Below are 143,464 nucleotides of genomic sequence, written 5' to 3' on the forward strand. Positions count from 1 at the left end.
TGACTAACATAGTGAAACACCGTCTCTACTAAAAATATGAAAAATTAGCTGGGCGTGGTGGCAGGCGCCTGTAGTCCCAGCTACTCGGGAGGCTGAAGCAGGAGAATGGCGTGAACCAGGGAGGTGGAGCTTGCAGTGAGCCGAGACAGTACCACTGTACTCCAGCCTGGGTTACAGAGTGAGACTCCATCTCAAAAAAAAAAAAAAGATACATTTTGTTACTTCATATTTTCCTACGATTTCATATAGGTGTATTTGTAAATACCGAGCAAAAATCATGTTGTGCTGGTTCATTTACTTTCCTCTGCTTTTGCAGTTAGTTCTACATTGTCATTTCTAATACATGGCTTTATGTCTTCCTTTTAAAAAACGATTAGATGACCTAATAGTTTATATATTTCTCTGATTTTTCAAACAACAAACTCGTGCATTTATTTAGTTTCTATAAATGTTTCTGTTTTCTAATATATACATTTCTGCTTTTATTTTTTCTGCTTTTCTTGGGTTCATTTGATTATTTTATTCCTAACTTTTTAATTCAATGCTTATTTGTTATGACCATAAGTATGTGGAGTGTATTTTTTTCAAGTTCTTTCCAACTATTATTGGATTATACTATTTAAAAAATGAATACACATAGAACAAAGTTTTCTAAGAAAGTACATTAAATCTATGTTCTATTTTCAAGGCTACTGGAATAGTAACCTTGACATATATAAAAGACGTGAATAGTAGCCTTGAAACATATAAAAGATGGGTGATCATTTACTTTTGTTACTCTTTGAAAATATGGCAAAATAGCATAACAACAGTATAGCTTATGGCTGTGAACTTGGACTCTGCCATCTTGCAGCTCTGGATTAAACTCTCGACCTTATTACTTACCTGCTGTGCGATGTTTGGGAGGTTACTTATCTTCCCTGGGCTTCTGTGTTCTTATCTGAAAGAATAAGGATTTAAAAAACAAAAAGATACTTTATTACATAGGGCTGTCAGCAAGCTGGCTGGGCTTCTGTGTCGGGCGGGGACTTGGATAACTTTTCTGTCTAGCTAAAGGATTGTAAATGCACCAATCAGTGCTCTGTGTCTAGCTAAAGGTTTGTAAATACACCACTCAGCACTCTGTCAAAACGGACCAATCAGCACTCTGTAAAATGGACCAATCAGCACTCTATAAATGGACCAATCAGCAGGATGTGGGTGGGGTCAAATAAGGGTGTAAAAGCAGGCCACCCACTCCTGCGTCAACAACCAGGTCTTGTTTCGTTGCAGGCTGTGTGCAATAACTGTTATTGCTGCTCCCTCTGCCACTATGCCACCACTAACACCAGGAAGGTCTGAAGCTTCACTCCTGAAGCCAGAGAGACCACGAACCCACCAGAAAGAAAAAACTCTGGACATCTGAACATCTTAAGGAACAAACACTGCACACACCATCTTTAAGAACTTTAACGCTCACAGCAAGGGTCTGTGGCTTCATTCTTGAAGTCAGCCAGACAGAGAACCCACCTGGAAGGAACCGATTCTGGACATATCAGGATGATGAAAAGTAAAAATCTTTATGAAAAGTACAGAATAGTGCTTTGTCATGCAAGTTCAATTACTCTGCTTGTTTATGAAATAAGTGAATACTATACTTCTGGTTTACTTCAAAAGGCTGATAGCATATCAGTATTTACTTACAGAGGTCTGGACAAAAAGGCCTGGAATGGAGCGTATTCATTCACCACGTATTTGTGAGGGTCCATAGCTTCCCCCCAAGGGCTTTCAATGGCCCTTGGAGCAGAGTTTCTAGTGGAGCCAATATCTCCAGTTACTTCCATTGGCCTTGGGAGAGAGTACAAACTCCCTGGTGCAGCTCTGCACACCCCGGTCCCTACTAACATCTCCCAACCTTCATTCCCATTCTAATAAAACTCTGTTTCTTAAAAAAACCATATTCTCTTGCAGCTTTCTCTATCACAGGTTTCTCAAGCTTAGCACTAGTAATACTTGGGAGTTAAATATTTGTTGTTGGGGACTGTCATGGGCATTGCTGGATGTTTAGAGCATCTTTGGCCTCTCCCCGCTAGATGTCAGGAGCAAACCCCACTCCCTTCCCCAATTGTAACAACCAAAAATGTCTAGTCATGGACATTGTCAAATGGCTCCTTCCAGGCAGAGTCACTCCTAGCTGAAATCTGCTCTATCAAGAATGCTGTTACCCCTATTTGCCTGGCTAACTTCAACTCATTCTTAAAGTTTCAGCTTGGAAGTCACTGCTGTATCCCCACTGTCAAAACCGGGGCTTGTGTAATTAAACAAATAGGTGATCCAAAAACCAGTGCCATTATTCAGTACAAACGGAGAGGAAAGGGAGGGGTAGGGGCAGCCATGAAGTTAGGGAGCATTAAGGTAGTAGATTGGAAAAGGCACTAGACTTATGTAAGAAAATAGGATGGCTTTTAGCTTCCAGAAATGATTGGGTGAAAAGATGACATCAGGCCGCCTGGTGGCTCACGGCTGAAATCCCAGCAATTTGGGAGGCCGAGGTGGGTGGATTGCCTGAGGTCAGAAGTTCGAGACCAGCCTGACCAACATGATGAAACCCCGTCTCTACTAAAAATACAAAAATTAGCTGAGTGTGGTAGTGGGCCCCTGTAATCCCAGCTACCCGAGAGGCTGAGGCAGGAGAATTGCTTGAATCCTGGAAGTGGAGGTTGCAGTGAGCCGAGATCGCACCACTGCACTCCAGCCTGGGTGATGGAGCGAGACTTTGTCTCAAAAAACAGTAAAACAACAACAACAACAACAAAAAATTCACATCAGTGAGGATGAAACTATAAAAAGAAGAATGGATTAGGGTGAGAGGATGGAGAAAAGGAAGAGTTCAATTTTTGTGTTTTATTTTATTTATTTTATTTATTTTTTATTTTATTTTGAGACAGAGTCTCACTCTGTGGCCCAGGCTGGAGTGCAGTGGCGCGATCTCGGCTCACTGCAAGCTCCGCCTTCCGTGTTCACGCCATTCTCCTGCCTCACCCTCCCGAGCAGCTGAGACTACAGGCGCCCACCACCATGCCCGAGTAATTTTTTGTATTTTTAGTACAGACGGGGTTGCACCATGTTAGCCAGATGGGTCTCGATCTCCTGACCTCGTGATCCGCCCGCCTCGGGCTCCCAAAGTGCTGGGATTACAGGCATGAGCCATGGCGCCCGGCCTACTTTATTTATGTTTGAGACCGAGTCTCACTCTGCTGCCCAGGCTGGAATGCAGTGGCCCGATCTTGGCTAACTGCAACCTCCGCCTCCAAGGTTCAACCGATTCTCCTGCCTCAGCCTCCCGAGTGGCTGGGATTACAGGTGCCCGCTACCACGCCAAGCTAATTGTTTTGTATTTTTAGTAGACACTGGATTTCGCCATGTTGGCCAGGCTGGTCTCCAACTCTTGACCTCAAGTGATCCACCCGTTTCGGCCTCCCAAAGTGCTGGGTGGCGTGAGCCACCGCACAACCAAGAACTCAGTTTTTTAAGTAACAGTGTGAGGGGCTATAGAACCGCTCAGCAGGGATTCTTGAGGCCAGCGCTCATGGCATGAGTGAGGGAGGCAGTAGCTGTTTCTCTTGCCGGGAGTTCGATCTGTGTCCTTAGGGGGCAGCTAAGGTTCTTGTGGAACCTACAAACTCCCTTTCTTCCACGGGCACCCCACCATACCAAACACACAGTTTCCCTACCTTCGAAATCACGCAAACACCGCTGCTGGAAGGAATCTAATGTTTAAATGGAACGAGAAAGCGATGAGAAGTGAAGAGCGAAGTGGGAGAGAGAATGACGGTGGCCGAGAGAAGCTGTCTTCAGACCCTGCCTGCCCTCGCTCTGGGCCTGTGGAGCGCAGGAAGGCACTTTAATCCGAACAGCTAGTGCCATCTAGTGGCTGATTCTTAGAACTAGAGGAAAGATTTCCTGCGGCCTGGACCAAAGAGGGCAAAAGCCGCCACGAGGAGAGGAATGAGGGACTTGGGGAAGCAGGAAAGGATACAGGCAGTGATTGGAAAGACAGACATTAGCTGTTCTCTGGGACCCAGAATTCAAACATCCAGCTCGGGACAGGACACATGCACTATATTCAGGCTGCCCATTGGCGGCCCTTCATCTGCAGCAGCCCTTCTCAGGGAGGCCAGCTGCTCAGAGCCAGATCACTGCCCTGCAATCCCCCTCAGACTTCTAGGCCTCTTTGTTTGCCCGATCATAAGATCCCTCACGCCTTGCTGAAGTTTTTCTCCCAATTATTAGCAGCCTGTATTACCAGGGCTTGTGTATGTTATTTCTTATTTGGAAATCCAACAAGCTTTTAATTAGAGAAGCAACAGGAAGAGATATTAAGCTATATTAATGCACCTGAAAACCCAGCACAGCTAAGAGAAAAATAATCTCATAGATAACAGCACTGTTGAAAATTACAGGAACAGCTTCCAGTAAATAACAAAATGGAAAGTCCCAGACAGGGTCAATTGTTGCCGGTTAATATTTGTAGTAAAGTACAGCACTTGATAATGCTGCTGTTTCTTATTCTTATGGGAAGCAAACAACAAGGGTTGGGATTTCCCCTTGAGATCCTAATTCCCAGATCCTGCTACAATGAATTTAATGAAAGTTTATCTTGTAAATACTTCCTTCACCAATAACTCCTAGAAAGGTCTCTAGGATGCTTTTCTTTCCAAGAATGTCACAGACATGACCGTATCTCAGGTCTGAAGGCAAGCACCAAAGTATACTGTTTGCAAAAATGCCTACGAGTATTCCTCTCCTTGTATGCACTCCTTGAATCTGGGCTCCCTTTGACTTATTTTGTCCAATTAAATACTTGGAAGGCACTTGTTAATGCTGAGCCTGGGCTTCAATAAGCCAGCCAAGGCACCAGGACATTTGAGAGAGCTCAGCCAAGATCAACAAAGCCATCTGTAGCCAAGTAGAGGACCCAGAAGGAACCAGAAGAACCTAGCTGTTCCCACCCCAAATGGTCAATCTTCAGAATCATGAGCTAAGTAAATGATGTTTTGGATTTTTTGGGGTTTTTTTTTTTTTTGGTTCTGTTTTTTTGTTTTTGTTTTTTTGGTTTGTTGTTGTTGTTGTTGTTGTTCTTGTTGTTTTTTTGAGAAAGAGCCTTGCTCTGTCGCCCAGGCTGGAGTGCAGCGGCACGATCTCAGCTCAATGCAACCTCCACCTCCTGGGTTCAAGTGATTCTCCTCCCTCAGCCTCTCGAGCAGCTAGGATTACAGGCAACCACCACCATGCCTGGCTAATTTTTATATTTTTAGTAGAGATGTGGTTTCACCACGTTGGCCAAGCTGGTCTCGAACTCCTGACCTCAAGTGATCTGCCCGCCTTGGCCCAGGATTACAGCACCCGGCTGATGGTTGTTTTAAGACCCTAACTTTTGAAGTGGTTTGTGATATAGCAATAACTAGTAGACATAAGCATTATGACTAAATTGCATCCTAAAAAGTTTATGTTTCCTGACCGAATGGAAAACTGTGATACACATTTTCTTAAAGGGGGCATTTGAGGGACAGGCCAAATAGGATTAAGGAGGTTGGGCCTCCTCATGTTGCTGATGAGGGAAGTCTCTGGATTTCCCTTTGGAGTCATCCAAAGTAACCCTGGCTGTAAGAAAATCTATTCAATCATTAGCAGATTCTAGTTAAGCAGATAGATGAAATTTTAATAAGGTATAATTCTGGTTGTTACTATACTTACCTAACTTCCTCATTTATTTCACGCCTAATTTATTGTAACAGCTAATTTCTCTTACCCTAGATTTATTTCTACTTCAATTTATATTGTTGTCTACACTCAAACCAATTTTTGTCCTAATGTCTCTTTCAATATGCTGCTCCCCTGCTGAAAATTCTTCAACATCTCCCTATTTCCTACCACACAAAAATAGTCTCTGCAAACAAAGTTAGCAAAATTAATTAATTAAAAGTTAACAAATTAGACAATAAAAATTTTAAATGTCTTTTCTTCTAAAAATACGGTTAAGATATTGAAGACAAGCCACAAACTGGGGGAAGATATTTGTAAATCACATATCTGATGAAGGCCTTGTATAAATAATATGGATTTTAAAAACTCTCACAATTCAATAAGAAATCAAATAAGCCAACTTTTACAAAAACTGGAAAAAGATGTAAACAGCCAAAAAGATATGAGTAGCAAATAAACACATGAAAAGATATTCATCAGCATAATTAGAGAAGTGCAGATCAAAACTATAATTAGATCTTGCTGCACGCCTATTAGAATAGCTTTTTTTTTTTTTTTTTTTTTTTGAGATGGAGTTCCGCTCTTGTTGCCCAGGCTGGAATGCAATGACTGACCTTGGCTCACTGTAACCTCTGCCTCTGGGGTTCAAGCGATTCTTTTGCCTCTATATCCTCTGCCTCTGCAGTTCAAGGGATTCTTTTGCCTCAGCCTCTGGAGTAGCTGGGATTACAGGTACCTGCCACTACATGCAGCTAATTTTTTGTATTTTTAGTAGAGATGGGGTTTTACCATGTCGGCTAGGCTGGTCTTGAACCTGCCTCAGCCTCCCAAAGTGCTGGGATTACAGGCATGAGCCACTGTGCCTGGCCAGAATAGCTTTTTAAAAGCTAACAACACAGAGCACTGGTGAGGATGCAGAGCAACTGGAACTCTGATATATTTCAGGTGGATATGCAAAATGGTACAACCACTTTGGAAAATGGTTTGACAGTTTCTTACAGGAGATAGGGAGAATTATTACATAAACGTTAGCACATTCACTCCTTGAAATTGTATACAGACTTTTAAAATAGCTGATTACAAAAATTGAGTTGAAATATTAGGAAATGATGAAGACATTAAATATAAAAAGTGGAGTTTATTCTATTATAATATTAGTATAAAATGCAGTTTACATTGGATAAAGATGAGTAAAACTAAACTTCTAATGTTTAATATCATTATATTGGTTAAATCTGAATTTACAGATCCTCCCAAATATGTCTTACTCGGGTATTCAGAGGTACTTACAACAATGTTTCTAAACACTTTTAGCTTTTTAAAAACTTTATTGATATGTTATTCAGATACCAACCAAGTCACCCACTTAAAGTGTACACTTCAATGGTTTTAGTATATTCATAGATATTTGCACTCATCACCCCAGTCAATTTAAGAGCATTTCATCAACTCAAAATGCAACCTCACACCTTTTGCAATCATCCCTGTATCCACCGCCCCCATCCTCTCTCAGCCCTAAGTAATTACTATTCCACCTCTGTCTCTGTAGACTTCTCTGTTCTGGAATTTCACATGAATGGAATCATATAATGTATATTCTTTTGTGACTGGCATCTTTCACTTAGCATAGCATTTCCAAGATCCATCCATGCTTTTTCAGGTATCAGTACTTCATTCCTTTTTCTGGCCCAATAACAATCTATTGTGTCACGTAGCACATTTGTTCATCTGTCAGTTGATGGCATTTGGGTTGTTTCCACTTTGGGCTACTATGAAGAATGCTGCTTGAAACATTTACATACAAGTTTTTTTTGTTTTTCTTCTTTCTCAATATAGACATTTATGATGATAAATTCTTCTATAAATTTTGCTTCAGCTGCATCCTATAAATTTTTGGTATATTGATCTTTATTTTCATTTACCTCAAAGTAGTTTCTGAATTCTTTTTTTTTTTTTTTTTTACAGAATCTCACCCTGTCACTCAGGCTGGAGTGCAGTGGTGTGATCTCAGCTCACTGCAACCTCCACCTCCTGGGTTCAAGCAATTCTCCCTGTGTCAGCCTCCCGAGTAGCTGGGACTACAGGCATGCGCCACCATGCCCAGCTAATTTTTGTATTTTTACTAGAGACAGGGTTTCACCATATTGGTCAGTCTGGTCTTGAACTTCTGACCTCAGGTGATCCACCCACCTCAGCCTCCCAAAGTGCAGGGATTACAGGTGTGAGCCACTGCGCCCAACCACTTTCTGAATCCTTTTTTTATTTCCTCCTTGACTCATTGGTTATTGGGGAGCATTATTACATATTTGTAATATTTCCTGGTTTTTTTTCTGCTATTGATTTCTAATTTTATTCATTGTGACTGAAGAGCACACTTTTTATTATTCTACCCTATTTAATGTATTGATGTTTATTTTACTTCCTAGCATATGTCCTTCCTGGACAATGTTTTATGTGCACTTGAGAAGAGTATATATTCTGTTGTTAAGTGACATGTTCTATAGATGTTGTTAGGTCTAGTTGGTTTGTAGTATTATTCAAGTCTTCTATTTCCTCAGCAATCTTCTGTCCGGTTGTTCCATCTATTATTGAGAGTAGGGTACTGAAGTATCCAACGATTGTTGAATTATCTTTCCCTCACATTTCTGTCCGTTTTGCTTGGTGTGTTTTGATGTTTCAGTATTAGGTGCATATCTATAGCCACTTCCACTTTCTTGTGGTTGTTGTTTAGTTTACCTGCTACGTCTTTTTATCCATTATTTTACATTCAACCTGCTTGTTTCTTAGAATCTAAAGTTGGGTCATGATTTTTAATCCAGCCTGACAATCTCTGCCTTTTGATTGGATTGGTTAACTTTTTACTGGAAAATAAATACATATATACACAGTATGCAAAAATGCATGGCTTAATGAATTATTATAAGCTAAATACCCTTGGAGCCCAGCACACAAATCAAGAAATGGAATTTTTCCAGGCCACCCACAGTCCATTCTCTGCCGCCCAAATTAACAATGATTCTGACTTTTACAGTAATCACTTCCTCAATTTCTTTAAAGTGCTGTTATGTAGTGTAAATCCCTACACACTATAGCCTCTCCCATTTCTTTATTTTTCTAGTAAGCTTCTTTATGAAACCAATATGGTTTGGTTCAAGCTGGCCTACCTGAAATGAGAATGGAAATGAGGCTCAGGCTCATTAAGAAGGCCTAGGTATTCAATAATCAGAAAACTGAACATCTTGCAGAGTTGCAGAATGTCAAATGTCTGTCGTGTGCTAAATGTCTGCCGTGTGCTAAAGCCTATATATGAACAAAGGCAGAAGGTGGCAACATGACAGGAAATAAGATTGGGGCCGGAGAGGAATCGCATAAATGGGCAAAATGAGATCTTCAGTCCCCTGCCACCCTCTGCTGTCTGCCAGAGATAATGCCTCTTGCCATCATGGAGTGCCAGCCCTAGAAATGAGGCCTGAAGGCAAGGAACAGCTGGTTTCTACCCTCCTCTGCTACTATTGTTTACCTTCAGAAGCAGAGGAAAGCCGCCACCTAGCTGAGACCTAGGATATGCTAAGAGACGGGAACTCTAAGGGCAGGATGCCCACTCGAGGGCCACAATGCAACAGGCTTTCTGAAATTAGAGAGTAGAGCAGAGTCCCCAGGAATCAGATTGTTGATCAGCCTTTTAGAAAATCCTCAGAGCCGTTAAATGAGGGGGCAGGGATTACTTATCCCCAGATCTTGCCTGGCTTCCCGAATGATGCAAACAGGAATTGAGCTGCTGATGGAGGAGAATCCTCCTGCATCCTGCTCTCAAATGAAGCTGTGGAGAACAAGGGAAGAGGGAAACCCTTCCAGGGCCAAGCTGGAGGTCAGCCAGGTATGCTGTGTTGCAGAGGGAGGGCCGCCAGAATCTGGAAACACCATTCTCTCCAGAGCAGCCAAGAATACGTACTGCTTCCATTGTTCTCCTGTTCTGCTTGGACAGCTGTTCTCAGCTGAACCAGCCCAGCCATGCACCGCCAGCTCCGAGGAACGCTGTGAAGGCACTGACGAGGTGGCGACCCCAGAGATCATCATAGGAGGTAGGGGAAGGCTTTGTGGATGAGCTCTCACAGCCAAATGAGGGAAACTTAGGGATGCTCTGGAAATATCTATGGCACTTGGGGGTGCTGGCCTGGAGGGCATCTCTATGTTATCCAGCCCTTGGGGTGCCACTGTGCTGTCCTACGTCATGGGCCCCAGTCCTGCCATCACAGATAGAATCCTGGAGGCTCAGTCCATAGGAACAACCCTTCGTCATGTGCTGGCAAGACAAACCCGGCTTAACAGAATCGACTTTAAAGAGCTGGTTCAACAGAGTCAGGAAGCTACCTTCAACCCAGCTCTGTGCCAGGTGCTATTAGGTATTCAGACGACACATAGGTGGCATCCTTCAAAAAGGCTTTGGTGCTCTTCAAGAAGGGGAAAACCAGCTTCTAAGGGCCACTTTGGCAATACTGGGGACATTTTTCATCATCAACATAGTTGGAGCTGGGGTGTGACTTGCATTATCCGGCAGGGTCAGGGATGGTGGATGTCTTGCAGTATTCGGGGCAAGTCACACTAGAAAGAACTGTCCCATATCCTGCACAACTTTCCAGGGTCCTAACAGACCTTTACATAGGCAAAAACATGTAGGGTTTTACTTAAAACCTAGGCCAAGTGTAGGTTTACATTTAAACCTAGATCAAGAATACAACTCCTGGGCAGGGCACGGTGGCTCAAGCCTATAATGCCAGCACTATGGGAGGCGGAGGCAGGTGAATCACCTGAGGTCAGGAGTTCAGGACCAGCCTGGCCAACATGGTGAAACCCTGTCTCTACTAAAAATACAAAAATTAGCCAGGCGTGGTGGCAGGCGCCTGTAATCCCAGCTACAGGGATTATGGGAGGCTGAAGTAGGAGAATTGCTTGAACCCTTGAGGCAGAGGTTGCAGTGAGCTGAGATTGCACCACTGCACTCCAGCCTGGGCAACAGAGCAAGACTCCATCTCAAAACGAAAAAAAAAAAAAAAAGGAATACAACTCCTGTTTATACTTAAATGCAAAGTATTTGGGGCATAGTTTCAAATCCACTGCATTTTCCCAGGAATGTAACTGCTTTGCCAATTAAGGGAGGATTAAACTCTCTCTTGTCAAAAACTTTCCTAACATGTTCATATTTTCGGGTAATCATGTCAGTGACAACAGTGGCCTTTGGGTCACTGGCACATGGGTAAGAGTCTGCACTTGCAACTGCTGCATTAAGGTGATGAGATATGTAAGTACAAGGCTGCACAGTGGCTCATGCCTGTAATCCCAGCACTTTGGGAGGCCGAGGCAGGCAGATCACGAGGTCAGGAGATTGAGACCATCCTGCCTAACATAGTGAAACCCCGTCTCTACTAAAAATACAAACCGGGTGTGGTGGCGGGTGTCTGTAGTCTTAGCTACTCAGGAGACTGAGGCAGGAGAATGGTGTGAACCTGGGAGACAGAGCTTGCCGTGAGCCGAGATGGCGCCACTGCACTCCAGCCTGGGAGACAGAGTGAGACTCCATCTCAAAAAAAAAAAGAGATTTGTAGGTACCAGCATCTACTTCCTTATGCCTCCTTGTGTTTTCAGATGAGAGCATTTACTTATTGAATATAGGTCATTACAATTTAATGCTCCCTCTTTCTCCTTTATATTGCAGTTAGATCATTATAATGCCTTTGAAAAATTAAGTAATATATATGCATACACATACAGACACATATACAGACACATAGATACTATCAATTTCATCTCAGGAGAGTAAACTAGGTACAACAGTCAAGCTACATTGTGCTGAAAAAGGTTATTTCTGGCTCAAATTACATGTGCACATTGTTCTTTGCTCCAGCAGAGGGAACAAGAGCGTGCCAAATACACAGATTTTTAGTGTTTCAGCAACGAAGTGGCTCAGCTTTCTGCTGTTCATTGACCACAGCATGCCACATGGTCACACCCAACTTCAGGGACCTCAGGCCAAAGTCATCCAACACTGTTCCCTGAAAGAAAAGGATCAGAATGTTTGGAAAAGCCTTAATGACAACCCAAGTGTTAAAAAAAGGAATGTGCAATTTTGTCGAGTTGTTAAGTCTTACGTTAGGAAGATCCTATCCCACACAAATTAGAGAAAAATAACTTCAACTCTAAGGTCAGTCTGCATCAGAGTAACCACAGGAGCCTCTTTGGAGGAGGTGAGATTTGCAAGGTGGGCTGTTAGGTTATGGGAACAGAGGAAGACTTTTCAAAAGTGGACTGTGTGGAAGACGGATATCATTCAGGGTGCTTTAAAGAATACTAGAGAACAGGTGGCTTATAAGCAACAGAAATTCACTTCTCATAGTTCTGGAAACTGAGAAATCCAAGATCAAGGTGACTGCAGAGGTCCCAGATCAAGGTGTCTGGTGAGGGTCCACTTCCTGACTCATCCATGGCCGTCTTCTCTCTGTGTCCTCACAAGGCAAGAAGGAGGAAGGGAGCTCTGTGGGGTCTCTCTGATAAGGACACTAACTCTATTCATGAGAGCTTCACCCTCATGACCTAATTGCCTCCCAAAAGCCCCACCTCCTAATACCATTCAGCAGCAGTTAAGTTTCAACATACGAATTTGGGTGGAGAGGGGGCCACAAACATTTTGTCTATAGTAATGTGGAGAGCTAGAGAATGAAGTATCTTGAGCACCTACTGTATACTGACAGGAGCTGGACGCTGTATGCAAGATTTCTGTGGAGAAGCCATTTGCCCTAAGTTACACACTTTGGGGTGCCTTTCTGTTCTACCAGGCAGCCTCTGAGTGGGAGAACAGGCTGAACTGAGGCACAATGGCTGGAAAGCTAGAGGCCTGTTGAATAGAGAGAGGATTCTGGCCTGGCTATTGGGATCCTAAGAAGGAAAGGGCAAGTGGGCATTGTGGAGGACCCTGGAGTTCACTTATTTCCACCAGCTTCAGTGGTTAACGCCTGTGTAATGGGATTTTGCTGTGCCCATGAGGCATAGGAAGATGAATAAAACACATGCCTGCCACCAGGCTTATAGGCCAAAAAAAAGGACACTTTCTCTTCTGAGGCTACAGGCCTTAGGAAGGCTTATGGGATCAAAGGACAGTATGGTTGTAGGACATTGGCACGGAGAATGGAATCAAGAGAGCAGCTATACAGGATGCATCGACCCTGGGCTCTCTCAAAGGCACAGTTCCTTTGTCCCAGGAGCATCTCTTGGGCAGCCACAGGTATTGGTTGCCAGCAAGGGCAGGGACTACAGTATCCCTGGTCCTTTAGAACAGAGGACCTGGGCCAGACAGCAGAAGAGAGTGGCAGGTAAGCAACCATTACCGCCTGAGCTCTGCCTCTTGTCAAATCAGCAGCTGCATTTGATTCTCACAGGAGCTCCAGCCTATTGTGAACTGTGCAGGTGAGGGATCTAGGTGCATTCTCCTTACAAGCATCTAATGCCTGATGATCTGAGGTTGAATGGTTTCATCCCAAAACCATCCTCCTGCCACCCAGTCCATGGAAAAATTGTCTTCCATGAAACCAGTCCCTGATGCCAAAAAGATTGAGAACCACTGCTTTAGAAGGCTGCCTCTCTGCAGTGAGTCCAGAACCCAAACAAAATGCTTCAGTGGATGTAATGTTATATGGAAAGCCCAGAGAATGCTTCAAGATCCCAACTACAGACTTTGGTTTATTTTAGGTTTTGTTTTTTGTTTTGTTTTGCCTTGTTTTATTTTGTTTTGTTTTTGAGACAGACTCTTACTCTGTCACTTAGGCTGGAGTGCAGTGCTGCAATCTCAGCTCACTACAACCTCCATCTCCCAGGCTCAAGTGATCCTCCCACCTCAGCCTCCCAAGTAACTGGGACCACAGGCATGCACCACCACGCCCGACTACTTTTTTTTTTTTTTTTTTTTTTTTTTTTTTTGTGATAAATATGAAGTCTCACTACGTTTCCCAAGCTGGTCTCAAACTCCTGAGCTCAAGGGCTCCTCCTGCTGGGGCCTCCCAAAGTGCTGGGATTACAGGTGTGAGCCACTATGCCAGGCCCCAAATACAGACTGTAGAGTAAGTATTTGAAAAATGTTTGGTGGTCAACGCCATGGTTTAAAGTGAGTATCCTCAGCAGGAACTCAATGGAAGCTGACATTGACTGAGCCAGCACCATTGGAGATGAAGAATTATGACAGGAGAAAGGTTCCAATGGTTATAACTAGATATATGAATCACCTAATTTCTCAAGGGTAAGTTTTTGGAGAATTGTAGGAAAATGGATCTGGTGACAGTAGCTGGTTGCCATATTTTATTTTCACTACTGAACATAACTTATCCGGGTACAGTAGCCACACCTGTGATCCCAGCACTTTGGTAGGCTGAGGTGGGTGGACCACTTGAGTCCAGGAGTTTGAGACCAGGCTAGGAAATATGGAGAAACCCCATTTCTACACAAAATAAAAATAAAAATTAGCCGGGTGTGGTGGTGCACACCTGTATCCCAGCTACCCAGGAGGCGGTGGGAGGATCAATTAAGCCCAGGAGGTTGAGGTTGCAGTGAGCTGTGATCCAGTCACTGCACTTCGGCCTGGGGGACAGAGTGAGACCCTGTCTCCAAAAAAAAGAAAGGAACTTAACTGAATTCATCTTATTCTCCATTGTTTATTTCCTGTTTTTTTCCCTCTCTGCTAGAATTATTGTGCCAGTGATAACAAGATTGTCATATCTGCTGCTATGCCCCAAGGCCTAGAAGAGTGCCCAGCTCATTGAAGGCACTCAGTCAATATGTGTCAGTGGGCTAGATGAACAGTTCTTCCATGCCCAGATCTAACCTGACCTTCAAGGCAAGTTTTCCCTAATCCTGAAACTGGATCTTATCTTTTCTGGGCCTCGTTGATGGCACATGTTTTTGTCTAGATTCTGTAGCAGTAGAGCCTGAAGTAGAGATCCTTGAGCAGGGAACTTACAGAAGGAGTGCACTGGGAGACACCGAAGGGCAGTGAGGAAGCAGGGACAGGTGGAGGAAGGAGCCAGGCCTCAGAAGAATCAGCCTTATGCTGATTCAGCAGGAGGCACTGATGTGAACCACAGAGGTTGTCCCACCCAGAAGCAAGGTGGCTGGGCAGTGTTACCCCTACACCCCTCAGTCACTGGCTACTGGCCACCCTGGATGAGAAGGGTGAAGGGGGTAATGTTACCCCTCAGGAATCTGCCAACAACTGTCTGCAGAAGAGGGCAGGGTAAGCTCTTAGCAACCCAACCTGCAGCTGCTGGACTGGGGAAGGCACCTGGTCCTGGCACTATCAGCTTCTGCGAGGATGCATTTCCCTGTTTGCCTGCTTTTAGAGTCTTTACTAACTTTCTTAAAAACAATAAAGCGTCTTGGGATCAAGATTCTTATCTCTTTAATTTTCATGTCCTCAAAAGCATCGGATGATGGACTTAGTAAATATCTCAATGAAAAGCCGAAGATGGATGGATCAGTTATGTTAGTGTTTACAATTTAGTGTGAAAATTCTTAGACACATGTTCACTTTCTAAATGACACCAAAGCCATGCTTCTTACATTTATGTGGTCTCAAGGAATAAATTTTCTCTATGATCAGAAAAAAAAGTAAATGTGTGCTTTATCAAAAAGAAATATAAAGGGTTAAACCACTGCAAAATCCTCTGTAGGTCACATTCTTTCTACAGGCAATGTAAGACTAAAGTTTTTCCTCCAAATGTAAATTATAGTAAATATTTTAACTTGTTCTTGCCCCTCATTATCTCACTTATGAGTCATTGTGTGGAAACAAGCCTGGTTGGCAGAAAAATCGAAACTGGGAAGAACTCCTGCTATTTCCAAAGGGGAGCTCTTGGCTGCTCGTGTTAACAACCGAATGACCAGAAGAGGGCAGTGCAGACCCAGACGCTGAATTTTGCCCTAAGAAACCAAGATGGGGAACTTGTTGAGGGGCAGCTTGGTTGGGGGAGGAAGTGGCTTTGAGTTTCAGACATGTTCTATTGTCTGTTGCCTCACCCGCCACTCACGCTAAGTGACTGTGGTTGGGTCACGGCCCGCTGTAAGTGTTCCTCTGCTTGGGATCTGCCTTTCTGTGCTTCCAGGTTTGCTGCTGTAAACCAAAAAGTGCCTGCGACAGGTCTCAATTTAGACATTTATTTTGTCAAGGTTAAGGACTCATGCCCGAGAAACAGGTCTGTGCCTTTCTCCAAAGATGATTTTGAGGACTTCAATATTTAGAGGGGAAAGGGCAGCTAATGGGGAAAGAGGAAGACATTTTTAAAAGGTGTGGGTACGTAAGAGGCAAACAGTCGCATTCTTATGAGTCTGATCAGCTTTTCTCTATGCGAGAGGGGGAAGAGGAACAGTCACTTATGCATTCATATAGCTCAGTGGATCTGCGCTTTTACAGAAGATAAAATAAACATAGGGCAGAGGAAGCAATCAGATATGCATTTGTCTCGGGGGAGCAGAGGGATGACTTTGAGTCCTGTTCTTTGTCCCATTCCTATGAAGAGAAGCTATCAGTGTACTTTGTCGGGGTGAAATTCAACAGAATTTTTTTAGAGTTGAGACACTGGGGCCCCACAAGGAATTTCCAGTGGGCAAATCAAATTGTGAGGGAGGGAGGGAGTTTTTTTGTTTTTTTTTGTTTGTTTGTTTTTTTCTTAAATATTTGTAGCTATCTCATTTAGCAATAAAATGAGACAAGTTTGCCCCCAGTTCCCAGCTTCACTTTTCTCCTCAGCCAGTGATTTGGAGGTCCCGAGCATTTTTTTTTTTTTTTTCTTTTTCCTTTCACACTGCCCTGTGGGCCGGGCCCAATCTCAGCCGTGGTGTTGCTGAGAAGCTCAGTGCAGCCTGGGCCTCCCATAGGCCACAGGGCATGCAAACCTCTCCTCAGAGCTGAGTATGTGGTTCGGATGGGGCTCCAGTCAGTCACTGGGGGGCCAGTCAAAGCTGAAGATGGGGACATTCTGAGGACCAGGGCTGGGTCTGATATTTTGATTGCTTGAGTGGGCGACATAGAGTGGTGTTTCCTTAAATTCCCCCCAAAGATAGAAATCATTCCATTCCCAACCTAATCCTTTCTTCTGTATCCCTTTCACTCTGGTGGGAGGACTCCTTTCCAGCAAAATTGTGTCTTGGTGAGAGGTGGCAACGTGCTAGCAGCCCTCGCTCTCCATGCCTCCTCAGCCTCAGCGCCCACTCTGGCCATGCTTGAGGAGCCCTTCAGCCCGCCACAGCACTGTGGGAGCCCCTCTCTGGGCTAGCAGAGACCAGAGCCGCCTCCCTCTGCTTGCCGGGAGGTGTGAAGGGAGAGGCATGGACGGGAACCCGGGCTGCACGCAGCTCTCGCAGGTCAGCGCGAGTTCTGGCCGGCACGGGCTCCACGAGCCGGCATAGGGAGTGGACAGCTGGCACTGCCGGCCCAGGGCAGTGAGGGGCTTAGCACCCGGGCCAACAGCTGCAGAGGGTGCTGGCCTGCACTGCCCTTGAATTCTCGCCGAGCCTCAGCTGCCTGGCCGCGGGGCAGGGCTCGGGACCTGCAGCTCGCCATGTCCAAGCCTCCCTGACGGGCGCCACCCCCTGCTCTATGGCACCAGGTCCCATCGACCACCCAAGGGCTGAAGAGTGCTGGTGCAGGGCATGGGACTGGCAGGCAACTCCGCAGGCGGCACCAATACAAGATCCACTAGGTGAAGCCAGCTGGGTTCCTGAGTCTGGTGGGGACTTGGAGAACTTTTATGTCTAGCTAAGGGATCGTAAATGCACCAATCAGCACTCTATGTCTAGCTCAGGGTTTGTAAATGCACCAATCAGCACCCTATCAAAATGGTCCAATCAGCTCTCTGTAAAGTGGACCAATCAGCAAGATGTGGGTGGGGCCAGATAAGGGAATAAAAGCAGGCTGCCCAATCCAGCCGTTGCGACTTGCTGGGGTCCCTTTCCACAGTGGTGGAGGTGTTGTTGTTTCATTGTTTGCAACAAATTTTGCTATTGCAAACTGTTTGGGTCCACATTGCTTTTAAGAGCTGTAGGCTCATTGCGAAGGTTTGCAGTTTCCCTCCTGTCAGCGAGACAACGAACCCACCAGAAGGAAGAAGCTCCAGTCACATCTGAACATCTGAAGGAACAAAGGGCGGATACACTAAGAACTGTAACACTCACCGCCAGGGTCCAGAGCTTCATTCTTGAAGTTAGCGAGACCAAGAACCCACCAGTTGCCGACACATTGGGAGCAAATAAGGACTGAAAACTGCCAGGTCCCTTTCCCAGGGAGGGGCCTTTCTACCGCCACTCCATCATTTCCAGGGCTTGAGTGTGAGGCCTGGAACCTGCTTACTCCTTTCCCAGGAAGTGAGAATGAGGATCAGGACTGGGCTTTCATGGGAGAACTCTCCATGGCCTCTACCAACCCTGGGGCCACTCCCAGTGGATCCTAGGGGCAACAGAAGACCCCCAACTGAGCCATCCTGCTCCAAGCCAGCTGCCATCTCTTCCTCACCCAGTCATTTCTGCTGCCTGGTTCTCAGCTCTGGAGCCATGGGGCAGCCTGGGATGAGGCCTGGGCTTTGGTGAGAGTGGCCCCCTGGTTCCTAAAGGTGTGGAGCCTGCCCCTAACTGCGAAGATAAGTGTGGACTGCAAAAGGACCAACCAGTTCCCTGTCTCACCACTGTCAGATGACTTCTAGGTCTACAACCCCTGGGGAGCCAGAATGAATCCTGGACCCTCCGGGGAAAGCTACTCTGGTTTATATAACACTGACCTGCACACCAGGCCCAAACTCAGGCCTGGTGTTGCCAAGAGGCTCAGTGCAGCGTGGGTCTCACACAGGCTACAGGGCATGCAGACGTCTTCTCCAAGCTGAGTGTGAGGTTCCAAACAGGGATAGGGCTCCAGTCAGTCCTGGGGATGCCCAGTCAAAGCCAAGGATGGAGACCCTCAAGCCTCCTTCTCTCAAGCCTGGGGCAAGAGATGACCCAGCCACCTTCCTCTCAACCAGCTGTTGGTTTCCGTTCCACTCTTCATAGACCATTAGCAGCATTTAATCCAAATGACTGTCCTCTCCTTCTAGAAACTCTTTCTTGGCTTCCCTGTCACTATACTCCACTGGTTTCCTCCTACATCCACACCCTAGATTTCTGTTGTCAACTGGCATCATTCAAATATATCCGGATAAAGAATTTTCCAGAATTAAAGACTTGAATGAACAGATTGGCAAAAGCGTAACACGTGCCAAGCAGGGTAAGAATGAAACTGTACATCAATAATAAAGACCAAGCTTAAAGGCAACCAAAGAAGGAAAAAAAGTGTCAGACTATTTTTATCTTCAAAAACAGTGTCAGTAGCAATCATAGTGTAAAAGTACTGAAAGAAAATAGCTGCCGAACTGAAATACATAGCCACTTTCTGAACGTAATCCTATAAAGACGGAGTGTTCTTCCCTACACAGATCTACTTTAAAATATTCATTTCGACAAGAAGGGAAGATTAGAAATCAAATATTTTAAGCAAAGAAGTATATTGATAGAGTTCAATAAGTTCAAACTACAAACAATTATAATAACTATATTTAGAGTTTTAAATAAGGTGTGTCTAAAAGACTAGACAACAACATATTCTGGAAATGTGAATCTTGGAGAAAGTTACACATGCTTAAGTATGTCTTGTTTTGGAGAAAGAAAGAAGGATGATCAACTTTAAAGTTTTATGGAAAAACATAAAATTAGATATTTTGTTAAAATTGCAAAGGTAAACAACACAATTAGAATAGAATGTATATTTGCCATATCAGTAAAAGAAAGGGAAGGGAAATAATGCAATGGAAGGCAAAAAAAAAAAAAAAAAAAAAAAAAAGGAGAGTTGAAACAAAGGCATGGCGTATAGACTGTAAGATAATTAAATAAGTTCAGAATGTCCTCAGTTGCAGTGAATAACCATAGACTAATTATGCCCATCTAAACACAGGCTATCAGTTTGGATTAAAAGAATTTTTTCAGCAATATGTTATGTAGAAAAGATATATCTAAAATATAAAGAGACATGAGGACACAGTGAGAAGGCTCCATCTATGAACCAGACAGCAAGTCCTCTTCAGATACCAGATCTGCCAATTCCCTGATCTTGGACTTCCCAGCCTCCAGAAGTATTTAAACAGTCAAGTAAAATCAAGCTAGGTAATCATGGCAGAAAGTGGGCTTGATCCCTATGAATATGTTTCTTCTCATAAATATGCAATGAGAAGGCCGACCAGTCTGTTGTGGCAGCCCCAGTTCTGCTGCACAGACACAGATGCCTGCAAGAATGACCAGGACCCTGTGATGATAATGGCATCAGAGCTACTATTATCTTGATGGCCTGGCTGGTGACTGCAGTGATCTTGTTCCTACTGAGTCCTCCTAATCGAAGAGGATCCGATGTACCTGAAAAGCCAACCAGTCCTCATAATGAACAAGATCCACCAGCTCCTCCTGTGGCTAATTTTGTGATACGGGAAGTGAAGGTGGTTAACACCTTGCAGGACCAAATGAACAACAATGACCAGAGTACTCTTAACTCTATGAGAACTGTTTTTCTTTTTGCATTTGCAATATGGGATGGGATGGTTTCCATCAGCATCTAGAAATTTCACTCACAAGCTTATTTTTGCTTCCTGTATTATCGCCATTTCTAGTTACAGTATATTTGAGTAAATGATTGCATTTTTAAAAGTTACATGGGGTTGGTTGTCCTAAACTTAAACATTCCACTCATTCTGCTTGTAACTGTGATCATAATTTTTGTGATGATTTCTGGCCTGATGGAAGGAAATTTGAGCACTCTACATTTAAATGTTTTAAATAGTTTTGATAACTTTTAAAATTCCTTTTTGATAAGGTATTTATAAAATTATTTGAGGCTGTCTGGGATTGTATGAAAAAATTAGAATCATACTGTATTTATGTTTACTTTGGTATGTTATTTGTGGGTGGCAGTTTTCTCTAGTTCCTGGGACTATGGCAGCTCTTGGAATATTTTACAAATTGCAACTGAAACCTGTATCATCCATTACAACTGGCTTATGTGGCTAGAGTAGAAGAACAGAAGAAGTGAAATGGTTGTTTACTTTTTTCCTACCCCCATTAAAAATGTCTAATGTTAAGAAAATTTTAAATAAACATGATTGATCGATATGGTAGGTGATTTACAGTCCATTATCTGACTTTGTAACGTAGCCTTACACTGTTCATGAACGGAGGAAAACATTCATTCTTTCTGTCTTTGCTCAGTATAATCTATATAGTAGTAATTTAAGCTATGATTTATGTTTAAAATGAGTCCCTCTTGGGAAACTTCTTTTCTGTGCTAATATTTCCCTGCTAATATGAAACTATCTGAAAGCTGTATTAGGGCCTGTTAGGTTACTAACATTTGAATGCTTATTTACTTATTTACTGTATAATTTTATTTAAAAAAGTCTTTGAGGCTTTTATTATCCTTATAATGACTTATTTAAAATTTTAATGAATTATTAGTTTATTTCAAGGAAAATTAGAAGCACTCAAGGATCTTCTCCCCTCTTATCTCACTCCTGTTTTATTGGTAATGGGATGAGTTGAAATGAGAAGGAACATTAATATAAGTACAATTGTGAAATGTGTAAAGAAGTAAAAGTTGCATTGTTTTGCTCAGTTTGAAACAAACTGAATACAATAGCATTTTAAAAGTCTGCATGACCTATGTGGTTGTGGAAATGTTTTCTATCAAGTGATTGCAGATTATTTATGGGGGCTAGAAGATATTTTGATACCAATGTAAGGAATTTTTCCTCTGGAAGTCTAGCTTTTTACTTTATAAATCTGAGAAATTACTTGTATAAACTGAATAAACTTCTGTATGTCATTGCACAGTTAAAAAAATAAAGAGGCAAAAAATTGCAAGTGAATGGGTAGAAATAGATAACACCATGTGTACATTAACCAGAAAATTGTTGCAACTATATTACTATCAAACAAAATGGAATTTAAGGCAAAAAATGATAAGCATTAATAGAAACACAGTGAGGCATCCCTTAGTAGTAAAAACGAAATGCTATCCACCTCTCCTTCCTTCTTCTCTGAGAATTGTTGAAAATTTCACACCCTTGGATCCAACTCTTTCAATTCTAAGTCTAGAGAAACTCCTGCACGTGTAATAACCAGATCTTCATAAGACATTGTTTGAAATAAGTTCAAAATGGAAACTACATACGTTTCCACAAGGAGGACAATGACTATGCCTGGCATGTTTCTATGATGTAATATTATACAATTAAAAGGGAATCATCTAGATGTAAATGTACAATTATGAATAAATAAGTAGCACATAGAATTACTTAGGAAACAAAGGCGAATGATAGATCTAGTGTGATGCCATTGATGGAACTTAAAAGCACACAGTCACACATACTAAATAATGTTGATGGATATTTAGTATAAGTACAAAAACATAAATGGCATGGATACATACTAAGTTCTCATTAGTGGCTGCCTCTGGAAGGGGAGAGGGAGGGAAATCAAACTGAGAAGTGCCACAATAGAGACCAAATTCCATCTGTCATGTGTTCTTTCATAAAAAAATTAAAATATTTGAATCAAGCATAATAGCATATTGTTAGTTCTGGGGTGGACACAGAATTTGTTATGTTGGTCTCTGCACTTTAGTGCATTTATTTTAAAAATTCATGATAAAAGGATGCCTTTTCTATATCTTGTCCATTCAAATAAGCCTCCTACTCACCAGTCCCTAGGAAAGTCCATGAGTAAATCAGCCTTCAGGTGAGGCCTGATCAAGTGGTTCCAATGATAATGCCAAGGACCCCATTTCCTTCCCCTCTGCCTCCCCTGTTGTCTGATTCATCTTGAAGATCCCTACCATGTTCTCTGAACAGCTCCAGTTGTTTCTCTCATAATTACAAATGACTGTGGCACCTGCCAGCCTCACATTCTCATGTCATGCTTTCCAGGGGACAAGAGGGTGTCTCTCCAATAAGCTTCCTCACAAAAGAGGAATCCCTCTTTCCCAGAAACCCTAGAAATAGACTCCTCACATGACCTGTGTGCCTGTCCCAGAGATAGTCACTATAGCCAGAGGAATGAGTGATAAGGGCCATGTGGCCTGGCTTGTTTATCTGGGCCCACCCCAGGCTAGGAGTGTAGGCACCCAAACCTTGTGTTTGATCATGAAGTGGGCACTTTCCATAAAACAAAATCAGGGAATTATTGGAGGGAGCTCAGGGCAACGGAGGCTGAAGCAGCAATTACAAATATTTATTAACCCACAGATCCCTTAATACCTTAATTATACCTTATCACACACCATGCCTGGTTGATTTATTTTAGTCTTCTCCACCTGACTGTGAGGACAAAATGTTTCTGGTTCGTTATTGATGCCAAACTGTGCCCTCAGTGCCTCTACCACATAGTCAGGTCCCAGTAAGAGATTCTTGAATGGAGGGGTAACAGCCACCCATCTAAAGAGTGATTTGAATGCTCCAGAGAGCACATGAAATCGTTTGAAAACAGGGACCTCAGAAATCTCTGGTTGTCTGCATTACAGGCTTAAGTCTTGTAAAACTGAAAAATATCTTCCTGTGATGATAAATAGATAAATGTGGGTCATATCCAGCACTTTCCAAGCCCCTCTCTCTCACTTGGATCTCAGAAGTGTGTTCACAAGATCTTATGTTTTTGGAAAATTTGGAAAAGTAAATTATTTGCCCCAAATTGGATAAGCCTGCAGCATCTCTCCACCCTAACATCTCCTCTACCACACCTTCTTACATGCTTGGTAGCACTCAACTGCCAGGAACACTTTGGGGATCCAACGGAGGGGAGGTTAAGTTAGACAGACACTCAGTTTGGTTCAGTGGGTTTCACATGAGTATGTGCCATTGCTTCATTATACTTAATGAAGTGATTTTATAATGTCCTTCCAGGAATACTCCTGTTGTTCACTCAGCATTATGTACAAAGGCAGAGAGAGGGCCAGAGATCATATCATATCATCATATTAAAATGTCCTACAGTGCCTGGCAATGTGCACAGTGCTGGAGAAACAAAGTTGGATGTGTATGGAGCCAGGTGCTAGTCTGTGAAAACAATCTTCCAGTCATCATATCTGTAAAACCATAATTGGAGGATTCTGTTTTCATTGGTGCTGAGTCCAAATGTTCAATAATAAAACACACATTTTTATTAACTATGTGACTAAATTACACTTAAATTTTACGAATAGAAAATGATATAAATGTTGTCATCTAATAAAGAGATGATCAAAGAGTATGCAACCAAAACAAGTAGGCAAAAACCATCAGAGAGTAATTAATACAAAGATGATGTTGTTTTTCTGGATTTCATGATGTTTATGATAGTTTTCAACTTTACTCATTCAAAAAATCCCTGATTTATACCTAATTTTAATTAAACATTTTTCATCTTGTATTAAAGAGGACTCCCCAAATTATATGAGTTTCCAGCTTCATAAAACCTAAATCTGCCTTTGTTCATATCAGATAAAAATAGACCAGACAGACTGCCAAGTAGGTACAGTCTTGGAACTCTCTGTGGTGCTGGACCCAAGGTTCACTTGGCTCTCTCCATGGTACTTACTGCCCAAGCCAAAGCTGCTCCTGGTGGTGAATAGTTGGGTTTATTAATGGAAGTTAGGCTTCATGTCATAGGAATGGATGCCTTTGTCCATGGAAAAAGTGTCTCAAGAGGGTTAAGGAGAACACTACAGATGACTCTCAAGTATTGGGGACACCCAAAAGATAAGGGCATCAAGAGTATAAGCTCAAGGAGAACTTGCCCCAAGCCATGCCTGAGTTTACATCAGGGGCAGAGGGGAGGAGGGACCTGGGGTGAGGGAGAAGAACCTAGAACACAATACAGTGCAAGTGGGGGCCTTCTGAAAGGGAAGAGAGAAAGAGGGTGACTGAGACGGGTGGTCCTGAGAGGGCCCTGAGGGTCAGAACAAGGGCCCTCCCCATTGCATTGATGGACGATTTGCTGACTGAAGCTGAGATATCACGGCAAAGTCCCCATTCAGCTGAGAGCCTGTATGAATTGGAATGGATACACATGATGTCTTTGTACAGTTCTGCCATCTGCTAAGGACTGCCTCTCTGGCCTAGAAAGAGCATATGGAAGAGCTCTTGGTGACTGGGTTTCACCCACAGAATTTACAACCTTGCATCCAGGACAGTGGCAGAGGGAATTTCCATGTTCACACCAGAATAACTACTGCAATGGGCTATCCACAAGGGCACAGTGTAACAACACTGGGAGGCTCAGAGCATCTACATGAGTTCATTTGAAGGCAACTGACAGTCAGAAATTACAAGACCTTTATCCCTCCCAACACCCCCATCACTACTTTGAGGATCCCCCAAATTAAAAAGAGACTACTTGATGCAGACACCACCAAGGCACAGAATCCACTCAAGAACTGCAGCCATAAGAGAGAGACTACCAGAAATTGTGCAGGCATGCTCTCACCCCTTGAAACTAGACTAGGTTTCAATGTGTGGGAAGACACAGCTGCCTACTTCTGATAAGGGGGGCTTTGTGGTCCAGGCTGGAGACTGTATCCCTGAGTTCATTCCCAATATAGTAAAATAGGACAAACATACAGCCATATGACTCTGGTTTTCCACAGGTGTTGGATGAACCCAACTCACCACTAAGGACTGCCCAAAGATTTGGAGATTTGAGATTATGACACAAACTACTTTTTGCTGGTCAATATCCCTTCTTTCCTTCCAATGTTATTAAGGTTGCACTGCATTACCTGCTTTGCAGTGAGGTGTGGCCATGTGACTACACATTGGATAATGAGATGTAAGCAGATATAGGCCTCTTAAAAGAAGATGACTGAAGAAGGGGAAGAGTTCTTTTGCCTTCTCCCATTTGCTTCTAAGTCCAGTGACATTCAGAGCTCCAGGGGCCCTGGAGCTTAGGGTGCCCTCAAGACTAGAACTCACCTGCTAAAGATGGAGGAGCAAAAAGATAAAAGCTTGAGTCCTCAGAAAGACCACAAAGCCACAGCACCGCTTCTGGACTGTCTACCTCTGGACTTCATACGAGAGAAGCAAACTTCTGTCTGCTTTAAGCCACTTTTTATTGGAGTTTTTGCTGTCATATCCCACTGAACTTGATACTAGTTGATTCAGAGATGGTCTAATACTTACACTGATTGAGACTGAATGGATATGTGCAGGCTCATTTCCTCTTGGAACTTGTTGCTTTCTGTTCTAAGACACTTGCCTGAGAGGAAAAGGAAATTAAAGCTCTTGTTGCAAATGTCTATGCTTGTGCTCTGCCTCCTGGGAAGGTAATCATTGTCCAGGTCCATGGTTCACAAACAGGGACTATATTGCCCTTCCAGTGTCCTCAGTTAGAACCTGTAGAACAGTGGATCTCAAAGTACTGTCTCAAGACCAGGAGAACAGCCACAGCTGAGAACCTTTTACAAATGCAAATGGTCCAGCCCTACCTCAGACCTGCTGCATCAGAAATTCTGGGGGCGGGTCCCACAGTCTGTGTTTTAACAGTCCCTCAGGTGACTCTGATGCAGGATAATGTCTAAGAATCACTGGGTTCCCAAGAGGAATTATACACAGTACCAGTAAAACAGAGAGCATCATGAGGAACAGCCAAGATTCAAGGCATTTTCTGAGGGGCTTGTGAGAAATGAGGGCTTAGTCTATCAATGTTGGGAAGTGGACAGAGGAAACAGAATTTTATAAATGCTCACATGGACTGAGGAGTTTGATGATCTTCACTGTTGCCAAGAAATTCAAGCTTAATGTGAAATTCAAGCCTTTCAACTAAATTTTGGCTCTTACCTTTGCTTTTTGGACGTGACCTCTTTCAAAGAACAAAACATATGGAAGCTCAATTCATTATGGTCACATCAGTGAAAGTAATATTTTTCTGAACACTAGGGAAGTCTTCCTTAGGAAAGCAGCCAGCAGAGGCTGACACACAAGGAGACTAATGTTCAGCCTTTGAGCATAGGTTCCATTTTGGAAGCAACTCAAAATATCTGCTAAGTGGGTCATATAACATAGCCTGGTCATCTCCTTTAGAACTAAAAGAAGAGATGAGTCTGGAGAAAGAGGAGCAGGCACAGCCTCTGGAAGTAGAACCAACCAGTGTCCCAGCTTAGGAACACCCCCATGAACACCTGGGAGGCATCTGGTGAGTGATCTATACAGCCCTAGCTGATTGCAGGGCTAGCACACTATTGGGCTAAAATCCATCTTTTGATTGATTTGACTTCTTCACAGTGGCCCACCTGATTGCCAGAGGAAGCTGGCCCTGCATTTGCTGTAGACCTCAGGCCTGTTGTGGTAGTGGGCATTTATTATTCCCAGGATTTTATTGTTATGTTTAGAAAATCTTCAGGCTTGTGACCCTGACCTCCAGGTAGAATCCAGAGAAGTCCAATTTCCAGTCTTCCTTGTAGCAAGGACACAGCCAATCCAATGGTGTTACATGAAACTTTGATTCGGAAGTGGGCAACTTGAGGAAGAGGGCTGAAAGTAAAATCTGATTTGATGGTGAGAATAGCAGCAAAGCTCTCTGCCTTCAGAGGTGGCAATAATTGCAAAGCTATGTCCCCGGCATGGAAGAGACATCACGGAGGTGGCAGCAGCAACAGTGGCAGCAGTTTCGTCATCAGTCATGCAGCATGATATGGCTTCAGATACCTTTTCTAGTTTCTCCAGCCTTAAGAGAAATCTATGACCAGCTCAACATCTTTTTCGTAAATCCCTTTTCTGACCTAGCCAAAATTATCTTCTTTTACTAGCAACTGAACATTATGACCAATATGAAAATGGACACTGGGATTGTGACAATCAACAGAACCTCGAGGAAATGAGGGTTACCTTGAATTGATTATCTGGTCTGGCTGGGACTGATGGTTTGGGATATCCAGAAATATTAGGGGATGGGATCCTGGAAGCCAAGGATATACCTGTAGTTACCTGGGATGAAATGCTCTCTGCAGTCAAGGTTTTGGGATATCTGGTAGGTACTCCCAAGGTATAATAGGAAGGTCATGATTTCACTCAGTTTCCATGACCCCTGGAGATCCTTTAAGGCCAAGACTTCTAATTTACTTTTCGGGTTTCATCCTAGGCTCACTCAGGCCCACTCTCATATTTCTCCTTTGGAATCTTAAAGGCCACTGGGCCTTGTATACACTGGATTACTCTGGGATGATCAAATTTTGGGGGTAGTCCTCTCCCCTTCCCCTTCCCCCTCCTCTCCTCCCTTCCCTCCACTTATGCCAAGTTACAGCCACCAGGAAAAATGGCAAAACATTTATTGAGTCATCTACAGCAGTCTGACATTCTTAAAATCCTGGACAAGATTATGAGCACAGCATTAATGGCAGCAGCGGTAGCAGTAAGGTCTGTGGGGCTTATCTTTATTGTGGGAGATGAAACCCAGGCTGGTCCAGCTCCCACGAGTGAGGCAGGAACCATGTCTGAGATGCCAGGGGCTGCACCACTCCAGCCCTGACAGAGGCAAAGCTACAGAAGACAGACATAAGACAAGACACACATGGCCAAGTGCAGAAACATCCCAAGACTGTGAGTTCAGGAAAATAAGGAATGGGCACACCAAAATGTCCCAGATCCTTGAAGATGACTCCCAAGGGCATGGCTGCTGTCACCCATATGGAAGTATCCTCTCTCTGATCCCAACAGAAAACTGAATCAGCTGATGTAGATAAAGCTAGAATTCTGTGTCCATCTGAGCCTTCTGGCGTCCCCCTTACTCCTGATGCTGGTGGTTTTACAAATGGGGCAAAGGTTAACTCAAGAGGGCTCAAAGCAGTAGATAAACAGCAAGGAGTCCCTTCCAGCAGCTTTCATCCCAAGAACAAGCCCACATCTGTGTAGTTTCCAAAATCTTTTCACACACAAGCCATCTCATTTCAACCTTATCCTTGGCCTGTGGGACTAACAATGCCAATGAAGTCCTCCCCATTACTCAGATTAGGAGGCCGAGGCCCAAAGAAGGTAAGCCCTGGATCACAGAGCAGGTGGCTAAGTCCAGGTTAAAAAGCAGGTCTCCCCACACCACACTGACTCCATTGCTTCTCCTGCAATAGAGTCCTGGAAAACCATCGGTCACCAGAGCCCCTCTCCTGTGCAAGGTTACATGCGTACTGCATGGAAGCCTTGAGTGTCACATTCTGTTCATGTGCAGGGCTGTGCACAAACTGGTGAGCCATTTACTCATTCAGATTTATAAAATATACTGGATCCCACCATGGTGGCAGGCACCATGCTAGGCCCACGTGTATTTTCTTATCAGCCCAATGGGGAGGTTTGACCTATAGATCTCCAAGTTTCCTCCCAGCTTTAGTATTTTGTGAGCCTCCTCAGAGACATATGGGGAATGAGTCAAGGTCAAATAAGCCAGGAGTAAAGCTTGGAGAAGCCCAAGTCCCTGCTCCTTGCTCAGGGCTCTTCTAGCTGACTTCCATGGTCCCTGGGCTCAAGGAGGACTTTGTGATAAACTATTAATACTTTATGATAATACTAAATGATAAAGTATCAATACTTGCTGGCTCCACTTTGAAGTGGCCATGAAGAGGGCAAGGGACTACTCAAAATAAAAGAGTCCCTTTGGGCTTTCCCTTCCACGAAGAGTGAGGGTCAGATGAGAGAGGTGAGTGGGCATCCTTGGCGGGGATTATAGATGCAAGTGTTTCTTAAACCTCGGGCTTGGCTCTAGCTCCCTGGCCCTGTTCCACAAAGAATCCAGCTTGGAGGGGGTGGGGTTAGAGAGGAGTCACTGTAGGCCACTGGATGTGTCAAGCAGGGTGACAGAGCTACACACTGGGACAGAGAATGTGGCTTGGACTTAAGTGGGGAGTCATGAAGTCTGCAGTGCTAGGGACCACCACAGATTCACTGAACCACAGAGCCACCCACATCCTGCACTAGGACCTCCCTCTCTGGCTCCCCGACAGCCTCAGCATCCTTGACTTGGAATCCCATTTCCCCCAGGATGAGTGTCCTTCCCTGACACTGCCTCCCTGCTCCCTGGCTGGACAGTTGTGACAGGGAAAGAGCGATTTCTTCATCCCAAGGATAATTCAGCCTCCCATGGGTGAGTTTTGTCCTTTAGGATTGCATAGAACGAGAACCCCCTTTCCAGGAATGATCATCAACAGGGGTGGAGTCTGACAAGCCTGCTCCTCCCCAGCCCCACTTTTCCCAAGCCTCTCAAGCTGTCTTCACTTGACAGTATTTCTTATCCTTTCCTGGCCCAGGCAAATACCACAGTCCTGGGGCCCATTCCAAGTAGATGGCTGGTGTTTAGACAGAGTTCCAGAGATGCGTTGGGCTACATACAAATCATCTATTCTTACTGCCCATTTTACAGATTTGAAAACAGAGGGTCAGAGAGGGAAGGGTTTTACACAGACCTTATGCTGTCCCCCTACTGCCTGTGACCCTGAAGGCCAGAACCTCCTGGAACATTGAGAATACATCAGGTATATCTGCTCACAAGACTGGCAAAAATTCATTCAGACAGAAAAACCAACCAACCAACCAACCAATAGGAACCCGGAACCTCTATGAGGACACAAGGCCAGGCTCAGGAAGCAGCAGACTGCATGGGGTTCAGGATTGATTTTCTTTTTACTGTTTTGTGATGATGTCTGTGTAATGCCAAAGTTTCTTCTTCCACAATGAAACAGACCTGCTGTTGGGAGCGATGATGAATGAATGGGGTCCATCCCCAGGGAGCTGCTCCTTGGATCTGGAGGTGGCCACTGGAGGTGGCACCCCACCCCAGCAAGGTATATATGGCTGCATCTACGTATCATGCCCAAGGCACCTGTTCAAATGCCCATGACCTAATCCTTCCTTCCAGGCCATCAGCTCTCACTGTGGTGTCCAAATGGAAGGGACAGAGGGTCCATTTCCAAGAAATGGAAAATAAACAGCATCCTGTCTCCATCCTTCTACACACACACACACACACACACACACACACACACACACACTCATCAAAACCTGATAGGAGGCACAATGATGCATGCCCTTTTGCCTGCCTTGGCTTTGAACTGGAAAAATCACTTAAGTACAGGGCCTAGAGAAGCAGCAGAAGTTGCCTCATCTCACAAATGGGAAAACTGGAGCCCAGAACAGGGAGCATCATGTCCACAGTCACAGCAGTCTGAACCCAACTGGGATAGAGTCTAGTTTCCTGAACCCCAGGCTCCTTCCAAGCAGCCCAGACCCCCTAGCAGTACCCAAAGTGCAAGATGGCCACAGGACGCTTGCGTCAGTGCAGGTGGAGGGGATCATGAGGTCAGGTGCAGGGCAGAAGGACCACTGCACACTCCATGATCAATCTGAGTCGCCAAGCATGCCCAGGAAAGGGCAGGTAGCTCCTTTCTTCCTCTGGTTTTGCCAAAGACCCAGGGACTTACTTGACTGGCCAAGGACACAGAGCTCCTCTCTAAATTACAGCAGCAAGAGCCTTTTCCAGCCACTCTGAAAGCCTCTCCAGAAACATTTTCCCAAGTCCCCCAGGCCCCTTCCTCTTTATAAAATGAAGCAACATCCTCCTCCACCCAAAGTCCCCAAGCATTCCAGAACATCATCATGAAACAAGTCCACAAACAGAACTTGGACAGGAGTAATACCAAATGCTGACATGGAATGAGCTAGGTCACACAGGGACCACGTACTCTAGCACTTTCCTCTGCCTCCTCAGCTGGGCACCGCCCTATTGTACATTCTCAGGCTGAGGGTGTGCAACCTGCAGCTGGGGAGCCAGGGCGGGTCGTGCGGAGCAGCCGCCCCATCAGCAGCCGCTTCTGCCCCTGGGCATGGTGGGTGTGGCTTCTCCTCCCGACACCCCAGCAGCCCATGCAGAGTCAAGGTCAAGGGCATATAAGGGACATCTTTGCAAAGGTCTCAGAGATTTCAATAGTTGAGTCCAGGCCCGAGGAGCTGGTGTCTGGGGCTCCACATCATCCATGGGGGTGGGGGTTGAGGAGCCCTGGGCCCCAGACTCGGGTGCAGGTGCTTCAGGATTCGCCGACATCACAGGCAGGCGGCTGGTACATCCTAGTCATGGCTTTGACTTAGGGGAAATGGGGAGGGGACGGCTTAAGGGCTGTCTGTGGTGGGCATGGTCGGAGACGGCTTCTGGAAGGCATCCATGAGGGTGGAAGAGGTGGAAGGGAGGTGACCAGAAAAACCCTGTCCATCTTAAGCTGGGGGTAAAACAATGGAGATGGCGAAGGTTTTCTTCCATGGGCCTCCCAAACTCCATCTCTTTCCCAATCACAGCCACATTTCTGGCTCTCAGCTCCTTTTGGATCAAATGAAAAGCACCAGAACCTTCCCTGACCTGCACACTCTCCACCCAAACTGAAGTCTCTGATGAGAAAAGCCTTGGAGCCGTCCCACTGCCCTGGGGCCCAGGAGCTGAGCACCCAGACACCAAGATGCCAGGCGAGTGCCAGGAGGCCTGCACCAAGCGGTGTTCTGGCCACCCGAGCGGGCCCTCTGCTAGGCCTCAGGGACTTGGGTCCAGGACTGAGAAGAGCCCCATGGTGGCATGCACACTTGAGGGGTCACACCCAAAATCAGATGATGGGGGGCCTGTTGGGGCAGGTACCACCCCAGCTCCCACAGGCAAGGTCTCTTCAGCCTTAGCTCACAAGGCCTCACAGCTGGGGTCAGGCCATCACTGAGGCTGACCAAGACACAGTGGGGTGGAGCTGAGACCCGACTGGAAGTGAGCGGGGACACTGGGGCAAAGAGGGAAGAGATGGGACAACTTTTCCAAATTTGAGGAGTATTTACATGTCTGGGGTCAGGGGACCACAGTGAGTGGGACCAAAACAAGGAGGGGACAATCCCAGTCTGTGCCCTGCCTCCTTCTCCCCCCTCAGGAGCCAAGCTTCCGGCCCAGGGCCTGCCCAAGGGGAGGGAAGAGGCGCGAACATGCGTGGGCTGGCGCCTGCCTGCAGTCCCAGCCTGTGGATGGAGGAGAGGAGGAGGAGGGGAGCACGGCTCAGGTGGCCAGATTGTCAGCAGGGAGGCCAGACATGCGGATTTGGGAGCTGCTCTTGCTCAGGATGGAGAGCTGGGTGCCCCCGTTCACCCCACTGCTGGCCAGAGACGGGTGTCGGTGCTTGAAGTCCACAGCAAAGTAACGGTTCACCTTCCAGCTTCGCCATTTTCGCTTGATCTCCGCTTGTACCTGCAGGGAGCAAGGTGGACATCACTTCCAGGTGGACATCCTCTCCAGCCTCCAGGCCCTCTGGCCTGGGGCCCTTCCCAGACTGGCACTGCCACCCTCAGCACCCTTCCCCCTCCCTAGTTGCAGCCTGCGGCCTTCAAGGTCTCCAGTGGGGGCTTTTAGCAGCTGTAGGCAGGGGCGCCTCTGAGGAGCTGACCTGAACAACCCCTTCCCCTGCCACTTTCTGAGCAAGGCCTCCTAACAGCTTCCTGTTGTTTTCAGGCCAGGCAGAGACTAGTCCATCGGGTCCTTCAAGAAATCTTTAACAAGCAGCCGCACAGGGCAGGTGGATCGGGAAAGGATCCCCTCTCTTGGCTGACCAGTAAGAGGGCTACACATTAGAATCACCTGGGGGGCTTTAAAAATTCCAGGTGCCCAGGTCATACCCCAGAACAATTACATCAAAAGCTCTGCACAAGACCCAGGCATCATATTTTTTAAAGCTTCCCAGGTGACTCCAATGGGCAGTCAGGGTTGAGAACCATTAAATAATGCACCCCTCTGGGAAAACACACACCCATGTAGCTCTTAGCATGGTGAGTGGGGGCCAGGCTGGGTCTCAACCTCCATGTGCCTTTTCAGTCAAGCACCTTTGTGCAGTGCACAGACTGCACAACTGGAAGCAGCGCCTACAGCCACCCTCTCCAGTTCCAGCTCCTACTTCCACTGCAAGCTCAGAACAAGCTACGTACATGCCCACTTCTAAGCTCTCCTGGCCATTACCTGCAGGGCCCTTTCTGCCTCTCCTTGTCTGTCCTAATCTGATCCTTCTGTAGGTTGTCTGGGTGATCACAGAGCCCAATCTCTTTGTTGCTCAGATGCAAAAGAGGAAGGAGCCTGCCCAGGTGATGCAGCTAAGACCCAAGCACTGGTGCAAAGACTCCCGCCTACTCTCAAATCCATCCTAGCCATTCAGTCCCCACTGCTGCCCCAGCAACTCTGTTTCGGGTTGTGCTCAAGAGTTTCACCCCAACAGGGTACAGAGGGAGCCCCCGAACCACATCTCTTGCAATGGAGTATTACTAGAAGGTTCCAGGTCTCTCCCTGGGGTCTCTTCCAAATTCTCAGTCTCCCTTTTATCAGGGGACAGTTTGGGCCAGGCTGTCTGGCCAATTAGGGGCAGCCCTGAGTGCTGGGCAGCTCCTGGCTCAGCAGCTGTGCCGAGCACAGCCTCATGGCCTGTAGGTCCTATGTCCTGTGCCCCAGCCTTCCTTATTGTCAATTCCTCCTCACCATGGAGTGTCTTATGGAGAGGACCCTCCCAGGGAGATCTGCGCACAGCAGAGCTGACGCTTTTACCAGGAGCTTTGCTCTTCAGGTGGGGCCTCAGCTGCACGGCTAGGAAAGTGGGACAGATTCCAGCACAGGGTGCAGGTATCAGGAGGTCCTGGCACCACACAATGCCAGGAGCTGTGTGACCAGCCCCTCCTCTCAGTGCTGGGAACCTGGCAGAGTCCCCTCTGGGGAGTCAGTCCCATGTGGCCGACAGGTGGCTCCCCTGTCTGCTTCCCAGAAAGCCCCACTTCCACTGCCAAGAAGCCAGAGGGACAAGGTCTTACCTCGCCATTCAGAAAACAGTAGAGAACAGCCACCACAAAGCCCTGCGAATAGAGAAAGTAAGCCTGAGGATGCTAGCAAAGGACTTTCTGAAATGCTGTGTGGGGCATGGAGGGGGTGACTCTAGGAAGCAGAAATACACCATGATCTGGATGGGGGCACCTGCCCAGGGATCTGGGGTAAGATGGGACAGTTCTACTCTACCAATGAAGCCACGTGGCTAGTGGGCAAGTCCTATCCCACAGATTCTAGCTTTGGATCTCACATTCCCTTGTTCAAATCCTTCCCATTCCCAAAGGCCAGCTTTACCCCACTTCCTATAAGAAGCCTTCCCTGAATGCCCTAGAATTTATCTTGGCTCCTAACCAGCCTGCAGGCTTCTGAGGGTAGGACCCCTCCAGGACAGAACAGACCTGTGCCATCCTTGTCCACCGTCTGCCCTCCCTGGGCCATCTCCCCAATCTGCCCTCCCTGGGCCAGATACTGTCATACACAGCAATGCAGAACACCACGCAGAGTGAGTACTTGGCACAGCATATGCACTTAGCTATTCTCTATATATTCTTTAAACCTACATGAAAAAGCAGGAGCATTTTCTTGAATGCTGCAAATTAGTTCCTTGCAATCCCTGTGCCCTGTGCTGTCGCTTGAAGGTGTTGGAAGAATGATAGCTCAAGGACCCCAGAACTGGTCAGCGAGCACAGAGACAGGAGCCCTGGGCTCTGACTCCTGGGCCAGGGCTTTGTCTATGAGCCCATGAGGCCAGTCTCAGATGAGACCCATGGTCAGTCTCACCAGACTAAGAACCTGGGCCAGGTTAAATGGCCTTGAAGTAAAATGGTGGAGGAGATCAAGTCAGATCTGGAGAGTAACTTTCTGACCATCAAGATCAAATCCTAATTCAAACAGCTGGCTTAGGGAGAGGCACTCTATCCCCAGACACTCCAGAGCTGCCCCTGCCTACGTCTGCCCACTGCTGCTCCTGCCTGCTCATTTCCTCACCGTGATTCGCCTAGCCCCTTACTCATTTCCAGTCCATCCAGTCCTTCCTCCAGGCACAGAGGCAGCATTCTGTTCGCCCTCTCATCCCCTCACTCACTCATGCCTGTTTGCTCGTGCACTTGTGCAGCTCACTGGGCTCTCTGCGGCCAGGCCCTGTGCTGGGGACCTAGAGGTGGGTAAGACAGAACTCAAGGGGTACATGGCCTAGAAAGCTGAAGTCAGGATGTGGAAACACTGGGCTCTTAAGGACACTCCACCCTACACCCCAGGCTGTTGGGAGGTGCCATCTCAGGTCACCCAGGGTGGGGGCCAGGAGTAGGGGCAACTGGTTCAGGATACTCAGATGCAGTGATGGGCAGACACCAGTGTGTCTTCTTACAGAAGCCCTGAGGGTAGACAGCAGACAGGGCTCCCTCATCACCTCTACTCTAGTACTCATTTCACAGTCTAGGTTAAAGAGCCTCCAGCACCACCTGCCGGTGAGCAACTGGCTCCCAGTGAGTTCTGCCCTCCCCACGCGCCACACCTACCTGGAAGGAGCCCAGCCCCAGCTCAAACACGAGTCTTTCCCTTTTGCTGACATTCTCTGGGGAGAAGGCGAATACCGTGTAGTGGATTCCGAATAGTGGGATGAGCAGCAGGGTGGACCGCGCCAGCCGCCTGTCGGGAGAAAGCAAAACACCTGCGCTGGGGACTTCCAGGGCTCAGGGCCAGAGCCACGGAGGGAAGGCTCAGTGAGGGGACCACAGAGGAAGAAACTCGGGAGGGATTCTAGGAGGAACTTACTGACCCTGGGCATCGGCAATCTCCAAGTGGGCAGGAGGAACCTGCTGCTGGGAAACTGAGTCAAAGGTGGAGGAGAATGCTCTGAAGTGGGCCAGGCAGGGGAGGAAGGGCTGGAGGACTGCAGTGCTTCCTGAGGCAGCTCTCCCGGGGTTCCCCTGCCTGCCTCTGGCCCTAGGCTGACAGCAGGGTGGGGCTCCATTCTGAAGGCACAGGGCCACAGAAGCCCACAGCTAGGACACTGGGACCATGTGCACTTGTGGGTCCTGCTCTATGGGGGGTGCTCCCAAGGGTTCCCCCAGAGTGGGCACACTGGCTCCCCGTGGGTCTCCTCAGAGAGTCCAGCTCTGCCCTGCAGATGCAGCCTCCCCCACATCTGCATCCAGCCCGGCTCCTCCAGAGAATCAGCCTCCCCAGCTCCCGGCAGAGCTAAGTCCCCTGGGGTGGACAGCAGGCATGAGGCAGTCATTTGATTTGGGGCAAATATACCACGTGTTCCTCTCTCCCTCATCCAGCCTTTCTGGGAGAGAACGTTCTGTTGAACATGGGAGCTCCAGATCTCTAGAGAAGCCGAACTCTTGGAGTCTGTGTGAGGCCCTTGACTTCCTAGCTTACACTAAGAGAGGAGACACAGTGGGAGGAGGAGCAGCCTGAGGAGATCTTCAGGCAGAGGAAGCTCAGCCCGGAAAGGAAGAGAACCGTGAGTGTGGGTGCCCACCCCTTCCCACCCTGCTCACAAACAAGGGCCAACAGGATCCGAGCAGGTTCCTGCTGAGCCCAGATGTGATCCTGACCGGCCCATCCTTCCAGCCTTCCTCTTATCTGTCTGTCTTTGACTGTGACTCCCTGAAGGTGGGAGTGGTGCCTCATTTATCTGGGGCAGGGAGCTGACACTGGGAAAATGCCTGTTCCATGAAGAAATCCATGTGGCACACAGGCCTAGAATGAGAGCCTCAGCATCCTCAAAACAATTATCTCTTGGGCGCTCAGGTCTTGTTCATCTCTGGTTATCCATGCCTGGCACCGGAAGGCAACAGGGGGTGCTTGTAGAAGGAATGAAAGTCAAGAATGCAGAGGAAAATGGCCAGAAACACGGGACATGGATGTCTTGGGGATTCCTCTGTGGCCCTACCTATAGGGGCTACTTTTAAAAAGATGTCTATGGAAGGAGTCCAGGAAAGGAAGCTGGCCCCAGAACATGCCTGTGGCCCCTGCCTTCCTCCTCCTGGCCTCCATCCCCACAGGTGGGACCATTTCCAAGTACCTGTCCCTGTAGTCTGAAAAGGGCCCTGGAAACCAAGAAGTCAAATCTCTCCAGCTTCCGTGGTGGCATTACATGGGACGGATTCAGAGGGTGAGAAACAGTGACGCTTCAGGCCTTTCCCAGCCACAAGGTGGGTGCAGTGATAGTAGTGAGGGCATTCCACAGCACAGTCCAAGGGCAACACCTTCCCTCCCCATCAGCCCTACAGCAGCCCCAGAACAGTCAGGGACTTCTGCTGAGGAGCCAGGGCATCCCAGTGGCCACTTTGGCAAATGGGGCAATAGGGACAGACAAAGGGTCTCTAGAGCCCAGCGTTCTGGGACTGTGCTTCTAAGCTAACCGAGGTCTCGGGACAGAAACATATGATGCGAGCCACTACCCATAATGACATGGGGACTAAGCCTCTGTCCTCCTGCCCTGAGGAGCCAGCAATGGGCAGAAGAGTCCTAAAATACCAAGAAGGGCATCAGAGATGCCCAAATTACAGTGGGCTGCCCAGGGGGACAATGGTACCCTGAGTAAAAGGAATGTCCAAATTGAGTCTGATATTCCAGCCAGAGACTCCCTGGGGCAAAGTGCTTAGGATTCCCTGGGTTCAAATCCTCCCTCTGCCAATTAGCAGTCCTTGAGTGAGTGACTTAATCTCTCAGCACTTCAGTTTTCTCATCTGTAAAATGGTGATGATACAAGGACCCAGCTCACAGAGTTGTTGTGGGGATTAAGTGAGTTAATGCTGACTCACACACAAAGTGCTATGGACACTGGAGTGGAGTTCCCTGCCCTGTGCAGGGGAAGGTCTATATGAACTCAGGCTCTGAGACTCTTGGAAATAATTTTGCAGTTGAAAACACTGAAGCTCAGAGAAGGTGGGGACTGAGGAAGGCCACACACCAGGCAGCAGCAGCAGAGAACATGGGGTGCTGCCTCCTCAGGAAGTACTCACAATGGCCGTAGATCCATCCCCATGCCCTGCACACCCACCCCATGACCATGAGGCTGCAGAGAACTCACAAGACACACAGACACCAACATGCAACAGCCAGGAATGGGTTTGGCCTGGGAGGCACAGGCTGGCTCTCCACTCTCCTCCAGCAGCGGCAGTGGCAGCATGCGTCCCCCACCCCTCCAGGATTCCTGGCCACAGCGTCGGCCACGCACACTTACAGAGTAATGGTGGACAGTTCTGACATCCTGCAAGAGTGCTGCTGAGCCCGCTGTGGCTTGCAGTAGCATTTCTGCACGCAGCTGCTGGGTGTGACAAGATTAGCACTTCTGTCAGCTGGGGGGCACCAGGCAGCGAAGAAACTCAGTTTACAGGTTAGGCAGAAAAGAAGAGGGTATGGAGACAGGGCCAGGGCAGTCACATGGAGGAGAATGAGGGAGCCAAGGGCCAAGACATGGGCAGCTCTGGACAGAGAAACGCACGCCTATATGTGGACATGAGTGTGCATGGCCGCACACACACACGCGCGCACGCACTCACACTCACACTGGGACCACTGATAGGTGGGTGGGCTTAGAGGGTGTGTGTATCCGGAAGGTGGCCTGGGCTAGGTCTCACACAGGGAGTCAGGGCTGCTTCCAGAGTTGGCTCCAAGCTTAAGAGCCCAGGCTCGTCGAGGTCCCACTCAACAAGACAAGAGTTGGAAACTCACACTGCGGACCTTCTGCACTGCCTAGCACAGGCAACCTGAGCCTCTAATCAGGCCAGTTCTGGGCTTGGCTGTGAAGGTCAACTTGGGTGTCCGTCCACTGATCTTTCCCCTCTACCCTCTCCCTCTCCTCTGGTCCATAGCTTCCTCCCTCTGAGCCTCCCAGCAACTCAGAATCAGCACATACACAGGGGACAGAGGTAAGTCAGATTGAATGGGTTGTTAATTCATCCAGACCTAAACTATTCCAATACGACAGCCACTACCCATATGTGGCTATTTGAATTTAAATTAATCAAATTAAAAACCCACATCCTCAGTTGTTCTGGTCACATTTTAAGGGCTCAACAGCCACATGGAGCTAGTGGTTATCATATCGGACAGCACAGACATAGGACATGCCCATTACTGCAGGGAGTTCTCGGGGACAGTGCTGGGCTGGACTTCTTGATAAAAGTTCAATGGGCAGGGGCTGAAGACTGAGAGGAGCGCCTTTGGGCACGGCCCCATGGCTTTCAGAAACAAACCACTTCAAGGAGGGGGACCCAGGCTGCAATCTCGCTCTACACTCTCCTGGGTGGACCCAGGACTTCTGTCTCCTCAGGGAGGTCTCAGGCTGACTCTCTGTGTCTCCAGTATGGTCCTGCTTGGACTTGGGCTGACACAAGCCATGAACACTTTCCCCTTCTCTCACAGATGTGTCAGAGATAGATGATGAGCTGTATCACCTTCTCAGATTGCAGAAGGGTTGCTACTTCGTTAACTCTCCTCAGGTACCACACGGCTCTGAGGCTCCTGGTGCTGGTCAGTGAATTAATAAATCAGATTGGACCTGATGCAAATGAGGATAGCTACAGAGACCACACCCTTAGCATTCAGGATCTGCCTTGTGTGATTCCAGTTCTGTAAGAGTAAGCCTGAAGGTACCTGACAGGTGGTGACGTGTCATTTCACTGAGGCCAGAATTTGTGTCACACACTTCCAAGATGGGGCAAACCCAGGTTCCCCCGACATCTGTGCATAACGGATTTGGGGTTCCCATTCAATAAACAGCACCATTCAATTCACACTACACTGCGAGGTGGGAACTACAGATCCCCTTTTCCAGAAGAGGAATGCTGAGGTTTGGTTTGATGCTTTGCTACTCAGACTGCCACCCCCAGACCATCAACACCAACACCCCCCGAGAGCTTCTTAGAAATGCAGAATCCTAGGTGCCACCTCAGACCTGTGGTCAGAATCTGCACTTTAACTAGATCCCTGGGAGAGCCACATGCATGCCAAAGCTTGAGAAGCACTGTTAGGAGGTATTCATCTACCTGAGAAGCTTCTTCATGATTCCTCAATGAATGTCAAAGGTCTATTCGCACACATACAAAGAGACAGACTCAAATAAGTATGATTTTCTCAATTAAAAGAGCTTAACTGGGTATACAGAAATGGTACCTATTCTATTCTTCAAATTTATTATGTACCTTGCCCTAGCTGAAAAGTTGGTTAGTCTCAGGCTGGGCTCAGTGTCTCACGCCTGTAATCCCAACACTTTGGGAGGCTGAGGCAGGTGGATTGCCTGAGTTCAGGAGTTTGAGACTAGCCTGGGCAACATGGTGAGACCCCATCTCTACTAAAATACAAAAAATTAGCCAGGCGTGGTGGCAGGTGCCTGTAGTCCCAGCTACTTGGGAGGCTGAGGCAGGAGAATCACCTGAACCCAGGAGGCAGAGGTTGCAGTGAGCCAAGATCATGCCACTGCACTTCAGCCTGGGCAACAGATCAAGACTCTGTCTCAAAATGATAATAATTGGTTATTCTCTCCTATGGCCAGTGACCCCTCAACCTTGGCTTGGGTAAACCACAGAAATCAGGGTCCAGGAGACCCCCCAACTTCAGCTGTTGCTTCCTACATGCCAAGCTTAAACCTTCACCCCAAATTCTGAAGTTCTCCTCTGCAGTCCTGCTTTCTTTAGCTTCAAGATTGTTCCTGTCCCTCTTGGACCCTAGATGTTTCTACCGTAAACACAGACTCCTCCGATTTTGTTAAGGTTTCTTTGAAAGTATTCCAAAGACCATTTAGTGACAAGTTCCTGGGAAACTCTGCACCTGGTGAAGTTGTGTGGCACTGATGGGGGTCGGGGAGGGCAGATCAAGGAGCAGCTTGGGGGAGGACTGACCCTGGAGGGCTCTTGAAGGAGACGAGTCTAAGGAAAAGTCTTTCCCCAAACCTTCAATGGCTCTGCCCAAAAGGACTCATGGAAAAGAAAAAGAACAAACAGTGCAGGAAAGCCAGAGATGGGGCGGGAGACAGAAAGATGTCAGAATCTCTGAAAAGTCACAATTAGGGAAAAGGGAAAATAAATTAAGTCAGGAAGAAGAGATGAACCTAGACTGGCTGATGCGATAAACTCTGAGTTGGATCCAAAAGAGACTAAAAGCTCAGGCAAGGGTGTTGGGTGGGGCTGTCTGGAGAACAGAGCAGCCTGACTCAGAAAGTGGGAGACCCTATCACAGGTGCAGGACCCACCCCCACGTCTGCCAGTCAGAGAGCCTTGGCCTCCAGGACTGGCTCCACCACAGCTTCACTGTGTGTCTGCAGGAAGGTCACAGCCATTTCCATGTCTCGGCACTCACATCTGTCAGCCAGGGATCCAGCACACAGTTTCTATGAGGGCCAAACTCCAGAAATGCTTCCGCAGCTGTTGTGTGCAGGGCTGGCTAGGCTACAGCCCTGGGAAACACCCAGAGAAACGCTAGACAGAGACACCTGCAGGGAGCCCTTTGCAGGCAGCATCCCTTTCTTCTTCACGTCTGCAGTCCTGGGGATCAATGTGGTGCTGGCCACTTGGCGGTCCACAGAATGTGGTGGACTGAGCTGAACACACTCCATAGGGTCTCTCCTGATACTAAGATGCTATGCCACCCCCAGAGCCCTGCCCAGTCCCAGAAGTACTCCCTACACACTGGCACCCCACTAGCAGCACAGCTCACAGATCCTGGGAACTTCCTACCCACCACCACCTCCTCCCCAACCACAAGGACGAGCCACCCCTCCACACTCCCGGCCAGCCCAGAGGGGTCCCAGCTGGGAAGTCTGGGCACCCTAGCACAGGGTTTTGCTCAGCCACTGACTGCTGGGTCATCTTAGGTGATGCCATTTTCCTTCTCTGGACCTCAGTTTCTCTGTCTGCAACATGAGGGTAACAATTCCCTGCTGCCGGCCCCTAACATGAACTTTGAGGATCGGGTGCTCCTCGGCAGGGGAGGAGGTGCTGTGGAAGTGGAAGATGGAGGCTGTGTGAGCTGGAAGGCTCTGGCTATGGAGGAAGTCCCTAGACTGAAAGCTGCCTGGCTGCACTTATGCCTGGCCCTGGCACAGCCATCTCCAGAGATGTGTGCATCCTCCCCAGTGGGGCCAAAGAGACCCCATGGGAGTACAGATGGGTTTTCCCTCCTCCGCCTAAGCTGCAGCTTCCAATGCTTGTCTTCCAGGGAGGTGGCCCCTGGAATTAAGCCGCTCACTTCAAGGCAGGGGGCGGAGGCTCTCCCCAAACAGTTAATGTCTACCCTGGAAGCCTCACCTCTCCCCTTTCTGAACCAGTTACCTGCTCACAAAGGTCAACTCCAGCTAACACTGATCTACCTGAGGCTGAGTGCCAACCCCCGCTGAGGGCTAAGCCCTAACCCCCCTCACCCCTGCCCCAGACCAAGTTGACCCTGAGCACATGCTGAGCCCTGACCCAGCCCCTGATGCCCACTTCCCAAGTCCTGTCCCCAGCCACTCATCCTACCAGGAGCATCAGTCAGAAAGGATGAGTGGCTCAGTGCCACCGTCCCCCTGCAGAGGTCCCAGACCCCAACAGGTGCTTCTGAGGCTGGGTCAGGAACACCATCTTGGTCTATGGAGGACAAACCCTTATCACCTGAGCAGCTGGAACCAACCTACAGGAAAGGGAGTGAATGCTGGTCTGAGGACACAGGCAGGGGGTCCTCTTGGGCTTTCTTGGGGACTCGCGGGCTTAAATTTGTTCTGGAAACAAGAGGAAAAAACCGGAGAGCTGTTGTGGGCAGATCTGAAGGGGCTTTTCGGCCCCACACATAACTCTGGCACCCCAGGGGACTCCGGCACAGCCCTGGAATCTCCCTCTCCCCTCAATCTCTGCCCTCTCACCTCCCCTGAGCCTGGCATTCTCCCCTCCTCCCAGTGCAGACACCTCCCAGCTCAAAGCCAGCTCTGCCAAGCACTCTGGGCTGAGGGGGCTTTCACACAGGCTAGAACCCACCAGGGGCCTCTTCTTCCAGGAAGCCTAATTTTGTACACTTGTTTAATGCTATCTTTTCATCTGTGCATTCCTTGAGGGCAGGGATGATGGTGCTGTCAAGCTTGGGGTGAAAGGCCTGCCCGCACCATAGCCATGGCATCCTCCTTCCTCCTGGATTCATGTCACTTCACTGATAACTAGTTCCCTCAGCTGTAACATGGTGATTCTATTTGACAGTGGCTTACCTATTCCACCAGATTCGCTGGATGTTTGCGGGTGTTAAATGTGCATGGATGTGGTCGTGAGTATTGCCAAGTGACCTACAGCTCTTAGCAGTGTGGTCAATTGGATTACTACTCACATTGGCCGACAGGGTCTCCATGACCCTGTCACTCAAACATGTTGCTGGACAGAATGGGATCAAGCTGATCCCCTGTCCTCTGTGGGCACTCCCACTTGGCTCACAGACTTCATCCATCTGAGTTTTTAATCATGGGCACTCAAGACTAGCAGAGGTTTGGCTTTCTCTAAAAAAAAAAAAAAAAAAGGATTTGCTGAGATTGCAAAGCGATTTGTTTTTTAATGCCAGAAGCAAACCAACTAGCTGGATCTTTAAATGTCCCAGATTAATAGAGTACTTAAATGTATAAACCATGTGCTAATTACAAGTAGCCCTTATCTATGCATTAGGAAGACCTAACAAGACTCAAGGCTCCTGTGTGTGGAGAACCTGAAACCTTGGCTCACACTTCTTTCCCACCAGGCCCTGGGGATTCTTGCTGCCCAAAGCAGAATGTCTGAACTGGCAAAGTGTGTTCAGGGTTCAGTAGGGTATCCTATTTAGTATGGAAAGCTGAGAGGACCCCCCAGAGAAGAGGCTGGGGGCCCTCAGTAGAAGAACAAATCCTACTAGGAAGGGGAGGAAATCAAGACCACTAGAGCTCAAATGAGAGATGAGGTTGACTTAGCTTCCTGCCAGCTTCAAATATGGGAGACAACTGTTAGTGTGTGACCAGATCCACACCCAAGCAGGAGAAACTGAGGCCAGACACAAGGGCAGTGTCCAACACTAGACAGGAGATGAGGCGAGCAGCGGGGCCCTATTTTGCGAATCCTTGAGATGAAGGCAGGAATGATATATCTAGGGCAGGTTATGTAGTAGCAGAGGGCTGGCCTCCCACCCCACAGTGCAGGGCCTCTAAGACTTTATGATTTATATTGATGAATAATTTTCCTCTACATAATATACACATATAAGCAAGAATTGGTAAAAACTAGCAAAACCATGAAAATAAAAACAGTAAAAGGATAGCAAAAAAAAAAAAAAAAAGTACTTTTTCCAATGTGACGTAATCATTGCATAGGCAGAAAAAACCTGGCTGAACACCTCAGGCCCTGTGCTAGTCCCCCACCCCTGGGAAAGGGTTTCACATGGGAAGTCCCCAGGCTGAACAGATTGACAGACCAAGAGCAAGCTCCACCTCCCTAAGGAAGCCTCAAGGAGCCTTAGGGAAGGATCTGGGATTTGGTCTCTGAGCAGTTCCTGCTTCTTCCCCCTAGGAGAATGACTGAGGAAGGGGGCCCTAGGGGAGCCCTGTACTGGGATTTCTCACCGTCCCACTTGTCATCTGTCCCACAGGGCAGCCATCAAGGTTGTGACCCACGTCTCTGATAAAGGCAGTACCATGTACCCAGTGACGCACCTAGTGAAGATACCTCAGCTCCTCCTCACTTGCTTTCTTCTGAAGGAGCAGAGGAAGCCACACATAGGGCTTTTGCCTTACCAGCAGATGGACCCCAGGGACTGCCCTCAGAACCAGAGTGTGCCCATCCACCCCCACCAGCCAACCACAGGGGACTACCAACCTTCCTCCCCAGCATCAGAAATGTCCTCATACCCCACACACCCAGCTGGTCATGCTCCCATTCACAAGGCCAGAGATGGGAGGTAGAAGGTGCTCTGTCTGATTTCAGAATGAGACAGGGCAGAGAGAAGTGGGAGAGGGCAGGCAAAGATAGGCTGTTAGGGACATGACTGCAGAAATACTTCTTGCAAATCAAGTGGCCATGAAGTGGAGAAAGCCCTACGCTCTATGGTAAGAGGCTGCCCTCTAACCCAAGAATCCTCAAACAATCAGATGTTCATCGGAAAGGAAGGAGTTGAAGAAATAAGACCACATGCAGAGGTAGAGCTGCCCTGAGGGCCAGTGGAGGAAAGAAAGTACCTCCCTTCCAACACCCAGACCAGTGAAAATGTGTCCACCTGACTCCCTAGTGGGAACTGGGCAACTTCCACAGTCTGGGCTGGGGGTGGGAATATCAGGCAACAGTGTATCAAAGGTATTCATGAGCTTCCCGTAGAACCAGGAACCCCAAAGGAAATTCAACTTCTAACCAACCAAGAACCTACCTCCCTTAAGAAATCTGGTGTTTTCCATCTTGACTCCTAGTCAGTCTCTCTGTCAGGCTCTCTCTCTCTCTCTCTCTCTCTCGCTCTCTCTCTCTCTCTCTCTCCCCCTCTCCCTCTCTCTCTCTTCCTGCCCATCCATATCATGGTCATGCAACTGAGGAGCTCCTGGGTTTGCTTAATGCTGGAAGGGCAACTATATTAAAGGCTGTTTAATCAGAAGAAGATCTGCAAATGCCGATGCTAGGTCACCCTATCAGCAAAGCACAGGCCTTCTTCTGCCTGTGACCTGAATGCAGGGCCCGCGCGGCTGTCAGCAATGGCTGTGGCATCCACACAATGGTACTTACAAGTAGATGCTGGACTCATTGCCTCCCATGTCTGGAGACTGAAGCTTCTGCACAAGGATGACGATAATGCCAATAAAAAGCACAAAGTTAACCTGAGGAGCGGAAAAGAAAAAAAAAAAAAGCAAATGGACATGATTCTGGGCAAAGACTTTCTATACCTCTGCCTCAGCATAGGCTATTATTCCTCCAGCAGGACCCTCCCCCACCTAGTCAAGATCCCATCTACACTTTTAATCCAAGATGGCGGCATGATAACTCGCATTTCTCTCTCCAGCCTCCCACAGTATCATTGAAATGAAGGAAGAGATAGAAGAAAAAGAATTCCATAGAAGTACGGGAAATAGGAAAGGACATCACGAGTAAGTCAGAAAAGTAAACCATTTCTAAAAGAGAAAGAGAAAACAGGATCAGGGTGATGGGAAAACTACAGCCCAAAAGAGATAAAGTAAGGCTATTGCAGAAGTGAGAGTTGTTCTTTAGAGAAATTCCAAGTTCAGAGTCATCAAATATGGGGAACCAGAATGGACAGCCATAAGCATTGCTAATTAAAGGGCTGCCTGGGAGTGGCAATAGTAGCATTGCCTTCAGATAAAGACTGGGGACAAAAGCTTCCTCAACAAAGTAGGAAGCTACGTGAACAGTCACAAAGGAGGAGGAAGGGGAGCAAAGAAACAGAAACAAGGCACAATGACAGGCCTACCCAGTTCTACACAATGTCCTTTGGGTGTAGCCAAAGCAGCCCTTGGAGAAGAAAATGAAGAGCCAAAAACTAACTGATTAAAAAAATAATAAATACTGGAAAACACTTAAGCATTCAAATCAAAAGCTAGGGAAAGATTACCACAAATGTAACTTATATAAGAAAGAAATTAATAATTATAAAAAATTATCAGAAAGAAATAAGAAAAAATAGGAGAACTGATCAATAAAAATAAAGTTTTATTTTTGCTTTTATCTTGTTTGTTGGTTTTTACAGATAAATTTAATGACAAAGCCTGTTCCATGAGGGCAGGATTCTGTCAGTCTTGTTCTCTGCTACATGCCCAGTTTGATCAGTGTCTGAAGTTTACAAAAATAAGCAATGGGGAAAGGATTCCCTATTCAGTAAGTGATGCTGGGATTGCTGGTTCACCATATGCAGAAGAGTGAAACTGGACCCCTTCCTTACACCATATTCAAAATTTAACTAAAGATGAATTAAAGACTTAAAGGTAAGACCTCAAACTATAAAAGTCCTAGAAGAAAACCTAGGAACCACCATTCTGGACATAGGCCTTGGGAAAGAATTTATAGCTTTCTCCTCAAAAGCAATTGCAACAAAACCAAAAATTGACAAGTGGGACCTGATTAAACTAAAGAACTTCATAGCAAAAGAAACTGTCAACAGAGCAAACACACAACCTACAGAATGGGAGAATATATTTGCAAACTATGCATCCAACAAAGGTCTAATATCCAGCATCTATGAGGAACTCAATTCAACAAGCAAAAGACAAATACTTTTATTAAAAAGTGGAAAAAGATATAAACAGATACTTCTTAAAAGAAGATGTACAAGCAGCCAGCAAACATATGAAAAAATGCTCAACATCACTAATCATCAGAGAAATGAGAATCAAAACCACAGTGAGACTCCATCTCGCATCAGTCAGAATGGCTATTACTAAAAAGTCAAAAGACAACAGATGCTGGGGAGGCGGCAGAGAAAAAGGAACATGGAAACACTGTTGGTGGGAATGTAAATTAATTCAGCCATCATGGAAAGCAGTTTGGAGATTTCTCAAAGAACTTAAAACAGAACCATCATTAGACCCAGCAATCCCATTACTGAGTATATGCCCAAAGGAAAATACATCATTCTACAAAAAAGACATATGCATTTGTTTGTTCATCACAGCACTATTCACAATAGCAAAGACATGGGATCCACCTAGGTGCCCATCAACAGTGGACCGGATAAAGAAAATGTGGCACATATATACCATGGACTACTACATAACCATAAAAAGAATGTAGACACATCCTTTACAGCAACATAGATGCAGCTGGAGGCCATTATCCTAAGTGAATTAACACAGAAACAGAAAACCAAATACCACATGTTCTCACTTAGAAGTGGGAGCTAAACATTGGGTACTCATGGACATAAAGACAGCAAAAGTGGACACTGGGAACTACTAGACAGCAAGGGAGGATGGGGGGCAAGGGTCGAAAAACTAACTATTGGGTACTATGCTGACTACCTGGGTGATGGGATCAACTGTGCCTGTAACTTCAGCATCATGTGATATACCTATGTAACAAACCTGCACGTGTATTCCCTGGATCTAAAATAAAAGTTGAAATTATTTTTTAAAAAATGAAAAAAAATCAATACCTGGTACTTAGTAATACTGCTAACTGTATGTGTTAGTCAATGAAAAAGGAAAAAATATAATTAAACATATTTAGGAATGAGAAAGATGGCAAGACAATAAACACACACAATATTTTAAATGATGAGAGAAAATTGAACAAAATGAGGAAACAAATATTAACAAAATCAACCTAAGAAGAGATAGAAAATCTAAGTAGAACAATAACCTCAGAAGAAATTAAAAAGTAGTTAAAGGTGTATGCATTAAAAGGTACCAGGTCTAGATAATTTTATAGACCAGTTCCAGAATAACATTAAGAAAGATGTAATTGACATACTGCTTAATTGTTTCAAGGCAAATTAAAAAACAAAACAAAACAAAAAAGAACCTTCAGGATTACCTATGAGGCTAACAAAATTTTGCTACGAAAACAGAATGAGGAGAGAAAACACACAGATACACACATGCGTACCTAAGACCGCAGAATTTTATGAACAATGCCAAAAACTTTAAACAAAGTATTAAAAAACAAAATTTATCAATACAGTAAAAGAATAAACAGATCATGTTAATAAAGGTTTTACCCCAAAAACGCACCCCCAAAAATCTAATATTTGTTACAATAACAGACTAAAACAACGAGCTTCCATTATCCCCCATAAGATCAGCAAGTGTAATTCAGCAAAGACATGGGAAATGAGCGCTCTTGTACCTTGCTCATTGAAAGCAATCTGATCTGCATGAAAATGTTAAATGTACATACTCTTCATCCCAGAAATTCCACTCTTGAGATTTATTCTAAAGACATATTCACATATGCTCAAGATATGCACAAATATGTTCATTGTGGCACTGTTCATAACGAAGGAAAACTGGAATACTATAAATATCCATCACTAAATAAATGATTACTTGAATGAATGCCTCCAAAACACATTTGATACAATTTGTCACCCATTCCTGATTTTAAAAAAACAAAAAACAAAACAACAACAACAAAGAAACACTGAAGCCAACAAGAAAAACTTTCCCGATTCAATGAGGGGTAATTGCCAAAACTAGAGCAAACACCAGCCCTACAAAAACAAGGGCTAAAAGATGTAAACACTGGAAAGAAAGAGCAAAATCTATTTTCATTTGACGATTATATAATTTTCTGCCTAGAAAATCCAGGAGAACCAACTGAAAAGGTATAAAAACCAGTAAGAGAGTTCAGAAGCATAACTAAGAAAAGACACAATACATAAAAAACAATAGCTTTCCTGTACACTAGCAATAGTCGATTAGAAAATACAATGAAAGAATGATTCCCAGACCCACTTAAAGCCCAAACTGGAAAACACCTTAGAGGTAAACATAGCAAGAACAGGGAAGAAAACTAAAAAGCTTAACCAAAATGACTCTGTAAGAAAGACTGAATACTTGGAGAATCATGCCACATTCTTGGAGAGGATGACTCAGTCTTTTAAGAAAATAAATTCTCTTCCAAATTAGTCTGTAAATGCAATGCAATTCCTACACAAATCTTAATTACACTCGTTTGGTGCAACTCGACAAGGATATTCAAAAGTACACCAGAAAGAGTAAACGTGCAAGGAAAATTTGAAGAAAACAAAAGAATAATGAAGGGATAATCTGCATACCAGAACATGCTACAAGGTTACAGTAACTAGCATAATGGTGCATCTGCCATGGGAATGGACAAATAGATTAGTAACCTAGAATAGAAAGTCTGGAACCAAAGACCAGTATATTGAGTGTTTATAATAAAATGACATTTCAACATAATGGAAAAAGGATTCAATAAAAAGGATTGAGAGGGTAGGATGTCCATCCACTGAAAAAATAAAATTAGATAAAATTGAATATCATTTCAGACCAGACAAAACAATAAAATTTCAGCTGGATTGAAGATGCACATGTAATAGCCCACAAAAAGTGTAGACTTTGTTTTACATCCACAAAAGTGTTACGAAACAAGAATAACACTTTTATATCTTGGGTTGGGAAAGGCCTCCATCAACCAGAAATAAGGCTTGGAATTAACTAAGAGAAATCTTGACCATTTGACAGTATAAATGCTACGCACAAATCGCAATATACTTACAACATATACAACATAGGAAGTGTTAACTATCCTTTAAACTGTAACTAAAAAAATCTGATAGAAAACCGAACAAGAGAAATAAACAGGAATATCCACAATAACAACAAATTGCCAATTAATGTTTGGAAACAAATGCTCAGACACCCTAGCGAGATGGAGAAATGTACATTAAAATTAGAAGCCAGCAATCCTCCATAAACCTGTGCAAAAAATTAAATGATTGATATTATAAGTGTAGACAATGAAATGGGGAAGTGAGCCACTCTTCCTCAGGAGGCATAAATTGTTAAAGGGTTTTTGCAAAGCAATTTGGGATCTGAAATTTTAAACGTGTACCCCTTTCAACCCAGTAATTCCACTTCTAAGGATTTATTCTAAAGAAATATTTCCACATGCTCAAAATTATGCACAAAACTATTTCTATATTTTGTAATAAGGAAAAAATGGGATAATCTAAATCTCCAGTGCTAGGGGAATAGCTAAAGAGTTTGTGCATCCCTGTTACAGATTATCATGCAGCCATGACGGAGGAGGAAGTCAGGGTTGTGTGGGGACTCTTTCATTTCTCTTCCTTACATGCCTTTCTGCCCAGGACCCTGTCTCTTTCTTTCCTCTTCATCCCAAGGACACTCACCATGATAGAGCCAACCACAGGGCCTTTGATCACCCACCACAGAGCTGTGCTGTCATTCATATCCCAGCAACTGAAAGATGGACAGAGAGAAGCGAGATCGCGTCCGTGAGTCGGCAGCATAGAAGCCTGCAGGACACTGCCCCATCTAGCTGGGCGCCCAACACTTTCACCACTGCAGCTCTCTGAGGAGAAGAGAGCTCTGGCTAGAAGAAGAGCTCTCCAGCGGGCTGCAGACTCCAGCCTGGTCCTGGCTCTGAAAATCCCCTCCTTCTGAGCCTCTATCTTTCCCTCCGCTCACCTATCAAGGCAGGGCATGAAGCCCAAAAGTCAGGATCACCAGTGAACTCCTAGGAAAGGACCATTTTTCCCCATAAGACCCACAGCTCTTAGGATGTGACCTCCCCCTCAACATGCTTCCTCCCCTCCCTAAAAGGAAAACAGACACTCAGCTGAGTGCAGAAGTAGACGAGGGCTCAGAGACCTAGCACATTCTCTTGCTGGGTTGCTGGCTGAGACGCAGCTGGGTGGGTCACCTGCATGGGGCCAGGGCTCAGGTGGTGCCCAGTGCTGGGCTTTAGTCTGGGCCTGGCATTGAATGGTGTGTTGGGGGCAGTTCATGTGAAGTCAGGGCAGCTACTGAGAACCCATCTGTAAGAATCTACTCTGTGCTGTGGCCCTGACTCCTGAGCGTGTACTAACCCTGTGTCATCAAAGTAGAGTCTCAGCGTAGCCCACACCGTCACGCACACGGTTGGAGTCCCTGGGAGAACAAGAAAAAGAGGTCCATGAGAACAGGAAAACCAATATGGCCAATGTCCACTGCAGACCTGGGGCTCCCAGAGGCTATCGTTCCCCCATGAGACTTGGAATTCCTGGGAATTCTAACTGTTCCTCACACCCAGGCCTCCTAAGGGTCTGTATCTCCCTCAGACCAAGGGCTGTCTTATCTCTCAGAGGACTCCTGGGCATAACTCCACCCTGAGACAATGGGCTGTCCACAGGCAAGAAGAATGAGAAAGAGTCCAAGAAAGAGCCTAGGCCATTAGACTCGGGCAGGGCAGTGCCTCCTCCTCACCTGACACTTCCTGAAGGCGGAACCAAAGACACACCTGGACACACCTGACCACAGGACCTGAGCCTGTCCAAGCCACAGCCAGGAACCTACCCCAGCCAATAATGGTGTACCAGTAGAAGTATCTCCTTTCAGGGAAGAAGGTCTCCACCAGCAGAGTGAAGAGGTACAGGCCCTCGATGAACAGCCAGAAGTAGTTGGACACAACACAGTAGTGGAAGAAAACCATGATGGCCTTACATTCCACCTGCAAGGAGAAGCACCAGGGTGAGGGGCGTGAGCCCAACAGGAACAGGAGCAGGGGAGAATCCTAGGGCCCTTTGGCTCTGGCATGCTCAGGCTCAAACATCCCAAGGATCTAAGAGAGTCAATATTCCTGGATCAAAGAGTTGAAAATTGCAGCATCCCATGATTCTGAGTCAAAGCTGTTCATGGAGGCAAAACTGCATACACAGGACAAAAACAGGTGGCAGACACAGAGCTTCCTCATGACTAGCTCATCCTCCTTCACTTTCCTGCTCCTACCCTATCTCCCACAGAGGAGGGGAGGAAGGAGAGAATCAGCCAGAGGACTCTGCAGGAGGCTCCTTGGTATAATGAGGATTTGGACACCTTTCTGGTGGGGGGATACATATTCCTGGCTTCCAGAACTCTCTACTCATAGAGGCTCCCCAAGCATGTCCTCTGGTCAAGGCCCTGGACTTTACACTCTTCTTCCTAACTTACCTCCTCAAAGACCAGCTTCTCCGCATGCTACCTCCTCCAGAGGTATGAGACCTGGGGAGGTGTCTCTAAAGACCTCTGGCCAATCAGCACCTGGGCTCCATCCCAGGCTAGTTAAATGACCAGGGGCTGGGTAAGTCCTCTCTCAGCATCAGTTTCCTCGTCAGTCAAGTGGGATTTGGTGTTCCCAGCTGACCTTCCTCCACTGCCTTGCCAAATGAAACACCCAGGGTAAGAGACAGGAAACATTTTGGCTGGAAGTGATGTCGTACATTGGCTCATCGCCTACTAGTAACTTAATTCATAAGTTTTCACATAAACCAGGGGTGGTGGGGCAATGCCTTCACCTGCAGGAACACACTTGACCTGCAGGATGTCAGGCAGGTAATGTGCGTCCTAGGGAACCAAGGGGATGGTGCAGGGCCTTCCAGGCAGAGCCCTAATGGGCCTGCTCAGCTCACTCACTGTGGAGATGAAGCAGTGGTTGCTGTCTTGCTCCGCATACAGAATCCAGTCTTTGATGAAGACGGAGATCGCCCTCAGCATGAACGACACAAACAGGTTCATGTGGATGAAGTTGCGTGTGCAGTGTAGCTTCCTACATGAGTGGGCCAGGGGAGAAAGAAGCCTTGGACCCCACAGCATTTCACACCCACTCTCTATGTGGGCATCTGTGGTGGGCCAACTCTGTGGCTTTATCTCAGCAGGTCTCCCACCCAGGCCACCCTTCTGCCAACCTCTAAATCCTCACTGACTTTCAGGCCCCTAGAACCCAGATCCACCACCCCACATGGCCAGACTTCTCCCTCCTGTGGCCTCTGACTATCTAGACCAGGAAGACAAAAGCAAGGAATGCAGATTTCCTGCCCAGGCTCTGCCTGGCTGCATAGCCCTGTACAAGTCAGTTGCCCTCTCTGGGGTGAAGTTTCCCATCTGTTATCCTTGGGGTCGGGGAAATGTCTTCCAAGGGGTCTTCTAGGGCTGACATCAAGGGGGAGTGGAGAGATGGGCCAAGGCCTCTGAGGCCCTGGCCAGTTCTGGTGCTTGCTTGAATGTTGCTGAGGGTCTCACCGGAAGCGACACAGGATGACCATGGCAGTGGTGAGGGTGACGAGGGAAGTGCTGTAGCCAACCGTGTAGAGGGCCTTCACTGACACGTAGTAATCCTGAAGGAGATCACAGGACAGGCAGGACTTCACGTGAGACCTGCCCACAGCCAGCCTGCCTCGGGCCTGCACGCAGTCTCCCAGGCCAGGGCCTGCCCACCTCCAGGCCTAGCTCCTCCTTCCTCTGTTCTGCTGATGTCATCTCCACCACCTCCTATCCCTGGCCAAGCCTCTTACTCCCCTTTGCACAGTGTCAGCATTCTGCAGATGCTCAGCACATGCTGTTGAAGGCAAGAGCACTGTCCAATCAGAACAGACCGCAGCCTTGGCCTGCACAAAGGTCCAGGAAGCCCCCTGCTGGGCCTGGCATTAACCCAGTGGCATTAATTCCAGTATCCTGGAAGAGCAGCCAGGTGTAGGTGGGGAGGAGTAGGCAGCATCCCAGCTGCTTCTCAGCCCCGGCAGGTGCTCATGAATGCTGCCTACTGACCTAAGTTTCCTCAGCCCCACCCTCATCACCTCTGAGGAGCAGGGTGCAGACACTCACCTGGTCCCCAGTCTCAGATTCATATTCATCAAACCCACAGGCATCAAAGTAATGAGGGAAGGGCTCCGACCAGCCATCCTCCGTGCAGTTCCGGCTCACCATTCCCATGTCTGCAGCAAAAAGAAAACTCAGCGAGGCCCAGAAATGATTAAGAGGGCCCTGAAATTCTAATGCAAAAATGACGTGTTCAGTAGGAATTCCTGGAAACCCCTAAGACCAACTGGGAAGCACGGGGAAAGGTTTCAGAAATCAGTGATTGCTGATCAGAGAGATGGAGAGACAAGGAGCAAGCTCATCTCAACCAAAGATGGGGAGACTGCACCAGCTGACTTCAGCATCCCTGAGTCCCTCCCCTCTGGAACATTTCCAAATGCTCATCAGAGATGGGCCTGAGTCCTCCCCTGGGCCCTGGATCAGCACTTCTCAAACGTCAGTGTGCAAAACCACCTAGGAGACTGATTACAAATACAGATTCCAGGCCTGCCCTTAGGGATTCTCCGTCAGGAGATCTGGGCACTTTCAGGAATCCCCTCTGGTGACTGCAGGGTGTGGGTGGGGTCCTTGGCACACCTTGGGAACACGGTTTGATGTGATGCTTCCCCTTGGTGCTCTGAGCCTCACAGCAGCTGCAACATCTCGCATCAAGGGGACACAGGGCTTGCTTCATTAACAAGGTCCAGATTTCCACTAACACACGGCCGGATCTTATGAAGATATATATCTGGGTTTCTTTTAAAGTGTTGTCTTTCAGAGTTTGGGAGGACTGTTTCCTGTCACTAATGTACTTTAATTTTATTTTGGTTGACTTTAAGGCCATTCAGTGGGACACTCAAGAGGGTGGGATCAGTCATGGCCATTAAATGAATCATGTGCTGGCTGCACAGTAGAGTCCAGGCTGGGTTTTGCCCTGCCTGGGGCTGTGCCAGTCTTTCAAGATTGCTTTTTCATTCTCCCCTCACCCGATGGTTTATAATGGCGGGCCACTCATGTCCAGGGCAGGGGGCTGAGCAAGCAGCTCCCTTTTTCTCCAGCCCAGCACCTGAGTGTGACCCAGCCTGACACTAGAAGTATCTGGTCTATCGGGACACGTGTGGTTGGTTCTTCCCCTTACAGCATTCAAAGACCAGGACATTGTATAAAACAAGAGACACCTGCAGAAAAGGGGCTCCAGTACCCATATTGTTGAACAGAAACCTCCCCTCTGCAGCCAACGCCACCTCCAGGGAGCTCAGGAAGGAGGCAAGGAGGGCAGCAGGTCAGCCCCTGTGGGAGGCAGAGGCCAAGAGAGGAGATCCTTCCAGTTTTCCAATCTGTGTCCCTCGCTTCCTGCATTAGAAGATCTAAGGCCAGTTCTCTTTAGCCAAGAAAGTCAGAAATGAACTTCCTGGGATGTGGGTAATTCTGCCAGAAAGGAGAGTTCTGCCCACAACAGGGAGACTGGGCCCAGCCCTTCTCCAGCTCTGAGTTCTACGGCACAGGCTAAGGGGGAAGTTTGGCAAGCCCAGGGAGAGCAAAGGAGCTCACTTCTGTCCCACAGCTGATGCCAAACTGTCCCTTCTTCCAGCAAATCTGTCTCAGGCAACCTCCTTTTAAGTCCCTCTGAACACTTCTTTCAGAAAGTCTGAATGTCCCAGGGAAATCACCACTGTGGCCAAGTTCCTTCCCCTCCTGGGGCCTCATTTCCTCTCTGCTTTGCTCACATCAGGATGGTGGGAAGAGGAAAGGGAAGCTGCTTTGAAAAACAATTAAAAAAAAAAAAGTGTTCTAGAAGGAAAAGCGGTTTCCTTTCTTTTATTTTCCTTCTTTCTTTTTTTCCTTTTTATAACACAGTGTGGGCTCAGAGAAACATAAACCCTTTTGTTCAGAACTGTTCTGTGAATTTGCCACTGTATTGTTCTGATAGAAATCTCCGGAAGATGGAGTGCTCTTGAGATTGTCAAAACCCCACAGTGATTGTGCCTACTTCACTAGGCTGATTTGCCCCAGTAACTGCACAGGAACACAAAACTTTCAGGCAGCTTTCCCAAAGGGGTGCCCGTCCCGGGATCAGCCCATCAGCATCACCTGGAAGACTGGCGAGACAAGCACATTCTCAGGCCCCACCCCAGGCGGAATGAATTACAGACTGCCAGGAACCTGTGTTTAACAAGCGCACGAGGTAGCTGTGATGCACGGTTAAAGTTTGAGAGCCACTGTTCTACATGTTGGAGTTCAGAAACAGTCAATCCCAGAGTTCTTTATTTGAAGTCCACAAAGAGACTCTAAGACATCCGTGTCTCCCCTGAAATTCTACACATGATGTTCTGCCTGTGTGCTTTTCCACGAAGATAATCTGTACCTTTATCAGAGAAAAAAGTCACCTGCCAAAGATCACACAGCCACAGAGGAGCAGAGCCCAGCCTGGGATGGGGTTCTCAAAGCTCACACATCAGCAGATGCCCTTCCCGCCAGCCAGTCCACGGTCAAACCCAGCCTAACCCCTTACCTGAGAGATCTAAGGAGTTACTGTCACCAAAATCAGACTCTCCTGAAAAATACAGACATAGGCATGTATCCAAATGCCTGGCTTACAGTTAGCTACTGTTTACTCTCCGCCCCGGAAGGCTCAGGCTACCCCTGGTCTACAGGAAGTAGGGGATGGGGTCCTCGCCAAGAGGCAACATCACACACAGCAGCCGCGCACCTTCCTCACACACTGCACCTTCTAACACCACTCTCCCTGTCTTTGCATTTCTGTGATGTTCAGGATGGTCCAGGACTCAGTTCTCCACCACCACAGGTAATGGCAATGGGTACTGCCAGGAGGATGGAAGGGCCTCCAGAATGGAGAGGAATGGGAGAAAATGAAAAGGGATGGTTGGGCCTTTTCAAACAATGGGCAAAAAACAGCAAAATGGGTCCAGGGCTTGGGGTTTCCTTTTTGGTGCTCAATCCTCCACCTCAGCCTCCAAAACTGCTCTTCATCAAAGGGAATCTGGAAGACTTCATTTTCAGACAGTTTTTCCTCTCTTCCTACTCTTTATTCCCATTTCCACCCTTTTCTTATGCCAAAACCCCTGCTTGAAATGAGACCCCATTTCCACCCCACCCCCCCTTCTCAAAACTCCTTTCCCAAGGTCCAGCTGACATGCCACCTCTTCCTGGAAGCCTCCCCTGACTTCTTCACTATTCTGCCTGCATGCTGCATCATTCACTCTTCTGTTCTGTTGCTCACTGTGCATTCCGGCTTCTTAGCTGTCAGGCATGTCAGTATCTGCATGGACTGATGCACATGTTCAGGTCTGTGCATATGCACATATATGCACCTGCACTCATGTGTAAGCTTGTTTCTTAGCTCCTCCATTGGTGAGTATCATCCTCCCAAACAAGCCTGTGATGGACCTGAGGTCGTGCCTGTGTTGTGCATCTTCCTGTGCCCCCCCCCACTTCCAGAATGGCCAAGGTTGGGGAGAGGGAAGGGAGGAAAGAGGAAAGAACCTGATCCCCAGTGAGCCTCTTATTCCACCCCCACCCCAATCCCAGCAGCCAGAGCCTGAGATCTCCTGAGGCTGGGTTCCTGCTGGATGGACAGAAAGACAGCGGTCTGTCCTCACCAAGGTTCCTCTTACCAATGGTTTCGGTCTCCCAGACTGAAACAGAGAGAAAGAGAGAGAGAAAAGTCAGAGGTGAGCAACGGGGTAAGAAAAGTCAGGGGCTGCTCTCCTTGGGTCTTGCTGATCACTTCCTCCTCCTTCCCAACCCCAAACATTAAAGAGGGCTCTGGGGGACCCAGAAGGCATGAGGACTATAAGCTGGGGACATTGGAGACTTCCAGAACAGAAACGAGTTGAAGCATTTGAGAAGAGGGAGATTAGTGCTCCCACATGTCCAGTCTCTCCAATATCCTACACAGCCACAGTCATCACAACAGGCTACCTGGGAACCGAGAAGAAACAGAGGAATCCCATTCTCTCCCTGCAAAGTATTCAAGGCAAGTCTCACCAATCAAGCTTTGTGAAGAGAGGTGCTAAAAGGCCCTGCCTTAATGAACCATTAAGAATCAGGTGTAAATAACACCTTCATTGTGCCACCGCCAGAGGAAGGAGGGAGTGTGGAGGAAAGTGTATCTTAAGAAAACCTTATTTTACTATTGATTCATTTTTGCCTTTTGTTGTTAAAAAGAAGGAGTCTGGCATGGAATCTGACCCAGAGTAGATGTTCAATAAACAAACTTTAAAGAAATGACAGAATGAAAGAAATACATGAATGGAGGAAGTGATTAAGTTGGCCTCTACAGGAATGAATTGGAAATCAGGCTGAATCACTCACTGGCTGCCACCACGCCTGACAGCCCTCCAGTCCCACTGTATCTCCCACTGCAGCGCTTCCGCTGCCTGTATCCTCTTTCAAAATTCACTCTGGCCTGCTCAGGTCACACCCAATCCCCAAGCCCTCAGATGGGAGAGTTCAATGCCACCCTCCTCCTGGGCCGGCCGGTGGTCTGGAGGTGGAGGTATTGCTGCCGCAGGGTGCAGCGCATCTAAACAAACCCTGGGGTGGGAGCCAGAGACAGGGGCCTGGGACCCCCAACATATGCCACTATTTTCTCTGCCACCTCCCGCAAGCCCCTCCCCCTCCAGGGCAGAGTCGATTATTGGAATTTGAGGTTTGATACCAAATTGGCAAATTTGCCTTTTGCCTCTCAGAGAGGACAGGGGACTGCAGCAGGTAGGACTCAGTGCTGGAGTGGAGCCTGGAAACTTGCCTCTTCTAGAAGGACATCAGCCTAAGCCTTAGACTGGAAAAGAAGAACGCTAAGGCCAGGTCGCATGGCCACACACAACTCGGACCCCTCTGATACCCTAGGGAGCCCCCGCCCATGGCTTCACAGCCAGGAGGTGCCTCAGTAAGTCATCTGGCGGAGCCAGCCCCGCCACCTCTCTCTGCCCAGCCCCAACTCAGTGCCTTCAGTTGGCCACCCTGCCTCCTGTGACACTCACAGGGATGGGGTAGAAGGCCCGTGGGGGAGTTCACAAGTCCCAGCCGAAAGGCAGGAACCATTCTGGAAGAGCCCAAGGGACCCACATCCAAAGAAGCCATCTGCAGCTACCCCTTCCCCTCAGACACCCCCTGCAATGGAGATGGGGCTACCGGGGCTTCTGCCTGTAGGTAGAGCATCGCCTTCTCTCCCCTGCCCTCGCCCTACATCCCACCTGTGCACAGAGCTCGGCCACTCTGCCTACCTTGTGGGCTCCTCTATCATTTTGGTGGTCCCTGGATATCTCCACAGCACTTCAGTGCCCCCCAGAGACCTCAAACACAGATACGCCCTGAACCCAGGTCTGCAGGACACTGCACCCACCCAGCCTTCCCTCTCAGGGAGGCACCATCGCACACCCGTGCCTCCAAGCCCACGTTCACGAGTCACCGACAGCACTGTGACACTGTTCCCTGTGTGTGGCACCCTTTCCCCAGGCAGCCCAAGACCCACCTCCTCCCAACTTGAGCCCATGTAACTGCCTGAGGGCAGCTAGGGCCCAGAAAATGCTCTGCTGAGCAAACGTGAGTGTGCGCCGGCCCCACCGGGCCTTATGCCAGCGTCTAAGTGGCTCTGAATGTGGATGTGGGTGTCTTGTGTCCATCTGCCTTCCCCACGCGTCTCATTCTGCCTGAGGGGGGTGTCTACATGCACGTCTCTCTCCATGCCTCCCACTGGGCGCTGAGGATCTGTGGCTGTGGGAGGATGGTGACAATAATCTCAGCTAACATTTACTACTGCACATTCAAAACGCGCCAAGTCCTGTGCTAAGTGGCGTCCACAGCATCGCTTCACGTTACCCTCACAGACGCACCTGGGAGGGAGCCACCGGGCCACATACCCAACTGACAGACAGGGGCCCGGGCTGGAGGGTGAGTGACAGCCGGCATGGATCCCATACGTGAGGACACAGCCTTGCTGTCATCCACAACCATGGTCCCCAAGTGTACCTGTGTCCCCGTGTGTGCACGTGTCTCTGGTTTCATCCCCCACACCACATGTGAGCTCGGGAGCAGGGACTGTTTGCCTATAGGGTGGCCTCCCTGTCCTTGGTGCTTGCCTGGGGCAGAGTTTGGGGAGCAGGCTAAGCCAGCGTGGCCTAAAGAGACTGGGATAAACCCACCTCGGTCTGGGTTGATGATTCGGAAGAGCTCAGGGCAGCTGACCAGGACCATCTCACCCACGTGGGCGGGCTTCCAACACGTGATGTTGTCCCACATCCCAGGACAGCCTGTGGGTAAGACAGTCATGGTGAGAGGGGCTAGCCACACACACCCATACACACACATCACACACACCAACATACACAGCACACACACCACAGACACCACACACAGCAACCTACATGCTACACACACAACACACACACACCAACAAACACACATCACACACACACCACACCACAGACACCGTGCACATCACACACACACACACTACACATACATCACAGACACCACACAGCAACACACATCACACATATACAACACATACCACACACATGCCACATAGACCACACACATCACACACACCACATACACCAACCACTTGAACATGCACCACACACATCACACACACCACACACATATATCATACACACCACACACACATACACCACATTCACACCCACACACATTACACACATCACACACACATACAACACACACATCACACATGCACCACACACACATTACACACACCACACAGAGATCACATACACACCACATATACCACATACACTACACACACACATCCTATACACACCACACACATGCACCACACACATCACACATATACACCACACACACATCACACACAACACACATCACATACACACCACACATGCCATACACATACACATCACACACACACCACACATCACACACACCATACACATGTATGCGCATACCACACACACCACACATGAATGTGCACACATGCACCACACCCACACACACCACACATGAATATGCACACATGCACCACACCCACACACACCACACATGAATGTGCACACATGCACCACACTCACACACACCACACATGAATGTGCACACATGCACCACACCCACACACACCACACACACACCACACACACATCACACATGTACACACACACACCCACACTTATATATACATACACTGAGGTGTGCTCCACAGCTTATAAGCCAGGCCCTTGCAGGGGGCCGGAAGTGGTTTAGCGGAGGGAAGGCAAGGCCTACAGTCTGAGGGAAGGCTCAGCCCTGTACCGGGAACATCCCTCAAACAGGAATGGAGACACAAGGCACTTCAGGAGCGCCCGGGTAGGGAAGGAGGGAGCCCGCACTTGTTTTCATACTGCCCCACACCCCCGAAGCCCCACAGTCTCACAGCTGCACAACCTCACAGGATTGTGGGGAGGGGAGACACAGCAGGCCAGGGCTGGAGCCCTAGGAATAAGATGCTGAGATGCGGGGGTCTCTGCAGCAGCCTCTCCCACACGCCCCACCCTAGCCCCTCCTCAGCCACCACTGAGGGGTCCCACTTCAGACCCACCCCCTCAGCAGGGCCCCCCACCCACCCTAGGGGGAAGGGCAGGAACAGGCTGGTCTAAGGCTGCTGCTCCACTCCCCCCACCTACCCCCAAGGCAGGCCCAGCAGGGGACACAAATTCATCAGCTGGAGAAGAGGGGAAAGCCAGCCAGGCAGAGGCCTGCACGCGCCAAGCCAGAACTGTGAAAGGACTCGGAACCAGAAGAGGTGGAGGCAGGCACTACTGCAGAGGCCCCCACAGCATCTCCAGGCTGATGGAGAGGAAGGGACAGGCCAACTGAGAGGTGTTTAGGAATCCCCAAGATTTGGTGCCTCATTGGACATGAACTGCGAGGAAGAGGAAACTGTCAAGCTTGATGATCAGATTTTCAGGTCTAGGGGTCCCAGCGGCTCCTCCGACCCCTTTCCCCCCGTGCCCGCCTCTCCTTCCAGCTCTGCCAGCCTCTGTAGAGTTCCCTGCACTGCCTGACGCCACCTTTTCCTGCTCCATCCCTGCTTCTCTGGCTCTGTCCTCCCACAATGCTGAAACACCTCTCACCAAGGTCACCAGAGACCTCTTCGCTGCCAAATCCAAGGAACAATTTCAGCCTTTACTGGGTCCCCCCCACAGCCCTGACTGAATGCAGGTGCTGGTAGCTGCCCTGCCTTTGGTTGCCCACCCTGCCCACCTTGGATGAGCTCACCCTGCTCATGGATGTTATAGAATTGTATGTGGACAACTCCCAGTCCTCTGTGCTGTCCACTCTGTGAGGGTAGAGCCCACAGCTGGTTGCCTGCTGGACATCCCCATCTTGGAGAACCAAAGATGATTCAAACGCTGCAGTCCAAGACTCAGTGCAGCATCTCCTACTCAAAGCTGATTGCCTGTTCCAGCCCCAGCTGGAAACTTGGGAGTCACCCCACTTCATCTCCTTCCCTTTAGTGCTCCTGCTCAAGCCCTTGCTGGTTTTACCTTGAAACCTTGTGCAATCCATGCCCCACTCTCTATTCCTTCACCCTACTCAGTGAAGGAGCTCAGGACCCCTCACTGAGACCACGGGTACACAAACCCCATACAGCTATGACCACAAGCTTTTCAAAATGAATATCTGGCCATGTCACAAGCCCCCCACCAACAATCCCACGCTTTCTGGGCTCTTAGCACCCTCAGTCCTTAACATGGTACTTACGACCCTACCACTCACTTTTCCTTCCAGCCTGTGGGTAGTGGTTGAGGCCATGGGATGAGACAGCTCACTTTGGGAAGGGACGTAAAGTGAGAAGAGCATGGAGGAGGGAACCCTGGAGATCCCATATTTATGGAGTGGGCAGAGGAAGCACAGGTAGCGATGCAAGCAAGAGAGAGGGGCAGAGGTATGGAGGGGAGGCAGGAGCGTGGAGCGCCAGGCAGCAGAGGGAAGCTGCAGGAAAGCAGCCTGCAGCTGTTAGGGATTATAAAGGAAGGCTATGGAGAAGGCTTCTATGCCACGTCAGGGACAGCGAGTGACCGACAGCACCCGCCTCATAGGGCTGCTGTGAGGATTAATGAGTTCATATGTGCAAAGCTGTCAGAACAGAGCCAGACTCATTCAATGCCTCCTCACTGCTGTCAGAATCATTAATTTCATTATCCCAGTTAGGTGTCCCTGGGAACTACTCCCCTGAGAGGCCTTCATAGGCAGGGAGGTGAAGCAGGGACCTGCAAGGTGAGATGGCCAGCGCAGGGCCGATGACAGGCCCAGAGGACCCCTGGGAAGGTGCTGGAAAGAGGAGGGGCTTGGAGCAGGCGCCATGAGCTCACAGTCTCTGTTAGGGTCCGTGACGCTTGAGTGCTGTTTGGACCAGAAGGTATCCACAGCTTCTAGATGGAGAATATCCTGTCTCTCGGAATTCACACCCGGCTATTTTGGAGTTCGCACCCAGTCACATTGGCCCATAGCATCCTGCTCATGGAAAGACAGAGTTTGGGAGCCAGAGGTACCATAGAAAGCTCTGAGAAGACTAACCCAAGAAGGCAAAGACATTAAAGGCCAGATGAGGGGAGCCAGGTATCAGGTCTCATAGCAATAGGCCAGTCATCGATAATTCCTGTGTAACCGTTAGCAGTGGACATCTAGCCAGCATGTGCTTGGCTGTGACATCATGTCCTTGAAAGAGACCCAACAGCACATCTTTGGCTGCAGCAGCCCATGTTGACCGTGGAACGGCCGTGGAGCGTGGCTGCGTCTGGCCCATGCCCCGGGAGCCCCAGCCAACAGATGTTCCTTTAATGGGGAACATTAGGCCCAGGCACAGCCAGCTGCTGCTACCATCTGACACTGCCGAGGTCACAGGGCCACTTCAGAGAGAATGAGCAGGGTCATGAGGGTTGAGGTCAAGGAAGGCTGCAGAGGTTGGGCGGGTGGCACGAGGGGAGAAGGGGGTTCTCATGTTGGCAGCAGAACAGGGGATGCATTCTCTTAACTACTATTTACTGAGTACCTGCCTTGTGCCAGGGACCATCTATGCACCAGGGCCAGATAGTGGAGAAAAAGACAAAGCTGTGAAATTGACGTTTGAGGGCAGAGTGAGGGGAAAGGGCAGGTCTCTACTCAGCGTTAGCACCGGAAGCCCTAAAACTTGAGTTCTGATCTCCTTCTGCCACAGGCTCACTTGTGACTCAGGCCAGTCACCGCCCCCTCCACCATGATTCACGTTTCCTATGTGCACATGGACAACTGAGTGTCTCTGTGAACTCCCAGCTTTGAATGACCAGAGCTCAAATCTGGAACAGAGATTCACCCGGGACCTACTGGTGCCCAGAGGATAGCTGGGGCAGCTAAAGGTGCCTAAAGGGCATCTGCTGAAGTGCCCCACACCAGCCCGGGGCCTGGGAGCTCTCAAGATATATCTGCCACAGTTCTCAAAGCCCTCCTGGCACCCCGTATGTCCCCAGCCTGGGCGCCCTCTAGAGTCCTGGAGACAATTTGTATAGTACCAGGGCAGCTGGGAAACCTAGAATGAGACCTCAGGACCCCAGGACCCGAAGACAATGTCCCTGACCCTATCGAGAGCTCGAAAGCCTCCACTCAGCCCTCTAGCCTGCATTGCTGGGGTCTCAGGAGACTCACAGCTGCCTCCCTGGGGCTCCCTAGAATGCCCTGGTGCCCATTTCTCTTGCAGTTACCACCTCCCAGCCCAGCACAGATGGGAAGACCCAGCAGGCTCCCACCTCCTCTCCTCTTTTGAATGGAAGTTGCTCTGGCCTCAGCGGATTGGAGCTGAATCCTCCCAGGCCCCTTTCCCTGGAACTTGGGAGGATGGGAGTTGGGCTCCTGAGACAGCCTTGGGTTTTTCTAACTAAAAACAGCAACTGATTTTCCTTCCACTCACACACAGTACGTCCAGCTTCTACAGACCCATATGTTCCACACTCCAGTCTCAACAAAGCTAAATTTTGTTGAGACTGGAAGATTTCAAGATGCCTTTTCTCCTTCTTCTCCCCCTCCTCCCCCTCCTCCTTTTATCCTTTTTTTTTCTTCCCACTTTCTTCTCCCTCTCTCTCTTAATTACTCATTTATTCAAGACATACTGAGTCAGACGATGCAGAACAATACAAGAGTGAATAGAAAGGGCCCAGTGTCTGCCTTCACAGAGCTCTTAGTCCAGTTGTATTAATAATTTTAGATTTTTATCTAAATTTTTAGAGATGCCACTGGATGGTGTATTCATTCCCCACTGCTGCTGTAAGTTTGTAAGCAAACTTACTGTCTTAAAATGGCACAACTTATCATCTTATATTCCTGGTCAGAAGTCTGAAATGGGTCTCATTGGGCTAAAATTAAGGTGTCAGCAGGGTTACCTTTCATCTGGAGGTTCTAGGGGAGAATCCATTTCCTTGCCTTTTCCAGATTTAAGAGGCCACCCACATTCCTGGGCTCATGGTCCCTTCCTCCCTCTTTGAAACCAGCAGCGTTGCATCCTCAAGTCTCACTCCTTCTCTGATTCTCCTGCCTCCAGCTTTCACTTGTAAGGACCGATGTGATTATTCTGGGTCCACCCAAATAACCCAGGATAAAATTCTCAGTTCAAGATCCTTAATTCCCTCTGTAAAGTTCTTTTTGCTATGTAAAGTAACACAATCACAGGTTTCAGGGATTAGGATGATGTGGGCCTCTCAGGGCGCGGTGGGGAGCATTATTCAACCTACCACAGAGAGGCTTTAAGACAAGGAGTCACACTTGGATTTGATTGTGTGGGGAAGATCATATAGCCCAATAGCAGAGATGCAGATACGGGGAGGCGTGTTAGGACATGGCTGTAGTCTAGGGGTGGGATGAAAGAGCTGGATTTGGAGCGATGGCAGCAGAGTTAGAGAGGAGTCCTGTGTGGGACAGAGTCAAGAGCAGAGCTGACAGGGCTTGGCCACACACTGGACCTAGCTGGCAAGTGTGCAAAAGACTATTAGTGCTCACCCACATCACATGACTGAGGGCACACCAATGGTGAGAGGGTGGAAATGTGGAACCCGCCTCTAAAATATCCCTCACAAGCTTCCACAGCCTGCCTCTCTTCCTTCTCAGAACCACCCTTGAAGACCACATGTTAAGGGTAGCAGTGTTCCAAGACGGAAGAAACCTGGATCCCTGAATGACTGTGTGAAGTCGAGCTCCGCCTCCTACCTCTGCTGACCACACTGGCCTATGATACAGGCAAGCAAGAAATGTTACTGTGCTAAGTCTCTCAGATTTTAAGATTGATTTGTTACTGCTGCAGAGTCGAGGCCATCCTGACTAACACAGTACAAGGGAGAGAGGTACCAAGGATGTCACCCGGGTTTCTGGCTTCTGTGTCTGGATGAACAAGTGGATTGATGGGTGGATGGGTGGGTGGGTGGGAGGATGGATGGATGGATGGATGGATGGATGGATGAATGGATCATTTACCACAGTGGAAAGGGCCAGGTGAGAAGCAGATGTTGGGGGAATTAGGCAAGTTGGAAAGCAAGAGCTTAGTCTGGGGTATGTTCAGTTTGAGATGGTGCTAAGAGCCAAGAGGAGACAGCTGTTGAAGTAGGCAGCTGGAGAAAAGTCTGGAGTCTAGAGAAGTAGCAACTGGAGAAGAGGGCAGGGAGCGGGCAGCACAGGGATGCTATTTAGGCCACGGACATGGATGGTTTGTCTAGTGAGAGAACAGAGATCAGGGAAAAAAAGAGGAGAGAACAGGCCTGACCCCAACAGAAATGCCAGCATTTAGAAGAGGCCTTGGCTAAGAAGACTGAGGAAGAAAACCAGGACAGGCGAGGGACACAGCAGCCAGGAAAACATGTTTCAGGGAGGAGATGGCCGAGTGCAACCAAGGCCAAGTTTCCGTCCTCCCCTTCTTCCTCCAGAGGTTGAAAATCAGAACAGATCCTGTTCTTTGTGAGACCTCTCCACTCCTGACAACACTCCAAGTCTCGTGGCTCAATCTGTGTATAGGCCCCCACTGGGGGACATGCAGTGTATAGGCCCCCACTGGGGGACATGGGGAGAGGAATGCAGGCCCGGGGGTGGGTGGGGGAGTGCTGCATACACTTTCTGGAGCTGCTCCCACCTAAGACATTATAAAGTGCCCAGGAATGGCAGTGAAGTGTAAAGCAGGAGGGAAGGGATCCACTCAGGCAGGGAGACTGAGAGAGAACGCACGAGCTATTAGCTTTTGTCTGGAACAAAATAAGGAGCTAATCCTGGGTTGTCATGGTGATGATTTTGTCCAGTTCTACAGTGTTCAAAACTCCATAGAGCAGGGCACCAAAGAGACGCAGACAAAGCCGTGGTCCTTCCTTTGAGAAGCCACCTGAGGATGCCCGGGTATTGTTAGAACAAGGTCCCCATTTTAGCATGCAATCCAGGGTAAAAACAATTCAATTTACCGAAATTTACTTTACAGCCAATGTTTCTGTTCCATAAAATGAGGACCCCGCTATGAGCTGAGTGCTGGGGGTGGCATAGGACTAAAGATGCTGCCATCCCCTTTGGAAGTCAGTGGTTCTCAAGGTATGGACCGCAGACCGGCAACACTACCTGGGAACTTGCTGGAAATGCAGATGTTCAGGCCCCATCCAGATGTACTGAATCAGAAACTCTTGGGGTGGCCCTAGCAATCTGTTTTAACAGAAGATCTGATATTCAAGTTTGAGAATGACCAGACTTCAGGAAAACACAAGTTTGGATAGAAGCGAAACCCTCTGTCAGGGAATAAGTTCCTCAACATGAGGGTCCCTGCAGCACCACCCTTTCCTCAGGCTTGAGGCCTGTTGAGTCTCAGAGCAGCTGAGAGGCCCAGACAAGAAGCTCCTCCTGCTCTAAGGATGGGGAAGCCTTGGCCCAGCCCTGATGTGCTTCCCTCCTCTTGGCCTCTCCCCTCTAGTGAAGGCAGAGAGGACTGGATCAAGGCACTTGGTGCCCTGGACAGGCCTCTGAGACCAGGTCAGAATAGCAATGAGCAGGCCTTTCCATCATCCCTCCAAGCCTGCTCTCTGCTGCCCCTGCTATGGCCACCACAGGCCTCCTCTTCCTTCTCCACCAGAGTGTGGGGACCCCCATTGAGGACCACACTGACCAGCACTGCTTAGATGCAAGGAAGGTTTCTGGGCTGATGAAAATCTGCAGCCCTGCAAAGAGGAGATGCTGGCTGGTCTCATCCTGGGCAGGCAGACTGCAGAGTGAACAGAGCCTGGGGGCCATGTGGCCTGGGGATGCCAATTCCCAGGTACAGGTGTTCTTTGTCCCTCCCTTCTGGTCACGAGAGCACTGCGGGAGAAAGGGCACTTCCTGTCTGAGATAACAGACCTGGGTCCCATCTCAGAGCCGGCTCTGCCTCCAGTGTGGTTGGCCAATGACCACCACCTCTGGCCTCAGACTCCGTGGGCATCATATGACAGAGCCAACTTGGTACTGGCTCAAATCCCATTAGCATTTAGGGGTTTGGAACCGGGGACAAAACGACTAACTATGTCTCCAAAGCTCCTACTCTCCTCAATAAACACCTTTAAAACATGACAAGGATTTTGCAAACAATGCAAGGCAGGCTGTAAGCTTGCTTTCACTCCCTATGGCCATCTCTCTGGGCTCTATTTTTCACTCCCATTAAGCGGCCTGCTACCATGGGTGCCTCCTCTCAGTGCATCTGTCTCCTGGCTACCATTCTAAAGGCCACTCTGCACAGCACCATCCTAGGTTCTCCTTGGGGTGGAGGTCCCAGGACCAGTGAGGAGCAGGGGCTTGAAGGAAACGAGTGCCTTCCTGGAGCCCCCTGGAGTCCCCCAGCCATGCACACACAGTGCCACGGACATAATTCAACTAAGATCAGGGCTCTTGTTCCAATGGACTCATATTACTAGATTTAAAAGATTGTGGGAGACACACAAAATATATAAAAGTATGTTAAAACTCTATAAAAGACACTGTTGTGAGTTTACACTCACAGGCATTGGAACAAGCTGTCAGGTTTCCTTTTTCAAGTGTGTTTCAAGGACATCAGCTGACCTTTGGCCAGCATTCTGTGCATGGTGTGTGTGCTTGGGGACCACCCGGGCAGGGAAGGTGCAGGAAAGAGATGCAGCAGGAGGGCTGGCATGGATTAATAACACAACACATAGATGTCGATTCTTTGGTACACTCAGGTTTGACTTGGCTAGTAGTGAGCTCCCCAGCCTGGCTTATCTGGGCCCTGAGGGGCTACTCTCTGCCTGAGATCACTTGAGTACCCTGGTGGATGCTGCGCTCTGGTCAGTGGTTCTCAGACCTGGATACACTTTAGAATCACCTGGAGGCTTTTAACACAGATCTGCATGGAGTCCTCCTGACCCAAATGCTGAGGACTTTGGTCCGGAGAGGGGCCTGGACATCAGCATCTTTAAATGCTCCTGGGGGCTCTACAGTGCTGCAGGTGTGATGACAGGAGTGGAGGCCCATCTTTCACACGTGTGTTTAATTTGGAGCCAAGAAGCCCAGCTCCAGCCAGGGCACCCCTAAGAGCAGGCCAGAGGTTCTTAAGGTGCAATGGGGTAAAAGTAAGGCCTTCCCTGGTGAGTGACAGCAAGGTCAACACTCTCCCTGAACTTGAGGTCCCCTTGAGGGGAGTCCTCCAACCTCAGCCTGCAGGGCAAGCTCTTCAGACCACAACCCCAAAGTGAGCGGGATGAATGCTGCTTCTCAGGACAGCTTCCCCAGGGGCCTCTCCTCACCCTGGGCTGCCCCTCTCCTTCCCAAGCAAGTCATTAGAGGCCGAGACCTCATTCTATCCTGGGTCTCAGAAACACAAACACCTGTTGGCCTTTTCATAGCTAAGGAAAGGGCAGACCTCAAGCACATTTCAGGGCCCCTCTCTCCCAAGGCCTCTTTCCAGCCTCACTGCAACTGCCTCTGCTGTATGACCTTTCACCCTGGCAAGGGGAAAGCTGAGGGCCAGGGTGTCTCCTCACTCGTCTTTTGAGCAGCAAATGCAGCCCAGGGGCGAAGGCATGAACTCCAGAACCATCCTCATGCACACCTTGGCTCCACCTTCCCAGCTGAGGGGTTTACTAGGTAAGAGACAAGCAACCTAACCTCTCTGTGTCTAAGCATCTTCATGTGTTAAATGGGGGTAAAACTCTACGCAGCCCATAGGTTGGTGAGGGTTAAATGACTTATTGAGTGTGCACACGCACACGTGTGTGTGTGTGTGTGTGTGCATGTCTGAGAGAGAGAGAGAGAGACAGAGAACCCAGTGCCCGCCTTGAAGTGCTGGCTGTTACAGTGCTCACCCGCCTTACTCACTGCTCCCCTTCCACCCTTCTCCAGCTGAACGCCTCTCTCCACCTTCCCGTATTCTCCGTCTGCCCTCTGAAGCCCAGATCTGGTCCCTAACCTCTCCCCTGCTCTTCCAGAGAGCCTCCCAGGATTGTTCCAAGTGGCACTAGCCTGCTTCCTAGAGATGTCTCTCTACTCCCCAGAAGAACTGGGATCTAGCAGAAGGTGGCAGCCCTGGAGACCCCCAACACTCCAAGATGACAGCTCCTAATAACTAGAGTGTCTTAGTTAAGCGCTTAGCCAATGCCATATGCTGTCCTTAGCACTTCTCACAGGCTTTTATCACTTAATGCAATAATCCCAAGTGGTAGGTATTATTTTTCCTCCATTTTTCAGACATGAAAATTAAGGTATTAAGGGCCCTTCAAAGATCCCAAGGCTGGTGCTGGGGCTGGGGGGGTGCTGGGACCCAGAGTGCGTCACTCTTCAGAGGTGGTGCATCCCAGAAGTTGAGGGTACAGGCTGCCTGAGGGCAAGTTCCACCTCTGCCTCTTAATGGACTATGTCCTTAAGCAAAGTACCTCTTCGTGCCTCAGTTCCCTTATCTATAAAATAGGGGTCATAATAGAACCACCCCCAACCCCCAGCCACTGCGGTGGTAGAATGAAGTGCTGGCACAGAGCCTGGCACACAGGAAGTCTACAGAGGGCCTGGCTATTAACATGATCCACTCCACCCCACTCATTTTAAAAGAGAAGATCCTGAGGCCCAGAGCAGGAAAGGGCCATGGAGTTGGTGGTCCAGCTGGGCCTTTAGTCTTTTCCTCTTCCCCATCTAATGGCTGCCCTTTGCTTCTGCTTAATTAGCTCAGCCCCACCCCATGATTCAAGGAAGGGGACGAGTAGGGAGAGATGAGGGCCCCTCTCCTTTAGGCAGACCGTGAGAGGGTACAGCCTCCTCTCCCATCTGGACAGGGTTAAAGGAGAGCTATTCACTCACCTCTTGGAGAATCCTTCACACCCTGACCTCCTATGACCAGCCCTGATTCACAAGGTCCCTGAAGGCGGACAAGCGGAGCCCCTGGGGCAGTGGCAGAGATACCAGCTCAGTGGGAGCCGGTCACTGCTTTCCCCCACCTTCAACTCCAGTGGAGACGGACATGAAATACACAATATCTGCTCCCTGGGCCCTCAGCCATGCCCCCTCAACAGCCCAACCCATCTGCTCCAATTCTGAGTTCCAAATACAGGAGGTTACTCACTACTGCCAAAAACACCAGGCTCCTGCCTCTTGTGGACTCCTCAGCCTACCGTGTTCACCCATTCGTCTATCCCTCAATTGTCCACCGCCTTCAAATGCCTACCTGTCCCTTGGGCCTAGCTCAAGGGTTCTCAACACCAGCTTCTCATTAGAATCGCCTGGGGAGCTTTTAAAACCTATGGTGACTATGACGGACTCAGGCTTCTGATTTAATTGGTTTGGATTGTGGCTGGAGTACATTTTTCTGAAAGTTCCCCAGTGATTCTGATGTGCAGCCAGGTTTGAGAAGCAAGGATCCAGTTTCAATATATGAATCCTTCCCACAGAGAACTTATCTCTTCCTCTCCTGAGCAGACCTGCAGGTGAGACCTGCTCCCCAGCACTGGCCTGGCCCCTCCAGGGATGCTGTATGTCCAGCCTGGCATCCATCTCCCTTGTCTCTGCCGCGACATCCCTGTGGACAGGCCTGTCTTGCCCTCTCAGCCCAGAGTTCAACAAGCAGGTGTGCAATTAAACTGCACACAGCTTACACTGAGGTCCCTGTCCCACCCCAGCCCCTGCCTCTTATTCTTCCCTCCTGGATGCTTTTATTGCTCAACCCCAAATGTATCCAAGACATGTGATGCAGGAGCAATGGCCCTGGGTTGGGAGCAGGACACCTGGGTTCCAGACCCACCTCAGCCTGATCCTCCATGTGATCCACACCATCCCTGCCCTCAGGGCTCGGCAGTCCCACCCTCCAAACAGAGACTTGGACCAGATATTCTTGGGGTATTCTTTGAGTCTCCTCCAACTGTGTGCCCTTCTGGGCCCCCTGCCTCAGTTTCCCTCACTGGTGGGGCTCCAAATCCCCATTCAGCCTTGGTTAGGGCTGAGCAAGAGCTCAGCTGGAGGCAAAGGCCAGCAGAGCCCAGAGTAGCTCCCTCACCAGTTAATGTTCACTGAGAAGCAACTGGCCGGGGAGCTCCGTCCAGTGGGACCATTCCATTTAACTGGGCTGCGGATTAATCGAGTGCTTAAACAGATGGTGCTCAGAGGAGCCCGGAGGATCCAGAAGGAAAAATGAATCCCTCCGGCCTGAGCAGAGAGTCCTACCCTTAGGCAGCATGGAGCCAGTCCTCCAACGATTGAGGCGAAAGTGAGGCTGGAGAGGCCTCTGTGATGCCCCCTCCCCCAAATCCCCAACTTCCCCCGAGGCCAAGAGCCGAAGGCACCTTTGCTGGGTGAGCCTTAGCTTCCCATCTGCACAATGGGGAGTTAGGAGGAGAGGGGTTCAGTGGGGCCACTGGTTCTCACCAGGGATCGTGTCACTCCCTTGGGACATTTGATATCTTGGGAGGCATTTTGTGGCTGTCATTGGGATCGGGGTATTATGGGCATTTAGAGGGAGAGGCTAAGAACGCTCAATGTCCTGCAACGTGTGCTTCCTCCAGCGCAGGGAAGCAGGACCCTCCTCAAATGCAGTCCCAGGAGGAGCATTGTACCCAAGTCTTCAAGACTGCAGTTCCTGCTGCTGCTTTCTTCCCTGACTTCTGATGCAATGAGCAGAGGAGATCAGAAAGGACCCCACATTTCCTGCCCTGGGTTGACCAAGTGCTCTACAGCTCAGCCACAGGCAACAGCTGTGTCCCTACTGCCACCAGGCCCATTCTGCCTGCTAACAAGCTCTTGACAGCCACTGCCCAGCCCAGGCACCAATGCTATCCTAGCCCCTGTGGGAGAGAAGGCGGCCATGTCCAGTCACCCAGAACAGCTGTGAGGCATCCAGGCCACACTAGCCTTGAAGACAGCAGCCCCAGCATCGTTGCCCAGAGCAGATCCAGGACATCAGTATTCCGAAGGGCTTTCTGAAGGCCCCAGAAACCCATACCCTTGACCACTCTCTGCTAAGTGAGCCTGAGAACAGGGAAACAGTTCTAAAAGCTGGCACTGGGGATGTGACAGGCTCCCTGCTGCCCCGCTCACCTGGAGAGGAATCATTGAAGCCCATCAGCTCATTGGCCCTCTGGATCTTCTCCAGGCACATGGCTTGCTCCTTCTTGAAGATGCAGTCAGAATGCATGGCGGGGGCCTGTAGGAGAACACAGGATGTACAGTGGGAGCAGGTAGGAAGGCCATCTGTAGTAGCTCTCCTACCAAAGCCCCAGGGGCAGTGTCCTGGAGGGAGTGGGGAGTAGAAGCAGAGAGGAGAGTGACAAGAGATGTCAGGGCCAGCAGGGGCCCTGACATTCACCTTGAGAGATACCATGAGGGCTCTTCTCTGTCACCAACTCAATGTGTGGCTTTGGACAGGTCCCACTCCCTCCTGGGCTCTCAGTTTCCACATCTTATAACAATATTAGCAAGTGCATATAGCACTTCACTCTGTGCATGCATTATTCTGAGTGTCATATGTGTGCGTGTGTATGGATATGGAGAGTACTATGCAGTACTATTTTTATCATTTTCCATTTTACAGATGTGGAAACTTAAGTACAAGTTAAGTCACTTGCTCAAAGTCATGTGGCTCAGTAGACTGAAAAGCCAGAATTCAAACCCAGGTCTGACTCCAGCAGCCACGAGGCTACGACTGCAGTTTAAAGGAGAAAACAAGTGGTAGGGGAGAAGTCAGGCTGAGAAAGCTCATTGTCTCTTTCCTCCAGGGACTCAGGAAGAAGGTGCCCCCAGCAGCTGCAGGCTAAGGAGCGGTGGTGCCATTTAGTGGGGACTACTCACCATCCTTATTTACAGAAGGCGAAACTGGGGCTCAGAAAGGTTAAGAAACTCCAGCCCAAAGTTGCACCGCTGGTTAATAGCAGATATGGGCTTCAAGTTCAGGACCAAGTAACTTCACAGTCTATGCACTGCTATTATGACAGCTGCTTCCAAATGCTGTCGCTTTAACACAAGACCCCAGGGCAGGGATGGTTCCCAGGGGTGTATCAGCAAGTATGGAGGCAGTCACAAGGCATTTGAGTTGCCAAGGGCCATGTTTGGGGACACAGTCCAATCCCTAGTATTCACAGATGTGCAGGCAGTTCTCAGGGAAAGGGACAGGCTTGTCTGTGGCCACACAGTGAGTCAGGGCAGAGGCAGGACTGGTACCCAGGGTTCTGAGGACAGCCTCACCCGCTGCTATTCTGAACTCTCAGGTAGAGTGGTGGGACCAATACCTGGGAGTCCTCCTCTGCCCACTCCCCATTCCCACCTTTGCTCAGGGAGAGACCTGAGCAGGGGGCAGCCTCCTGAGTTCTGTCCTGGCAGGGCATTGTGGGCTGGTGACGAGAAAATCGAAAGAGCCTTCTGCAGCCCTGACCAGGGTTCCTGCATTCAGCTGAGCAGGTTGTGTACTGTGCAACTCTAAAGGTTGCCACACATTACCGTCATAAAGATTTGTAAATTTTGTAATCATTTCTAGTCAAATCAGTACAGGGTCTTGAGGAAGGCATGTCTTTTCTGATTCACACAAAGGCACTGGGTGGCCCACTGGTGGTGTTGGCAGAAATACCAGCCAGATGAATAGCTGAGCTGAGGGCACACATAAAACATGAGTTCTCTGGAGTGGGGGTTCAGGTGAGCCTGGGGCTCCCAGAGAGACGTTCCTGGGCCCTTACCATAGGCAGCAGGAGGACAGCAGCCAGGGAAACCTGCACGACACAAGCCATGACGCTTCTTGGCCAGCACCACTGGCCTCCCACTGACAGCAGCTGTGGGTCAGCCCCAACGTGGCTCTGGGCTAGAGAGGAAGGAAAGATGTGAATCCTGTGAGCTCAATGCAGTGGCAGGAGGCAAGACCACCTCCCTTCCTTATTCCCCCAGCTCCCTGCAGCACGGCTTTCAGCCTCCAAGGATAACCCTACCTCCCTGCCGTCTTGCTCGTTCTTCTGCCTTGCAAACATGTGCTAGGCATTCAGTCTGTGCTAGGTGCTGGGATACTATGGGTACACACTGGCTCAGCTCCACCAGTCTCCTGGCATGGTCTGGAATGACTTTCTCCTTGGCAACAGAGGGATTGCCTCCCCAAATCTTTGCATTTTCCCCCTCCTCCACAGTGACAAAGCTTTCGCTGGTACATGCATGCTCACCTAGAGATGCTATTTCCTGGTATCTCTAGACTGGAGGTGTGGGCACATGATGAAGTTGTTAGCACTTATGGAATGTGGGTGGCAGCCTGTGGCCACATCTGCACCCTCTGTGCATGAGGTCCTGGCATGATCTCTGCTCTTGCTCTTTAACCCTTCCCAAATGACAAACCCGACTTTGACAGTGTGGACATGAACAGGATCTGAGGGGGGTAGGGAGCAACGCTGCGAGAGGAGGCAGGACCGCCAAGTGACCTTGTGGAACCCAGCCACCCAGCCTGCCTGGAGGCCCACCTAGCTCCAGACTGTTACACTAGCAGGAAACCACCTTCTAGCGAATTACCCCCTTAAAGGGCCTCTTTGTTCCAGCTGCCTGGCCTGGTTCCCTAACAGTTACACCCTCTTTTTGCCCTACCTCACTCTACTTCATCTTTGGGATAAAGCCTTAAACCATGACACAGAAAATACAGTGACAGCTGAAGCATGTGCTCAGACCTCGAGCTGCAGGAGCTCCAAGGGGGCAGGTCTGCAAGGACTGGGGCCACTGGTGGGGACCAAACAGATAGGTTACAGGGAGTCGAAAAAGGAGGCTGCAAGAGCCCAGCATGCCCCCAGGGGAATAGTATACTCTGCTTCTAAAACTGATCATTACGACATACACCCTACAACACAGCAATTCTGCATCTGATAAATATTTGCACTTGGACGAAAAGAAGCACATGCAAGCACATTCGCCACCGCATCCTTTAAAATAGCATCAACAATAAAAAATGGGACAGCAAAGCATCCATCAACAGGCACTGCTAAATAGGCTCCAGTAGAGCTGTGCAATGGTTATGGTTATTTAAAAATTATTATTACTATTAAATTATTATAAAAGAGATTGAGTAGGTCCATATCAGGGCACTGCTAACCCACAGGTGCCTGGCCCAGGAGGCCATGGGGGGCCCGAGCAAATCCTTCATGTGCATCCCAACCATTAGTCCTTGCACACCCCCCTCAGTGGGCAGAGCTGCTGCACCCCAGAGGCCTTTGTGTCCCTCACTCTCTGCCTAACCACATCCCCTCCCTCTCTCCTTGCCTCCCACAGGGCCTCTCCAAGCTCAAGCTGGAGATAAGCAGGCATCCAAAAAGCGGAAATAAAACCAGCTGCAGGAAGGCTCAAAAAGAGGGAGCCCCCATCTCCCCATATTATGCACCAGGGCTCAATCAGATATGCAGAGGGAGGCCTCAGATATCCCCAAGAGATGCTCCAAGAAGCCTGGGGACCATGGCAGCACTGGCCCAGCCTCTTCCTGTGGGTCAGGGAGGACAGGGCAGGCTGGGGAAGCACTGGTCTCAGCACTCCTGGGCACCCTGAGGCACCATCTCTACCAGGCACTCAGGCTTCGGTCTCTGTACCAGCTCCCAGGGCTTGCCAGGCCCCTGGTGGCCACAGGCTACCTCTGGCGTGACCTAGCACTGGTGGCCCCCAAAGGGCTTGGTCACTTCTACCAGCCCTGGGGAACCCAAGGCTCTGCCTGCAAAGAGACAACCCTGCTGACTTGCCTGGCTGCGAGGGAGGAGTGTCTGGCACCAGTGACCCTCGGCAGAGGCTGGAGGCCATCTCTCTAGGCCAGCAGAGTGTTTTGGGGAGATCCTGCAAGGCAGAGAGCCTCCAAGATCAGGGGTTGATTCCCTGCACCTTCCGCAACCTCAGGCCACAAAGGTGAAAACAGAGCTCCTTGCTTTCAGCAACACCTTGAGATGGCAGCAGCACTACCCCTGTTAAGACTGGGCTGGCTGCCCCCTAGCGGATACTCACTGCTTCCCCAGCAAAGCCCTAACCTCTGACCCCAGTATGAAACCTGGGCTGCCCACTAGAGTCATCTGAGCTTTCCAAAACTACCCCTGCCCAAATGAATCAGAAGCACTCAGCTGTGGTTCGGGCAGCAGTGGTGTTTAAAGTTCTCCAGGTGATGCTCTTGTATAGTTAGGATTACAAAGCCTCTATTTTAACCTTTATTAGAACCCAGGGAGCTGGCACAGAGGAAACCAGGATTTTGAACAGCTCTGGTGGGGTGGGGGAGCGGGTGGCAGCAAGCAGACAGTGAGTTTGCGTTTTGAAGACTGGTGGATTTCTGATTCTGTTTCTCTCTCTTTCACACACACACACACACACACACACACACACACACACACAGAGAGAGAAACAGGTCCACAGAGATGATCATAAAGACATGTCAACCCTACAGAGACAAAGAGACATTTATCCCCAGGGCCACCACTTGAAGATATCAATATAAACTCCCATGATGGGATACACAAGGTAGAGATTCTTTCAGGGACCGACAGGCAACCACACACACAAACACACACACACACACACACACACACAGTCCTCCGCAGACACATAGAGGACCACACACAGAAAGAAGATATGTGCAGATGCAAGCACACGGCAATTCAGATGTTGATATGTCACATATCAGACTGTAGATATACAGAACAATTCACGCTGACACACACTCACTCAGCAAAGGCCTTCAGCTATAGAGAGGCAAAAAGATATATTTGGATTCAGATATGGGTGCAGGTATAGGCACGACACACACATACACACGTGTGTACATGCATGCACACATGCAGGGATGCCCAGACTTTCAGCGGCCTCGCCCATGCTGTGGGAAAGGCAGCTCCTCAGCTATAGCTGCAGTGGACTGAAGACAAGCTCCATCAGAGGCCCTAGCCCCGACCCACCCCCAGCCCTCTGCTTCATCACCAGGCTGTTTACCAGGAGACAGGTGTGCCTCCAGCCCAGTGACCCAGGGCGCCTCCAGTGACCCCGCTGGGTCAGTGACTAGGGCGCCTCCTCTGGAACTAGACCCAGGGTTCCTGATTCCCACTGTTACCTTCTCTTGGTCCCCACACCCATTACAGTCCACCCACTGCCCAACTGGACACAGACGCCCCTGCCAGCAAAGAGGAGAAGAGAGAGAACCTGGGAGATCCCAGGACTTGACTCGGCTGGGGACCTCAGGGATCAGCTCCCACAGCCTCTCCCCTCTCTGGGTGGTAATCCTTTCAGGCACTTCTGCCCCCACTGCAACGCTGCACTGCCCCCCGCTGAACAACGCTCAGAGTTTACAGACTTAGGCCGCCTGCCCTAAACCAAGTGCTTCTCTGCAGTGTCCCTCTGAGATGCGTCCCCTCACTTGTTGGCCACCCCAGCCCTGCCAGTGGCTCCTCCTCCTCCGGACTCTCCCAAGCTTCTAGTGACACCCTCAAGGGACAGGCCAGGCCCCGCGACTGCAGCCCAGGGTTGAACTCTCCCCTCCCTGAGGATGGATTTCAACCAAGCCGCAAAAGTGGCTCAGGATGGGAAAACGGGTCACCTCATATTCCCTGGCTCTCTCTCTTGGGTCCAGGATCTGTTGGGGCAGACAGTTTTTAAGGATGATTAAAGTTACCTCCTGGCATTTAGTATAACAGACTTCGGACCATTTTGCCAGAAGTTTTTGCCCTAGGAGCTTGGGAAAACAGCTTAACTTCTCTGTGCCTTCTTTTTATCATCTGTAAAATGGGAATAATATTAATGTCTGTCTCACAGATGTTACAGTGAGGCATCAGCAAATTTATACAAATAAACTATAGAGTATATACTATAGCCTGGCACTCAGTAAGGGCTATACATGTATTAATTATTATTATTATCTCACCACTTTGTGTTCAGACTTTTTGCACCCTCTTGCTGTCACCTCCACCCCCACAGCACCGTGTAACATTCAAAATGGGAACAGCAGGCCTCCTGTGATTTTATTTACTAATGGCTAACATTTATTAAATACTCAGTATGTGCCAGACACTCTTCCAAGCAATAAACATGTGTTAACTCATTTAACCTGCCTGAAATAGTTACTAGCATTAGCTCATTCTATAGCAGAGGTGACTGATGCACAGAGAGGGTAAGCAACTTCCCCAATATCACACAGCAAGTCCCTGGTAGAGCTGGGAAGTAAACCCAAGCAGTCTGGCTCCAAAGTTGGTGCACTCCATCCCTATGCTTCCACTGCCCTCTCTTACTGGTCAAAGGAAGATCAGTTCAGAGTCCACTGGTACCCTACTAGGGACCCCCACACACACCTCCAGGGGCTGGTCAGGCCCGCCACTACACCCATTTACATATCTATATCTAGTTTCCTCCTTAGGAAGAGTTCGTGACAGATACAACATTTCAGACCTGAAATAGACTTTAAAGCCCACCTCCCAAGGTGCAGATGGGGAAACTGAGGCCAGAGAAGGTGACACACTTTCCAAGGTCACACAATATAGAGCCTGGAGGCTTGCCTGGCAGGAATGGGATGTGTGGCAGATACCTGGTCTGTAAGGGATTTCAGGGGGATCCCAAAAGCACACCATTCCCCCTTCCTCCTCAGGCTTCGTAAGTCCAGCCACCAAACCTGGAGTTAAACTGACTACAGCAGCCATGTCCTCCTCTGAGTTGCTGCACCAGGCAGCGGTGGCCCCTGCACACAGAGGATGGCGTCATCAGTCAGCACACAGGAGCGAGCAGTGACTCACTGGGCTAGCAGACTTTCCACATCTCTGTGCAGAGGGGACTCAGAGACCCTCCAGCCATCCCTGTACTGTCCAAAGCCCGGCAGAGCCCTTCTGCTTCCCCTGGCTGAAGGCAACTCTGCTCTTGAGATGGGCACTTGCCCCACTCCAGCATCTGGCCCAGGCCCACAGTGGGAAGCTCTGATGTCCCTGTGCCCTTCCCAACCAGCCCACACAGAGGCACAGGTTCCTCTGCCTCACATGAGCCCACACAGGCGTGTGTGGACAGCCTACCCTACCTCTTTTTTGGGCCACACAGCCCTGGGACTCTCATCTGCCCCTCATGGGGCTGGGGCCCTCTGTGCCACCTCCTACTGGAATCTTCTGGCCACTCAGCATCCCTCCCCATTACAGGGCAGGACAGGCCTGGATACCAGAAAGGAGATGGCCAGGCTAAGTACATCACTCACCTCCCCCGCTCTCCCCATGCTCCCTTTACTCATGACACAGGAGCTGGACCGCCCCTACTTCCTCCTCTCCCTCCTAGGGCCAGGAACAAGGGAGAGAAGGCTGAAAGATGAAACACTGCGCCCCTCCCACTCACCCCTCAAAGGGAGGGACTAAAGCTGCTGCAGGGAAGGAGGGGAAACTCTCTAGAACCTCCTTCCTTCTCAAGAAGACCACAGCCGATAAAGGGCACAGACAAACTCCTGGGCCAGGGGCCTCCTGACAACGGCAGGCGTGACAAGGTGGCAGGAGTCAGGCCACCAGATGGGCCCCCGTGATGATCCCACTCGTGCCCTGCATTTTGTACAAGCTTGGATGGGGAACCAGGTCCAAGGCAGGGAAGGGCCAGGCTGGGGCACCCATGAACGTTGGCAGTATCATCCCATCTCACTGGTGAGGCTCTGAGGACCTAGGAGACCAGGAAACTTCCCCAAGGTCATGCTGCAGAGTCCTTCCCAGGGTCCTGTGAGGAGTCCTCTTCCATACTGGATAGTGCAGGGACCTTTCCTGACCTGGAGGTGTCAGGGAGTGCACCCCCTGGGCCAGGTAAGAGGACGGGGAGGAAGAAGGCAGAAGATAAATGTGGGGAGAAGAGGGAGGTAGGAAGGGAAAGGATTGAGGGAATGAGAGGAGGAGGCAGGGGAGGAAGAGGAACAGGAAGCCTGGCCAGAGAGAGGCACAAGCTTGTGGACAGTATTCACTGAGCACCTACCGGGCAGGGTGTATGGCTTGGGGAGGAGTAGCTCTGCACTGAGAGCCTTTCCCTTTGTGCAGACCCTGGTTAAGCTTCAGCCTCTCCTAAGCGAGCATGAGCCCAGCTCTGATGTGCATGTGCCCACAGCACCTGGCACAGGCAAGACACACGAGTGCCCAGAAAACTTGGATGAGTGCCCCCTGGATGGATTTGGGAAGGTGATTCCAGGGTGTCAAGCAGCACAACAAGATATCAGGAGTTGGTGAGGTGGATGAGAGGGTGGAGGGCTGGTGCCAGTCTGTGGAAGCCGGAGGGTTGTTCCACCGGACAGGGGTGGGGCAATGAAGAGTTCTAAGCAAGGGAGTGGAGTGATCAGCTTCTCATTTAGAAAATATCCCTTCAAAGGCTGGGGAGCAAAGACAAGGGGGGAAAGTGCAGGCAGAAATGTACCCTGAGGCCCTTTTCTGGATCTAGGGTAGAGATGATGGGGTACTAAGCTGAGCAGGAAGGCGGTTGGGATGGAAAGTGGGGGACAGAATCCAGAGACACAGAAAAATCAGACAGGAGTGTCTCCTTGGCCCATCCCCACCAAAGGTGGCAGGAAGGAAATTTCAGGAAGAGGCAGTAGAGAAAGGAAGAAACACAAGGCAGGACCTGGTTCACTACACAAGCCCACAAGCCTCAGATCAGTGGCTGGGAAGTTCAGAGGTGCCTAGGAAGGATACACACACACACACACACACACACACACATATGTTTGTCTCAGTCAACCCTCTGCAGTGCCCATTGATCAAGAGGGAAAGATGAGGGCAGCTAAGGCAATGCATGGAGTCTGTGGAGAGCTGGGATAAGGGTCCAGCTATCCTCTAAGGTCAACCCAAACCCCCAACACCACCTCTAGGAAGCCCACTCAGGCAGCACCTGCCCACCTGCCCTTTATGACCTTGCCCTCCTCCACTGAGAAGCCTCAGCCCTGAGATAAGGAGCCCCTCTCCTCTGAGCTGTTTCAGGTCTCGTCGGGTTCATTGTGAGTTTCGAGTCTTGTCTAGAAAAAAGGGGCATGCCCAGGTTTCCGTGTGGCTTCCCCACCTGTGGGCATGGGCACAGACTTGGACACAAAGGGTGAATGGTAAAGGGGGCTCAGGAACTGTTTGGCAAGCTCAAGTGACAGCAGTCAGTTTTTCAGTCCTGAATGCTGCCTCCAGGTGTCTTTAGAGTGGGGGAATCGATCACAGGGACAAAGCAGAGGCCAATCTGGTGGAGGGTGCTGAGGCTAGGCAGGGAGCCTCTCCTGGGCCTGACCCATTAAACAGACGGGCACTCTGAGCTCCACGTAGAACGGAGCGAAGCATCCAAGGTACCATCAGGCATCTCCAGCTATCAGCGCTAAGTCCCTCCCTTCGTCAACCTCTCTGACCATTTCTCTTTCCTAACCTTACAACCCAGGAGCTGGCAACCCCTTCCAGCCAGTCAGATCCAGCCTGTAGCCTATTTTTATACGGCCAGTGAGCCAGGAATGCTTTTTACATTTCTAAATGGTTGGAAAGAATTAAAAGAATCATATTTCACGACACAGGCAAAATGTATGAAATTCAAATTTCAGTGTCCATAAATAAAGTTTATCAGAACAGAGCCATGCTCACTTGTTTACATATCATCTAAGGCTGCAGTAGGCTACACAGTAGAATTAAGCAGTTGTATATGGACACAAGCGTAAAATAATTGCTATCTGGCACTTTACAGAAAAAGGTTGCCTACCCTTGTTCTAGGCTCATGCAACACACGCACACATGTGCACGCGCGCACACACACACACACACACACACACTTTCCTCCCTTCAATTCAATATGCAGCTGGACTTTTACTAACGCAGACCTTTGTGATCTTCTTTGGGCAAATATCTCTGAGTCTCTGGGTGTGCCCAGATCTGTGTGAGAGGGTGTGTCTCAACATCCATTTGTCTTTCTGGTGTTGCTTGTCACTATTGTACCCCAGCTCTCTGGCAGGTGTCATAGAAAGCCTATATGCCTTTCTAGCTGTGTGTCACTCCCTCTCTGTGTGTCACTGTGGGGGTGGCTGTCACCGTTTGCCTCTGACGGCATCCAGAGCTCGGTGCAAACACGTTGCAGCTGAGGCGTTTCCAGTCTCCATCTTGCCAGGCGGCTGGACCACTAAGCCAAATTCATTCAGACCCTGGAATCTTAAATTCCTCTCCTCAGGGAAGGCTGAGGGTCTCTGAGGCCTCTAGGCCTTCCAGGGTGGAAAACCACTTGGCAGCCCCTGTCTGGGGCATCAGGCCCCTGCTCACAAACCTGACCAGGACAGGAAACTCATTGTCACCTCCAGTGTCAGCCCCATGGTGGGTGGGTCTCAGGCAAGCAAGGCCTGCCTGGCACCGAGCTAAACTCCGGCTCTGCACTTGGCACATCTTGGTTCTGCCCTGTGGCAGACAGCACAAGATGTCCTCCACTTAATCAGTGCCAGCCCCAGGTCAATGAAATGCTTGTCCCTGGGAGGGCGGCAACCTGGGACGCTCCAGCCTAAGCCCTGTCCCCAGGAGAAAAGCCACCCTGTGGCCTTGGCTTTCTTAGCCTCTCAGCCACATATACTATAAACTCCCATGTGTGTATTTATTTATTCGACACAAATTGAGGGAGTGTCCCAAAGCTGATGCACAACAGAGAGAGGTGGCCATGTGAAAAAGCATGGGTCCCAAAGTGTTTCTCCAATCAATCCCCTGCCAGCCTGAACCTTATACAAAACAGGACTTAATGCACTGCTTAGCCTAGATCAGTCCCAGCGCAGGAGAGGGATCCTTTCAGAGGCTCCCCACAGACACCTCCCCTCACCACACATGGTGGCAAACAGACTTTTGGGGGTCTTGCTCCAGACACCCAACCACCCATGAATCACCCATGGCCAAAGAGGAAAAGGACCGGGCCCGCCTCCATTGTCACCCCACACACACTTGTTGATGGATTGGTTGGAAAATCTGGCCCAGGGCCTGCTCAGCGTGTTCCATCTCCAATTTGTATGTTCAGATTTCGGCTTGTGTCCAAGCTGGTGCCTCTGCCTGCCCTCCCCAAGGTCAGTGAGGAGCAGAACTTAGCTTAGGACTGGGGACTCCACCAGTCCTACTTGTACCCAGCACCAAACTCATTTAATTGGGGTCTCCTGATAAAACCTGGGTGCCGCCTGCTGCCCCTGCCCCCAAAGGCTCAAACATAGTTTTCCATCTTCTTGGGAATCCTACTGCCACTCAAAGCTTCCACCCTGACCTTCAGGATGCTTGTCTGTCTCAGGCCAGCTTCAGTCCCAGGGCAAGTTGCCCCCCACATGCTGCGTCCAGCCCCTTCCCATCCCCCAGCGTCTCCCCAGGGCCGCTCATGGGAAAAGCCAAATGCTGTGTCTTTGGAGAGGGCCAGGGGGGCTTTGTGGGACATTGTAAGGCTAGGGAAGATAAAGGGAGTCTGATGCACCTGCACCCAAAAACATAGAAATGGTCGGAAGAATTAGCAGGTGTCCACTCCCCATCCCTAGCATCTTCCAAAAGGGGGCTGAGCTCCATCCAGAGGTGAGGCTCCGCTCCTCAGCTCCACGTGAAATGCAGTCGGCTTCCGGCCGGGCTCCCTCCTGGGGGTCTAGCTGCATCCATTGGCTCCCCTGTTCCTTTTGAGCCCCCTAACCTGCCAAGGTCCCGCCAAGGATGTGGCCTCCGCCCCCCGCAGCTGCCGCAGGAGCCTCTGCCTTTAAAGCGGCTGGCAGGGGTCTGGGCGGGCCCACTTCAGCCTGGGAAGGCCAGTGTCGTTTCCCCACAGACCCCGCAGGGCGTTTCTTCTGGGACCACCGAATCCTCAGCATCCCCAACCCCAGCCCCTCCGCGCCACGGGAAACCGAGACGACGCTCTTTTGAACAATCCCGAATGTGTCACCACAGAGCGGCATTCTACACTGGCCCCTACCCCAACCCCTACCTAGCACATTGCTTGCCCACCCCTCAAGCCCCGTGCGGACTGCGGTACCTAGCCCCGGGGGACTTTCTAGCCCTGCCTTCCGATCCGCGTAGGTGCGTCCGTCCGCCTAGGGGTAGGGTGGCATGTCACTCCGGGTCCCTCCGGCCTCATGGCTTCCCTGCCCCTGGTCTCCCTTCTCCGCATCAGGAGGGGCGCGAGATAGCTAGGCCGACCCCTACCCCCGCAGGCTGCGGCCATCGGCCGCCCCGAGCGCAGCGCCAGACACTTGGGTTGGGGGGTGTCATCCTGACGCGCAGGAAGGGCACACAGGCGGGAGGGGGCTTCATTTCGGATCTGGGAGGCTTGCCTGGCGCCTGCCCTCGCCGGCTCTCCGTCGGTGGAGGTCGCGGCTGGAGGAGACCGCCAAGCCAGAGGAGGGGATCCGAGGTCCCGGCTGGGCGAAGGTTCTGGAGCCGGGAGAAAACAGCTGAGGCATGGAGGGGCAGCCGCGGCAGGGCGACCCTTACCTGCTCACTGCGGGGCCTGTCCGTGGGGCAGCGGCAGACTCCGCAAAGGACGCGCAACCTGCAAGTCCGCGGCCCGCGCGGCTCGGGGATGGGGAGCGTGTGCGCCGAGGAGAGCGCGCCGAGCCGGGTCTCCGCACCTGTGTGGCCGCGGACGGCCGGGGTCCGTATGTCCCTGCGCGGCGGCGTGTGCGTGTGCGCAAGCGGGGACCACGCTCGCCCGGAGCCGCCGCCGCCGCCGTTAGTCCCCGCCCGGGGCCGAGCGCAGCGCCCCACTTCGCCCGCCCCGCGCGGCGCGGCACGGCAGCCCAGCTCAGCTCAGTCCTGCAGGAGAGGCGCCGCCTCCCCCGCGAAGCCAGGCCGGGCGCTGGAGGGAGGCGACAGACCACCGCCTCCCGCTGCACACTTCGCAGTCTGGGGAGGGGGTGCTGCACGCCAATGAGCGCCCGGGGGCGGGGTTAGGCCGAGGGTTGTGCGGTGCGGGGCGCGGTGGGGCGCGCGGTAAGGGGCCGGGTGGGGGGCGCGGTGGGGGCTCCGGGTTGCTCAACCTCACCCCACCAGCAGCACAGACCTGAGCAGGAGCTGCGGTGGGAAATCCCGGTGGCGGGAGTCGGGGACGCTGAGGTGGAGGCCTCAGCAGCCTGTCATCCCCGTCTCCTCTATCTCTGGGCCTCCTGGGCTTACCACCCTCTTTCCACTCCCTCCATCACAGCCAGGACTAGAAAGCCTTCTTTCTTCTCCCTAGGTCCTCAAGATTTCCTGTGTATCAGAGCCTGTCTTCCCCCTCCTCCAAGAAGACTTCCTTACCAGGCAAGTCTCAGACCCTCCTTGGGCTCTTCTTTGCCCCTACCGCCGAGGTCTGGGAGGGTCGGCTAGTTTTGGGGTGCCTGTCGCGATGTACTCAAATGTGACCCTCCCCCCTACCCCCGCGGGAGAACGACCAGAAAGGGGATGGTAGTGCTTACAGGACAGAGACAACTTAAAATATCAGACTGCCTGGCTCCAGTCCCAGCTGTGCTACAGCTCTGTGAGCTTGGGTAAGTGGCTCAGCCTCTCTGAGCTTCAGCTTCTTCATCTGCACAAGGGAACAGTAGTACTGGCTCCCAGGACTCTTCACAGCAGCAGTAAATAAAAATGGTGCACTCACTCCACAGTAGTTTCTCCCTGGTATCATTGATTCGCCGATGCTGAATAAATTACTATTGCTACTGTTATTACAGTCCTGTCTAAACTCCTCCTAGTAGAAATGGCTTAATAAGGAGAACTACACAGATAAAGGTGGCCTAGCGGGTTGGCAGTGAAGCCAAACCTTAGCTGAGAGTAGTTAGCTACCCATTCCCAGGCAAGTTCTCACCCTCTGCCCACCCCACCCCAGCCCCCATCCCACAGCTGCTCCTGCCTGCCTCTGCCCTCAGTTTTTGGTCCCTGCCTCAGGCATCAGTCTCTTAGAGCATCTCAGTTCTGCAGCCAGGCTCTATTCTTGCCCATTCGAGTAAATTCTCACTCAGCTTCCCTTTGGGCCCAAGTTCTAGGTATGGCCACCTTGTCGAGGAGGCCTCAAGGAGGGGGAAGGAGGAGGGAGAACCCTGAGTCTTCCTTTGGGGTCCCCAGTCTACCAAAGAGGAAAGGACCTGTGGATGGAGAGGAATCCATATGGAAACTTGAAAGAAGCAATCTGAGGTCCCAGAAAGACACATGGAGGTTCCTAGGTCCATGTTTCTCTTTACTGACCAATGGCCACTGGCCACTGACCCCCATTGACACAACACGCTGGTAGTCTGATTGTCTCATATTCCTTTCAGTCCAGGAAAGCTTCCTGGTGGAGGAGAATATCAGTCTTATCTATATCAAGAAAGAATGAAGAGAATGGAGAGAAGAAATAACGGAAAGAAAAGGGCCAGGTGCTGTGCTAAAATCAGACACAGACAGGACCTCCCTCTAATCCTGGCTAACCCCTTCTTAGCTTGTTGCCCTAACCCCTGAGAGCTGATTTCTTCATCTGCCTCCAACTCTGGTGTTGTGAAGATCAAATGAGATGCTATGTGTAAAGCTTTCTGTAAACTGTGAAACTAAGTGTGAGGGAAAGGAGGCTGCCAGGAGTCTCAGAGTCAAGAGGGACTCAGAATGCAGGACGTAGAGGGCCTGGGAGTGAGAGGAAGGGTGGAGATCAAGGTCGTCTATGGCAGACCAGCCCATCCTGGGAATGTGGATGCCCAGACTTCCAGATAAAGGCCCCCCTACTCTGAAGTTCAGCATTCAGTTCCAGATTTATTCCCTTTCCATACTCTCGGTTCTTCAGTTTCCACTGTGGGTTCCAGATCCCCTGGAAGGGGCCAGTGGGGCTGGAAATCCAGATCCTACTCTACCTACTGCCCACCAAACCAGGCATGCCCCCATCTACCCCAAAGGGGCACTTTTTTCTAGTGGATCCACCTGGAGGCAGCACCTCTCTAAAGCTCTTAAAGATGTCATGTAGGCTAGTAGCCCTCGTAGACTTCGATTCTCATTCCAGCCCCCCGAGTAGCATCAGCCTGGGTGAGGCATAGAACACACATTAGAGATGGGATCCAGGAGGGTTGTCTAGTCTCCTTCTCTATGCGTGGGGTGCCTTAGCCCAGAGGGGCAACAAGACTAGCCCGAGGACACACAGGCAACTTTCTTATCAGAAACCTTATCCTGCTGCCCAACTTAGTGTTGTTCTACCTTGTGAGCTCTTTCCACCCCCTTAATTCTGGAAGCCACTCAGGCTTTCACGTCCTGCACTGCCCTCCACCTGTCTCAGGCATCCACTGTAGTCTCTCCAAATAACCTTGGGAGAGGAGCTCTGCCAATTCTGTTCCCCGAGATTAGGCCTCCCCAGGGACAGGCTCCTTTTCTCTGCCTCTCTACCCAGTCACCCAAAAAAAATCAACTTCACCTCAAGATCTAGCCCTGACCTTGTAAGCCAGCCAGCCTACCACTCCCACCCTACCCCTACCTGCCTGGCTTTGGGAAGACCTGAGGCCAAGGGACCACCCCTGGGAAGTCTTCTCTCAGAGGACCCCTTGGGCTACCTTCTCTTTCCTAGGGAGGGAAGCTGGGGGGCCCTCTCACCAGCTTTTCCCTGCCTTGAGGTGCTCACTGCCTCACTCCCTTCCACAAGCCAGCCAGCCAGCCAGGCGGGCAGCAGCTGAAAAATATGGGTTTTAATTCAATTTTCTGAGACATGGCTGAGGGAGATGGATGCCAGGCCACCCTACCCAGCATTCATCTCTCCTGAGCAACAGTTTCCTCCCTAACTACAGGGCCCCCACCCCAGCCCACCCCACTCCACCCCACCCCACTCCAGTTTTTACGCTGCTCAGACAAGAACAGCACACACAAGGACACAGGTGCTTTATTGTAGACAGCTGGCATCGACCGAATGCTCACCATGTCTTGCGCCAATGCTTGTCAACCTTCCGGGCGCTACAGACTCCCCCCGGGGAGCTTTTAAAAAGTACCTACACCCAAGCCTCACCACCCAAGATAATTAGACAATTGGTCCATGGTGAGGCCTGGGCAAAAGAATTTTTTATAACTCCCCAGGGGATGCTAATGTGCAGCCACGGTTAGTTAGGAACCCCTGTCATCAGCCCTCTGCTAATGCTTTGCGGGCAAGCATCCCAAGATAGCATGCTCATATGTCCAGAACAGGTTACAAGTGTGCTGAGATGCTGGTCCCTCAGCCTGCTGGGCAGCCATAAGCAGCCTTTTCCACTTTCCTCAGGAGACATATAAATGTTTTCATTTTCCACAGGTACCAGGGTATGGAAAGGCTGGGAAGCAACTGCTTTTTGTGCATTGGCCCATTTAATCCCTGTTTGGGGAATGCTGTGAGCCTTGAATGCCAGACTGTGAAATCGTGTTTCTGTCTCTGGGAAATCTCCATTGAGAATGCTGTCTGGTCTGCTACATCTGCAATGGGGTCAGATGGCCAGAGAGACACTGAGGAGCCCCAGGTGCCTCAGGGAGTGCTCCCTGGAAGGCCTGGAAGCATCAGCAACAGAACAGAGCAAGCAACAGAGAGGCCTTGGAAAGCTTAGCCCCCCGAAGCTGGGTAAGCCATCCCCATTGCCCCGCTAAGGCCCTTTGTCCCTGAACACACAGGCTCCAGAAACATTCCAGTGGCAGGGTTGAGTTCCCCTGGGAGGCCACCCACCCCAGAAGCAGCCCAGAAGGCCAGGTGCACTCCTTTCCCCTGATGTCTCATAGAGGAGCCAGGAGGTAGCATCCTCATCAGATGAACCCATGCCATCTAGAGCCTTTTCAGTCACCCCATGGACCCTGGTCCCCAGGACTCTTGGAATCCTCTGAGAAACCAAGGGAATGAAGGTTAGGTTGCTTAGATCCATGATTTTCAAACTGTGTTCCAAGAGCTCTAGAAATCCTTGAAGCTGCCTCACAAAAAGCCTGGAGTCAAGGAGGAGTCAAGGGGATACCCATGTTCAGAGATGCCTGGGAGCTCCTTAGAGATTAGGCCTGAGTCCTCTCTGTCCACCACCCACCACAGGACACAGCTATGGGTGAGGACGAGCAAGGGGAGAAGGGCTGTTGGGAGTGGGGGCAGGTGGGGCCAGGGGACAAAAGACTTGGGCCCTAAATGCTAAGTGCCGACTTGACCATTTAGCACCCCCTTTCACAGATGAAGAAAATGAGGCTCAGGAAACAGAAATGATTTGTTCTGTTATGGGGCTAACTAGTGGCAGAGCTGGGCCGACACACCAGGTCTCTGGGCTTTTAGTCCTGTGCTCTATCCCCAGAATCGTGACCTTAGAAGGGAAGACATGCCTCTAGGGAGTTGGAAAGTGTGGGTGTGTTGGGGGTGGGACGGGTGGAAGAAGTAATTTCTTGAAGCCTGGGGCAATAGCAAGAGACAATGTGAAGAGTCAAGTGCCCTGAGTCTCTGTCCTTTGTGTACATAAATATCCAAATGCACCCTTACCCCCAGATGAGCATATGCTCAAATATACATACTTATTGCTACACCTGAGTACACTGTGCACACATACTCATGTGCATTTCCATTTAATATGTATGCCCAGAGGTGCATTCACATACGGTCCAAGTATGTGCATGCACTCAGATGCGCAGGCGTGTGCGCACACACACACACGCACACACGCCATCCACAGATCTGGAATAGGAAAGCACATCTTTTCTACCAAGATAGAGATATTCCCTCTCCTGCAGACTCTCAGGCAGGCAGCAGGCCTGTCTACAGAGGCATAGCTTCATCACTGTCAGGCAATTCTTGTCAGACAGTGAGTGACACTTTCCATTCACCTACTGTAGTCTCCTCCTGGAGACACAGCTGTTTACACATGGGAGCTGAGTACCCTCCAGGGCCCCTGGTTGAAGGAGAATGAAATATTTCCATTCTCACTTCCAAATCTCTATCCACAGGACTTCCTTTTCTTATCTCTACCCCTATCCTCTCCTCCATCTTCTGCACACCCTGGCATTTGTGCATAGTATTCTTTGACTGCAGAAGGGACCTTCATGAGTATCTTACAAATAGGCCATATCATGTGTGTTCAGGAGCCACATTGCACATGCCCTGCCCTCTGCACATTTGCTGTCCTCAGTGGTCTGGGTCTGGCTACTCTTGGAGTGAACACCTGTACCCGCTCTGCCTGTCCCCCTTTGCAGGTGCTGCAGTCAATCTAGGTCCCACCTGATGTTCCTATAGCTTCCTGGAGCCTGGCTTGACTGCTTTGAAAATAACAGTGTGCTCCAGCCCCACACAAGTCCTGGCTTTAACGCAGGGCCACGGCAAGCATGGAAGTGTGGAAATTACAGATAATTTGTGTGGGAGGAAGCAGCCTGCATGAGGCAGGGATACAGCCTTTCCCAGAAAAGCAGCTCAGGATAATATGGGGCCTGTGACAGGCTGAGCCCTGACTTGGTGTCATGCAAATAATGCTGATAATTATATTAAAAGTAGGGCAAATAGAACAATCTTTGATGAGCAACTTTGGGAACAGGTTGGCAGTTGATGAAACAATCTTTTGCTACAGGTGATGGGAGGACTGCCTGCGAGAAATTCATTGAGGCACCCAGGGCTCTAGCCCTCAATCAGGGGCTGGGAAGGTTAGTGTGAGCTGGCAGGATGGGGCTGGCCCAAGGCCTTGCGTACAATCAAGGGTCCTATAACAAGTTGCAGGAAACAGTGGCTTAAACAAGCGCACGTTGTTTATCCCACCATTCCCATGGGTCAGGGTCCGCTGCTCAAAGTCTTATAATGCTACAGTCAAAGTGAGCCAGGCCTGGAGTCTCATCTGAGGATTTAGGGTCCCCTCCCAAGGTTGTTAGCAGAATTCTCTTCCTTGTGGTTGTAGGACTGAGGCCCTGAGCTTCTAGAGGGTTCCCACCATTTGCCACCTCGTGGTTCTCTCCACTCATAGCAGTGTGGTTTGTCAAGGCCAAGGGAGAGAGACTCCACTGTCTCTCCATCCTGGATTTCTAGGCCCTCTTCTTCTTCTTTTTTTTTTTTTTTATTATTATTATACTTTAAGTTCTAGGGTACATGTGCACAATGTGCAGGTTTGTTACATAGGTTTACATGTGCCGTGTTGGTTTGCTGCACCCATCAACTCGTCATTTACATTAGGTATTTCTCCTAACGCTATCCCTCCCCTAGCCCCCCACCCCCCGACAAGCCCCAGTGTGTGAATCTCCCTGCCCTGTGTCCATGTGTTCTCATTGTTCAACTCTTACCTACGAGTGAGAACATGCGGTGTTTGGTTTTCTGTCCTTGTGATAGTTTGCTTAGAATGATGGTTTCCAGCTTCATCCATATCCCTGCAAAGGACATGAACTCATCCTTTTGTATGGCTGCATAGTATTCCATGTTGTATATGTGCCACATTTTCTTAATCCAGTCTATCATTGATGAACATCTGAGTTGGTTCCAAGTCTGCTATTGTGAATAGTGCCGCAATAAACATACATGTGCATGTGTCTTTATAGTAGCTTGATTTATAATCATTTGAGTATATACCCACCAATGGGATTGCTGGGTCAAATGGTATTTCTAGTTCTAGATCCTTGAGGAATCGCCACACTCTCTTTCACAATGGTTGAACTAAGTTACACTCCCACCAACAGTGTAAAAGCATTCTCTAGGCCCTCTTCTAACGGGCTAATGTAATTAGCTCAGGTCCTCTCAGGATCATCTCTCTTTGGATAAACTTGAAGACAACTCATTAGAGCTTTTAGTAACATCTGCAGAATCCGTTCCCCTCTGCCACATAACTGGCCTGATCAGGAGATCAAAACCCCATCTTATCTATAGGTCCTGCCCACAGTCAAGAGGAAGGACTTGTACGGGCTTGTATTTTAGGGGGCAGGAACCTTGGGGACCTTAGAAGCCAGTCTACTACAGTCCTCCCACCTTCTAGCCTGGAACGTGACAGCTGGGGTCAACCCATTGACCAAGCTCCCTGAGAAGCTCCCTGGAATGCGAGAGCCCATGTCAGTCTTATTCCACCTCCAGTGCTGGGCATAAAGTCAGTGCTCAGGAAATATGTATTGATTGAACAAGTGAGTAACCAACCCCTGCCTCCATAGTACCTTGATGGGGAAACTGAGGCCCAGAGAAGGGAAAGAACTGTTCTAAGTCATCCAAAGCAACAGATGACAAAACAAAACAGTGATAGGCACTACAATTTACTAAGGCCCCATGCTATCTTGCTAGCTTGTCTCCCTGGATTGTTGTAAAGCTGTGATTAGGAATTATGATTATCCCAGGTTTACAGATAAAGAAACCAAGTCTTGGAGAGGTGAAACAACTCATCCAAAGATGCCGCTCGCTCTCTCCCTCTCTCGGCTCCACCCCAATGTCTCAGATGATCCCTTTTCTATGTGCCATAGTCTGTGTCTGCCAGCAGGACAGACTGAGTGCAGGGCCAGGAGGCCAGGCATACAGCAAGGGCCGGGGGTGCCTGGATGCATCCTCCCTCCCGTGCCTCTGCCCAGCCCCACTTCCTTTGGAGGGGAATTAAGTCCTCAGTCTGTTTCACACTGGGACAGGGCCACCCACAGGGGGAGAGGTGTTTCTAATTACTCATAATTAGCCAGCCTGATTAGTCCTGTCATGAGGGATTGTCTCTTCCAGCTCTTTCTTTTGTGTTCTGAGGACACTTATCTGTTAAGGAGGGGATCTATCGGCAGTGGCCAGGGAGGAGAGGACACACAGGAATCTGACTGGAGCTGGCAAAGGGGTCTTGGTACACCCACAGCAATAAGCATCTCTCTGAGCCTGCCCCTCCCACCAGGTCCCCCTGGAAAACCTTCCTCTAGCCCCCCAGCACAGAGAACACTGGTCCGCCTTATTGGAAGAAGAAACCTGGCTCAATCCCTGAGGAACATGTCTGTCCTGCCTCCCTTCCCCGATATCCATATAGATCACCCCCTCACCTTCTTTAAGTCTCTGTTTGAAGGTCCTTACCTGCCCTGTGTAAGCTACACCCTCCATCACTCTCCACCCCTCAACCCTGCTTTAGGACACAGATTTTGAAGCTAGATTATTGGGTTCAAATCCTGGCTTTGCCATTTGGACAAGTTACTTAACCTGCTGTGCTTCAGTTCCTTCATCTATTCAGTGGGATTGAACCATCTCATCTACCTTTTAATGTTAATATAAGATTTAAATAAGTGAATACATGTAAAGCATTTAGAACAGTGCCTAGCACAGAATAAGTATAATATAGTATCAATTATTCATTGTTTGCTCTTTTTCTTCGTAGATCTGACATGTTGCATAGTGTCTGTCTATTTGTTTCAGATCTGTCTCCCCTAAGTGAATGTGAGCTGCTTGAGGGCAGGGTCCTTCTTTGCTCAGTGCTCTGTTCCCTGTGTTTAGAGGTGCTTAGAGCAGCTACTAGTGTTTGTTGAGTTGGTGAATGAATCCCACCTTCCCTTTCTCCAGATAGCAGGTTCATTCTTCTCTTCACTCTCAGAAACTGCAATTTAAAGAGAATAAAAATGCATCTCCCATGTCCCCATCATCTCTTAATCCCTCTCACCATGATTCATGGCCACAGACTCCATTTCTGGAACGACAGACTCCCCTGAAATACAATAACTCAATTCCAGAATACAATTAAATGGTCTGAGACCCAGGTCACAAACCCACATCACAAAGTCCTGGAATTCTAGAATTCATGGAGTCCTAGAATGGACGACAGGACTTGAGAATTCCAGGATGAAACTCTACAATCTTCAAATGTAATCTGAGAATTGCTGGTAGTGGGACCCAGGAATCTTGGAAAGGAAGCCCAGAATTTCAGAAGAGAGGCTTGGAATTGGATCATTGGGAGAATCTGGTGAAACCAGCTGGCTTCCTTTCACTGGCTTTTTTTGCGGTGATAAAAAGGCAAGTGGTGCTTGTGTGTGCTCAGAGCCGAGGGGCAGGGTGAGGGGCCAGGATAGCGGTGGGAAAAGAGCTCCCCTGTGAGTGTTGCTAGGCACCGGCACCAGGGAAGGAGAGGACAATGGGGCTGGCCTGGCCGGGGTAGGTAGAGCCGAGGGCTGAATCCTGATCAGAATGCTGGGGGAGGAAGAGAGGGAGGGCTTCGGGACAGCACGCAGAGAGGCGGGCATAGCCAGGCCTAATCCCATTACAGCTGCTCATCCAGCTGCCAGGGCTGACAGGCATCAGGCCTTGGCTATGCCCTCCCCTCCTCCAATTGTGGGCTTAGGCAGCAGAGGGCTTTGGATTCAGAAGTTTCTCCACCTTGTTCTGAAGTCCCTACCCCAGAGCAGGAGTGTGACTGTGCCTTGAGCCCTGGCAAACTTAGGGCTAAAAGTAGGGTGGGGACAAGGGGGGCTGGAGGATGGAGGAATCCCTCAAGGAAATAGATTGACCCAGGATAAAATGGGGATACTTTGTAAGAAATTTTGGATATACAACAGAAGTTCAACTAACGACCTTGACACTAGTTCTACCCAAAGAACTAACTCAACCCCAGCCAGAGCTTCCGCCCAGGTCAGACACTCAATCCTGACTCCATCCCAGTTTGGCCTCTAATCCCAGCCTCAGAACAAGTTCCTGCTCTGGCCACAGACTGACCTGTAACCCTAATTCAGGGCAGAACCCTGATCCCAACTACAGATTCCTTGAAAAATGACACTTAGATGAGCCCACAGATCGCGGAAAACAGGATTCATCTTAAAAAGTTCAAAAGACCAGTGGACTTCCTTAAAATGGTCAAATGGAGCCCGCTAAACATGCTGGCTTATGGAAACCTACAGCTGCAAAGACTTGAGCTGCAGTCCCTGTTAAAGCCCACAGCAAGCTGACTCATCCCCTTCCTGATGGAGGAGAGTCTTCTGCTCCAGGAACAGTTCCACTCCAAACCCTGAGCTCTTCCCAATATGGGAAAGAGTATCTAGAAGGAGATTGGTGGACCAGGCAGTTTATTTGACCCAGAGTCAAGACACAGGGAACAGTGTCTTGGGGATGGAATCAGCAATGTTGGAGGAGATGCTGATTGTGGTGGTGGGTGAGTGATCCTGGAGGGAGGTGGCCCTGGTGGTGTTGGAGGTGGAGATGCAAACAAATGGAGACGGAGCTATAGATGAATGTTCCTAAACCCAGCAGTAGCCACATACTCATGTGGGTCTTTCAACTTTTCTTTACTCTCGTTTTTCCTTCATGAGTCGGGAAATTTTTAGGAGGAATTTTGTAACAATCCAAATAACAAATCTGAGTCTGTGTGTTCCCTGTTTCTCCTTTTAGCATCTCCAAGGTGGAAGAAGTTATCTTCTTCCCATTAATATGGCTGCACAGCAGAGCTGGAGGCTTCCCCCTTAGACACTCGGTCTGACACACCTGCTCACTCCCAGAAGTTCAAGGGAGTTCTGTCTGGGAAGGATGGATGGTCTCTCTCAGAGCTCCAATCACCTGCTCCTTTCTGATACTTCTGCCACCTGATCCCATGTTCACTTCTCAAGGAGGGCAGCACTGTAGGTGTGTTCATCAGGACACTTCTTCTTTATTGGTAGGCTGCTCTTTGCCACAAAAACCATTTAGCATCCTACATGATTAGCATTCTAGACCTTTCATCTTGACTTTGGTTCTAAATGGTAGTGTCATTGCCCAGTTACTGTGACATTGAAAACACCCCCACACATTTTCAGCATTGCCCACCCTTTACCCCTTAGAGAACTATCTTGAGATATTGTCTATGAAAGACTTGCAAAGAGAGTGGCCTCAAACCTGTTTAAACAATGTTATCCCCTACCCCCACCCCTACCTGCAGGTAATAGAAAGTGAGGACTTTAGAAAGTGAAAACCTCTGAGGATACATTTTTTGGGGACATCCAAGCAAGGCAGGTAGGAAGGGAATCTTCCTGTCACCTCAATCAAGTAAAAGGAACTTGAAAGACTCTTTGGAGATCTTGGAAAGTTTCCCCTGAAATTGGGTGACTCAGGGATGGGCAGCTGACTGCACAGAGACACATCCCAGAGTGAGGTGTAGGAAGAACAATGGACAGTTTGGAGGATAAGGTGCCAGAAGAAGCGTGGTAAGAAAAGCAGTTAGAAGGTGAGCAGGACCAGGTTATGGCCATGAATGCCAGGCCAAGAGATTGAATTTATTCTTGGAGGATGCAAAGCCAGGGAAGAGCTTAGGGCAAGGAATGTTAAGCAGGATCGCTTGGCTGCAGGGTGGAGGATGTACTGGAGGTAGGGAGATCAGTTGGGAACCTAATGAAACAGAGGACAGATGGTGAAAGGCTGACAGAAAAGGACAAGGCTGGATCTGAGAAGAAAATAAGAAAAATGAATGGGAACCATTTTTGAAAACTCCAAGGGCAGGACCCATAAGAATTTTTGTTATTGTTTTTAATCATTTTTTTAAAAAAGAAGAAAAATAGCGAAAATCTCTGGAGAATAAATACCTTGAGCCATTACTGGCCATTAACATTTTAGCACAAATTCAGATTCATCCATACAGCAATTAAAATTTAGCACAGTCAGAGCACTAAAGAACGGACACTAGGTGGGGTGAGGAAAAAGGAAAATGTGCCAGCAGGAAAATGCAAGATCTAGATGGGAATAAATCTGGACGCCTAGATATGGAGTTGCTGATACAGACAGAAGCAATAAGAAGGAGTGTCAGACAGATAGCTCTAGGCTGGTGTTCACATATATGTCCCTTCCACAACCTACCAGCCAGCCTTAGGATCCCGGTAAGTCACTTAACTTCTTAGACTCTCCATTTTTCCATTCGTGACTCAGGGATGATGCTGTCTATCTCACGGGGTCAAGTTCTGTAAAGGACCTTTTAAACTGCCGAGCTCTGTGAATTCCATCAGAATGCTGAAAGTCATCCTTGGAAGTGGTTCTCCATTACCGTTCACTGACTTGCAGCCAGGCCATCAGCTACCTGTCTCCTTAAAATTAGTTTAGTCTCTTTCAGGGAAAGCTTGATTAATCTTAATGTGTACAAGGTGGGAAGGACAAAAGAAAAGAAGTGAGAATTCATGCAGCTAAATGTTACATTTACCAGAAACCCCTTTATGGACCTCAGTTTCCCTGTCTGTCCAATGGGAGTGACAATATTTATCCTCATTATTTATAGAGAATCCAAAGAAATAGCCCCCATTCCTCTAAAAACCTTTTTTTTTTTTTTCTGAGATGGAGTCTTGCTCTGTCACCCAGGCTGGAGTACAGTGGCACAATCTCAGCTCACTGTAAGCTCTGCCTCCTGGGTTCATGCGATTCTCCTGCCTCAGCCTCCCAAGTAGCTGGGACTACAGGTGCCAGCCATCACACCAGGCTAATTTTTTTGTATTTTTAGTAGAGATGGGATTTCACCATGTTAGCCAGGATGGTCTTGATCTCCTGACCTCGTGATCCACCCGCCTCAGTCTCCCAAAATGCTGGGATTATAGGCGTGAGCCACCGTGCCTGGCCACCTCTAAACTTTTTTAAGCAAAGGGACTATAGTCTTTCTTTTCATTTCTTGCCACTCACTAACTGTGATCTTGTTTTTAATTTTTTATTGCCTCAGTTTTCCCAGCTGTAAAATGTGAAGAATAATGGCACATAGGGTTGCTGTGAAGATTAAGTGTGTTTAAATGTTATAATGCCTAGGATGGTGTTTGGTGTGAGTCCACCTTCTAAGCAATAGCTATTACTACTGCCACTACTCTGCCACTACCACAGCCATCATCACCCATCCCACTGGCCTGACATTCAGTGGACATTCCATGAGTGTTTGCTGAGCTAGACTGCTCATGGATTTGAACTTGTGGTGGGAAGTGTGCAATGTTACACAGGAGGGGGAGCACAGACCCAGCCCTCCTGGGCTCGCTGTGCTTGCTACTCAGAACCTTGGCTTCCATGACCATCTGAAGGGCTCAGAACGGACCTTTCAAGATTAGAATTCGGTAAGGAGAATTAGAGTAGCTCCCAGTTTCCAGATCCTCCCATCTAATGTTGGACCATGCCAAGACCTTCTGAATGGCTGCCCTCTTAGCAGACTTGACCCTTTATAACCTGGGTCCAGATCAAGAATCCAATGTCAGTTGGTTGAAACAGGACATCTCTCCAGAGGTCCAGAGCCATACATCCAGCAGCCTATTGACCCCAGTGGCTTCACAGACATGTCCAGCCCAGTCTTTCCAACACCGGACACAGGATCTGCGCCCTCCCCGCCATGTCCCACCTCCACAGATGATACCACATTCATCTCCTGGACAAATTGGAAATCTGGGAGTCATTCTTCACACTTCCCCAGCTCTCATGATTCACCTGAGCAACGAGCATTTAGCACAGACTTCCTGTGGGCCAGGCACAGTGCCAACCACTGAGGTGGCAGTGGTCCCTGCCCTCCTGAAGCTTATAGTCAGATGCAGTACACAGAACTGAAACAATAATCGCACAAATAATGTAAAACAACCTGTGATATTGAAATAAAGAATAGAGTGCCATAAACCTATGTAACAAGACAGCCTGAGCTCACCCAGCGGTCAGGGAGGCTTCCCAAAGAAATAGTCAGTTTATCTTAGATCTGAAGAACAAATGAAGGGAGCTGAGCGCTGGGTGGAGACAGAGGGGGTGAGGATACTGCAGCAAAACTGTGTAAGAAACTGTGTAAGAGTAAGAAACAAGAGCAAAACTGTGAATAGAGAGGGAGGCACCAAGCACTCAACCCACTGGACTCAGACCAGCGTGACTGGAGGACAGACAGCAAGGGAAAGAGGTTGGATTTGAGGCCGGAGGGCCAGGTCAGACCTTGGGGGCCCATCAAGGCCTGGGGTTTTACCTCAGACCAGTGGGAAGCTGCTGAACACATGACAAAGCCTCATTTGCATTTTAAAAATGTCACCCAGGATGCAGGGGAAAAATCGGGTTGAAGGATGCAGGGAAATCAATAAGGAAGCTTGTTGCAGTAGATGAGGCAAAAGATGTGATTTGGACTAATGGAATGGTGGGAGAGGTAGAGAGAGATGGAGGATCTGGAGACCACCTTAGGAGATAAAGACAGCAGGACTACAGTTCCCAGATTCTCTTGCAGCCAGGTGTGAGGTGTGACTAAATTCAGGGCAGTGGGGTGTGAGCAGGAGTGATAGGAACAACATCCAGTTTGTGCCCCTGAAGGGAGGGGTATGGCCTCCCCTTTCCCTTTTCCCTCCCCACTGGCTGGAATGGTGATGCAATGGTGGGAACTAGGGCAACAATCTTGGGCAAAGAGGAGGAAGCTGCTTTGTAAGGAGAGCAAAGCCACGTGATTTAGCAGGAGTCCTGCCCCACCCCCACCCCCCCTCCCCGCCACCCAACCCACCATTGCCCAAACCCGTGATTACGGAACTGGCATACCAGCCCTGAATTGCCTACTCACATTTTTATGTGAGGAAGAAAGCAATTTCTATTTTGTTTGGGCACTGCTATTTTGGGTCTCTCTGCTACAGCTGCTGAATCAAATATTCACAGAGTGGTGGATTACACATGAAGATGATGGAAAAGAGAGGGAAGGCTGGCTGGCCCTAAGGTCCCTGTCTTATACCACTGGATGTATGGTGGTCATGTTCATTGACACAGGGAGCCCTGGTTGGAGAAACAGACTTTGAGATGGAGGGAGGCAGTGGTGGTAAAGATTATGAACTTGACTTGGGCAAGTAAGTTTGAGGTACCTTGAGGGGAACACAGGGAGAAACATCAAAGGAGCAGGCAGGGCACTCAGAAGAGAGATGGGAGTTGGAAGAAAGTGTAATCAGAGGGTGAATTAATCTGCAGTTCTCAACCTTGACTGCAGAGGAGAACTTGGTAAATCCTGACACCTGGGTCCCAACCCAGAGATTCTGAGTTTATCAGGTCTGGGAAGCAGGCCTGGCATGGGCATGTTTTTAAAAGCTCCCCGGGTGATTGTAGTGTGCAGCCAGGGCTGAGAACCACCAGTATGGATGGCAATTGAAACCATGGGAGTGGATGAGATGGCCCAGGGAGGAAGGATAGAGTGAGAAATGAATCAATCTTCAGGTCCTGTCGATTGCAGTGCCTCTTATATCTTCTGGGCCCTGCTGGGATGTGAGAAAGAGTGGGTGGCACGTAGCAACTGTCCAGCCATCCCCAGCACAGTACCCATATGGACTGTGGCAAGGAAAGCCAGATAGGAAGCACAGTAGTCCTCTCAGACAGGGCCTTGCAGTGACATCACTGGTCTGTCTCCTCCCTCCCTCCCAGGGCTGCCTCTTGGCCACTAGGAAGCTGCTCTGGTCTTCACAGCTGACCTGGCCACAGGCTGACAGGGAGTGGGCTCCCCTCTCCCTCCTGGGAAGGAGCCCCTGCCCAGGGCAAGACCACAAATGTCTGTCACTGCAGCTGATGACCCTGTCTTCAAGTGCCAGGCCAGGCTGCACGGCAAACACACAGATGAGCACTCAGGGACATCTACCACTTACTTATTATATGACCAGCCAGTTTTTTGTTTGTTTGTTTTTCTAGGCCTCAACTTGCTCATCTGTAAAAGGGAATAGCTATGCTCAACACTACCAAGAAGGTAGGTTTTGTTGTGAGCATCAAAGTCATTAATGAAACAATAAGAATTTATGAAGTACCTTTCATTGGGCCTACCTCTACTGTCTTTTGGATGAGAGTGGACAGAAGAGCAAGAGAGAGACAGAGAGATGAAGGGGACCTATAAAGTCCCTAGTGCTCTTAGGGAGCTTACAGAAGAATGTGCCAGACGCAAGTGAAAGCCCAGAAGGGAAAAAGCCCATAGCATTTAGGTCAGGAGGAGAACGTGGTTTACAGGGCTAGGGTCAGTGGGAAAGGGAGGATGCAGGGAGGCCCACCATAAGGATTTTCCAAAGGGTCAGCCAGACCCGGTTTTGAATGTCAGCGTTGCCACTCTCTGGTTATGTGCCACTGGGAAAGTTACTAATTGCTTATCCTTTCTGAGCCTGTTTCTTCATCTCAAATTACTCAGCTTAATGCCTAGAATATAGTAGTAGTCAATAGCAAATACTAGCTATTTTTGTTGTTAACAGGGTTATACCAAATTCAGAGGGCTGTGAGTGAACTTGCAAAATATCTGTCCTCGATTAGATGCTCACTATATATTGGTTCCTTTTCTTCATTTAAATTTAATCAAGCACACCTTCAGTGTGGCCCAAGGGTAGCCCCAGAAGACTGTCAACGCTCTGTAACAGTGAGGTGTCCAGCAGCTTTGTGGCTTGTAGGGGAGAGGACTGTGGGAGACAGAGCTGGGGTGACCATCCACAAGTGTGAGAAAATGGTTATCCACCTAGGCTGCTAGGATAGGATGTGAAAGGTCAGACACACGGCTAGGAGGACCTGTCTGACACAGGGAAGGTCTAGAAAGAATCATGCCCACAGTGGGTGGGTGTGGGAGGCACCCACTGGGCAGGAGCACTGTGGGAATGGGGAGGAAAGGAAAACCTAGAAGAAAACGTTTCCTGGATGGGCGGTACTGTGGTCTGAATGCGTCCCCCAGAATTCATTTGTTGAAACTTAATCGCCAATGTGATAGTACTAAGAGGTGGGATCTTTAGGAGGTGATTGAGTCATGAGGGCGGAGCCCTCATGAATGGGATTAGTTACCTTATAAAAGAGGCTGAAGTGGGTGCCCTAGTCCTTTTTGCCCTCTGCTTTCCACCTCAGGGGGACGCAGCAGCAAGGTATCATCTTAGAAGCAGAGAGCCAGCCTTCACCAGACCCGGAAACTTCCGGTGCATTACTCTTGGACTTTCAGCCTCCAGAACTGTGAGGAATAAATTTTCATTATTTGGAAATGACCCAGCCTCAAGTATTTGTTACAGCAGCACAAATGACTAAGGCAGGTGGGTACATGTATGGATGAATGGATGGGCTCCTGGATCCCATGTCCAGGCAGACTTGGATAATTGGCTGCTGAGCCCCTACCCTGATGCCTACTGGTTCTCCAGTCCCTACATCTTCCCCTGTTGCTGTGCCTCTGGGACTAGGATTGCCTATCCTGCCCTGTAGGAATTGCTCTCCCAATGTCTGGACTGTGGCCACCACCCAGATCCCTGAGTTGGAGGATTCTCCCAGGGCTGGCTGCAACCTCAGCTCCCAGCCCCTCCACTGGGACATGCTGGCAGGTCCTAAGTAACTTGAAGGAGTCTTCCATGTCCCCTCTGCCCAGGCCCTGCTCTTTCTTTCTTCGGGGTCAGGGGGAGGGGGAAGCATCTCAATCTGAGGTTGTGTTTCCCTGTGCTCTGCAACCTCCCTTAAGGGAGTTGCCTGACTTCCTCTCCCAGCACCTGACCTGCCTTCTTGATGATCAAGCTTCCTCCTCTGTGTTCAGAGCCTGGTCATGGTGTTGAAGTGCTCCTTGATGGGGTCTTGGAGTTCTCAGAGAAGATGCCAGCCTGATCTGAGTATCCCTGAGGCCCCTTTGTGGTTCAAAGGCTTTCAAACATCGAGGTCAATGAGCTTGTTCTCTGGGCTGCAGCCTGAGCCTGGCCTCTCCACAGGGGTTGGCCCTGGGAGGTAAGAGAGAGGCAGCTTCTGCCTGTTTGATTTGGGGCCCTGGGCACAATTAGTTGAGGCTCCTGAAAGTTCTGGCACATGTATAGAGCTTCATCCATATTTGCTGAATAAATTATACCTGGAAGGGACCTTAAACACCATCTGATCCAAGCCCGTTTATTTTTTAGACAAGGGGGTGAAAAGTACTAACTTGCTGGGAGTAGAGAACATGATGGGTGGTTCCCCCTTCACCCTGTAGAAGGTCGTTCCCTTAGCACGTTCCTCTCAGAACCACAAAGCTAGGTTGGACTTGTGTGCCTCCCCTCCAGCAGGACACGCTCTTTCTCAGCCAACAACACATCCACTCTAGGTGTTTGCCTCTGACAGTGATCCGAAGACACTCTCCTGCCACACATACCCTAGTGACGCAGGAGGCAGTCTCCATGCCCCAAAGACATGAACTGTGGATGACGGAATCTCAGACAGAGGCCCTCCTTGTTAACATCACCCTCCCTGGCCAGCCCCCATGGGTGTGAGTGACCAGAAGATCCCAGCCACTCAGCAGAAGTAGAAGCAATTGGACTGCAGAAATCCATGAAAGAGAATGGATTTTCTTACTGTGTGCAGAGTCTTTAATTTCCTGTGTTTGCCCCCAGAGGGCTTTTTCATTGACAAAGCACTTGGTTCTGCGGGCAGTGCGGTTGAAGGGAAGCTGCTGATGGGGAAATTAGTGACAGGGAATGAGCAGAGGCTGGTAAGCTAGAATGGCAGATCAAGGAGGCGGTGGGAGAGACAAAACCAGGCCTGGGCTAGAGGTGGGGGGTGCCCAAGGCAGCCAAGAGTGGGCAGACTGAGGACAAAAGCCAGGTCGAGTGGTGCCAGGATCCAGGTGGCAGTGAGCAGATGTCAAACCAGAAACACGTGCTGCAGAGAACAGATTCCTGGAGACAGAGACCTTGTGAATCAGCTGAGAGACAGCTGGAGCGAGGGATGGGGGCCAAATGGAAACTTCTAGTGCCAGGGTCATGACACAGAAAGCTCAGATCAGAGTTTCTGCCCACCTTTCCCCTCATGTCCTGAACCCCAAACTCTGTCAAAACCCAGAGCTGAATGTGCTTCTCAAGGAGGAGAAACTTCTCTTATGGCCTAAGAAAGAAAGAGTAGTCTAGAGAAGATAGGGTTGACATGTTTAAGAGACATCAGGGGAGGGAGTCCCACATCCACCCATTGTGGGCATGATTCTCCCTAGACCTTCCCTGTGTCTTTTGTCTTCACCCAAAAGAAGGATATGTTTATCTTTAAAGGATATTTATCTTAAGTACAGAAATCACTTTGAAGCAGGTAGGGTTACCTGCTTCAAACGAGTGACCTGGGTCACCCTACCCACACCTCAGGGCTTTCCTCCTGCCTCAGCTGGGGCCACTTGACACTCTCCTGCTCCTCCATGTCTTTTCAGGAACCAGAAATGCCTAGCTGCAGGAGCTCAGCATGAAGCTGGCCACCCTGGAGGGCTTGGGCCTGGAAATGAGCCCAGCTCCCCAGATGCCCTACCTTGGGTCAATGAGCCCTGCTGCTATCTTGCTTGCTCCAGCCAGCCAGAGGCTGACAGGCAAAATGTGAGCGAGCCTGGAAACTGACCACACCCTCCCACTTGAGATACTTCTCCTGCCTAGTCTTCCTTTTGCCTCACTGGAATCTCTCTCCCAGCCTCCTGCATTGATCCTTCTCCATGGCTCACCCTCTAACTGCTGGTATGCTTGAGGCTCTATCCTAGCAACCTTCTCTCCAACATCTACAATTTCTCTAGGTGATCGCATTGCCCCTCATGGCTTTAAATTCTATCAATGTACTAAGTCTGACCCCCAAATGTCTCTCTCCACCCCTGGTGTCCCTCTGCAAATCCAGCTGCTTTCTTATATGTCTATAGTCGTCTCAAACTTAGCAGGACCAACACAGAACTCTGGAGCTCTTCTTCCAAGGCCGTACCACCCCCAGCTTCCCCATCTCAGCAAAAGGCATCACCCCCCACCTCGCTGTTCACAGCAAAGCCCTACTGAGTGTTCTTGCTTTCGTCCCTTCCCTTACACATCACCACGCCCACTCCATGAGTGAGTCCTGAGGAGCCCCTGAGAACCCTGAACCATCTCCCCTCTCTCCATGTGTTAGTCCATTTTATATTGCTATAAAGGAATATCTGACGCTGGGTGATTTCTAAAGAAAAGAGGTTTATTTGGCTCATAGTTCTGCAGGCTGTACAAGAAGCATGGCATCAGCACCCGCTTCTGGTGAGGCCTCAGGAAGCGTCCTATCATGGTGGAAGGGGAAGGGGGAGCAGGTGTGTCACATGGTGAGGGAGGGAGCAAGAAAGAGAAGAGGAAGTGCCAGGTGCCTTGAAACAGCCAGCTCCCAAGTGAACTAACAGCCAGAATCCACTCATTACCATGGGGAGGCCATGGAGTCGTTCACGTGGGATCTGCCCCCATGACCCAAACACCTCCCACTAGGCCCCACCTCCAACACTGAGGATCACATTTCAACATGAGATTTGGAGGAAACGAACATCCAAACTCTATCACTCTGTCACCACCATTTTCATCATAGCCAAGCCACCATCCTCCGGACATCCAGACCCTGGAACCAGCTCTATGTTTACTCCCTGTGTGGCCTTGGGCAGGTTACTTAACCTCTCAGGGCCATAGTCCCCTCATATATAAGCTGAAAAATAGTAACAATAACTCCCTTATGAGATTGTTGTGAAAACTAAGTGAGGTACATAAAACAGAAGAGTGCTAGGACACAGGAACCGGTACAATGAGTATTATTGCTAGTCAACTCAATGCCGGGCAACAGAAATATAGTTTGTGGTCCATAAATGGGAATTATATATGGAGTTTTAAAAGTTCCAGTAGCCACATTATTAAAAAAAAATAAGTGGAATTAATTTTAATGATATATTTTATTTAACCCAACATATACAAAATTTTATCATTTAAAAATGTAATCCATATAAAAATACAAGTGAGATATTGTATTCTTTGTATTGTGCTTGAGTCTGAAATCTGATATTTTATACTCACAGAACTTCAGTTGGACTAGCCACATTTCAGGTTTTTGTTTTGTTTTGTTTTTTGAGACGAAGTCTTGTTCTGTTGCCCAGCCTGGAGTACAGTGGCAAGATCTCGGCTCACTGCAACCTCCACCTCCCGGGTTCAAGCAATTCTCCTGCCTCAACCTCCCGAGTAGCTGGGATTACAGGCACACACTACCATTCCCGGCTAACTTTTATTTTTAATAGAGATGGGGTTTCACCATGTTGGCCAGGCTGGTCTCAAACTCCTGACCTCAAATGATCCACCCACTTCAGCCTCCCAAAGTGCTGAGATTACAGGTGTGAGCCACCATGCCCGGTCATTTCAGGTATTCAAAAGCGACATGTGGCCAGTGGCTACTGCATTCAGCACAGGTCTAAGTAGTTGCGATGCTTCCCTTCTTCCTGTACAGTAGTTTCTCAACCTCTGCACCGCTGACGTTTTGGACAAGCAGTGGAGACAAAATCTGAATCCAGAATATATATAGAAAGAGCCACAGGCTAGAGTACAGTGACCCTGGGTTATTCTTTTTTTCTTCCTCTTCTTCTTCTTCTTTTTTTTTTGAGACAGAGTCTCGCTCTGTTGCCAGGCTGGAGTGCAGTAACGTGAACTTGCTCACTGCAAGCTCCGCCTCCCGAGTAGCTGGGACTACAGGCATCTGCCACCACGCCCGACTAATTTTTTGTATTTTTTTTTTAGTAGAGACGAGGTTTCTCTACTGTTAGCCAGGATGGTCTCGATCTCCTGACCTCGTGATCCACCTGCCTCGGCCTCCCAAAGTGCTGGGATTACAGGCATGAGCCACCACGCCCAGCCCTGACCCTGAGTTATTCTGAAAGAGCAAGGACCCGGGGGACTCCAACATCTTGAGCAGAGTTTCTCAACCTCAGTATTATTGACATTTGGGGCCAGATAATTCTTTGTTGGGAGTGGAGAGCTGTCTGCCCTGTGCATCGCAGGATGTTTAGCAGCATCCCTGGCCTCTACCCACCAGCTGCCAGTAGCACTCCTATCCTCACGCTCTGTTGACATTGCTAAAAATCCCTGGGGGTTGTGGGGACAACACCCAGTTGAGAGTCATTGTTCTAGAGTCTCTTCTGGGTCAGTTCCTCGAATGGCTTCTCATTGCACTGAGGAAAAAGTCCAGACCCCTCACAGTGGGTGACTGAGTCCCAAGATCCAGCCCCTGCCTCCAGAATGCATCCCCTCTTCTCTCCTCTGCATCCCCTACTCCTCCCAAGCCTCCTTGTTCAGTTCCCGGACAAGGCCAAGTTCATTCCTTCAGTACAATCTTCTCCAACCTGGTCCCTTGACTTGCCCCACTTCTCCCCTTGATGCTTACGTTGCTGATTGCTTCATATCACTCTAGTCTCAGCTTAAAGCTCAGTGAGTCTTACCAGATACCTACCTCCCAACCCCAAATCTAACATCACTTTTCACCCACCATCCATCCTGTGGTTGAGTCTTTGCATGCTGTCTGATAATTTTTCTAGGTTACTATTGTCTGACTCTTTCCTCTAAGACACAATCTCCAGGACCACAGGGACCTTGTCTATCTTGATATCACTCCCTTCCCAGCATCTGAAAGAGTGCCAGGCACTGGATAGGTGTTCTCAATTAATATTTGTTAAAGGAACCTATGCCCTTTCTGTACTGGCCTCTGGGTCTAGGCTCACGGTCAACAAACCCTCCCCCATGCAACCATGTCAGGAATCTCCCTTGATTTTCCAGTATTTGGTCAAAGAGTTGCTGCCTCTCCAATTCTGCTTGGCAGACTGCTACATACAGCAATTGAGGTTCTGCTCCATTCAATGGCACCCTAGGGAGGTGTGAGGGACTGAAATTCATGCACTGCAGGGCCAGGACTGCCTAGAGAGGGCGTCTTTTATTCTAATTCACGAAAGGGGCCCTGAGGGCCGACAGCATCCTTGTCTATCTGGCTGCCTGATGGTGCCAGCTGCCCCCTCCCAAGGGAGCCCCCCCACTGCAGCAGTTGTGCCTGCTGGTGCTGAAAGCCTCTTGGTCATTTGTGGGACCCAACCTGGATGGGGGAATGCCTGGATCTCTGCTCTTTACCTGAGGGTATGCTGTAGGTAGGACAGCACCTCCTTCCCTTACCCTTGGTCCGTGGGTGCCGCCCTCCCTGCCCAGCTACTCACATACAGAAGCAGCAGTCTGTAGGACTCTTTACTCTCTGCACATCCTGCCTTCAACCCCATGTCCCAGGGTCAGCTCCAGCTTCTGCCTCACTCAGGACAGGGGTGGAATGGTGTCGTCAATGCAGGAGTGGCTGTGATCTAAAACAGAACTGCCCAGCCTCCAGAGCCTGCAAGTCCTGGGAGCAGCAGAAAAAAACTACAAGGGCAAAGCCATCCTGGGAGAAGAGTCCTCACCAGTGGCATGGAGTGAGCAGCAGCGGGTGATTTGGAGCAAATGGCCCTGGAGACATCAGCTAATAAATGCCCTTGAGACATCCACCCTTCAAAGTCCTTCAGTGGCAGTGTGGGCGTCTGTCTGAAGGCCATTAGCCATCAAAGCCTGTCCATTCCTCAGGCCTCTGTCATCCAGGCTGGGTTCTTGTCTTAGACCATTTGTCTGGAGGGTCGGAGACCTGGCCCCTCCCATTTGATAGATGGGGAAACTGAGGCCCACAGCTGAGAAACTCCAAAGAGAGTGTTCTAGGAAGCAGGGGTCACTGAGAGGGCAGTGTTGGGAGGATGAGATGGGAGGGGGCAGCTGGGGCCTCTGAGCTACTTTCCCAGGCCCCCGGGCTCCGGCGCCCCACCCCTCCCAACTCAGCCTTTGTCTGATTTGCTCCCTGTGACAGCTGGGGAGGCTGGGCCTCACCCTGGCTCCTGCCATCAGCCATCTCTGTGTGGCACTAAAGATCTGCGCGGGAGCCAGGCCCGGCAGCAGGCTTGGCAGGCAGCTCTGCGTTGCCCGGGAGACCACGGAGGAGGAAATCTGCGCCACACGGCTACCGAGGGCCAGATGGCCGGTGGTCCCAGAGGTGCCTCTCCCAGGGGCCACAGCCGCATGTACACACTGCTGCGGACCCATGGATGCTGTGGGGCGGATGCAGAAACTGAGGTGCAGGGGGTGAGGGACAGATTCATTGCCACTGAAGGTGTGTGGCCAGGAGCTGAGGACAGAGCCCGGGCCCTTCCTCCCGCACTGGGCGCTGATGGCCCCATGAGGCTGTAGCCAAGAACATGGTCAGAGGAGCACATAGGTCTCTGTGGCCAGGTCTCTCAGGCCCCCACCCGGGCCCCTCTGGGAGCTAAATTTCCCTCTGGAAAGGCCTCAGACTCTATCAAAGACCTCCATTAACCCTTGTCCTTGGGACCAGCTGCCTTGTGTAGGCCCAGAGTCTGAGGCAGGCTTCCAGCTCTGGAAGCATAGGATATAAGTGGGCAAGCACTGAGAGGCAGAGGCTGGGCTCTGTGTTAGGCCCAGTGGGAAGTCAGAAAAGAAATGCTGAGATTGGGAGGCAGGACCCATAACCAGAGAACCGAGAGCTGGCTGGGCCGTGGAGATGGGAAGTCCACCGGCTTCATTCCACATGGGAGGAAATCAGGGTGTGCTGGGTGAGGGGAAGGTGCAAGTCTCTCAGGAAGGCTGTCTCTGGCCTGGTCTTCCTTCCTTGAAGAGGGACTGGGGGAGAAAGAGAACAGAGAAGGGCCCACTGCAACCTGTCTGCAGGTGTCAGGCCTCTTCAGACCTCCAGAGACTCACCCACAGGAGAGGACCCAGGATCCTCAGGTAGGCACGGCTGTTCTGCTCAAGGTGATTCTAACATAGCCGTTCCTCAGCCCTGCTATGTCTGGGATCCGAACCTTCCAGCCCAGTGCCTAGAAATGCTGAGCAGCCGAAGGCCCTGGGGTCCGGCCCTCAGAGCACCTATGACCTGCCTTCAGACAGCCCCAAGGCTGGTGGGTGACTCAACCACTTCCTCCAAAACATGAGTCAGTGAAGAGCCCAGACCTGGGCCTGCGCAAGGGTTGGAAGGTGAGGCTGAGACTCCTGGGGCTGGGAGCCGGTGGGGTGGGGCCATCAGGAAGGGATGGGGAAGCTGTGGGAGTCTTCCCAGAGAAGGGGAGGGAGAGAGCACAGCCAGCCCTGTCCCCACCTTTTGTGGAATGTCTGGAAATACCCAGCAAAGCTCCTAGCCAGGATCGTAATGGGCCCCTTCCGGTATAGCAGGGGACGGCTTGAAGCTCTTCAGCTCTGGCACTCAAACATAAATTAAATGGGGAGAGGAGTCGGGCAGCCTCTCAAGGTTCACATAACTGAGCTAAATCACTCTACAGCCCGCTCCTCCGTGGCGCAAACGGAAATCCCCCCACCTGCTGGAGCTTGTCACGCAGGCAGGGCAGCGTCTGCTCCCTGAGAGCTCCGAGCTGCCTGCAGCCCAGAGCCTCCCGCCCCCAGCCCCCGCCTGCTGCCTGAGCTGTCAGCCCGACTCCCAAACAGGCTGATTATCCCCATCTGGGGAAAACAAAACATGTCAGCAGCCGCGCCTGAGAAGAGGGCTGTCTTCTTAGTGAGAAGTAATCTGAGGAAAACTCCCAGCTCTGATCTACAATAGGAAGTGAGTGAGCGACCTTGCTGTTCTTGACATTGCTTTCTCCTGATAGGGACACAGGCAGGCCTCCACCAGCATCGCCTCCTCTGAGAAGCCTTCTGGGCCTGGGCTGACCCTGCCCAGGCTCTCTGCAGGGTCCCCTGACCCTCCCAGCGCCCACTGTGAAATTTCAGTCAATATTCCCCTGTGTGGCCCTAGAGCTTCCGTCTATTTCAGAATGAGACTGTGGGTCACACCGTTTGTTGCTTTGTAGGGATTTTGGAGATGGCTTTAGGCTAGAAGACTTGTGGACTTCTCCAGGAAGAATGTTCCGGTGGAATGGGGAAGCCTGGGCAGGCCATTGGGATGCAGTGCAGCTATAGATCCAGCTTGTCTCCCTTTGGGGAAAAAAATAATCATGACTTGGATCTTCATACCCTTCACTATTTCCTGTCTCCGTGCTTCCCCACGGGTTCCCTCCACCTGGGATACCTACATTTCTTCTATCTTAGTTGCCCCTAAGACCCTAGTCCAAAAACAAAACCCCAACCCTCCCTAGCTGAAGGGGTCCTCCTGCCTCCAGTGAGCCTTTGCACCTCTAGCTGGCATGGTGTTCATTTGAGGAGATGGCAGCCCGGGCTGCTGTGGTCTCACATGGCAGCCCGGGCTGCTGTGGTCTCACCTGTCAGCCCCTGGATCCAGCCTAGGGCCAGAAATGGTCAGTGTCCTGGAAACATGCTAAGTGAGTGAAAGTGAAAGTTTGCTCTCTCCCAGCCTGGCCTCTCTCACGGCTTCCACCTGTGTTAGCTGCTGGGGCTGTCACCTCCATCTTCTCCCCAGTTTCTAAGGAGGACCCTTGTCATGACACTTTATCCAGGGCCCTCCTGCCTGTCCTCTCAGGGAGGGAAACTAACATTCCCTAACTCCAACGTGCCTCCATCCTGCCAGGTAAAATGATAAGCATTTTACACACTTATCTAATCTAACACTCAGAGCAACCATGCTGTGTATTTGCTGTAATGTTAGCCACCTTACAGATGCAAAAACTGAGGCTCCGAGAAGATACAGACCTGCCCAAGGTCCTCAGTGGCAGAGTGAGGATCAGTGTTCCAAGTCGCTTGTTTCCGAGCCAGGGCTCTTTCCTCCACAATAGGCCACCTCATTCAACCTTCAACCAGAGTTCCGGTGACCAAGCTTCAGACAAAGAAGGCTGCTCCTGGGAGCACACCACAGCTCCCCTCCAGGGTGGACACTCATTATCAGCTAACTGTTCTGAGCATTTACCATATGTTGCATACAGGGCTAAGTGTTTTGCATAAATTGACACATGATAAATTGCAGAAGAGGAAACTGAGGCACAGAGAGATTAGCAAACTTGCTGAAGCTCATAGCTATTACATGGCAGTCTATCTTCTTAATAGCATTCAGGCTGTGTGACACAGAAAATGTGGGTTATCTGCCTTTACTCTGCAGCTACACAGAATGCCCCCACACCGTTGTGGCAGGGTGTGAGATCCCCTCTCCATGCTGCCTGCAGCTCCTGAGGGTAGCCCCAGAGTCCACCACCCTCTCTCTCCAAACTCCCATCCTGACCATGAGCTTGCCAAGGGCGGGGGCCAAATTCAGCCTCCTTCATTTCCTCCCACAAGGGAGCAGATACCAGAGTCAAACGAAAAGGGAGCATAATGATTTTACATGTGCATTTATGATGTTTACTCTTCCTGCTTCCAGAGCAAATGTAAGGTGGTTTAGAATATTGAAATGCATAATTAGGACAATAAAATTATTCTTTAAAACAGAGCTGTTGGGGTGCAATCAGCAGGCAGGAAGATGGAGTTCTAGCAGGCAGCTGGGAGGAATCAGGCTGGGATGTAAGAACTTGGATTTGTGTCCCTGGCTGTGCCACAAACAACCTTGTGTAAGTAACTCCTTCTTTCTTAAGTCTCAGTGTGCCTATCCATAAAACAGGCAGGCCAAATATAGAATGCAGAGGGACTGAAGTCGAGGGACAGTTTTTCAAACTCTACTACCTGGAGCCCTAGGAGTTCATCAAGGACACTTAGTGGCTGATACCGGTGGGCAGGAAGAGCAGGGTCAATAAGTGGGCCCAGGCCTTCCACCCACACTGCAATCAGACTGACTACTTTCATCTGTTTTAGTCATTTGAGCTTCTAAGATGCCCAGTCCTTTGAGCTGCTAAAAATGTTTGAGAAACCACACTGGACAAGACTTTCTTTAAAGACCTTTCCATGTTTAAGCCCCTCTGCTTTTCTTCTTGTTGCCAGCTTGCCTACCCACAGCAAGCCTCAGCTCTGGTCATAGCCTGGCATTCCTGATCTTGGAAGGACGTTTGAGCACAGGGCTGGGATATGGGCATCCCTTGGGGAGGGGGCTATAGTTCAGGGGTTCACACATGGTGGAGGTTGCTAAAGTGGAAGCCAGAATCCTTTTCCTCTCTGGGTAGGAGCTCACTCTCTGTCCCCAAGATCCAAGACTTGGGCATTGGTCTAGGGAGCTGATATGGTTTGAATTTGTGTCCCTGCCCAAATCTCATGTCAAATTGGAGGAGGGGCTTGGTGGGAGGTGATTGGATCATGGGGCTGGATTTCCCCCTGGCTGTTCTTGTGATTGTGAGTGAGTTCTCATGAGATCTCATGGTTTGAAAGTGTGTGGCACTTCCCCCTTTGCTCTCTCTCTCCTACCACCATGTGAAGAAGGTGCTTGCTTCCCCTCTGCCTTTTGCCATGATTGTAAGTTTCCTGAGGCCTCCCAGCCATGCTTCCTGTTAAACCTGCAGAACTGTGAGTGAACTAAACCTCTTTTCTTCATAAATTACCCAGTCTCAGGTAGTTCTTGTTAGGAAAATACGAAGGAAGAGAGAGAGAAGGCAACTCGATGGCCAAACAAGTTTATTTACAGGAATAAGCCTGTGAGGGGTCCCAGTCAGGAATCTGGCTGAGACCCTGATCGCTTACAAACTGAGGTTTTTATAATAAATTTCTATAGGAGAGGGGTTGGGGAAGTGCTGGCAGGTAGGAACCTTCTCCAGAAGACTGGAGAAGGATGTGGTAAGGGCCATCAGGCTCTGCTGTGGTTAGGGTTGTTGCGCTCTATTAAAAGTATGGGCAAGGTTGACACTTTCTTTGTTTCTGGGAACACCATCACCAAGGTAGAAAACACAGTCACCAATGTAGAAAAATGGCATCACTATTGTTAGTCCCCATATTTCTTTACAGCAGTGTGAGAAGGGATGAATACAGGAGCCATAGATTTCAAGGGTCCTCCCTCACCCCTCCTCAGCCCACATCTGCAGGGCCTCCGTGCTGCAGGCAAGCATAGGCTGCTGAAGGAGATCACATCAGACATAGGTGAACACGCAGATGGTCCAGATAAGTGCCTGTCCACCAGTAGGACTGGATGTTCCAGGTCCAGTGGCTGCAAGGATGACCCAGTCACTGCCCAGATCACCAGGTGGCCCCTACATGTGCCTCAAGGAGGCTGTGCCATCAGCTCCCCACTACCAAGGGTGCAGACTCCCTCCCTCAACCTTTGCCATAGCTGTGAGCACTGATTTTTGACCACTGTGATGGGGAGGGCAACACAGAGCCATTCATGCTCCCCCAGCCAGTGCTCCTATAGCCAACTTGCTGGTGGACTTTGTCACTTCAAAGTCTAGTCTCAGCCTCAGCCTCCTATTAAAAGTCTAAGCCCCCAAGCCCAGTCATAAGTGATCCATGAAATCAAAGGTCTGAGCTGCAGCATAAAATTCAAGTTCAGTCTGAGTACTCCTGTACTCCTGGAAAGAGAAAGTTCTAGGTCCTGGGAGGGGGCAGGAATGAGGATACACTCAGGCCTGTGGTGGTCTAGTCCTCTGGCCCTGTAGGTGGGAGGAAGAGAGAAAAGCAGGTAGGAGGGCAGATGGCCAAGACCCAGGGCAAATGTGCTGGGAGAGGGTAGAGCTGCTGTGAGTCAGCTTCCCCATCCATGAGCACAAGATGGGACTTTGGGGTCCTGAGTAATGCAGCCCCACATTCTTTCCAGGACAGCTTGGAGACCCCAGCCTACCCAAGGGGTGCTGACAATAGCAGACCTGACTTGGCTTCTGAGACTTGGGCTTTTCCATCAGCAGCCCCCAGGAGGACTCAGAGTCCCCATGACCTCCTGGTCACTGGGCCTGCTAGCCTCATGCCTCACCTTACTCTGTCTCTGTAGCATTGGACACCTATAACCACGCCCCTCAGCCTCCTTGATCCTACCCACTGCCACTGCCTCCCTGGGTAAGCCTCGCCCCTCCCCTTCAAGGAGGGTGGTCCCCAGGGTGTGGGTCCTGACCGTCTTGTCCTTCTTGCCAGTAACTCTCAGCCAACACTTGAACTGGGACACAGCACAATCTCTGTGGGACGGGGGACTGTGTAGTTAGAGATGTCTCCCAAGGGGGTCCAGAACTCAGCAGAGGGAGTACAGGGCAAGCCACCCTCCAACATTTGGAAAGGCCACTTCATGCCATTGGCCCTTACCTGGCCTGATCAACAGCTTTATGTCTCAGGGGAATATCTCTGGGGCCCCAGTGGTTCTGGGTGAGTTTTGTACCATGTCTTGTTGGGGAAGGGGTTTAGGAGCCTGCATCTTGCAGGGGAGAAGTCTGGGCCAGGTCCCTTGACTCTGGCATTTTCTTCTCCCCTCCGGCATCTACCTGGGACTGATGGCTGCTCTCGGACCTTGCTGACACCCTTTGATTCGGAAGCTGTTCTCTTCCTCCCTGCTCCATGTGCTGCTCATCACCCGCCTTTCTCCTGAACTGTAGGCTGAAAGCTCCAGGCCATTTTAGTCCAATTTTCTCCTCAAATAGGCAGGTGATTGTAGCATTAAGACCTGGTACATGCTGTTCAGAATCAGCAAGGAGCAATAAGTGGGACAGATAATGAGAGCTGTCGGGCAGGAACTGAACATGTCCTCTCTCCTCCCCACCATGTCCCCAGCCCTCAACACCCCCTAAGGTTTCTCTCCAGAGATGAAATTGAAAGGAGTCTCCTCAGGCACAGGAAGTCCCAGCCTCCCCAGCTGGTGAGATCCTCCATGTGGCTCTGGGCAAACTACCTGTTTTATCTCAACCTTAGTTTCCTCATCTGTACAATGGACATTAATATCTCCCTCAAAGGGTGAGAAATGTTTTTTAAAGCCAAGGAGGAAGCCAGTCATTGGAAACAGTCGCTGTTACAGTCCGTCATCAGCATGGATTCTCTCCCCATCCACGGCAGGCTGTCTGAGCCAGGCTCATTCTCCTCTTTTCTGCGAATAAGGAGACAGGTGTGCAGGAGTTAAAAGTTGCCTGCTGTCTCTGCATCTGTTTGAAGCACCCCAAGCAATAATAGTACATATTTGGCTGGGTGTAGTGTCTCACATTTGTAATCCCAGCACTTTGGGAGGCAGAGAGGGGTGAATCATCTAATGTCAGGAGTTCAAGACCAGCCTGGCAAACATGGTGAAACCTTGTCTCTACAAAAAATACAAAAATCAGCCTTGCATGGTGTCGCATGCCTGTAATCCCAGCTACTCAGGAGACTGAGGCAGGAGAATCACTTGAACCCAGGAGGCAGAGGTTACAGTGAGCTAAGATTGTGCCATTGCACTCCAGCCTGGGTGAAAGAGTGAGACCCATGTCAAAAATAATAATAATAATAATAATAATACATATTTATGCAGACCCTATGATGCCCCAGGCTCAGTATTCTACTTAGATTATCTCATTCAAACATCACATCACCACCTTGAGATGGTTATTTTATTATCTCCAGCTTATAGATGGACAAACTGAGGCAGACAGCATTCAAGCTAGTTGCCCCAAGAATCATTTAGTTAGCAGCAGGCAGATATTTGAGCTCAGACAATCTGATCTCCGATGCACACTAGGCCATGCCCCCTCACAGACCACTCGATGCCCCGTGACTCCAAGGACCAGTCACCTGGAGAGAGAGGGAATGAACCTGGATGGCTCAGAGTGGTCACCAGCTCATGTGAACCAGGAGTCGTTCCTGAAGAAGGTACATTTTTAGCATTTCCTGTAAACAAGCAGATTCTGTTTTGTCTGACCAACGGTAAGGAATGGGGAGAACAAAACCCTTCGGGGCCCTCCGTCTCTTCTCCCTTCCGCCTCCCTCTTGGCCTCTTTCTTTTCTCCAGGTCTCCACCCTACCCTTCCCCTCCCTCCATCCTTTTCCACCTGTGGCTGCCTCTGGCTCACTCATCCTGCTCTCTCCCTTTTGTGTTTCCCCAAATCTCCTTATGTCTACCTGCACCTCCCCCATGAAAGTGGCTTCGCGTCCCAGACAAGGACAGAGTGTGAGAATGAGGAGAGTGTGTCGCTGCTCACCCTGGCTGCAGAGCTTACAGCACAAAAGCCAGCATGTGCAGACCTTGGGCTCAAACATCCTGGACCCCCTGCCCCACCTTCTCTGGTCACTTCTGGACAGAGAGTCCCAGCTGGCCAGAAGTGACACCCACGCCTAGCCTCTCCTCCAGCACACCTGCCCCTTCTCTCTCTCCTCTCTTCTTTCCATCTACCTTCCTCCTGCATTCATTCATTCATTCTGCAAACACTGATCCAGTGCCGATTCTGTGCCAGGTACGAAGCCTGGGCCTGGGGGTCAGAGGTGAAAAGGACACAGCCCAGGCCCCGGGAGGCAGAGGAGTGGCAATTCCTCGCGTTGTGTGAAGGGCATACAGAGGCTTCCACAGAGAGGCTCGTGGAGCCTGAGAAATGGGCCTGTTCTCTGGTATTTGGAAAGCCTCCTGGTGCATTTCCTGGTGACCCTGAGCTGATTCATCTCATTTGAACATGGACGTGTTGATGACCTACCTACCAGGGCATTGATGACATCTGTTCTGAGGCTTGAAGGAGGATCAGGAACTCCTGGGGATGGGCCCATCCTCACCCAATTTCTACCCTGCCCCACACTCCTGTCCCCAGCCAGCATGGCTGATGCCCAGGGAGGCCAGGGGCACAGACAAGGAAGGGCAGGCGCTGCTCCCCCAGCTCTCTGACTGAGCTGGAAAGAAGGCACAGAGTTCTCCCTTCCCAGTTGGGAAGCCTCCACCCATTCTCTCTTTCATAGCAAATTCTCCTTCACCAAGACCAGCACCAGCTTCCAGCTGGGCCCTCACCCTGTACCCCTGCACCTCACATCTGGGCACTGACTTGGCCTTCTGGGGTCCTCACCCTGATCCATAGCCAGCTTCCTATCAGCATGGCCTTGTCCTGGGTGACAGGCTAGGGTCAGGAGATCGGGGACGAGGAGGAGGAGAAAGTCCAGAGCCTCACTTGGTGTCAAGTACTCCTGCCTCACATCTTCCCAGGTCCCCCCCACCCCGAAATGGTCAGCTCCTTCTCCTGCTGGCATTGGTGGTGCTAAGGAGGAAGTGTGGGTGAGCATGGGGCCTTCTGACCTCCCTCCTGGTTCATGAAGTGGTAGGAAGTGGGAGACCACAGGAGCTGGGAGGGGCCCCTGGCAGACAGCAGGAGCTCTAAAGGTTCTGGGGGGATGCTGGGGGAATGAACTCAGGAGTCCCCCAGCAGCTCAGAAGTGGCTTTGGTCTTCTGCTTGGGCCCAGGTGAGAGCCAAGAGGAAAGGTTAACTCTCTTGCACCCTGCTCCTCAGAGGACCTGACTGCTCCTTACCACAGGAAGACAACCTTATACAAGGCTCTTTATTTAACAGATGAGGAAACTAAGACCAAAAGAGGCTATGTGAGGTACAGATCAAGTTCCTTGGGATGCACCAGATGATGTGGGCCCTGTGGCTGTGGTGGGCTGTGGGGTGGGCATTGCTGCTCATGATGAATGCCACCTCCTTCCCCAGGACAGGCAGAATAGAGGTGGCCCCCACTGAGTATTGCAGAAGAGTAGCCGTTGCTACCCACCTGCCAGGCCCAGAGAGTGCAAAGCCGATTCCAGCAAGACTTTGCCTCCCATTACCAGCCCTCTCTCCCACCTCCCTCCTGCCCTACTCACACCCAGGAGGGGTCAGTAACTGGCTTGTAAACTGGAGGGTGGCTGGAAGAGAGAAGGTCAAGGAGAACAAAGAAACTGGACATGTCCCCACCCCCTGCCCCTTCCACTGCAGGTTCCAGCCCTAAGTGGGGCATGGGGAAAAGATGCGCCATTATATCAATTTCAGAATTTTGTGAACATCTTGTCTGTGACATAGGAGTGAGCACAAAAGACATGGGATCTGCCTGAGTTTTCAGCTCATAAAGCAAGCAAAGATTTCTCCCATGATACAGTTTAAAAGGGGCTGTGTGATACAAAAATAAAATGTCTTTTCAATAGACCCAAACCCTGCTTGTTCTGGTGCCTGTCCCAATAAATGTGGGCTAAAATTAACATCATTCCCACACCTCTGTGGTCTTGTCTCACCTTGATGGGACACATCGCTTGTCATGTACTCACAGGAGCACATACATTCTTGGGTCATCCTTCTGTTTATCTGCCCTGGGTACCTCCAGCTGCAGCTTGCCACTAACCCATTCAGTGCCTTTGGCTAAGGAGGTCTTTGCCCCACTGGGCTCCAGTTTCCCTATCTGTAGCAGGATGAGACAAATGAGACCATTTCTAAGGGCTTGGTTTATCTTAACTGTTCAGGGTAACAGCAGGGGTTCCCTCATCAGTGATCTTGAGAAGTCTTGGGTCTAGGTGGGCAGAGGAAGCTGGAATGAGGACAATAGTAAGGAAAAAGGCAGAATCAGGGAACTCTACATAATCTGGATTTCTGGCTTTGTCTAAGCAGTTGGACTCTCTGGCAGCATTGACCCAGCATGTGACAGCAGTCAGATGCAGCGTGTAAAACAGTCCCTTCATCCAGAACCAAAGCTCTCCCCTTAACCACACTCCTTACCAATCCCCATTGCTCCCCATCCCTAATGCCAGCTGCCTTCTACCACTGGACCTGAGCTGTTGCTTTAGTAGAGAATGATTACTGTGTCACTGTGTCACTATCAAAGGTAGAAAATTGAACTGGAGGATGAGAGGACTTGTGTGTTTCAGAAAAGATAGCAAAAGGAGACTATTTCCTTGGAAAGTACAACATGTCGACCCACCACTTGCCTGGTCCTGTGCTCTTATTGGATGTCCCAGCCTGAGGCTTCTAGCAATTGAATCGGGGTTTTCAAGCCAGTCAGAGGACCGCCTGGCCCTGCCCTACTTGCTGCTCCCTGCTGCCCCAACAGGACTGAGGGGTCTGCACAGGCTCCAAGCCTGCTGACATTCTCTGGGGGGCTCCCTCCTCCCCTTTCTTCACCCAAGCTAAGACAACCTTCTCTAGACCCAGAACCTCCTGTGGCAGCAGGGGAAGCCCATGCCTCCTCCCAAAAGTAAGAATGCTTGCACGGCAGACGCGGGAGCCCGCCTGGAGCCAGGCTGGGCAGGTGAGACGTGGGGCACTAAGGGGCCTTCCTGGGTGAGGGTCTTTCCTGGGACCCTCACTCTTTACCGCCCGCAGATTCCCACTTGGAGAACCAGCCGATACTAGAATTAATTCAGCCCCCTCAGGCCCTCTCCCTCCCTCCCTCTGCTGGAGTTTCCATGACAACCAGAGTTCACCTTTGATGCCAAAAACACTGCAAAAACAACAAAACTCCACCCTCCACTAGGAGGGAAGTGGGGCAAGGCCCTTCCTCCATATCCCCCCCAAAAGAAGCACAGGGCTGGGAATTTGGGAATCTGCAAGGGACCAGAGGCTGAGTGGGTGAGGCAATTCCAAAGGGACTTTTCCATTTTCCCTCCTGGGCTGCACTCCGTTTTCTGCATACTCACTGGTGGCTTACAGCTGACCCAGGGTTTCTCTATAGTATCCATCTGATCTGGAGCTATTCGGTATGGTGGGCAGAGGACTGCGGGGGAGGGGGCAGTGCAAGGCTCAGAGGAGAAGCCGTAGCCCAGGTATGTAGGTTCAGAAAGAGCCCAAGCTGCCCCACTCTGCCTGGCCCAGGCTGTGTGACCTCAGACAAGGCATCTCCCTCTCTGGTTCCCTAAATCCTCCCACTTCACTCCCTATCCCCCCCTACTTCCTTCATTCACACCAAGGTATAAGTGACTGATAAGTCTTCAAGTGGCATGAGGAGTGGGCCTGTGACAGTGGCATTTCAGTCTTGAGGAGCCAGGCTGAACATCGGGGAGCATTTTCAACTTCTCTGAGATCGCACAGATGAAGAAGGGAGTGAGTCTGACTCTCTGCCCAACCCCAGCCACTGCCCACACCGGTCCCTTCAGGGGACAAACCACCAGCATGGGCCACTGCCTGAATGCTCACCATGTGAGCTGAAGGACAGTCATCACCCACATCTTGCCCTCCATCCCATTCCCCTAGGGCGGGGCAGCTTCTGAAAAGCAGCGGTTGGGCAGCAGGAGTGGGGAGGAGTGTTGGGGGAGGAACAGTGGGACTGAGGTGATGGGAAGGGACAGACAGTGAGCCTCAGAGCCCATATTTGGACCTGTGAGCAGAGAGAAGTGGCATCTGGTCCTAGCTCTGCCCTCAGCTCCCTCAGCACAGTGTCCCCTCCCTGGGCCTCAACCTCCTGAACAAGGAGAGAATTGGATGAACAGTGGTGGAGAGCACGGCATGATGATGTCCCACCAGACTGCACCTCTGTGGGACCTCGCCTTCACCTGAGACCCCAGGCTCCCAATTCAGGTTGTGGAATGAAGGAAGGAAGGGTGAGGAGGAAGGAGAGGTGGTGGGCGTGGAGGTCAGGAGCAGAGGCAGGTGGGGGTTGCTGAGGCCCAGCAGGTGGCCAAGGCCCAGCCAATGGGGGCAGGTCAAGGAGCTGCCTCTACCTGGGGCCTCATGGTCCCTGAGTTAGGGCTGGGAAGGGAAGCTAAGAGACAGAAGGAAGTTGTTGTGCCCTGTGGGATTTACACCTGCCCCTAAAGCCCAAGAGGGGCTTTAGACACTCACTGACAGATAGGGAGACCCCCAGCTGAACAGTTACGGCTCCATCCCTGCATGGGAGGTGGAAGCTCTCCTTAGGGAGCTTCAGGAGAGAGTAATGAAGTGGGTGAGTATGATTCAGCTCTCCCTGAACGTGAGCTATCTGAGCAGAAGAGGCGTCCCAGAGAAAGTGACAGCAGAACTAAGGCCAGCATGAGGACCTCATGGGGCAAAAAGCAGGGCAGCAGCTGGCAGGCAGAGAGGGCCTAGCAAAACCTAGAGGATGGGAACAGCCAGGAGCATGGGGGACCCATGGGAAGGGTGTGTGTGCATGTGCATATATATGTACCTTGTGTCCACATATGTGTGTGCACATGTGCGCACATACATGCATGTGTGTGTGCATGTGTTTGTGTGTGTATGACTGAGAAAAATCGAGAAGTGGGAAGGGGCCACAGCATGCAAGGCTCAGGCTCCTGAAAGCCTTGGCAATCCTACAGTGGAGAGGGCAGATTGGGAGGAGATTAGCAGGACACAAGGGGACCCGCCAAGAAGCTGTGACTGTCCAGAGCAGAAGGCACAGCTCACCTCTAGCACCCTGACACAATTCCACCCAGAAAATCTTTCCTGAGTGCACACTTTGTGATAACTGGCAGCACTTTTGTAAGGCTCCTGTGTGCTGGACACAGTTCTAAGCACTTTGTATGCACTAGCTGGTTTAATCTGTACAACAATCTAATTTGCTAGTGTTCTATTCATACACATTTTATAGGTGAGAACACTGAGGCATGCAACAGTGATGGAACTCTGGTTTTCAAATCCAGGTAGCTGCTCCAAAGTCTCTGCCCTTGGCCATCCTGTGCTCTTGCCTCCAGCCCACCTGGCACAGGCAATGTGCCAGGTGGGGGCAAATAAAACATAGACCAGACATGCTGGAGCCTAACCTATGGCTGTCAGGAGTGGGAGGAATAGTGAGAAGAAAGTGGTTTGGGGAAATACTGGGAGATGACGTTTCATTAAGAGGCTATGGGGGGAGCAGTGACAGCAGTGGCAGTGGCAATGGGGAAAGGGCTGGGGCACTGCCAGGGACTGTTCTCCACTGAGGTGGCTGCACCTCACTGAGCTTCTCACTGAGGCCCAGGTGGAGGTGGAGGAGTCGGCACACACTAGTGACAGTTTCCCCACCCACCCAGCCCTGGATCTGTGCCCAGCCTCTCAGAGGTCCCAATTAGAGCTGCGATGGGAAGACTGTGAAAGCAGAGAGGTGCAACAGGAGGGGCACAGCCACCATCACAGCAAGAGCAGCAGAAGAAATGTCCCCGCTTACTCTGGACACACCTTTCTCCTTGGGGTCTGTGGTGACCCAGACCTGGGTCTCTCTGAGGAGCACAGTCATTGACAGGGACTACTCACTCATCACAGCCTCCTGAAAACTAAGGCCATTCTCCCTCCTCAGGTAAAATGCTGATCCCTGCCCAGACCACAATGGACTTCACCCATCCATAATTTAACAAGTACTTAACACTAAATATCTTGTAACATTAACTTATAAACTGTATAATTATAAAATATATTTCTATGAGTACATAATATACAATCTGTATATAATTATAAATTAATTATAACATTAATTAACACATTTAACAACTCCATGCCTACTTTCTGCCAGGCACTGGGCTGGCCTCCGGAGGCAGAGTGGGCAGGTTCACACACCCTGGGCAGGGCAGTCACGAGCCTGCTTTCACAGAGCTTGCAGTGTGATGGGAAGACAGGACAAGGCCAGGGAGGACGCTGCAGCATGAAGAAGGATGGGCAGAAGGGACACCCGTGCAATTTTGGTGAGGTGGGGAGGGCTGCAGTGTTGTGGAAGCCTTCCTGGAGAAGTGACATTTAAGCTGACACCTGATGAAGAAGGGAGGTCAGGCAGAGGAAAAGAGGCAAGGAGAAGGAGAAGACAGGGAGAAGAGACAGGGACAACTCTGAGGGCTCAAGGTGAGATGTCAAGGGTGATGAGCACTATTTGGACTCCAGAGCACTCAGGGTGGGAAGCGGGGATGCAGCAGATGGGCCTGACGACAAGCCTCCTGGGCTGGGGCGGTGAGGAGCTGCCGGGGAGCTTCCGTGTGTATTTGGGCATGAGCATCATGATGAGATTGACAGAGGTCTCTCTGAGCCAAACTTGGAAGAACGACACCATTTAAGAGGCAGCTGCAGTGCAGTGGAGAACCGATGCATGGGCCAGACTGGTCAAGGTGGCAGTGAAAGGGGGTGACCAGAATCAAGAGGAAGTGGAATTTGAAGTGCGTGATGGCTGCCTGTCTTGGTGGGATGCATAAGGTGAATGGCAGGATTATTCCCTATGGCAGGACACAAGAGAAAGAGCAGCTTTGAAGGAAGTGGGGATGAGATCAGCTTCAGAGATGTTGAATGTGGGGGCCTGCGGTGCACATCACACACCCAGGCCTCTGAGGCGAGAGCTGGGCTGGTGAGTGGAACCAGGGGTTGTCAGCATGGAGAAGAGCCAGGAGGCTTACGCAGCCCTATCTAGATGGCCTTCAGGAGACTTCTGGACCTTCCCCAGTCATTTATGTTCTCTACACAGAGCCCTGCAAAGGCCCCACTGACAGGAAAAGACAACCAGAGGAGACAATGGGAAGCAACATGTTTGAAAAGGAAAGTGGAGGAACAGTAACTGCCTTAGCAGAGCTGAGAAGGCGGAAAGCTAACTGCTTGTTGGGAGATGGATTCTGCCTGGGCACCTGGAAAGTCTCAGGACATAGAGCTCTCAGTTCCTCTGAAAGCAGGAGCGAGGCTGGACACAGAAGCAGTGGTGAACGTCTCCTTTAAAAAGGACTTAAACAAGGACTTAAACACCGCCCATTGCACCCCTAAATTCCCTTCTCATCTGGCCGAGGATGGAAAGTTTACTCTCACAAGAAGCGCACCCGGGGGTCTCAGGTCTTGGTGACTCAGGCTGTGAAGCAGCGTGGAGGACGAGGCACCATACTGGAAACAGGGGATTACACACAGAATTGTGGGTCTCCAGCCCCTAGCTGCTACTCCACTTGCAGAACACTAACCATCCCCGGAGAGAAATTAGATAGCTCCTCTCTGGAAAAGCTAACCAGCCCAAGAGGAAAAAGACCTAGAATCATTTGGACTTGCCACCTGATCACCTCCAGGAAAGCCCATGCCGGGACAAGCCCTGTCTATGCACACATACTCTCCTGTCAGATTGTTGGTGCCTCTGTCTTAACTATGGACTGCTGCCAAGGGTCCCCAGACATTTTAGAAATGCCTTCTACATGAAAGACATCAGCCAGAGAGGAGGAGCTAAGAAAGGACTAGATCGACAGAGACAGAGACTTCAAGGAAACAGAGACAAATAGGAGAAAAAACTAAAAACATAGCCTTAGAAAATTAATAAAATATATTGCATACATGGGGGTTGGTGGGCAGGATGGGGAAGAACAGAAAACTTTTTTTGTTTTTTGCGACAGAGTTTCGCTCTTGTCGCTCAGGCTGGAGTGTAGTGGTGTGATCTCGGCTCACTGCCACCACCGCCCCCCAGGTTCAAGAGATTCTCCTGCCTCAGCCTCCTGAGGCTTGGAGAAACAGGGACCAAAGATTGCTGCTTTTCATTCTAAACCTTCTAGTATAATTTAATTATGTGATGGTATTATCTGAATTCCCCAAGTACAGTTTTTTGAAAATTCAATCCCTGTATATCCCTAATCCGGCCTGTCATTTAGTAAGATCTCAAATGTATGCTACAGAAGGAATGGAGGGAGAGATCCCACAACAGGAGGCATTGGGAAGGGCTTCCTGGAAGAGAGAAGACATGGGCTGGGCCTAGAAGTCTGTGTAGGATGTGGATGAGCAGAGGGAGGGACCCCAGTTTTCTGGAGTAGGAGACGATAGAGCAGAGGGTCTTCAAAGACAGAGCAAGTTAATTTGTCGTATCAGTTAATCATTCTAGGAGTTTCTGAATTCTAAGAGAATTCACAAAGAAATTCCCAAAGGGATGGAGGTGGAAAAGCAGAATGGCAGTCCCCTTGGCTGATGGGACCTCTCTTGTCTGTTTGCATATAACTCTTAAACAGTTGCAGTCCCTTGTGAAGGGACCACATGGCATCTCCCATCCCTTCCCTTCTGCAACCCTCAGTTTTCATTTATTATTTCTTTCAGAGTGGGAGTACTCACACCTCTTATAGCAGAATTATCTGCAGAGCTTTTCCCAAATATTGCCATCTTGATCCCATTCCCAGAGGCCAACCTCACTGATCTAGGAGGAGCCCCAGGACTCAGGGCTGGGGTAGCACGAAATGAGAAAGGTACTTGTTCTCAGGCTCCTGCTGGCACAAGGTCAAACGCTGCCTTTATTTAAGTTTGATGTTTTGTTCATCATGGATTTTTAAATTTTGTTTTGTAAATATAGGACATTATTGTGTATTTTGGTTATGGGGTTTGGGGCACTCCTTAAATTTTGCAGCCCAGATGAGTAGGTAATCTTTAGCCCCAGCCCTAGTAAATATCAGCAGTTTTGCTTGAAGCCCTGCCAGGGTCTGAACCATGGGGTGTAGTCATTGCTCCAAAGCCTCCAGGGAAGCAGGGCAGGGATTCCCACAGCCCTGCAGGAGATGCAGGACAGGTTCCAGATGGGGCAGCCCTGAGCTTCTGCAGGCCTTCCAGAGCAGAACCAGCAGCAGCCTGGCCTGGGTGGCTCCCTCTGCTTCCAGGGGCAGTGTCTAGATGAGCAGAAGGACTCCAGTGCCCCTGTTCTATGCTGGGAAACTTCCATGGAGGGAAAAAAGCCATCTGCACTACCTTCTTTTTCTGGAAAAGTCATCCAAATAGTTCCCCGACACAGAACCCTTCAATTTTCCGAGGGAGTAAATTAAATGCCTGCTCATTGCTTGAAAAGCTAATGCTCCTCACATTGGTTTGAGGAGAAATTTTCAATCCAATGGAGCTGAATTTGCGTGAGAGCTAATTATCACTTACCATGTGTGAGACGCTGTGCTGGAGCTTTGGGAGGGTTATCTAAGCAGACTCTCGTGTCACCTCACAAGGCAGATACCATTGTCACCCTAATTTTACAGATGAGGAAATGGAGGCCCAGAGAGGTTGAGTAAATTGCTGGAGGTCATACCGCTGGCAGAGGGCAGAGTTGGTTTTGACGCTCTGTCATCCTGACCCCCGTCCTTGTGAGTTCTCTATCATTCTGACAATAGGAGCAGAAATGTCCAGCGTCTAGACTGGAGCCAGCAACCCGGGGTCCTAGCACGGAGCCACTGCATGAGCTTGGGTAAACATGCTTTCCCACATGCTGTTCATTTCCTCACCTGAGAACAGGGAAGGGGTCAGCTGTGCTGGCCATTCTGGCCCAGACATGCAGGGATCCTGTGACTGGAGCCATCTGGGCATTTCCAGCAGTCACGTGCTCTGCTGTTGTTTGTTCTGAAGATGCAGGAGCCGTAGAGGAAAAGAACTCACAGAGAAGGGCAGTGGGAATATTCCAGGCCAGGGTCTTGGAAACCACCTTAGTCACCTTCTTCAGGATCCCCTGGTCAGAGAATTCAACAGCTCCCAAGCCGTGAGGGTTCCCTCCTCTTCCCCCAAGGATCTTGGATCAGCAGGTAGAGAAGGGTAGAGAAGAGGGGAGTGCAAAACTCACTATTAGTAGGGGAGATGAGGAGCTGATCTTGGAGAGTACAGGGCGGGGAGTCAGAGAGCACAGGCCTACCCAGAGGGCCTGGGGTGATGGGGCCAGGCGGGGACGGAGCCCCGAGAATCCCCCAAGTGCTCAGGAAACAGGCACTCCCATGAAATATCTGTGTCTCCCTCTGAGGCAGGAGGGAGAAGGGAAGGAAAGGCTACCTGAGGTCCCCAGTCTGGGAAGAGGAATGCCCCCGCACCAGCCTGTGACAGGGTGGGGTGGAGAGAAGGGAGTCCAAGAGCTGAGTGCAGCAAAACCTCCTACAGGGAAGCAGGAGCACTCTCAGAAGCTCAGATCCGCCAATGGGACAGGCTTGAGGAGCTGGGAGCTCACGGCAGTTGAGCATGCAGCTGACAGGAAGCTGCAGCCCTCCCTCCAAGAGACAGAGTAGCCTGCCATGTTCTCCAGAGCACCAGCGAATCCTGGAAGCTGTGAACTCCTGGGAAGTCTCAGTTGGGACTGAGCCACCACAGAGGCAGTGTCCAGTGACCAGTGGCTCTTCCTAGGATGCTTCCTTCTTCCTTGGTAGCCAAGTGTGAGGCCAGTAACTTTAACTGGAGCCCTGCCGTTTGCTGGGTGAATGAGAGAGGACCCTGGGCCTGCTAATGGCTGCTGGAGCCTCACTTCAGTGCCACTGTCCCTCTCCTGTGGGAACACACAGTGACCACAGTGTTCCACATAGTTTTTCTTCCTTGGCTAGAAACCAAGATGCTTGTCCTCTGTCATCAACTCTTTCAGTGCCTGGCTGGGAAACTATGTGGTCCCAAACCAGAGGGTTACACTCAATCATCACAAAGGGTCCTGGTGTATCAAATAGCTGTGGTTCTTGGTGACTTGGGGATCCCGTGACCTTCATCAAAGATATGTTCGGATGGTGCATCTTGATCTCCTATGGCGGAGGAACACGTGATTCTCATGCAACATCTCAGGACCCCAGTCACCAGATAGCGTGAGAGATTCAGGAGAAAAACAACTGGCCCTGCAGAAACGGACATACTGACCAGATCCCTTTGATCTGTAACCTCCTGACAATAGCAAGGTCCCAGCTCCCCGCCCTGCCTCCCTCTTCTCTCCTTCCTGTCTCCTTCCTCCCAGAGCTTCTTGGTCCCCAATTACTCAGAGCTGCAGGAGGCCTGCCAGGGAAGAAATTAGAGCTACACATCAGCTATTCTATATTTACCACCTGATGGCTGAGGAGGATCTATCTTCTGCACAATTAAATGAAAAGATTTTTAATATCGGCAGGCAAAGGACTCTAGCAACAATGGAGAATTAGGTTAGAGCCAGCAATTGGATTAGCGCCGAGCTGTAAGTGAAATGAGGACTCGGACACGGGAGGGTCATACTTATCCTGGTGACAGGCCCTTCCTTGGTGTGGTGTGGGGAGGGTCTGGGATGGCGAGACCCAGGCTAGGTTCCTGAGCCTGGCCCAACCACCATCCCTGAGGACTAAAGGCTGGCAGGGGCAGCCTTTCCCAGAATCCTCTGCAGAAGAGGAAGCCCTCGGCCAGGTGCAGGGGCTGAGCAAACACAAGGGTCTTCACGGATGCTATCCTGGGGCCCCACTGACAGTCAGGAGCTTCATCCCCAGCTGAGAAGTAGACCTCATCCATGTCCTTGAACTCCTCCCTAGTTCAGGCCTTCCTCACCTTTCGCCAGGGCTGCTGCAGCCATCCCACCACCTCATCTCTCTTTCACCTTTCAGTCCGACCTGTGAGCATACACAAATCACTCTTCCCTAAGCCAGCCTCCTTCCCTGAAGTGTAGCAGAGGAATTCAGGGGCACACAGGTTCCCATGTGACAGTTATTGAGGGCACAGCAAAGATGCCACAGTTGGAGAGGGTGCAGACAAACAACTATCCCTTCCCTTTTTCTCCCAATTTTGCACTGAGTTATTTTTTCAAGATTTATTAAATGTGAAATGCATGAATGCACCCTGTCTTTGCTAGGTATGTGTTTGGGGACAAATTCCAGCACTGCCTAGGGAGAGATGGCACATGCATCTCACGTTGTTTCTGGCTGCCATCTACCTTTGCTAGGCCACTGCTGCTGTCCTGACACAGCAAACTTAAATTCTTGGCTAGAAACTAGGGCAAGTCCTTCCCATCAGCTTCCTGGAGGTGGGTGTCATGCTTCCCATTCCAAACAGAGCCATGGGAGGTATCCAGTCTGACCCTGCCTCCTGAAAACATGCAAGCTCCTGTCCTGTTCGTGCGGAGCTCCAGAAGGGAAGACTCCACAGCCAACTGGATCTCTCCTAGTTACATTCCTCTTTCTCACTGACAGTGAGTTCTTCCTTCCTCTCCCCTAAGTCTCTCTGGGAGGGGTCTAAGTTTCCTAGCATTATCTCAAGAAAAGAGAGAAGTCAGCTGGTGATTACGAGAGAGCAGCAGTTAACTTCCCCCAGACTCTCAAATCTAATAGCCCTGAGTGTGAACCGGGCATCCTAGATTGTTATCCCCATTGCACAGGGTAAAACGGAGGCACAGGAAGTAAAATGGCCACTAGAGAATTAGGTGTAGAGAAAGGCTGTCCTGGGACCCCCTTGCCCCAAGATCAATAGGTGAAAGCATAAACTTTACTTCCCATCATTCCACTACGTGCCCAGTCCTATGCTGAATTGGAGTTGGGATGTCAGGAAAAGCGCAATGTCTGAGATTTTCACCCAGTTTACAAGTTAACAAGCTAGCGCCTGCTATTGTTCCATGGATGCCAGCCAAAGATACAAGACTCCTGGGTCAGAAACAAAGGACTTCATCACTCACAGCAAAAGCACTAGCCAGAGCTGCATAGGATTGCTTCGGTTCTCCGACATCACCCAAGTCCCACAAAGACAATGCAAAGGGCCCATGTTGGTGAGTCACCCAGTGGATCACGTTATAGGAGAGTAACACTGAGCTTGGAACATTTGCCACTTCTCTAGCTAGTGGAAAGAAACCTGGTCTTTTCCTGGTGGGAGGTGTTACCACATCTCTCATGGCTGCTCATGGCAAGTACAGCCTTGCAAAACAGCCTGGATAAAGAGCGACCAGAGCCTTTAATTTTCAGCACTCCCAGCAGGAATGTTCAGGGATAGGTCCATGGCAAATTGTCTCATGGTCCATGGCAAATTGTCTCTCTCAACTAGGAAAAGAGAGGGCCATGTACCTGCCCTCAGGATGCTCCAGATGACCATACCCATAGAAGCTGCCTGGTACAGGCACAGCGGATGCCTCCTTGCAGTTCCACATTTTCACTATAGAAGTAACATCAGGAAGAAGGGCTGGGTTCCTGAATATCGCACAGTAAAAGCAAGTATCTAAAAAGAATTGTTGTGGAATGAGGTCTGAGTGAGACCCATATTAAAACACTGAAAAAACATATCTAAATACATCTAGCCAAGAATAAGACTATACTCATAGAACTTCATGAGTGTGACAGTTAGGATAAGAAAGGGTAGGCCGCAGTAACAAATATCCTCAAAATCTCAGTAGTTTAAATCTTACACAGGTTTTTTTCTTACTCATGCTACATGCCTATCACGGGTTAAATTGGGCTCTGCTTCAGGCCCAAATGGATGGTTCAGTCAATATATCTGAACCTTTTCCAGTACCTGAAGTTGTAGGTACATGGTAAAGTATGTATTGACTCTTCTGAAACAAATAGAGACAGGATCTCAGTCTGTCAGCCAGGCTGTAGTACAGTAGTGCAATCATAGCTCACTGAAACCTCAAACTCTTGGGCTCCAGTGATCCTCCCACCTTGGCCTCCCAAAGTGTTGAGAATACAGGCCTGAGCCACCACGCTCAGCCAACTCTTTTCTTTTTCTTTTTTTTTTGAGACAGGGTCTTACTCTGTTGCCCAGGCTGGAGTGCAGTGGCATAATCTCGACTCCCTGCAGCCTCTGCCTCCCGGGTTCAAGCAATTCTACCTCAACTTCTTGAGTAGCTGGGATTACAAGTGCCCACCACTGCACCCAGCTACTTTTTGTATTTTTAGTAGAGATGGGATTTCACCTTGTTGGCCAGGCTGGTCTCCAACTCCTGACCTCAGATAATTTGCCCGCCTCCACCTCCCAAAGTGCCGGGATTACAGGTGTGAGCCACTGCACCCAGCCTCAGCCAACTCTTAAAGCGTCTGCCCAGAAGTGACACTCATCGTTTCTATTACAGTCCACTAGTCAAGCTAAGTCACGTGGCCATAACTAACTCCAGATGGGCACCAAAGGGCCATCCTACACTATGCGCAGAAAGAAAGAGAGCTAGGGAATGGGGACTCAGCCCTAATGACACCCAGCGAGGGATTTTATGTTTCCCTACTCTGTAAAGAAACCAGAACAGGAAATCAAAGATGAGACATCATGCATGTGGTTTTTAAAAAATAAAGATAAAAAAGAACTCTCATCAGCCAGCAGACTCGTGTTCAAAAAAGAGGCCTTGGCCACACATCAAGAGTGCTTAATGAATACATATATTTTTTAAATTGTCTCCAAATATTTAAGGTGTTTGTCATTGTTTATGATTGTCCACTTTGACTGACTTTTTTGGTTGTCTCAATAACCACATCTTGTAGGGCTTATCTTCCTCAAACTAAATTCTCTCTGGACCTCAAAAAGGAGTTTTCATTTTTTACTGAAGGGTTCAAATAAGTGTCCTAAAGTCACTCCAAACTGAGGGGTAAGACTTCAGAAGGCAGCTCACGTGACTGCTCTCCTGCTCCCTAACCCTTCCCCAGAGGTCTCCTCTTCACACGCCTTCTCCATCTGATGTTACTACTCCTCCTCATCAGTGGAGTAACCTTGATCAAGTCACATCATCTCTTTGTGCCTCAATTTTCCCATTTGTAAAATGGGACGCTGATAGTGCCTGGGTTTTGTGAGGATTAATTAAGGTGACACATGTGACATGCTTTAAACATGCAGTCTGTCATCAATGTCTGGAATAGGAAAGAGTTAGCTATTTGCGCAATTATTCCATGGACAATCAACCCTTCCCCTCAAGGTTAGACGTTTCAGCAGCCCAGTACATCCTAGAGCTTTGGAAACTGCCCTGCCTCAGGCATTTGCTATGTTTATGAGTCCCTGAGTCTGATGGCTTTATGTAAGAAGAAGACACTTCTGTCCCTTCAGAGTCCCAGAGGAAGGCAGTGGCACTTCCACCTCTGGTTGGTCTCTGTACTGGCAATGTTGTGCCGGTTTTTCTTTTCTATTTTCTTGAAAGCAAATACAACTCACCGAGTAGACTGATTTCCATCAAAGATCACCCTGTCTAGTTCAAATGAAGAGTATCAGCTTCTCCAGTTGCCCCAGTTTTGACTCTAATCCATGGGAAATCATAAGCCAGGACTGTGAGCCTGAAGGTATGTATGTCTCTTTCCTGGCAGAGTGCCCAGACAGTGGAGTGTCCAGTGAACTGAAAGTACCCATCCCTAAGACAGTGGATGGTGCCCTGTTTGAACAGCTTCACTCTTGTGTGGTCAGCTCGGGCTGCCATGACCAGTAACCAATTCCACAGACAGGGATAACCTATTCCACAGACCGGGGAGCTTAAACCGCAGAAAGGCATTTCCTTATGATTCTGGAACCTGGAAGTTCGCGATCAAGGTATCTGCGGGGTTGTTTCTTCTGAGGCCTCTCTCTGCTTGGCTCGTAGACAGATGTTTTCTGCCTGTGTCTTCACACGGTCTTCCTCCTTTGTCTGTCTGTGTCTGAATCTCCTCTTCTTATAAAGACACCCATCATGTTGGATTAGAGCCCACCCCAATGAACTCGTTTTAACATGGTTACCTCTTTAAAGGTTATGCGTCTGAATAATCACACTCTGAAAGACTGGGGTTAGGACTTCAGCATATAAATCAGGGGGTGGGGGGACAAAATTAAGTCCATAACACCTTCCATCCTCAAGTTTCAATCCCAAGAGCAAGGGTGGGGGGCAAGTTTCGATTCATGTCACTGTCAGTCTGGAGTAGAAGTTGCTCCTCTCTGTTATCCCCCCTGTACCTGGCTCCTCCATTGCCTCCCCCTAGTTCAGTTCCTCCCAGCTGTGCCCTCGCCCACAGAAAGCCTCCTCCCTGGCCTGCTCTTCCTCCTCTAATCTCACACAGCTCTGGCTTTCTCTCCTGCTACCCCCAGCCTGGGAGGAGCCCTGCAGAGGGTGTGGACAGGGTAGGCCTGGCCCACGCTGAGCTGGAGACTAGGGAGTCTTGCGGTGAGGCTGGGAAAGTGCCAGTCCGCCCAGGTTCTGCAAGCAATGTTTGGGGTTTGGGAGCAGAAAGAGGCCTGGGGGGTGTCCCGCTGGATCTATTTGTCCTCCCAGTCCCCACCCCCTGCCCACACTAGCCTTGGCCCAGTCCTCCTCAGTGGGAGAGAATGGCTCACAGATGTTCCAGATGTTCCCAAGGGCTCCTCCGCCTCCAAGTCCTGAAAAGGGTCAAAGGATAGCCTTGTCATTTCCTGGTAGAAAAGGACTATAGCTAACCTTGGAACCAGTGCTTTGCAAAGTTTCCCCTGTGCCTCATCCTATTTCTGTTTTGAACCATTTTTTTTTCCCTGTGCCTCCATCTGTCTCTTAATTGCCTTGTCAGTCTGTCCTTCTGGTTATGTGTCTCACAGTTGGAAGAGGGTCCATAATGGTAGTGAGGCATCTAAGTCGGGGACTGCTCACGTCTTTTCTTGGTCTGATATTTTTGTTTCCATTACTGTATCCATGATACCTAGAACAGTACCTGGTACAAAGTACATCATAAGTTTAATAAACATTTTGGGGGTTTTTTGTTTCCTTTTTTTTTTTTTTTTTTTTGTGACAGATTCATCACCCAGACTGGAGTGCAATGGTGCAATCTCGACTCACTGCAACCTCCGCCTGCTGGGTTTAAGCAATTCTCCTGCCTCAGCCTCTTGAGTAGCTAGGATTACAGGCACGTGCCACCACGTCTGGCTAATTTTTGTATTTTTAGTACACACGGGGTTTCACCATGTTGGTCAGGCTGGTCTCGAACTCCTGATCTCGTGATCTGCCCTCCTCGGCCTCCCAAAGTGTGGGGATTACAGGCGTGAGCCACCGTGCCTGGCCTGTTTCCTTTTGTTTTTTAGAAACAGAGTCTTGCTTTGTCACCTAGGCTGGAGTGCAGTGGCACCATCATAGCTCACTGCAGCCTCAAATTCATGTACTCAAGCGATCCAACCACCTCAGCCTCCAGAGTATCTGGGACTACACATGCATGCCACCACACCTAGATATTTTTGAATAAATGAATGACAAGAATGAGCAAACCTTGTCTTGGGCCCCAGTGTGCTGTGTAGAGCAGAGAAGAGGGGTCAGGAGCCCCCTGTATAAACAGGGGTAGAGAGAAGCCCAGGAGGTCCTAGGCAGCACCCTGTGGGAGAGCAGGGAAGGCCACAGGAAACCTGACCCCTAAGACCTGGGTCCAGGGCTCAAGAGAATAGAAATAGAGAGGAACCAAGAAGAAGTACAGACTGGTAGTGAGCACTGTCATTGTAGCTACGTGAGGCGATAAGGTTTGGCTGTGTCCCCACCCAAATCTCATCTTGAATTGTAGTTCCCATAATCCCCATGTGTCATGGGAGGGACCCGATGGGAGGTAATTGAATCATGGGAGCAGTTTCCCCCATGCTATTCTTGCGATATTGAGTCAGTTCTCACAAGATCTGATCGTTTTATAAGCGGCTTTTTCCCTTTTGCTGGGCACTTCTTGCTGCCACCATGGAAGAAGGATATGTTTGCTTCCCCTTCTGCCGTGATCGTAAATTTCCTGAGGCCTTCCCAGCCCTGCCAAACTCTTGGTCAATTAAACTTCTTTCCTTTATAAATGACCCAGTCTCAGGTATGTCCTTACAGCACTGTGAGAATGGATGAATACACACGGTCACCCAGACACTAAGAGTCCAGCCCAGAGGAAACACACCAGAGGCCTTAAAAGAGCAGACACCTTCAGGCTCAACGGTGACACGGAACTCTAACTCCATACCTAGTCCTGCCTTGGGCCTTCGGACCGGGGCAGGCCACTTGCCTTCTCCAACCCTCGGTTTCCTCATCTATATGATGTTAAGAAGAGGTATGACACTCAATTTTTATGACAGCCCGTCTAGCCCTGTAGATCAGTTTTCTTGAGGCTTGGGAGAGTCTGTCGCAAAACGGCAGGCTGGGTCCTTCCCAGAGCTGCTTCACTGAGATAGCCATCCTCAGAGGGGAAAGGGAGGAGCCAGGGCACTGCGGAGCCCTGGCAGAGGCATGCGAAGGCCTCAGTGAGAACCAGCTTTGCCCCGACTCCCACGCCTCCAGCCATCCCCACAGGCCTGCAGCTCTGAGCTCGATGGCCCCAGGGGTGCTAGAGGGGTGGAGGAAGGCTTAGCAGGGTCAGGGGCCACGGCTTCTTCCGGGGGAACCTTAGACATAGACTACAGATGGGCTCCGAAGAGCACGTGTCTGGCAGTAGAAGGGCCTCAGGCAAGGAAGCAGGAGGCCTGGCCTCAGCCCCTGCCCAAGCTCTGATTCTCTGTGCAACCACAGACAAGTGACTCTCCCACTCTGAGTCCCAACATCCTAATTTACCAAGGCTGGATCTGGGTTCTGTTGAGACGGCGGTAAGAAGGAAGCAAGAGAAGTGGAAGGGTCCCAGCCCTTCAGAAGTTCTCGGTGTAACTAAAATTTGAGGAAGGGGGAGAAAGTTACACACAGGAAAAGATGTTAATAAATAATAAATTATTTGTTAATATAACATATAATTTATAACAAACATGGCAAAATCTGTAAAATGGGCTTATTAATCTCCACCTGCCTTCCTGCTCACTAGTGAGGAGCAAGAAATGAAAGCCAGCATCTGCGTGTCACCTACAGTGCGCCCTACAGCAGGTCCTCTCATTTGCCCTCCAAGTCAGCTCACAGGCTCAGCCTTAACCCGAGGAAACAGCTCCGAGGAGTTAAGAGACCTGCACTGACTGTTCCCTCCTTCTGGAGCTTTCTCCCTTCCCGTGGGCACCCACAGCCCCTGGACTTCCCTGTCACAACTCTTGTCACTGCCACCTGCTCCCTGTGGGCCTCCCCCAAGGCTGTGAGCTCCGGAGGGCAGAGTGGTGTCTCTCTCACATTTCTATTTACAGCATCCAGCATAGAGCCTGGCCTCAGAAACCCTCCAAGTGCTTGTTTGTAGCAGGTCGTGGTGGGGCTATGCCCTGAATTCCTTTGGAATTCACCCAAAGGAAAACAGAAAGATTTTTTTAGGTGACTTTGGTTTCAAATAATTTGACATGGAAACTTCAGGGAAGTCATGGGAGAAATTAGAATTCTGGACATCCTTATGACTAGTTTAATTTTCATTTCAATTCATTTCCACAAACATTTTTCTCATGCCTGCTCTGTGCTAGGCACTGCTGAATAAACAGAACAGAAAACCCACCCTCATGGAGCTTACATTCTAATGGAGACAGAGAAATGATAAAACAAAGTAAATAAATAAGTTATGTGGCATTTTAGTAGTAAGTGCCATGGAGAAAAAAATAAAGTGAAGAAATAGCAAAAGCCACTGCAGAGGCTGCAGGTGGGACTAAGGGTGAAGCGGTGAGTGAGTCATATGGGTGTCTGAGGGAACCTGCTCCAGGCAGAGGGAGTGACAAGTGCAAACGCCCTGGGGCAGGAACTGCAAGGAGGTCAGCAAAGCTGGAGTTGTATGAGCAACGAAAGAAAGAAAAGAAAGAAGATTCGTCCAGAGAGGCAAGACTCGGAGGTCTTTGTAGTCCTGCGTAGGCCATTGTTAAGGCCTTTGGTGTTTTACTTTGAGTGAAATGGGGAGGACTTGGCAAATGATAGGATTTATTTTCAGTCACAGTGGGATTTTATTTGGGGGGGGCGGGTTGAATAGTTGAATAGCCACCATATCTTCCTGTGCCCCCAACCCTGGCTTGAACCCAAGTGCAACTAACAGCAAATGCAGTGCCCACTCCAGAACCCACGCCTCCAAGAAGGGACAGGCAAGAGAGGAAGAGGCCCTCCACTTTGAAGGCTGAGCCCCGGGCCACGGTGAAGGACAGAGCTCTGAGTAGCTCTATGAGGGAGTGTAGGCCCCTCTTGGTGACTTAGCCTCCAGTGCCAGGAATGTGGTGTCTGCCCCCAGGCCGCCATTGTGGATTGAATGGGGAAAAGGTAAAGGGAGACATGCAACCCCCCGGGGCTGGGGCTGTGCAGCCTGCAGGTTGCGCAACAGACTCTGCTGGCCTCAGGCCTGGCTCTCCACAGTCTGGTCCCCTCCCCACGCCCTCAGGAAGCCTCTGGGTCACGACTAAGAAGCTGCTTCCAATTACATTCACTGAACCCCTAGGGCCCTAGAGGGAGGAACTTGGCAGGAGCCACTGCTCCGGGAGTAGGGAGGAGGAGGAGGTGACCAGGGAGGTGAGGTGGGAGGGTCAGGCAAGCACCTAATCACCGCTTGCCTGGGTGCCCACCGCTCCCAAGCAGTGCTGCAGGCAGGTGTGAAGAGGGTGACCCAGGAAGCTCCCATACCCAGATACAAACCCAGTCATGACGTGCCCATGAGTGGCATGACTGAGCAAGCAGGTGAAGAGCCTGCGCCTGTTTCCTTATCTGTGGAATGGAGCGAACATGCCATGTACTTCGCAAGGCTTAACAGATGATGGAGATGGAGCATTCAGCACAGAGCCTGGCACGTGGTGAGTGTACGTTATGCAGCTCTTCCTTTTCTCATCGCCCAGTCCACAAGGCTTCTTGTCTCCCTGTGTATCCAGATATGGACGTGGCTCAGCAGGGCTGGGAGCGGGAGACTTCTGGGCTCAGCCTGAGGGGAGACCTGGGCTGGCTAGGGGTCAATGCAGGAACCAAAATAGGATGCAAGAAAGGAGAAGGCAATCTACAGGACTGAGTGTCGTTCAAACTTGTTCTTCACTTTCCCATAGTGAGAAGTTCATTTTTCACTCTGACTCAGCATAAACAGCGTGCATGTATGTAACATGGAGTTAACAGCTTCAAGAAGCAATATTGACTTTCGTGCTCCAGCTTCTATTCTCTTCTATTCCATCAAAAAATATTAATTTTTTTTAATATTTAATATTTTAAATATTACCACAACCCAAACAGAAGAAAGATTTTTAAAGCTAACAAAAAGTCCAAGCCTGGGCCTGGAACACAGTTGGTCTCACGGCTGGCCCCTCTCAGTCTGGGCCAGGGCTGTGTGGACCGACGGGTGAGCAGGTCCACAGCCATTGTGACCGTCCTCTTCAGGTCCCCAGAAGGCTACCAAGAGGCAGAAGGGGCAGACCCAGGAGGCAGCAGAGGCTGAGTGGGCAGATGATGCTCTGAGGAGCTGCTTCAGACTCTGTCCAGGACAGCCTTCTGTCCCACAGAGCCAAGTCAGGGGCAGTGGAGTGGCACCCACGCTGGCCATCTTCAGGCCATCCACCAGGCTGCCTGCACAATGTGAATCTGGCCTGAGAAGGGCCAAGGGCCTGGGGGACCTGAGAGAGGCCATGTAGCATGGTGGTCAGCACAGAGCTTCTGCTACCAGGCTGCCCAGGCTGACGGTCCATGTCCTGGCGCCATGGCCTCCCAGATGGACTGCTGTGGGCAAATCATTTAACCTCTCTATGCAGCAGTTTTCTCACTTGTAAAATGGAGATGACCATCCTTCCTCAAAGGGCCCTGTAAGGACTGTGTATGGATGTGTGCATCCTAGAACAGTGCCTGGCGCTGTTGTCATTTTTATGCCAAGTCAGATGAAGGCGCTGACTGGCTGGAGGCCAACCAGGTTGTGTGCCAACAAATGACATATGGCCTCGGGGCCCAGCTTTCTCTCTCCACAGCCTCCAACTGGTGAGCAAGGTTCTCCTTGAGATTGGCGGGGGTGGGAGCAGCATGGGTACGTGCCCACCTGCCGCTGCCCTCAGCCAGGGCCCCTCGACAGACACCCCCCGTGGTTCATTCATCACTTGCTTGCTGGCCAGGGTGAGCGGGGAAGGGGAGGAGATTCGTTCTCAAGATCACAGGTGGGTCCTTCTGGGGCCAGGGGCTTTTCGGGGCCACAGGATGCTGGGAAGTCACTCCAAGTCCCAACCTGTGTGCAGCTTGATACTGCATCCCCCTCAAGCTCCCGTATAAACACTGGGGAGCCTTGCGCTGGTGATGCCGGTGAAAGGTGACAACGTGCTAGCAGCCCTCGCTCGCTCTCGGCGCCTCCTCGGCCTCGGCGTCCACTCTGGCCGCCCTCAAGGAGCCCTTCAGCCCGCCGCTGCGCTGTGGGGGCCCCTCTCTGGGGCTGGCCGAGGCTGGAAACGGCTCTCTCTGCTCGCGGGGAGGTGTGGAGAGAGAGGCGCGAGTGGGAGCCCGGGCTGCGGGTTCCGGGTGCACTCGGCCCGGCCGGCCGGTGCCTGCTGGGCTTGATCAGAGGCTGGGTCCCGTGTGTGGACCGCCGTTCCCTCTTCGCGGGGTCGTTGGCCCAGATGGCAGGTCTCCATCTCTTTCTCGTGTCCCCTCTTTTCCTCTTGGTTGTCTGGGACAACCTCCCTCTGGACTGCAGGAGTGCCCGGACTAGGTGCCACAAAGTCCCTCTGCGCGTGCCAGTGAGAGGTGAAGCCTGCTGGGCTTCTGAGACTGGTGGGGACTTGGAGAACTTTTCTGTTTGGCTGAAGGATTGTAAACGCATCAATCAGCACTCTGTGTCTAGCTAAAGGTTTGTCAATGCACCAATCAGCACTCTGTCAAAATGGACCAATCAGCTCTCTGTAAAATGGACCAATCAGCAGGATGTGGGTGGGGCCAGATAAGGGAATAAAAGCAGACCACCGGCGTCAGCGGCAGCAACTGGCTGTGGAGTGCTTTGTTCTTTGTCTCTTCGCGGTAAGTCTTGCTGTTGCTCACTCTTTGAATCTGGGCTGCGACTGCTTTTATGGATTATAACTCTCAACTGGAAGGTCTGCAGCTTCACTCATGAAGCCAGTGAGACCACAAACCCACCAGGACGAACGAACAACTCCGGAAGTGTCACCTTTATTAACTAACACTCACGGCGAAGGTCTGCAGCTTCACTCCTGAGGCCAGCGAGACCACGAACCCACTGGAAGGAACGAACAACTCCAGACGCGCCGCTTTTGAGAGCTGTAACACTCACCGCAAAGGTCTGCAGCTTCACTTGTCAAGTCAGAGAGACCACGAACCCACTAGTAGCAAGAAACTCCGGACAAACCGTCTTTAAAGAACTATGACACTCACCGCGAGGGTTCATGGCTTCATTCTTGAAGTTACTGAGACCAAGAACCCACCAATTCCGGACACACTGGGGGTGGGGAGACTGTGCGTGGGAACGGGTTCCCTAGAATTGGTGTGAACGGTCGGTTCATTGTCCTTCCTGGAGGCATGTGTGGGTTCCCAGAGGGTCCAACTACAGGTTATAGGTAGGAGGAGGGCTCTTCTACACTCAGGGGCTTCTTTCTGGTGTTCCTTACATCAAATACTGTGCCAAAAACCAGCGAATCGGACGTTTTGCGGGGCCTGTTTTGGAAACTTAACCCCACAGAGTCCAGAGATCTAGCCCAGTCCCTGTTTCAGACAGCTTCCCCGCTTCAAATCCCAGCTCTGCTAGCTAAGAGCTTTAACCTCTGTGACACCCAGCTCTCTATTGGTACAAGGGGGGCCATACCTACCTGTTGTGAGGACTAAATAAAGTATGGAAATTAACCAGCACAGCACCTGACACTTCATAGGCACTTGCCAAATGAAAGCCTGGGTTCCTCCTGTCCCTGTGGCCTCCCTGCCCGGTCTTCATCCCTGTCCTCCCCAGCAGTCCCAGTTCCTCGCAGCACCTCCTCCCGAGGCCTCTTCCAGGCGTTTTGGCTCGTAAACAGGTTCCGTGGCGGCAGCGGTAGCAGCAGCAGCCTTAATTTTAGTTCTGCGCTTGGTAATTTCCCGTGATTGCAGGCCCTGTCAGCACAGCAGGTGCTCCAGCTGCTAGGGAGCCGGCAGGACTTGTCAGGGCAGAGCTCGGGCACATGCCCACGCACGTGCCTGCACCCTCGGCACATGTGCTCCTGTGCGCGCACCCACACGCGTGCATGCGCCCACACCATTCCCGCCGGACCAGGAGTGGCAACCTCGGCCAGGCTGGGCACGTACTGCCTGTACCCATGGCGACACCACGGGAAAGTGGACATAACCACACGTGCACACCAGCCTTCCCTGTGTTGAGCGACAAGTCTGACCATAAGGAAAGGGAGGATAGGGATGAGAAAGCTTTAGGACAAGGGCTCTCACCTAACCCCGCTTTTCTTCCAGAATCTTTCTTCTCTCCCTTGCCTGTGGTGCCCAGGAGAGGAGCATCAGAGGAAGGGACTCTCCATGTCTTTTCTGCTCTGGGAACTCCTAAGGGGGGAGAGAGAGAGAGAGAGTGTGTGTGTGTGTGTGTGTGTGTGTGTTGGGGGGGAGCGGGGCCAGGGCAGTCCGTCGATAAATACT

At 49.9% G+C, this 143,464-nt stretch overlaps 1 protein-coding gene and 1 pseudogene across 5 annotated transcripts; one reads left to right on the plus strand and one right to left on the minus strand.

Moving 5' to 3' along the window:
• The first annotated feature begins 19,971 nt into the window (after window positions 1-19,971).
• LOC112621631 lies at window positions 19,972-20,411 on the plus strand (annotated as a pseudogene).
• Window positions 20,412-28,119: 7,708 nt separating this feature from the next.
• ADCYAP1R1 (ADCYAP receptor type I) lies at window positions 28,120-87,096 on the minus strand. 5 transcript variants are annotated; one of them, XM_025379140.1, is made up of 17 exons: window positions 86,737-87,096; window positions 76,051-76,172; window positions 74,423-74,528; window positions 61,060-61,167; window positions 58,528-58,548; window positions 57,405-57,446; window positions 54,920-55,029; window positions 54,338-54,432; window positions 53,732-53,864; window positions 52,637-52,790; window positions 52,171-52,231; window positions 51,472-51,541; window positions 46,374-46,465; window positions 38,873-38,953; window positions 36,192-36,321; window positions 34,662-34,703; window positions 28,120-33,063 (listed from the first exon to the last, which is right to left on the minus strand). In XM_025379140.1, exons 2-17 carry the CDS (start codon window positions 76,099-76,101, stop codon window positions 32,875-32,877), a joined length of 1,485 nt encoding a protein of 494 aa, XP_025234925.1. In that variant the 5' UTR covers window positions 76,102-76,172; window positions 86,737-87,096; the 3' UTR covers window positions 28,120-32,874. The 5 variants fall into 5 exon arrangements, with proteins under 5 accessions (XP_025234925.1, XP_025234923.1, XP_025234926.1 ...); XM_025379138.1 differs by having other exon boundaries at window positions 38,873-38,956; XM_025379139.1 differs by lacking the exon at window positions 38,873-38,953 and adding an exon at window positions 43,301-43,384 and having other exon boundaries at window positions 28,124-33,063.
• Window positions 87,097-143,464: the final 56,368 nt, after the last annotated feature.

This window comes from Theropithecus gelada, chromosome 3, assembly GCF_003255815.1.
Source record: "Theropithecus gelada isolate Dixy chromosome 3, Tgel_1.0, whole genome shotgun sequence".
In the NCBI taxonomy this organism is placed as follows: Eukaryota; Metazoa; Chordata; class Mammalia; order Primates; family Cercopithecidae; genus Theropithecus; species Theropithecus gelada.

Coding starts and splice junctions, on each gene's coding strand:
- ADCYAP1R1 (XM_025379138.1), bottom strand. CDS start 76,101: ATGGCTTGTGTCGTGCAGGTTTCCCTGGCTGCTGTCCTCCTGCTGCCT. Junction 53,865..54,337: donor GTCATCCTGTGTCGCTTCCG/GTGAGACCCTCA, acceptor CCACTCATGTAG/GAAGCTACACTGCACACGCA. Junction 52,791..53,731: donor ACCACTGCTTCATCTCCACA/GTGAGTGAGCTG, acceptor TTCTCCTTGCAG/GTGGAATGTAAGGCCATCAT.